We start from the raw sequence: 144,179 nt of genomic DNA, 5'->3' as shown, positions 1-144,179 counted from the left end.
CCCAGAAGCAAGCGGGCAATCCATGCAGCTCCCGCAGGAGAGGGGAGACCCGTGGCAAAAGGGTGTCTGCACAAAATGCCATTTGTTACCCACCCACCCACCCACCCACCCACCCACCCAAATCAAGAGAAAGCGCTTCCCACTACAAACGGTTGGAAATGGGTCGGGAATAAGCACGGTTGGTTCGAGAGCCTGCCAGGAGTCGTGTTTTTTTTTTGTGTGTGTGTGTGTTTTTTCTGGCTGAGCCATTTTGTTCAAGCTAAAATTGGGGAGGCGCATCTTTCCTCTGCCACGCAGAGAATGTCTTCGCTTCTCCAGGGGGGAAATTTTTTTAAAAAAAAAACAAGGTTGCGGTTGTTTTGGTACCACCACGACGGGGGCGAGACGGGGGGGATGGGATGGGGGTGGCGCGGAGGCAAGAAACGGAACGATCTCTACAGACAGCCGGGAAGAGAGTTTAAAAAATAAAAAATACAGCCACCATTTCCTTCTGTGCGCGCAAGAGAGCGCCCAAGTGACTTTAGTATCAATCGTTAAGATGAAGATTTCATCTCCTTCCCACGCGGGACGCCTAAAAACGCACACCAATGCTGAGAAAAGTTGAGGTTTCCGTAGAGACGCTGCCAGGTGTAAACAAACAGTAACAGCGTTGGAAGGGGACTTGGAGGTCATCTAGTCCAACCCCCTGCTCACGCCCTAGGGATTCGAACCGCCGAACTGCCGGCCTTCCGGATCGACAAGCTCAGTGTCTTAGGCACCGAGCCACCTCAGTCAAGTGCACTGCAGGGGTGTTAGTCTATCCTGACGTTCAACAGGGCTTCCTTCAAGTCCCAGAGAAATCGGAACCCTCCCGGGGTGTGTGTGGGGAAAGTGGCCTTCAACTTTCACAGATCAACAGAGTTGGAAGGGACCTCGGAGGTCATCTAGCCCAACCCCCCCGCCCAAGTAAGAGACACCCCCCACCCAAACAACCTCTGCCTCTACCTAGGCGCGAACTCACAACCTCCTGCGACTGTGAGGCGAGAGCCCCACCTCTAGGGAGACTTCTTGACTTAAGGCGTACCCCCCGAAACACGAGAGTCGGAAGGGGGAGAGAGGAAGCGCGTGGAAGCGATTCACACCTAGAACTGATCTCGAGGCTAAAGAGATGCCTCCGGGGCTGAGATGCAGAAACCGCAAGGCGACTTGTTTCTCGCCCTTCTCTCTCCCCCCCCCCCCCCCAAATCTCCGGCTCTACCAACCTGCTGCCAAGCTCGGCTATGCCAACCAGCTTCCTCTTCTCTTCCCCCCCCCCCGACTCCTGGAGGAGATCCACCCGTCAACCCCCACTGTCAGAAGGGGAGAGAATTCTCCCCTTGATCTGCTGATCGCTTAGAAGCCACTGGAGGAATGGAAGCGATCTCTCCCCGATCCAAAGGGGAAGGAGACCCGTATAAGCAGCCTCTATTTTGGTCTGGAGGGACCCTCGCCAAGCTGAGCGCGGGTCCCTAGACCCATCGCCCCCTTGCCAAGAAGGGAAGGGGTTTGCTGGGGGCGGCGGGGGTCCTGGCACCGACCTTCTGGATCGGATGAAGCGCTTGCTCGCCGCTTGGCACCCCCCCCATCCCCTGGAGAGGTCCCTTCGCTCAGAAGAGAAAGCCCCCCCCCCGAAATATAAAATAAGAGACAGAAACGACCCCCAGGGCTCCACTTACAACTCCCCGCGTCAGCTCCTCGGCGGTGGGGCTGGGGGCGGCCAGGGTCCGCCGCGTCGCCAAGCAAAAGGCCAGCATCAGAAACATCTCCTGGGTGGGGGGCACGCAGGGCCGGGGCCAACGGCTGCCCAACATCCCCTTTAGTCGTCTTCCAACGCCGCCGTCTGCAGCCGCCGAGCCGCCGAGGAAGGCTGGGGAGGACGCCGGGCGATCCGCAAGGGGGAAGAGGCGGAGGGCGACATCCGCGCTTCAGCGCTGCCGGCGGGGACCGTCGCCGGCGGGGAGAAGCCGCTCCCCTCGCAGCAGCGGCGGCGGCAGAAGAAGAAGAAGCAACAGCCGCCCCCTCCCCTCCAGCCCGCCTCGTCAAGCCGGGGGGCCGTCAAGAAGGCGAGGATGGGGTCCGGGGGGAGGCGCAGTGGCGGAGGATTCCGGGGCCGGGAGGCCTGCTGGGTTGGGGAAGGGGCTGGGCGGGGGTCGCCGGCTCAGCTGCGCCCAGAGAAGAAGCACCGAGAGATCCGAGGACGGCGTCGCTCCCAACTTTTCCGGCGCAACCGGTTGCGCCAAGCAGACAAAGCAGCAACTGCGGACCAAGAGGCGCTCCAAGAATCGTCCTTAGAAGAGTTGCGAGGGATCCAGCGCTGGCTCTGGATCGCGCCCAGCGAGGAGCGATCCGAAGCCCCCTCCAGCTGGGTGCTGGGCGTCGCGGTCCGACAGCTGCCTGTGAAAAAGAAGAAGAAGAAGAAGCGCGCAGTCGCCACCCAGCAACACCGCGCCGCAGCCGCCGGGTCAGTGAAGGGAGCGCAGCTGAGATGGAGAAGTCCTTCGGCCGCGGCAACGAGAGGAGGGCGGAGCGGGGGCGGCGGCGGCGGCGGGGAGGGGGAGGAGAGTGGTCTCGGAGGCGTCGCCGGCCGGGCCGGAGGGGGCGCTGGCGAGCGGGGAGGCGCGCTCCCGGGTTCGGGCACACGGGGCTCCTTCCCGCGCGTCAAGACGCAGCGCAGCAGCGAGCGGGGATGGATGGAGGATTCCGCGTGGCCCGGGCCCGGGTGGTGCCTCTGGAGAGGTTTTGGGGAGGGGTGGGGGCAGAGGACAAAATGAGGAAGATGGGGTGCTCTGCGAGATCTGGGTGAGGGAGGGGGCAAGGAAATGCTCCAAGCGTCCCAGGGGCGCAAGTCCTTGCCTGATCCTGTCGCTTTCCTTCCCGTTGGGGATGCTCAGCCATCCAAATCACGGTTGTCCCAAAGGGGCTTTTTTTTCAAGAGGCAATTGGACTTCCTTGTTTTTTTTTCTTTTGAAGACGTTTCGCTTCTCATTCAAGAAGCTTCTTCAGCTCTGACTGGATGGTGGGGAACGGAAGGGTTTATATTCCTTGCAGACAACTGGTCATTTGCATCCTTTTAGAGGGTCGTTGAGGCCACTTGGAGGTTTACCTGTGTCCTGAGTGGTGCAAATGGTTCCCGTAGTCTGCAATTTTTCTGTCTGGAAATCCATTCCTTCTCCCACACCATTCCAAGGGTCTTCATCCCAAATTGTGTAGCTAAATATCTGTAGAGGTTCTCAGTCTCCCAGGTCATGGTTGTCCCAAAGGGGCTTTTCAGGAGGCAACTGGACCTTCTGTTTCTTTTTCTTTTGAAGATGTTTTGCTTCTCATCCAAGAAGCTTCTTTGGCTCTGATTGGATGGTGGGGAATGGGAGGATTTACGCTCCTTGCAGACAGCTGGTCATTTGCATCCTTTTAGAAGGTCATTGAGGCCACTTGGAGGTTTCTCTGTGTCCTCAGGGTCACCTGAGTGATGCAAATGGGTGTGGATCATTTTTTTCTTTGAAGACATTTCACTTCTCATCTGAGAAGCTTGTTCAGCTCTGACAGGATGACGGGGAATGGAAGGATTGATTCTCCTCGCAGGCAGCTGGTCATTTGCATCCTTTTAGAGGGTCATTGAGGCCACTTGGAGGTTTCTCTGTGTCCTCAGGGTCATCTGAGTGGTACAAATGGGTGCGAAGCCTTCTTGGAACACGGTTCAAAGGACTGTGTTGTACATGGATGCGTTGAATATGGTGTAGATTGAAGAAAGGTGATGTCTCCGCGAGACACGACAGCGAACGGAGCCAGCCAAACTGGGGAGGGGGCAGTTCTTTGCATCTTTCCATTTTCCGTCATTTTCTCTCCTGGTGATTGGCCCAAAGTCACCCAATTGGTTTTCTTGCCTAAGGTGGGATTAGAACTTCCAGTCTCCTGTTGATTGGCCCCAAATCAACCAATTGGTTTCCATGCCTAAGGAGTGACTAGAACTCACCTTCTCCTGGTGATTGGCCCAAAGTCACCCAATTGGCTTTCATGCCTAAGGAGTGACTAGAACTCACTCTCTTCTGGTGATTGGCCCAAAGTCACCCAATTGGTTTTCTTGCCTAAGGTGGGATTAGAACTTCCAGTCTCCTGTTGATTGGCCCCAAATCAACCAATTGGTTTCCATGCCTAAGGAGTGACTAGAACTCACCCTCTCCTGGTGATTGGCCCAAAGTCACCCAATTGGCTTCCGTGCCTAAGACGGGACTATAATTCACTGTTTCCTGACATCTAGCTGCTGCCTTTACTATTAGACTAAAGTAGTGTTAGGGGTGGAGTTTAATGTAGAAGTAAAGTCCCACCTCACTTAAAGCTCCGCCTCCTGTTAAATCGAGCTCTTGAATTCTCCATCCCGCCTTTTGCACTTTCTGAAACCTGTATGATTCCCCAGTCAATAGGACATTATTTTTATTGATTCACGTCGGTATTTATCTCTCACCTTGCCATGACGGTGCATAAGGCCGCCTCAAACGTTGTTTTCAAGAAAAGCAAAATTAAAATACAACTCTGCCAATAAAACAGGAGGCACCGCACAGCCATTGAATAGCCCCATAAAACATATTCCACACACAGCAAAATAAAATATAACCTGAGCAGCTCTAAACAAGGAGACAGGGGAAAAACGGTTAGAATAAAATACGTTGAGGGAGCGCCCAGGAACGAAGCTGCCTATGGTGTCTCTGTGTTTTGTGTCTGTGCATAAAGATATTGTTACTTCGCAGATGAAGACAAGGAGTAAGAGGCACAAGAGCAGGGACTGATACAAGGAGGAGGAGGTGGGCAGGGGAAGGAGGATTGTCTGGTCCATTAGTGCTAGAAGGGAGTGAAGTTTGCAGGGAGAGGAGGAGGGGGAGGAGAAGAAGAGAAGAAAAGAGAAGAGAAGAGAAAAAAGTGGGAGGAGGAGGAGAAGGAGAAAGAGAAAGAAAATAGAATAGAACAGAACAGGAGGAGGAGGAGAAGCAGAGAATAAAATAGAATGGAATGGAATAGAATAGAATTGAATTGAATTTAGGATGGAATGGAGTGGAGTAGAGTAGAGTGGAGTAGAACAAAACAAGGAATAGAATAGAGTCGAGTCGAGTCGAATAGAATAGAATAACAGAGTTGGAAGAGACCTTGGAGATCTTCTAGTCCGACCCCATGCCCAGGCAGGAAACTCTACACCACTTCAGACAAATGGTTATCCATCATCTTAAAAACTTCCACTGTTGGGGCATTCACAACTTCTGGAGCCAAGTTGTTCCACTGATTAATTGTTCTAACTGTCAGGAAATGTCTCCTTAGTTCTAAGTTGCTTCTCTCCTTGATTAGTTTCCACCCATTGCTTCTTGTCCTGCCCTCTGGTGCTTTGGAGAATAGCTTGACTCCCTCTTCTTTGGGGCAGCCCCTGAGATATTGGAAGACTGCTATCCTGTCTCCCCTACTCCTACCCAGTTCCAGCAACCGTTCTTTACATGTTTTAGCCTCCTAATCATCTTTGTTGCTCTTCTCTACACTCTTTCTAGAGTCTCAGCATTTTTTTTTTACATTGTGACGACCAAAACTGGATGCAGGATTCCAAGTGTGGCCTTACCAAGGCCTTATAAAGTAGTATTAACCCTTCACGTGACCTTTCTGTCAGCTTCGGCTGATTTATGCTAACTTCCAATCTTTGCTACTTTCCAAGCAAACGGTCCTTTGCTCCGGCGTTACACGTTTCATCCTCGCCTTCCTCTCCAAGCTCCCCTGGAAAACCTCCCGGCATGTTCCATCTCATCTGTCCATCCCAAGCCCTCTTCTCTCATTGGTGGAAAGCTTTGCCTTGCCACCCAATCCGATCCTTGCCAAAATCATCAGAGTTATAAGTTGGTGCTTATTAAAATCCCTCCAGACGTGTTTTGAAATGCTGCCTGCCGCGTTTCATTTGTAAGAAATATTATCTTGGAGTATTTCGTGACAAGTCACCCATTGCTTAGCAACATCGTGTTAGAGTGATTTTTTTCCCCAACTAAGTTCATAATCCTTCTCATATGAGGAATTATATCACTTGGCAGTTGAGACGATCTCGGGCTGATCCACTCTTTTCCTGCAATGCAGCACAAAGCCAGGGGAAAGCCAGTGGAATCCACTTCGATCAATCAGGTTGGTGTATTTGTTTGGGGGAAATGACAAAGAAATCACTTTCGTTTTTACTTTGAAAGTATAACGGCTATAATTTTATTCCAAACTGAGAGGGTGTGGATGGCCTGTACTAGACACATTCTGAGAATCAGTAAGGAGCAGCTGTCTTAATTCTCTTCCTCCCAGGAAGATCAACCTAAACTTTGCCATCTTTTTGCTCTCTGGAATCCAGCCCCTCCCTCCTTTGGAATCCAGACAGCATTCCACCACAGTCCCTGTCAAACAGAGTGGATATTGTTCTGACCTAGGCTTCTCGAAAGCCTGAAGCAAACTCCTCGTCCCGACAAAAAACCCTTTTATTAATTGACTGTGAATTCTGCTCATTCAACATCCAGCAAAGTCTTTCAAGGGAGGATTTGCAGTCGCAGACCTTATCTGGCTTGGAGAGCTGCCAGGCCGATATCTGCAAAACTTGCAATGAGTCTCGGAGAGTCACGAACCAATTAAGCGAACTAATTGCCTCCTGCAAACTCCACTCCCCTTTCGCTCCTCTTTTATCTCCTCTGGGAGGGGCCATTCATCGTCCACCTGTGGCCTTACTCCCAAGTCGACCCCTGTTCTTTAGCTGTTCCCTTCATCTGGCAACTCTGCGCATGCACACACTGGGAAAAGGCTCCAGCTGTTCTTCTGCCTCACTGATGTCTGACCTTGAAGGCAGCTGATAATTGGCTTATGGCCCTGGCCCCCTCTCTGCCTCTAACACAGAGTGAACCGGTAGCTCCGATGATAAGTTGTCCCCTGCCCACCTGCCCCTGCCCTAGCCTGTCCTTTCTAGCTCATCTCAATCGCTGATTTCTCCCCGCTCGCTGTTTTACTTACCGTTGCTGCCTTGGAAGATAAGTAGCTGAGCTTCTAAATGCTCCATTTTCAGCGCTGGGCGCAAGCGCTTTAAGCATATGGGCGTACAAAGCGCGTGCTCACCGAACCGGTTATCTGGGGAATTCTGGGAGTTGAAGTCCACAAGTCTTAAGGTTCCCAAGTTTGGAGAGCCCTGTTCCAATTGGATTATATTTTGGATCACCCACCAGAGTCCTGATGGTTTTGGAGCAACTATATAGCTAGGGAAAAGAAGAAGAAAAATGTCAGTGTGATACTTGATAACAGCAGAGCATTTTCATAATTAAAAGAATGAACTGGGATATTTTTCTCTTGCTCAAGCCCTGGCATTTTATTCCAAAGCTGAAATGGATTTCATCGATAAATATCTGGATTAAATCAAAACTCCACAGAGGAACAGAAAACTGCATTTGTGTTATCAGACATAAATCCTCCAAGACTGTTACTGGGATGAGATGCAGATCTAAATTGTAGAATTAGGTTTTTTTATATATATATATATATATATAAAGCCATTTGGTCCCTTCAGCAAATTTTAAAAAAACACAACTGTTTTTGCTTTCACAGCCAGGGAGAAAGGATCTCATCTTCCAACATTTGCAAATTTGCTTGCTTGGTTTAAATTTGAATGCCATTTTAAAATCACATCTCATTTGGAGGTGGGCATGAAAAGCTCAGGCCATGAATATTTTTTAATGGCTTTGCAGCACAAGCTACTCTCAAAAACTTCCTTTCCAAGATTGCTGGTAGGCAGAATAGAAGAATAGGATATGATATGATAGAATAGAATAGAATGTGGAGGAAAGAAGGAAGGAGAAAGTAGAATAGAATAATAGAATAAAATAGAATGAGGAAAGAAGGAAGGAAGGAAGGAGAAAATAGAATAGAATAATAGAATAGAATAGAATGAGGAAGGAAGGAAGGAAGGAAGGAAGGAAGGAAGGAAGGAAGGAGAAAATAGAATAGAATAGAATGAGGAGGAAAAAAGGAAGGAAAGAGAAAATAGAATAGAATAATAGAATAGAATAGAATAGAATGAGGAGGGAAGAAGGAAGGAGAAAATAGAATAGAATAATAGAATAGAATGAGGAAAGAAGGAAGGAGAAAATAGAATAGAATAATAGAATAGAATAGAATGAGGAGGGAAGAAGGAAGGAAGGAGAAAATAGAATAGAATAATAGAATAGAATGAGGAAAGAAGGAAGGAGAAAATAGAATAGAATAATAGAATAGAATAGAATGAGGAGGGAAGAAGGAAGGAAGGAGAAAATAGAATAATAGAATAGAATAGAATGAGGAAAGAAGGAAGGAAGGAAGGAGAAAATAGAATAGAATAATAGAATAGAATGAGGAGGGAAGAAGGAAGGAAGGAGAAAATAGAATAGAATAATAGAATAGAATAATAGAATAGAATAGAATGAGGAGGAAAGAAGGAAGGAAGGAAGGAAGGAAGGAAGGAAGGAAGGAGAAAATAAATAGAATAGAATAAGGAGGAAAGAAGGAAGGAGAAAATAGAATAGAATAGAATTTAGGATAGAATGGAATGGAATAGAATAGAAATTAATATGGAATGGAATAGAATAGACTAGAAATAGAGAATAGAAATAGGAATAGAATAGAATTCTTTATTGGCCAAGTGTGATTGGACACACAAGGAATTTGTCCACACGAGGACTGCACAGTTCAACTCTTGAGCTGCAAATCTTCTCTTCTAGAATAGTGTCCACTTTCTAAAAATACCAGGCAAGGGAACTACCAGACCAAGACTTAGAACGTGACCCTGAAGCCATCAGGTCAAACCCCCTGTTCTTTGGAAACCCTCTCTGGGAGATGGTTCCCCCCCCCCCTCCCCACTTTGCTCAAACACAGCTGCCGGAGAGAAGTCCACCCACACTCTCAGGACTTGATTTTTTTTTTAATAGAGAAGGCTTGCTTAGCATTCATATGAGGCTTAATTCTCTGCAACCATTATTCTGTGGTGTCCTTGATGCTATCTGAGCTTGGCTGAACAGAAACAAACTCAGAGACCACAAAGGACATCACAGTCGTTCTCCCTCCTCCTCCTCCTCCTCCTCCTCCTCCTCCTCCTCCTCCTCCTCCTCCCTGCAAACCTCCCTCCCTTCTATAGCCCTGATGTTGTTGACTACTTGGGCCCTGAAATGTCTTCAAGAAAACAACTAAGTTCAGAGAGCACCAAGGACTCCACAGTCCTTCTCCTCCTCCTCCTCATGCCTGCAAACCTCCCTCCCTTCTATAGCCCTGATGTTGTTGACTACTTGGGCCCTGAAATGTCTTCAAGAAAACAACCAAGCTCAGAGCACCAAGGACCACACAATCTCCTCCTCCTCCTCCTCATGCCTGCAAACCTCACTCCCTTCTATAGCCCTGATGTTGTTGGCTACTTGGGTCCTGAAATGTCTTCAAGAAAACAACTAAGTTCAGAGAGCCCCAAGGACATCACAGTCCTGGGTTGTCTATATTATCCTCTTCTATTGGACCCATTATTCCACCATGCAAGAAGAAGATCGTGGCTTTGGCTTGCATGACAACCTACAAAGAAACGAAAGAATGCTATGATTACTTTTCCAAGGCTAACGCTAGGTGAGATAGCATTAGGTAGCCAAGAGGGGTCATCTCCAAGGAACCTGCGGTCCCTAGAAGGGCCGCATATGGACAATTACATTTTGCACATCAGCTTTCTCTAAGCTGAAATATTGGTCTTCAACCCCCATCATTCCATTTCCTGCAATAAACATACTTGTTTCCCAAATGTTGCATGAAGAACTGATCCGTGTAACCATTCATCCATCCATCTATTATTATTATTTTTCTTCTTCTTCTTCTTCTTCTTCTTCTTCTTCTTCTTCTTCTTCTTCTTCTTCTTCTTCTTCTTCTTCCTCCTCCTCCTCTTCCTCCTCCTCCTCCTCTTCTTCTTCTTCCTCCTCCTCCTCCTCTTCCTCCTCCTCCTCCTCCTCTTCTCCTCCTCCTCCTCCTCCTCCTCCTCCTCCTGCTTTTCACATCCTTCCTTCCATCTTGATAACAGATCATATGCCCCCCCCATTCTGCTCCCACTCTCCTCCTTTTCCTCCTCCCCCCAAACCCCACTCCCTTCTAGCATGAATGATGTTGCCTAGTTGGGTCATGAAATGTCTTCAAGAAAATCAGCAAGCTTAGAGAACACCAAGGTCCCTACAGTCCTCCCTCCCCCCACAATCCCCATTCCCTTCCAGTACTGATGATGTTACCTAGTTGGGTCATAAAATGTCTGCAAGAAAACCACCAGGCTCATAGAGAACCAAGGACCCAATAATCTTCCTCCTCCTCCTCCTCCTCCTCCTCCTCCTCCTCCTCCTCCTCCTCCTCCTCCTCCTCCTCCTCTCAAACCCCACTCCCTTCTAGCACTGATGATGTTATCTAGTTGGGTCATGAAACATCTGCAAGAAAACCACAAGGTTCAGAGACCACCAAGGACCCAACAATCCTCCTCCTCCCCACAAACTCCACTCCCTTCTAGCACTGATGATGTAACCTAATTGGGTCATGAAACGTCTGCAAGAAAACCACCAGGTTCAGAGAGCACCAAGGACCCCACAATTCAACCTCGAGCTATGAATAGTGTCTTCCTACGAAGCCTACAAAGTCTCATTATTCTTTGTCATTGGCTGTGCCGCCTAGTTACGTTGGACGTATCTGTTCAGCAACAGCTAGAGACTTAGAGGTGCTTCAGTCCTTAAGAGAGAAGAAGCTTTTCTCCGCCTAAGAAGACGGCTCTCATTTTTTTTCCCCTTTGCAAAAATGACAGCTGGGAAGGATGACTTAAAGCCAGGGGGAAGCTTGATCTCTTTGCTCTCCATATCACTTTTTTTGGAAGAAATTGCCATCAACAGCCTGGGAAACTACAGGTCCCTCTTTCCTGGCCCTGTGAAATAATAATAAAAAAATAGAGTTGCTTGAACCGCGGCCTTTCTCATTATGAGTCTTTAATGAGCTTTTTGCCATTTTTTTCTTTCTTGAGGGAGTAAAAAAAAGAGAGAGAGAAGATGAACAAGGACGAAAGGCCTGCGCAGCAGGATGACAAGCGGCTGACCAATTTAATTGACAGGCAACCTTGGGCACCTGGAGAGAGGTCTGCTAAGAGGACTCTCCAGAGGCCAAACGTATCGCACTGGCGAGGGATGCTTCAGGAGCCATTTTGCCCCCTCCTCTCTTTGAAAGCATCCATTTTAAGTGCTCTTCTCGTTGACATAATTGACTAGTGGAGTGACATCAGAAAGATGCTGGGAACACGGATTTATTTTAACTCCGCCAAGTGTCTTCGGAGTTGCTTTGCCAGCCCGGCCAGAATTAAATTAGGAGTAGTTCCAAGCAGTTGAAAGGGGTCCACCATTAGTCCTTGTAATGGTATGTGGGGAAGACCTTGGGAGACAGGCGAAGAGATGCTGCCGGGAGGTGGGGGGAAGGTCAGATAAGAGACAGCCCAGCCCACAGCTGCATAAGGGACCCTCCCTTAGTGCCCTGGGCTGTAAAAGAGATTGGGGGGGGGGGGGGAGGGAAGAAAGAGAATTGTACTTTCAGATTTGCAAGATTCTTCTAATATAGCTTATAATTAAACAGAATCCGCTTCTCTAATTGTGATTGCTACCTGGTTTACTCCACCTAACAGACTTGGAAGAGACCTTGAAGGTCTTCTTGTCCCACCCCTTGCTCAAGCAGGAGACCCTGTACCATTTCAGACAAATGGTTGTCTAATCTCTTCTTAGAAACCTCCATTGATGCAGCACACAAAACTTCTGAAGGTCTTCTTGTCCCACCCCTTGCTCAAGCAGGAGACCCTGTACGATTTCAGACAAATGGTTGTCTAATATCTTAGAACCGTCCAGTGTTGGAGCATTCACAAGTTCTGGAGGCAAGTTGTTCCGCTGATTAATTGTTCACACTGTCAGGAAATTTCTCCTTAGTTCTAGGTTGGCTCTCCTTTTAATGATCTTCCACCCATTACGTCTTGTTCTGCCCTCTGATGCTTTGGAGAATAAGACAACCCCCTCTTCTCCTTAAAGGTAAAGGTTCCCCTCACACATATAGTATGTGCTAGACATTCCCAAGTCTAGGGGGAGGTGCTCATCTCCATTTCAAAGCCGAAGAGCCAGCGCTGTCCGAAGATGTCTGTCTCCGTGGTCCTGTGGCCGGCAGGACTCAACGCCAAAGGCACACGAAACGCCGTTACCTTCCCACCAAAGGTAGTTCCCATTTTTCTACTTGCATTTTTTACCTGCTTTTGAATTGTTAGGTCGGCAGAAGCTGGGGCAAGTTAACGGGAGCTCACTCCGTTACGCAGCACTAGGGATTCGAACGGCCGAAATTCCCAATTTTCTGATTGACAAAGCTCAGCGTCTTAGCCACTGAGCCACCGCGTCCCCTCTTCTCCAAATTGTGGGGCTATCCCAAATGCTGTTTCATTTTTTTTTAAAAAAAAGGTGCAGTTCTAATACAGTTGGTGTATTTAAGGGGAGGGGGGGGTGGAAGCCAATGCTTTGTTTAAATGGAAATTTAGGAAAATCATTTCCAGTGCTGTTTATGCGCTGAATCTCATTCCAGCTCTTGCAAATGACATGTCGTAACGATCACTTTGCCATGACGGCATCTCACAATGCTTGAATTTCCGTCGCCCAGCCTTTTCTCCGGGCTGCGTTTTAAGTTTTGGAGTGGTGATTTGGAGAGAAGCCCATCCCAAAGCGGCAGGTGGGCTGATGACAAAACCACAAACCCTAACCCATTCCTATTTAAGCGTAATTGATAATAAAAGGGGCGATTGTGTCGTTGGTGTATTTACTCATTCCCTCTTCCCGCCAACATGACATGCAAATCTGGAAACTTACCCTATAATTTAAAGACAATAACCTTTCACGATGGTAAGGGAAAGACGGTGATTACATGACGGAAACCCTCCGTTGGTTCTCAGCCCCTCTCTGAGTCAGATAGTGAGAGAACGGCTTTGGAGGAAGTATCTCGGGGGTGGGGTCGGGGGAGAAGGCCTGGGTGGGACAACCTCTTCAACAGGCACTCTCCAGGCACAGATGGAGAGGAGGGGGCCAGAAGGAACTTTGCTTTGGCGTAGGGGCAAGGCGGAAGGGCATTCTGATTTCGGGTTTAGAGATGCAATTTGACTGCTTCTTAAGACTCTTCCTTCTGCTATGTATTCAAAATGGATTGTGATTAATACACACACACACACACACACACCCATACATGCATATACATATAGCTGTGCTTTTTTATATATAAAGAAAACTCTGTCTCTCTCTCTCTCTCTCTCTCTCTCTAATCTTATCTATCTGTCTATCTTTCTATATCTATCTATCTATCTATCTATCTATCTATCTATCTATCTATCTATCTATCTATCTATCTACCTACCTACCTACCTACCTACCTATCTATCAATCTATCTTATCATCTTATCTAGCTATCATCTATCTATCTATCGATCTATCAATCTATCATCTTATCTGTCTATCTATCTATCTATCTATCTATCTATCTATCTATCTATCTATCTATCTATCATCTATCTATCTATCTATCTATCTATCTATCTATCTATCATCTATCAAATCTCTGTCATCTATCTATCTTCCATCTATCTTCCATCTATCTTCCATCTATATTCATTCTATCTATCATCTATCTATCTATCTATCTATCTATCTATCTATCTATCTATCTATCTATCTATCTATCTATCTACTGTATCTATCTATCCATTTTTATATCAATAAATCTACCTACCTAAATGTATCTATCTACTGTCTCTCTCTCTCTCATCTGTCTTTATCTACCTACTACCTACTTACCTACCTACCTGTCATCTATTTATCCATCTATCTATAGAGAGGGAGGGAGGGAGGGTGAGAGAGACAGAAAGCATATGCATCTCTCTCTCTCTCTCTCTCTCTCTTTTGAGAGCGGGCATCAAAATTTCATTTCTCAATGCGTGCTAGTATGTTCATAGAAAAAAAGTGACAGTAAAGGTGATATACTGCATCCAGTTTTGGTTGCCACGATGTAAAAAACATGTTGAGACTCTAGAAAGAGTGCAGAGAAGAGCAACCAAGATGTTTAGGAGGCTAAAAAATGTAAAGAACGGTTGCAGGAACTGGGTATTTCTAGTCTAATGAAAAGAAGGACTAGGGGAGCCAGGATAGCAGTCTCCCAATATCTCAGGGGCTGTCAAAAAGAAGAGGGAGCCAAGCTATTCTCCTGAGAGTAGGACAAGAAGCAATGGGTGGAAACTAATCAAGGAGAGAAGCCATCTAGAGATAAGGAGAAATTTCCCGACAGTGAGAAGAATTAATCAGTGGCACAACTTGCCTCCAGAAGTTGTGAATGCTCCAACACTGGAAGTTTTTAAGAAAAGGTTAGATAACCATTTGTCTGAAGTGGTGTAGGGTTTCCTGCCTAAGCAGGGGGTTGGACTAGAAGACCTCCAAAGTCCCTTCCAACTCCATTCTATTCTATGAAGAGCTGCAAACGTTCACTTTCAAATATTTAGAGACAGCTTTGCTTACCGTTTCATTGTGTGATCTTTCCGTTTTAAACCTGTGGCTCTGGAACACTTCAGTCCTTCCCTGTGGATTTTTCCTGCACGACAGAAGCATTAATGCAGACACTGAGTAATATAAAACATTCCACTGCATCAGTGCAATCGTTAGCACAATCAAATAATAGGCATTGTTAATTAGTGGTGTTGTTTTCTTGATCTTAAAAGGTCACCCTTTGGCATGTTTTAAAAACCAAGGTATATTTGACTGCTCTCCAGATGTTAGATAGAAATCATGTTTTGACTGATAATCTAGATCCTGTTTGATTTTGGCAAACGATATTCCAAAAACATCAAGAGTGATATTTATTCATTCGTTTAAGTACCTTATTTATATAGCCAGCCACACAAAAAAGGGACTCTGGGCAGCATACAACAAATATTTTATTTATTAAATATATATGCACCTATTTATTAAATTGATTATTTATTCCTATTTATGAAATCTATATATTCCATTTTCATCAAAAAATATTTTTGGATTTATATATTTACTGATTAAATTTATATTTATTGATTAAATTTATATTTATTGATTAAATTTATATTTATTGATTAAATTTATATTTATTGATTAAATTTATATGCCACCTGTCCCACTATAAAGTAACTCTGGACAGCTTGCAACGTAATAAGAGCTAAACGTAGCAAAGCATTGAAACATTAAATACTAAAATGAATAAAGGCTAACTAAGTTAAAACCCAAATATTTTTCCAAACTCCCTCTAAGGTTGTGTACCTGTAATCCTTGACTAACACCAATTCATTTAGTGACTGTTCAAAGTTACGACGGTGCTGAAAAGAGTGACTTATGACCATTTTTCACACTTATGACTGTTGCAGCATTTCCCCTGGTCACATGATCAAAAATCAGAGGCTTGGCAACTGACTGATATTTATGACGGTTGCCCCATCCAGGGATCATGTGATCTCCTTTTGTAACCTTCTGACGAGCAAGCCAATGGAGAAGCCAGATTCCCTTAAAAACTGTACTACTGACTTAACAACTGCAGTGATTCTTTAGAACTTTAATAGATTAAGAGTTGGAAGGGACCTTGTAGGTCATCTAGTCCAACCCCTCCCTCCAAGCAGGAGACCCTACACCATTTCTGACAAATCTCTTCTTGAAAGCTTCCAATGATGAAGCTCCCACAACTTCCGAAGGCAACTTCTGTTCCATGGATTGATTGTTCTCACGGTCAGGAAATTCCTCCTTATTTCCTGGTTGAATCTCTCCTTGGTCAGTTTCCATCCATTCTTCCTTGTCTGGCCTTCAGATGCTTTGGAAAACAGCTTGACCCCCTCCTCTCTGTGGCAGCCCCTCAAATATTGGAAGACTGCTATCCTGTCTCCCCTGGTCCTTCTCTTCACTAGACTAGCCATGCCCAGTTCCTGCAACCGTTCATCGTAGGTTTTAGCCTCCAGTCCCCTCATCATCTTGGTTGCTCTTCTCTGCACTTTTTTAATAGTCTCAACAACTTTTTCATTGTGTGGTGACCAAAGCTGGATGGAGTACTCTAGGTGTGGTCTTACTAGAGCTTTATAGAGTGGTATTAGTACCGCCCTTGATCTTGATTGTATCCCTCTGTTAATGCAATTTAGGATTGCATTGGCTTTTTATGGCTGCCGTCGCGTACAGCTGGCTCATTTTGGAAGACTACTGCCTGTCTCCCCTGCTCCTTTTCTTCACTCTTCACCTTCTCTTCACTCTTCTCTTAACAACTCTGGCAAAAAACGTCATAAAATTCACTTAACAAAATGTCTCCCTTAGCAACCAAAATTTTGGGTCTCCATCGTGGTCGTGATAGTTTCTCCATCGTGGTAGTTTCAGTCTGAAGCCTGTTTGATTGAATGCCTGAACTGAACTGCCTTCAATGCTTGGGAAATCAAATCTAATAGACTCGGCTGGGTTAGAACTGATCCAACTATTCAGAAAAAAAAAAAAGAAAAAATCAAGCCAAATGGACCGGATGCAACTTTTGTTTAATTTCCCCATTCAGGAAAGCAAACAAGTCAACCGATCCAACTTCTCCCTGAGTCAAAAACCTAACCTCAATTGACTCTACGTTGACTCAAATTTTCTCAAGTGACTGCGGTGCGCTTGGCGAAACGCGATAACCGAAACATGGCTTGCTTGACTTCACACTGCAAAACCCGGAGACCGGTGGTCTGTAAAGATTTATTGCTTGTCATTTTTGGTGAACTCTTGTCTGCCTGATTTGAAAGGTTAAAAAGAGGCATCCCTAGATGTAAGAAAAATTCTACAAGGGAGTGGAGAAACTAGTTTATTTTCCCAGCTCTCATTTCTCAAGAGAGAAATATTGTTCATATAACAATCAGGTGTAAATGCATAAAGCTCTTTCATATTTAACCTTCGACGCAGAGTTGATTTTCAGCATGACAAAACATGTTAAATAGGATTTCAGGTGGAGGGGGAAAAAAGAAAAGATATCGGAGAGAAGAAGAGGCCAAAACATAGAAAACTCATTTAACACCCCCCCCCCCCCGATTTTCACTTTAAAGGTTCCCTCATCTCTGCTTCAAAGCCGAAGAGCCAGCGCTGTCCGAAGACGTCTCCATGGTCATGTGGCCAGCATGACCCAACACCGAAGGTGCACAGAACGCTGTTACCTTCCCACCAAAGGTGGTTCCTATTTTTCTACTTGCATTTTTTATGTGCTTTCAAACTGCTAGGCTGGCAGAAGCTGGGACAAGTTAATGGGAGCTCACTCCGTTACACGGTGCTAGGGATTCGAACCGCCGAACTGCTGATCTTTCTGATCCACAAGCTCAAGAGTCTTAGCCACTGAGCAACCGCGTCCTTTTTCACCTTAGATCGATATTATTCAGAGAGATATCTTAATCGTTGAAGGATAGAGTTTGACCTTTCCCTGATTTTGATGGAACCGCATTTACGGGCTTCATTAAGTGATAATGAAGAAGCAACATCTCCGTCAATGCTGGAGAAATTAAAAGGTTAAGGAAGAGATAGATCAGAAAACGTTTCGCCTCGTTTCACAGGGAAATCCATCACGGCCCGAATCTTTCCAGTTACTCCAAGCTAAGATAACAGTTTGTTTTAGACATTTCATCCGCGGGAAATGCAATTGCTCGTTTTGGAAGGTCAATTTTGGCAAGGAAAAACCTCCGTTGATGTTCATGAGGTACTTCTTCAGTTGGACGATACAGGTAGTCTTTGACTTACGACCACAGTTGAGCCCAACATTTATGTCGCTAAGCGAGACAGTTGTTAAGTGAATTCTGAGACCTTTCTTGCCCCAATTGTTAAGTGAATCCCTGCCGTTGTTCAGTTAGTAACACGGTTGTTAAGTGAATCAGGTTTCCCCGATTCAGGCTCCAGCTGTTCTTCTGCCCCACTGATGTCTGATTCCGAAGGCAGCTGAGAACTGTCAGATGGCCCTGACCCCCTCTCTGCCTCCGACACAGAGCCCTCATCATAGCCTTCCCCAGACTCCAGGACTGGCCGAACTTCCTCCCCGACCTCCTCACTGTCCGAATCTGGTGGCAGGCCACCACACACTCAACCCAACATGGGACAAAACATCTTTAATGCCGAGCAGTTGTCCTCGTTATTATGTTTTCTTGACGGTCTATTTTGTGGCTTTCTGGTGACTCAGGTGAGTGCCTTCTTCCCTCTCCGAGCAGCGATGTGATTGAAAAATAATGGAAATGACATCTCTTCGGTGTCCTTCTTTTCCCCAACCTCTCCTCTTGTGTCCCTCCACAAATGATGATCTCGGCCGCTCTGCTGTAATTTCCACGCAGTAAAACATGGGAGAAATCTGTTACCTCCTGTTTGTTCTTCGTACGGATCGTTGCGTCGTTTGACCCAACTAAGAAGCGGGACATTAAAATTAAAAAAAAAAAGGACATGGTCCCAGAGGATCCATTGCAGACACTTAACAGGCATCTGGCATCCGAATGGCAGATGAGAGACCGAAAAGCAGTGACAATGGAGGAACAGAATTGCTTGGTTTGGTTTCAGAAAGGAACACCCTCTCTGGTGCTGGGCAATGCGGAACAATTTAGAACCAACGGTGTCATGGTGGAGGCGATGAAGATGTTTAAGACTGTTTAATCCAGGAAATTCCTCCCGAGTTCTAGGTTGCTTCTCTCCTTGATTAGCTTCTATTTGTTGCTCCTCATCCTGCCTTCAGGTTCTTTGGGGAATAGAATAGAAAGGGACCTTGGAGGTCTTCTAGTCTAACCCCCTGCTTAGGCAGGAAACCCTATAACATTTCAGACCAATGGTTTCTCCAAACTCTTCTGAAAAACTTCCAGTGTTGGAGCATTCACAACTTCTGGAGGCAACTTCTGTTCCACTGATTAATTCTTCTGTCCAGTGGTGGGATTTACTTACTTTCGCTACCGGTTTGCAAATATGAGTGCGCTCGCTATGCTCGTACGCACTACCTTCTGTGCATGCGCAGGTCATACACTACGTCGGAGTGTGCTCCACCCGTCACCACTTCGCCCGAATTGGTAAGAAATGGCAGAATACCATCACTAGTTTTTCCAGGAAATTTCTCCTAAGTTCTAGGTTAGATCTCTCTGTGATAAAGTTCTCATCCTTTATTTCTTATCCTGCCTAGCGATGCTTCGGAGAATAGGTTGACCCCGTCTTTTCTGTGGCAACCCCTCAAATATTGGAACACTGCTATCATGTCTCCCCTTCTTTTCATTCAAAAATGCATGCCCAAAACCAGCAACCGTTCTTTATATGTTTTAGCCGCCAGTCCCCTAATCATCAGATTATTTTAATCCTTGGAGTTTTCATTTTTGGATTTTGCTTTGTGCTGTCTAAACATACCTTTAGCTTAAACATAGCTTTGATAAATACCCTGGTGATTTGCTGTCAGGTTGTAAAGAGGATCGGTAAATCCAATACAACTCGATTGTTGATGGCTTGGTTTTTCATTTCGTGTCACCGCAGCCCAAATCCCAGGATCTCATTTTATTCTAAGATAAGGGGTGTCTTATAAAATGGGTCTTTGTGGTCTGCCCCCTTGTTTTGGAGAGAGGAGAGCTATGGGGAAAACAATCTTTCTTCCTGTTGTGGCCCATCAGCGGCCAGCAGAGCTGGCAGCAGATTCGGACAATGAGGAGGTTGGGGAGGAACATGGGCCAGTCCTGGTGTCTGGGGAAGGCTCTGACGAGGGCTCTGTGTCGGAGGCAGAGAGGGGGCCAGGGCCGTATGCCAGTTATCAGCTGCCTTCGGAGTCAGACATCATTGAGGCAGAAGAACAGCTGGAGCCTGTTCCCAGTGTGCACATGTGCAGAGTTGCCGGATGAAGGGAACGGCTAAAGGACAGGGGTTGACTTGGGAGTAAAGCCACAGCTGGACGATGAATGGCCCCTCCCAGAGGAGATAAAAGAGGAGCGAAAGGGGAGTGGAGTTTGCAGGAGGCAATTAGTTCGCTTAATTGGTTCCTGATTCTCCGAGACTCATTGCAAGTTTTGCAGATATCGGCCTGGCAGCTCTCCAAGCCAGATAAGGTCTGTGACTACAAATCCTCCCGCAAAAGACTTTGCTGGATGTGAATGAGCAGAATCAATTAATAAAAGGGGTTTTTGTTGGGACCAAGAGTTTGCTTCAGGCTCTTGGGAAGCCTCAGGCAGAACAACCCCCAACCCCAAAATCAGCTGTGTTCTCTTGTCTTTAACTCCACCAGAAATTGCTGCTTTCGTAAGGCTAGAAATGAATAGGTGGGAGTGCCACTGATTTTCAAGAGCATTTATTTAATCGAGATGATTGGGCCTCGTTTTGGAACGAATAAAAGAAACGAAGGAAAGTCTCCAAAAATAAGTTTAGAGGCTTTGCTTTAGAAAAAAACAAAAAAAAACAAACCAGCACAGAAAGATGACACACACACACCCTCCCCGAAGTTGAAAATAGCAGTGCCTGTTAACCGAATGCCTTTTCAGAATCCAAATTATTTTCCCAATTGACGTATCGGTACCGTTTGAGCACACTTAGCCAGAATGAAAAGATCTCCCATTTCCTACAGGAAAAAATAAAGGTATTCTTTCACGGTTACCAAATGTTAACTTAACTGGTAATTTGCAACCGTGTATCTGCCAAACATCTATTATGGATGAAGAAGAAAAAAAAGTTACCCGTCATGAATTCTTGTCTGTAATCTTCACCGTGGTCAAATGTCACTTAAGAAGTGTGGCATTTGCTGAGAACTTTTTTTAAAAAAAAACATTTAAGGCAGGCTGGAATGAACCACCCTGATTTCTTCTCTTCCAAAGCATTTATTCCACGTTTTGAAAGAAAAGTGAAGGTCCTGGAGGGCAAAATGTCTGCATTTTGAAGAGCTCTCATCTTCGCAACGCGTCAATTCGATGTGAATGATAAACTGTTCAGAATCTGCAAATCTTTTAACTCCACCACTGAATCCCTTAAACCCGATATTTCAGGGAGTAAAAAGTGAACTGGCTTACCTCCAAATGACAGTTTATCTTCAATCATCATAGCCAAATTGATTTTTTTTCTTTTAACATCTTTTTCCTCTTGTCGATTTTTTTTCCCCCTTCGGGGAAAAAAAATATCGATCCCCTTGTTTTTGTTTTAATATATCTGTGGTTATAATAGATGTTTGTGGCAATATTAGAAGTGCACGGACGGGGATGTGAATGTATGTGCAGTTTTCTAGATCAATGGTGTCACATTATTAGGTGGTAAGCCAAAAGATTTGCAGCGAATGTCGGAGGGATTGTATGATGCAATGGGGATTATAGATCTGAAAATTAATTTATCTTGATAATGTATCAATCGAAGAAAACAGAATAACTTACACCTAATCACTTTGCAGCAAATGTTGGAGAGATTGTATAATGCAGTGAGGATTATAGATCTTGATAGATAGATAATTAATGTATAGCTAATTTATAATTAATTATAATTAATTTATCTTGGTGATGTATTCATCAAGGAATGAAATCATATTTAAATGGGAAAAAAAAACCCAACAGCAAATAGATAAATTTCTTCATTTTGCAAATATTTATTAACGATAAGGAAAGAGATGAATAAACTTTTAAGTTTAATGCTGTAGCAAAAATAGCGGGCAGTATGTGTGTATGCTAGGATTGGAAATAAAAGTCAAAACAAAGGAAAATAATTCTGTTTGACCAGCTTCCCAATCGCTGATTCTCTTTAGAAGGTCAACTTTTGGACAAGATTGTTGAGAAGAGTCAAAACTTTCCAAGGACAAACTTTCAACTATTTTTGGCTTCTGCAAAAAAAGTCTTTTGAATGGGTTTAATATTTGCCTCTAGGCAGCCTGGAGTGAAAAGCTTATCTTTCCTCCAACTACTTTAATGGAAATATATGTGGGTGATTTCAATTACGTCCAGACCCATTTCAACAAATTTATGGGCAGCTAAGTGGTTATTAATATTATATAGAAGTAGCAACTGAAAGCAAAGGCTTTCTATCTTTTCACATATTGTCTTTGTGGTGGGGCAAAACACCTATTAAAAAAAAACAAACGGAGACGGAGCAGCCAAAATCCTTATAAAAAGTATTGAGAAATATCTCCCACTGTGGATGTGTTCTAGAAAAGATGAAAGCAGCGTTAGGTTGGTTCCTTCTTTTTGCAAAGGGTCAACCAAGGAAGGATAAATACAGATAGTCCTCGACTTTAGAGCACAATTGAACCCAAAATTTGGCCTCATGGCAGCTGCAGGGACAGATGACCTTGACTTTCTGAGAAAGAATGTTGTTATGGCTACATATCACCCACACGCTGTATAATACCCCCTCCCATTTTCCCACAGTAGAAAACGCAGCAAGCCTGAAGTCCAAAAGGTTAAAAGATGGCTTCCAGGTCTGACACTGGCGCTAAGTGAGACACTTAAGTGAGTTTGGGCCCATTTTTGCCACCGTTGTTAAGCGGATCACAGAAGTTGTTACATTAGTCCCACAGTTGGGAAGTGAATCTGGCTTTCCCATGGACGTTGCTTGTCCGAAGATCGCAAAAGGGAGGACAATGAGTTTGCTTCATGCTCTGGTGAAGCCTAGGTCAGAACAAGAATATGGTGGCTGGACACCATCAAAAGTGGCACCGTCCAGAGCATAGAATAACTTAAAAGTAGTAGTGCAAGGGCACAAGGTGTGGAGATAACTGGTCCATACAATTGCCAAGAACTGGACACGACTGAATGGACATCACCACCACACCATCCTGTCTGGAATCGAACACTGTTGCAGCATCCCAAATGTAAGAACTTAGTGGAAATACTTGAATTTAACGGATAAATCAAACAAGGAACTAAAGATATGTCCCCTTCTGTGCAGTGATCACCCCATAAGACTGAGCGGAATGTATTTGTGCTTTTTCCCCTCTTTAAAAACAAACAAAAAAAAAAACCTCTCTGCATTTCGATCTCCGATAAACAAGGCGACTTATTATCCGAAGCTGGGAAAATCCCTTCCCAAACAAGACTAAAGCGTCTTATTGTTTTTCATAATGCAACCTGAGGCAATTACAAAGTCGCTCAAAAGCAATATAGGGAGGGAGGGGGGGAAGCGAAGAAAGTCAGGGAACAGACAGAAACGGTGTAGCTCGGTCCCCCCTCCCTTTAAATAGGGAACGCATTTCAGAGAGAAAGTGGGGGGGGGGGGGGAGACAGGCCATTAACAGCATCTCCGAGCGCATTGGAACAGCGATGCATTGCGTAGGAAGAGGGGAGACAAAAGAATTTGCCCCTTGGGAAAAGAGTTTGAAAAAACACCCCTTAAAAGAGATGGTTTTCTTACAGACGTCTCATTACCAAACCAGGTAACACCATCAGTGCCTTTGTCCCTTTCTCAACAAGATTTGTTGATTTTTTGAAGGCAAAATCCTACTCGAAAAGCGTCATCGCTATTCCGGAATCTAGGATATTAATGTTCAGGGTCACCAAATTTTCTCGATGATCCTTCAATATATCCATTTCATTTTGGCAAGGATTTTAATAGCAAATTGTATTAAAACAAAAGTCGCGTGGAGGATAACTTAATTTCTGCCTCCCGTTGTAAGCTGCACAAATGCAGCGCAATTGTCCGACTTCTTGAGGAGATTGATAAAGGTTCTCCTCGCACATATGTGCTAGTCTTTCCTGACTCTAGGGGGCGGTGCTCATCTCCGTTTCAAAGCCGAAGAGCCAGCGCTGTTCGAAGACGTCTCTGTGGTCATGTGGCCGGCATGACTCAACGCAAAAGGCGCACGGAACGCTGTTGCCTTCCCACCAAAGGTGGTTCCTATTTTTCTACTTGCATTTTTTACATGCTTTCGAACTGCTAGGTTGGCAGAAGCTGAGACAAGTCACGGGAGCTCACTCCGTTACAGGCTAGGGATTCCAACCGCCGACCTTTCTGATCGACAAGCTTAGCATCTTAAATACTGAGCCACGGTGTCCCTAAAAGACTGATGATCTCCCCAAAAAAAACCAACCCCAAAACAAACGAGTATTGGAACTCCTTCATGCAGACCCTAAGACCACTTGAAAAATACCTGGATTGCAGCCTAGATCTAACAATGGCCAATTTGCTAAGAAAATGACAACGGATGTAATGCTGAAATCACAAGGATTCATGCTTGCCTGAACGATGGCCAAGTTTTAAAGCAAAACGTTTGAGCCTTTTAACGGGAGGATTTTACAAAGTTCCTAATACTTTGTAACCTCAAAGCCTCCAGATTTAAAAATGAATCAATCAATCCGGGAAGTCAAAAGGCTTTGTCACGCGCGATCTTATAAAACTCAACTGTTCCACCTTTTAAAGGCGGAAACAAGTCGTATTCGAAATTTTAATCTGGCTCTCGTTCAGAGCCTCCACTTAAAAAACCCTCTTGATTTCTTTGAGTTTTTCCCAAGAGGTATTGTGCTCCATTCGTACAAGCTTTAATTATAGGGAACTGGTAAGATTCAGTGCGCTTTGCCAGTCGCCATTTATAAAGGCAAGGCAACGTCTATAAACTATTAAAACTCTCCCGATTTTCTGCCGGATGAAACGGGGCAATGCAGGATAGCAGTTTTTGAATCAAGGTGCCTCAAATAGGTTAGGGAAAAAAAAAAGTGCCCCAAATCTGCGATATCCAAGACTCCTGAGGGATTGAAATTGAAAAGATCTTCAGGCCAGTTGCTTTGGCAAAATTGTATCCCCCCTATAGAGCCACCTCGCCACCCTGCAGTGCTTCCACACCCACCTAACAGTCATGTGATTGGGATCTCCAATGTGATTTCCCACCAGCAAAGTCAATGGGGAAGCCAGCAGGAAATCAAAACCCTTTCCTTTCCCCTTCCTAGGGTCGTTCGGTTGATCTGTTTAGGTAAGGAAGTATCTCTAAAATGATGACTCAGCAGACTGTGGCTTTTTCTAGTGTTTCCTCATTTTTAACACTGTGTTTGGGACCTGGACCAAGTTAAGCACGATTCACAGCAGTGGTTTTGTGTTTGGTAAAGTGATTGTAGAAACAATAATAGTATGTCAAGGAAAAATAGGTGAGTGAATTCATTTACTATTAAATTAAAGAGGCTCCACACACTAAAACAAACTTGGAAACAGCTAGCGTTAAATCACCCGTCCCCTCCCAATGCCTAAAGCTGGCTGAGATTTTATTATACTAATTTTATTCCTTTATGACTAATTTCAAAATGGATTACGCATCAACCCCTTCTTCCCAAGACTTAATTTCACAAGGATTCCAGCTGTGGTGTTTCTAGACCCTCCCACCATTAGCCCAGCCCCAATTCTGAACTGGTGGATTTGGGATGGAGCATCCCGGATACTTCAAGAATTGCCCAAGGAAATTTGGCAGCAAAATGCAAGTCTTCTGCCCTTGCATTTTCAACAAGAATTGCTTCAAGAAGTGGATTATTATTATATCCACCAAGCTCCCAATATATTTTTAATTAAAAGTCCAAATAAATTGTTTGTTTGTGTGTAAGAGAGACAGTCTGCCAACTCCATGGCTACAGCATCTATCTATCTATCTATCTATCTATCTATCTATCTATCTATCTATCTATCTATCTATCTATCTATCTATCTATCTATCTATCATCTATCTATCTATCTATCTATCATCTATCTATCTATCAATCAATCTATCATCTATCTATCTATCTATCTATCTATCTATCTATCTATCTATCTATCTATCTATCTATCTATCTATCTATCTATCTATCAATCATCTATCTATCTATCATCTATCTATCTTTCCACGACACCTGGACGAATCCAATTATCTAGACCCACGCCAGTCCGGCTTCCGACCCGGGCACAGCACAGAGACAGCCTTGGTCGCGTTGGTCGATGATCTCTGGAGGGCCAGAGATAGGGGTTGCTCCTCTATCCTGGTCCTATTAGACCTCTCGGCGGCTTTTGAGACCATCGACCATGGTATCCTATTGCGCCGGTTGGAGGGGATGGGAGTCGGAGGCACCGTTTTGCGGTGGTTCGGCTCCTACCTCTCCGACCGGAAGCAATGTGTGTTGACAGGGGGGCAGAGGTCGACCCTGAGGCCACTCACTTGTGGGGTGCCACAGGGGTCGGTCCTCTCGCCTCTCCTGTTCAACGCATATGTGAAGCCGCTGGGTGAGATCATCCGTGGTTTTGGGGTTGAGTACCACCTGTACGCTGATGATACTCAGCTGTACATTTCAACCCCAAACCATCCCAGCGAGGCTGTCGAAGTGATGTCCCGGTGTTTGGAAGCCGTCGGGGTCTGGATGGGGACAACAGACTCAAACTCAACCCCTCCAAGACTGAGTGGCTGTGGCTACCGGCACCTCGGTTCAGCCAGCTGACACCTTCGCTGGCCATAGGGGGCGAACAACTGTCCCCTGTGGAACGGGCGCGCAATTTGGGCGTCCTCCTTGATGCCCGGCTGTCAATGGAGGACCATGTGGCAGCCGTGGCAAGGGGGGCGTTCCACCAGGTCCGCCTGGTGCGCCAATTGCGCCCCCTACTGGACCGGAGTGCCCTGCGCACGGTCACTCATGCGCTGGTGACGTCTCGCCTGGACTACTGCAATGCCCTCTACATGGGGCTTCCCTTGGGACGCATCCGGAGACTGCAGCTAGTTCAGAACGCAGCCGCGCGGGTCATCATGGGGAGTACACGATACTCCCACGTAACACCCCTCCTGCGCAAGCTGCACTGGCTACCTGTGGCCTTTCGGGTGCGTTTCAAGGTATTGATTACCATCTTTAAAGCGCTCCATGGCATAGGACCTAGTTATCTGCAGGATCGCATCCTACCACACACGTCCCTACGACCAATCCGCTCACACAGGGAGGGACTCCTCCTGGTGCCGTCCGCTAGGCAATGCCAGCGGGCGACACCTAGGAGTAGGTCCTTCTCTGTGATGGGCCCAACCCTCTGGAATGACCTCCCCCCCCCGACATCAGAACCACCACCGACCTCCGCTCCTTCCGTCAAAAATTAAAAACTCACCTGTTTCAATCAGCTGGCCTGGCACTCTCTTAGTTTTGTCTCCCGGGGATATATTTTAACTGGGTTTGGGTATTTTAATTGGGGATGTTTTTTAGGGTTTCCATAGCATATTTATTTCTTGTACAGTCTCTTCTCCTCCATCTAAATGTTTAGTATTTAATTGTTTTTATACTATTTATATTGTTATTCATGTATTTTATCTGCATTTTATCTGACTGTATACCGCCCCGAGTCCCTTTTTGGGAGAGGGGGCGGTTTAGAAATCCAATAAATAAATAAATAAATAAATAAACAAATAAATAAATAAATAAATCTATCTTTCTATCATCATCTATCTATCATCTATCTATCTATCTATCTATCTATCTATCTATCTATCTATCTATCTATCTATCTATCTATCTATCATCTATCTATCTATCATCTCTCTCTCTCTCTCCCCCTACCTACCTACATCTTTCTATCATCTATCCATCCATCATCCATCCATCCATCTATCATCTCTCTCTCTCTCTCTCCCTCCCTACCTTCCTAAAAGTGAAATTCCACTCACGACTTATCACGAAATCTCCAAAACCGTAAAACCTACAAACTTGAAATTTGGCACATATATTCCCCGGCTTCTAGGTGCTCGCTAAGAAAGGTTTTTTAGAAATGATAATCAGAACATTAATATTTCTTATATTATTAACATGCTCTGATGCTAAGGAGTTACACGTTCTACTCCCCCTCCCCACCTGAAAAGAATTCTGTTCCAACTGCCACTTGAGCATGGGCGTGGCCAGCGTGTGACTCATCCGGCCTACGGGCTGGGAATTTAGACATTCTACTCCCCCTCCCCACCTGAAAAACGCTCTGATGCTAAGGAATTAGACTGAGGGAGAGAAGGGGATAAGATAGGAGAGGATCAGTGGGGCCAGCCTGAGGGAGAGAAGGGGAGAGGAGATGATACAAGCCTGAGGGAGAGAAGGGGAGAGGAGAGGCTTCTGTGGGGCAAGCCTGAGGGAGACAAGGGGAGAGGAGATGATACAAGCTTGAGGGAGGGAAGGAGAGAGGCTGAACATACCTACTCATTAATTTTCAAGCTGTGTTGATTTATCAAGCCCATTTTATTATAAAGTCAAATAAATTGAAGTTTACCTTTACGGGCAGAACTCTGGATATCTGGAGGATCCCGAGTTCTCCTTCCAGCAAGGTATTAAGAAGTCTTATTCCAAATCTTAGAATGGTTGCCACCAAGTAAATAACTAGCTTTTTTTCTGACTGGAGGCCATAAAACCCTGCAAGTCAGCTCCCAATTACAGCCTGGAGAATATTAGGAATCTGCTCCCTTCGACCCCTTTTGCATTATTCTCTCCAAGCAAAATCTATACGGCTCAATAAATGTCACTCCTTCGGCCTAATTCCCCCCCCCCCACACTTTGCCGGTTGCTTTTTATGAGCATTTCCTCGCTTTCTTCTGCTCAATTCAATTTATACAAACCACTTTAGAGGACCCTGATTGAAAAATGAGTATAAGGTCATCTGAAACAAAGAAAAAAAGAAAAGAAAAAGAAAACAATAACCAACCAACTTCCAGAAAGCCTTTAGCTAATAAAAAGGATTTCTCTGCATTTTTATTTGTGTAACACTCGCCGGAATGTCGTATTTACAAATATACAGGCACCTCTCGTAAAATTCTTACTGAGAAACCAATCAGAACATAATTTACAAGGCTCCCTTCCCCGGCAACTCAACGGCGTCACAAGAAGACTCGTTTCCCCGCCGCGGAAACGAGGACTTTCTGTTCCTCCTGGAGATTTCATCCTTCCGTCTCAAGAGGCACTGGTTGAAATATTTTTAGAAGCTGCAAGCATCGCCCTCACCTTGGCCATTAGATCCTGCACACAAAGGAAGCATAGAAACGATGTCAGACAGCAATAATAACCAAACAAATTGTCTGCCTCTGAGGACCTCTTCCACGGCATGTATTTTTCTTACCACCCAAAAATTCCACCTCGCCAAAGGAAGGGAATATCTGTAGCTCAGGGTTGAATTGTAGGCCCTTTGGTGCTTTCCGAGCTCAGTGGTCTTCTTGCAGGTGTTTCATTACCCAATTAGGTAACATCATCAGTGCTAGAAGGGAGTGGGGCAGAGGTGGCGATTCAGCAGGTTCTGAACAGTTCTGGAGAACCGGTAGCGGAAACTGTGAATAGTTTGGAGAACAGGTAAATACCACCTCTGGCTGTCCCTGCCCCCATCTATTCTCTGCCTCCCGAGTCCCAGATGATTGGGAGGAAATGGGGATTTTGCAGTAACCTTCCCCTGCCACAGAACCGGTAGTAAAAAAAATTTGAATCACACCACTGGAGTGGGGGTTGCAGAGTGGAAGAGGAGGAGGACTGTGGGGTCCTTGGTGCTATCTCAGCTGGATTATTTTCTTGCAGACGTTTCATTACCCAACTAGATAACACCGTCAGTGCTAGAAGGGAGTGGGGTTTGCAGAGCGGAGAAGGAGGAAGAGGACCGTGGGATCCTTGGTGCTATCTGAGCTTGGTGGTTTTCTTGCAGGCGTTTCATTACCCAACTATATAACATCGTCAGTGCTAGAAGGGAGTGGGGTTTGCAGAGTGGAGAAGGAGGAAGAGGACCGTGGGATCCTTGGTGCTATCTGAGCTTGGTGGTTTTCTTGCAGGCGTTTCATTACCTAACTAGGCAACATCATCAGTGCTAGAAGTGAGGGGGGTCTGCAGAGTGGAGGAGGAGGACTGTGGGGTCCTTGATGCTCTCTGAGCTGTGTTATTTTCTTGCAAACATTTCGTTACCCAACTAGGTAACATCATCAGTGCTAGAACGGAGTGGGGTTTGCTCTCTGTTTGTACCTCAATACAATTTCTCCAATCAAGGAACTCAGTAAAAAAAACAAAACCCAGCTTAATCAAGGAATCACCAAACACTCCCATCAACACTGATAGGGAGGAAACAACCCCACTCTCTTCTAGCACTGATGAGGTTCCCTAGTTCAGTAATAAAACGTCTAAGTAAAAATACCAAAGCACCAAGGACTCCACAAATCTATCTCCACGAACAAAATGTAAAATGGATATATAAGTGCGTAGCTCCCAGTCTGCTTACAAATTCTGTCAAGGATAACCAGCACCCAAAAGAAAGAAAGAAAGAAAGAAAGAAAGAAAGAAAGAAAGAAAGAAAGAAAGAAAGACAGAAAGAAGGAGGAAGGGAGGGAGATAAAGATATATATATATATATATATATATATATATATATATATATAGAGAGAGAGAGAGAGAGAGAGAGAGAGAGAGAGAGAGAGAGAGAGAGGGAGAGAGAGAAAGAATGAGAATATTTTAGGTAAGCTGAGTTTGGTTAGCCATCTCATTTAATTGCTTGGGATGGTTTGACATTTCTCAAAAGCAGTCTTTTTTTAGGACTACTCCTGAAAAAGATCAGACCAGGGGCAAGCTGTGGCTTCAGAGACACTGCCCCAAAGGGGAACAATTTTGTCAGATCAGAACAATTCCATCAAATCTGCCAATGCACTTTCCAACACTGACTGTCCTTAGGTTATGCATTGCAGGGCGTCTACATCCTTGAATCTCACTGTGCTATCTTAAAAATTGGGGCATCAGAAGTGTGCGTTTTTTTTTCCTCCAGAAAGAAATAATTCTATACAGTTCTATGGAGGAATTATTCAGTCTGTCATGTGCACCTCCGTAACTGTCTGATTTGGCTCTGCAACCCAACAAGACAGACAGAGACTTCGGAGGAGAATCAGAACTGCAGAAAAAAACAATGGCTACCAACCTGCCTTCCATTGAGGACCCGCACACTGCACGAGTCAAAAAGAGGGCTGTGAAAACATCTACAGGTCCCTCATATCCTGGACATAAATTGTTTCAACTCCTACCCTCAAAACGATGCTATAGGGCACTGCACACCAGAACAACTAGACACAAGAAGATTTCCCCCCCCCCAAATGCCATCACTCTGCTAAACAAATAATTCCCTCAACACTGTCAAACTATTTACTAAGTCTGCATTACTATTATTATTAATCTTTTCATTGTTTCTATCACCCATCTCCTCCCACTTATGACTTTTTTACTGTAATATTGTTGCTTGTATCCTTACGATTTATATTGTTTCTTAGTATGGTTTGATTGCTTATTTGTACCCTATGACTATCATTAAGTGTTGTACCTTATGATTCTTGATGAATATATCTTGTCTTTTTATGTACACTGGGAGCATATGTACCAAAGACAAATTCCTTGTGTGTCCAATCACACTTGGCCAATAAAGAATTGAATTCTATTCTATTCTATGTATCTTGTCTTTTATGTACACTGAGAGAGTTTGCACCAAAGACAAATTCCTTGTGTGTCCAATCACACTTGGCCAATAAAGAATTGAATTCTATCCTATCCTATCCTATCCTATCCTATCCTATCCTATCCTATCCTATCCTATCTATTCCATTCCATTCTACTCTACTCCTATTCCTATTCTATATTACGACAGCAGAAGGCTGCTTATAATAAACACTGTAAACATTATTTATAAAAACATAAAAAGGGCGAGGACAGGAATTGAGTTATATCTAGTTGAGTGAAAAGAAGGACCAGGAGTGACATGATAGCAGTCTTCTAGTATCTCAGGGGCTGCAACAAAGAAGAAGGGATCAAGCTTTTCTCCAAAGCCACCTGAAGGCAGGACAAGAAGCAATGGGTGGAAACCAATCAAGGAGAGAAGCAACTTAGAACTAAGGAGAAATGTCCTGGCTAGTGAGGAAATCGTCTAAGGACTTCTGCTCAAGCAGGGGGTTGGGACTAGATGAACCCCCCCCCCCGTCCAGGGCTCTGTTATTCTGTAAATAACCGTGCAAAGCTGTTAACTAGCATTGTGTATCAAAAAACACGATGTGCTCACACCTCTACCTTTTGCAGGGAAACGTGCTTTAAGCAAATTACATGATGTTTTTCTTTTATCTTTTTTGCTTCTGAGCGGACTGTCCTTTTGCAACTAGAGGAAGCAAGAAATTTTTGGCTCCCCGAATTCAAATGGCCAGTTTCAATATCATGGAAACATTTCCTTGGCTATGTCTGCGCTGCAAAATTGCTGGCTTTTGTTCAGCCACGCTGGAAAATGTAACTAACAGGAGGATATCCAAGATTTTAACCACGGCTGTCAGTAAAATGTATACAACGTTTTCGTAATGCAGAAAAGTCTCTCAGGACACGCCATTTCTTGTGCCCGTTTTCTAAACAAGGAAGCAAATAAAAGTCGGTTTTCTGAATTTCTTTTTCCTCAATAGGGAGAAAGGAATCTTTTCACTGGGGGATCATTTTCCAAGGTCTAAAGTTAAGAACACTTTACGAAGCTCGACCGCTGCTTTATATCTCGCCTTGTCAAAAGTAAGCAGCCACTTTGGACAAAAATCCCACATTTCCAATCGATTCAGTCATCTGATTATCAAAAATCCTCTTTCTTTCAACCATTCTTGCTGCGGTCAGGATGTGTCACATTAGATATATTGTCCCTTTATCATCAAGGGACGTGGTGGCTCAGTGGCTAAGACGCTGAGCTTGTCGATCAGAAAGGTCGGCAGTTCAACGGTTCGAATCCCTAGCGCTGCGTAACGGAGTGAGCTCCCGTGACTTGTCCCAGCTTCTGCCAACCTAGCAGTTCGAAAGCACATTAAAAACACAAGCAGAAAAATAGGAACCACCTTTGGTGGGAAGGTGACAGCGTTCCATGCGCCTTTGGCGTTGAGTCATGCCGGCCACATGACCACGGAGACGTCTTCGGACATTGCTGGCTCTTTGGCTTGGAAACAGAGATGAGCACCGCCCCCTAGAGTCGGGAACGACTAGCACATATGTGCGAGGGGAACCTTTACCTTTATCATAGCCATGTGATATAATGCCTAATAGAAATAATTCTGGCTTGAACTTTATGATGTATGCACAGCAGTGGAAGAGTGAAAACGCCCCTTTTCAGAGGAGGAGATAATAAGGAAGATACTGGTCTGTGCAGAAATGGATAGACTAACATTAAAAATAAAATACAAAGGAGAGACAGAATATTATGATACATGGAACAGATTCTATCAATGGTTAGAAGCACGAGGTGGAGGTTGGAATATGAAAAAATTAGGTCAGGTGGACTTGGAAAGAGTTACTATATATGCATCATTGTATTAAAATGAATACGATGGTCAAAAATAACTGTACAACAGTAGCACTGTTTTAAATAGTATGTATGTTATTTGTTTTCACGTTGACTTTTATTTACATGCAAACAATAAAAATATATTTTTTAAAAAATATATCCTCTTTCAGAGAGAAACATGCATTCTGTGATCACGCTTAGGAAAAATGGTGCAAATTATTAAAATTCATCCGTTGCAATGCCTGGAAATTAACGTATTTAGAGAAATGCCAAAGCTCATTTAGAGGCAGTCCTACCAAATCAAATTAAATTTGCAATAAACCCAAGACGATGGGTGGTTTTTTTTAAAGAAAGGGAAGCCGAACAGAGTGATTGTTAAAATTATTGTTTTCTTGGCCAGGTTGCGTGAAGGAAAACTGAACACAGGAGAAGGTGTTTTATATGCACCGTGCTTGGTGTGCTGAAGGAATAATAGGCCTATTTAAGCTATTTTCAACAAAGATGATTAGGGAGCTGGAGGCTAAAACATATGAAGAACGGTTGCAGGAACTGGGTATGTCTAGTTTAATAGAAAGAAGGACTAGGGGAGGCATGATAGCAGTCTTCCAATATCTCAGGGGTTGCCACAAAGAAGACAGAGTCAAACTATTCTCCAGAGCACCTGAGGGTAGGACAAGCAGCAATGAGTGGAAACTAATCAAGGAGAGAAGCAACCTAGAACTGAGGAGAAATTTCCTAAACAGTTAGAACAATTAATCCGTGGAACAGCTTGCCTCCAGAAGTTGTGAATGCCCCAACACTGGAAGTCTTTAAGAAGATGTTGGATAGCCATTTGCCTGAAGTGGTGTAGGGTTTCCTGCCTAGGCAGGGGGTTGGACTAGAAGACCTCCAAGGTCCCTTCCAACTCTGTTATTCTATTCTATTCTGTTCCGTTCCTTATTCTATTCTATTCCTTATTCAATTCAGTTCCATTCCATTCTAATCCTTTGACCAAGAACACCCCTCCCCCCTGTAGCGTTGTTATTATATCCAAATCTGTAAATGAACCTTATCACAGTTTTTCAGTGTCCTTGTTTTTCCCCTGCTGTACCTAACAGTGTTAAGATATTTAACCTTTAAAGCACTTGATAACTTTAATGAAGGGGAAAAAAATGTTACAAAAAAAAGGCAGGGTGTTGTGGGCTTTGGAATGGACTAGATTAAAAGTACTCAAATGCCAAAAGAAAATGGCAAACGGACTTTGTTTTTTTTTTCCTCCCTAGAACTCAAGAAGCTTCTCAGATGAGAAGCGAAACATTTTCAAGGGGAAAAAACCCAAGAAAGTCTAGTTGACTTTTGGAAAAAGCAACTTTGAGACAACCATGATTGGGTGATAGAGACTCTCCGTGGATGATGGATGCAAGACTTTTTAAAAATATATATATTGCAAGGACCCAAAAGAAGAGAGATTTAAAGTTTGTTGGGAACAGAAAAAAGTTTCTGTCTGTAAAAGAACAGAAGAAAACTATGCGGGATCGCATCCTACCACACACTTCCCTGCGACCGATTCGCTCTCACAGGGAAGGACTCCTCCGGGTGCTGTGCACCTAGGAGTAGAGCCTTCTCTGTGATGGGCCCAACCCTCTGGAATGACCTCCCCCCGATATCAGAACCACCACCGACTTTCCCTCCTTTCGACGAAAACTGAAGACTCACCTGTTCCGTTTAGCCGGCCTGGACCATTCATAACCTTATTATACCTCCTGGCAGATATATTTTAACTGGGTAATTTTAATTGGGTATTTTTTAGGATTGTTGAAATACTGTTTTTATCTACTTTACTTTGTACAGTGTCGTATTGCCTCCTCTTCTATGTTTTTATGTTTGTATGTTTGTATTCCATTTTATCTGTTTTATTTGACTGTACACCGCCCCGAGTCCCTTTGGGGAGAGGGGGCGGTATAAAAATCGAAATAAAGGTAAAGGTAAAGGATATGGGACTGGTTTGGGGGCTGGGGCTAAACCCACTCATTCCTAACCACCTTTTAAATTTTTATGTATTCCTATCCTGCCTTTATTATTTTTACAATAATTTTTTTCAGTTCAGAAAACAACTCTTATTTTTCAGTAAAATTTCGGTGTAAACCTAGCCGCGATTCATTTAACAACAGCTTTGCTTAGTGACGGAATTTCTGTTTGTGGTTGTGAGCGGAGAGCTGTCTGTTAAATCGCAAACACTGGCACCAAAGGACAACGAAGACACTCCCTCCTCTCACAAAGCAGAGGTCCGCTTTTAGGCATCTCCTTTGAACGTTCAAAACCCCGACACCCCACAATATGCAAGGACTGCGGTAACTTCGAAGCCTTGTAAAATCCAGAACACACATTATATTGTACCTGAGTGATTTTACTCTGAACAGACGACACAATTGCGGAAGAGATCTGGCCCTCTTTTTCCAAAGGCACTCCCCTAAAAATTTGAGAAGAAAAGAAACAATCAATTGACGGGTGATTGACCTGTCTTAATACCTTAATACCCGAATTACCGTATTTTTCAGAGTATAAGACGCGCTCCCCCTTTAAAAAGGGTGAAAATTTGGGTGCGTCTTATACACCAAATGTAGCCCGGCTCACCTGCCGGCCCCCACCCTTTGGCCTCTGCTTCCCAGCAATTTGCCTCCTTGCAGCAAACAGCCAACAGCAAGTTTCAGTTTCAACTTTAGCACAAACAGCTGATTGTCAGCCTCCCGACGTTCAGCTGTTTCAGGCTGCAGAGATTGCCATTGCCTATTGCCGCCTCCGTGCACCCCATTTTCAGCCTCCGCATTCCATTTTTGGCTTCCGTGCACCCCATTTTTGGCCCATTCCGATCCTGGGGCACGCGGAAGCCGAAAACGGGATGTGCAGAGGCGTAAAACAGGATGCGGAGACCGAAAAGGGGGCACACAGAGATGGCAATAGGCTATGGCAATCCCTGTAGCCTGAAACAGCTGATAGTCGGGAGGCCGATCCAACCGCCAATCAGCTACTTGTGCGAATCAGGCTGTACTGAAACTGAAACAGGCTGCTTGTTGTTTGCTGCAAGGAGGCAAATTGCTGGGAGGCAGAGGCAGATTTTTTTCCCCTCCCCAAAAGCTAGGTGCATCGAAACGAATGCGATCAGTCTGCCTTTTAAACAACTTGTAAGATCAGTGGGGGAAACAAAATATAATCAGAGGAATGTCTAGGTTGGACTCTGACACGAGGCATGGACCAGCCCCCCCACTGCAAATTCTCATCAGTGGTGCATCCTTAACTTGCAGCTTCTCCACAAATATTCCCATATAATTAATAATTAAAATTAAGCTGCTTCTGCAACATTCGCTGATGACCAGTTTTCTCGCACAAAGCCAGGGTGTTTTTTTTTTTTTTTGGCAAAGAAACAATTCCCTAGAACATCTCCCAAAGTAAAGGAGGGGGAAGAAGAAGGAGGAGGAGGAGGAGGAGGAGGAGGAGGAGGAGGAGGAGAAGGAGAAGAAGAAGAGGGAGGAGGAGGAGGAGGAGGAAGCTGAGGAGGAAGAAGAGGAAGCTGAGAAGAAGAAAAAAGAGGAGATAATAATAATAATAACAACAACAGCAACAAACAGGGTCTTATTTTCTTTTGATCCCCAAAATAAGCGCTTGGCCTTATTTTCGGGGAGGTCTTATTCTTTATGAGGTACAGGAGGCGGTGAGCGTGGTCACTTCATGGCTGCTGCTGGGTTGCAATATTTTCAGGGGAGGGCTTATTTTCAGGAGAGGGCTTATTTGAGCGCATGCACTCAAAAGCCAGATTGGGCTTATTATCCAGGGAGGTCTTATTTTGGGGGAAACAGGGTAATAATAATAATAATAAATTTAAAAAATACCCCAACGTTCTGGGATTCTCACCAGAGGTGGGATTGAGCAGGTTCTGACCAGTTCTGGAGAACCTCAAATGGAAATTTTGAGTAGTTCAGAGATCCGGTAAATACCACCTCTGGCTGGCCCCGCCCCCATCTATTCTCTGCCTCCCGAGTCCCAGCTGATCAGGAGGAAATGGGGGTTTTGCAGTATCCTTCCTCTGGAGAGGGGAGGGAATGGGGATTTAACACTATCCTTCCCCTACCATGACCACCAAGCCACGGCCACAGAACAGGTAGTAAACATTTTTTGCATCCCACCATTGGTTCTCACAGAAATGCAAGAGAATAAAATTAAAAACGCAGCTCTGGGAGACGAGCCAGGCAAAGCTTCAAAGGGGGAAATCGGGATTCCACGGAGAGCCAGTGGAATCATTCTAGTCACACTGAGCCTTCAGATTGATTCGAGATGTCAGAGGCCTTCAAATAACTTCAGAGAGATTGCAATGCAATCCAGAGATCGGACAATCTCCGTGCGGTTTTGTCGTCTCAGACATGGCTGGGACTTTCTTTCCCAACTAGGGACGAAGGTGGGTGGGTGGGTGGGAGATGCTGAATGGATTCTTGGGACACGGGAAGAATAGCTAGGGAGTTTGATGGCTTCCACAAACTCTGCCTAGGAGAGATTTGAGCTGCTCTGGGGGTTTGCATCTCACTCTGCTGATAGAACGTGCTTAGGCAGGGTCGCTAAGACCGAGAGAGAAATTCAGATTTACTCTGATGCTCTTCTTCAATCTCATTTGCGCTTTCTGGCATGGTCTTTAAGCACACGACCCAAATCTTTTCCTGATACCTGGGTAACTTTCCGGGTTTTTTTTTAATTAAAAAGGGAATATTTCAATAATTTATCAATTCTTAACTCTGCAAAGTTACTATCCTCCAAAGGATCCACCATCTTTACTGTTTTAATTCATTCAGCCCCCCCCCCCCCGCCAAATGAAGCGGCTAAAAGGTTCCCTACTGATTGAACCCTTCTCCAAATCAAATTGGTGGAGATGGAATCTTGTTGCTCTTGAAAAATGAATCTTGCCAGTTGAATCTCAAATTATTATCTACAATCCCAGAAATTGGATTGGCGATAATACAGGCTGGTTAGAGGTAACAAAACATCTATCTATCCATCCATCTCCCTATCTGTCTCTCTAATCTGGTTTAGTCTGTCTTATATATCTCCATCCATCCATCCATCCATCCATCTCCTGCCTTACCTTTCTATCCATCCATGTCTATCTATTTATCTCCCATATCCATCCATCCATCCATCCATCCTATTCATACATGTCTATCTCCCACATCCATCCATCCACCCACCTTACCTTTCTATCCATCCATGTTTATCTATTTATCTCCCATATCCATCCATCCATCCATCCATCCATCCATCCATCCATCCATCCATCCATCCTATTCATACATGTCTATCTCTCACATCCATCCATCCACCCACCTTACCTTTCTATCCATCCATGTTTATCTATTTATCTCCCATATCCATCCATCCATCCATCCATCCATCTATCCTATTCATACATATCTATCTCCCATATCCATCCATCCACCCACCTTACCTTTCTATCCATCCATGTTTATCTATTTATCTCCCATATTCATCCATCCATCCATCCATCCATCCATCCATCCATCCATCCATCCATCCATCCATCCAACCTTTCTATCCATCTATGCATCCATCCATTCATCCTTTCTATTCATACATGTATATTTTCAATATCCATCCATTCATCTACCCGCCTTACCTTTCAATCCTTGTCTAGCTATTTATCTCCCATATCCATCCATCTATCCTTTCTATTCATATGTCTGTCTGCCTATCTCCCATCTCCATCCATCCATCCATCCATCCATCTAACCTTTCCCTCCATATATGTCTAACTGTCTATTCATCCATCCATCCATCCATCCATCCATCCATCCATCCATCCATCCACCTCCCTCCCTCCCCACCTCTGCAAGGAGAAGCATCACACGTAAAGTGCTGGTATTTCACTGGAGGTCAGCAGGGTTTCCCTTTCCCAAACAGGATAGTATTTTCCTTGCACTTCAACCCCCCAGGCCAAGCCCCTCCACAGAGCTGAGCGATCTACATAACCCTCTTCAACTCCCCTTCGATTCTTCACAAGATGATGGAGAAGGGCAAGTTCAAACAGTTCAAACCAGCTAAACTACCGCAGCACGCCCCTTTTGCGATGCTGGAGCATTTACAATTCCGACACGCTCAACGCCTGCTCGCTGTGTCTCCCCTCTCCCCCGTCCCCCAAAGTTTCAAGAAGAAAGGCAACCGAGCTTGTATTTTATTTTATTGGGCAGAGAATCAGCAAGCATCCCCCGCTCCCGCCTCCCCCGGGGCATCCCCTGCTTTTACCATTATTTACTTTCCCAGTTTGGATTATTTATACGCTCAGCCGGAATGGGGGGCTCTTGGGGGCTCATTACCCAGAACGCTCTTGGCTGGATCCTCGACTCTCCACGGGAGAGATGCTGGCCGAGTGACTGGAATTCTTATGGGCAGGTTGCTTTCCTGGCGAGACGGACGGCGAGTGGGACCTTGCTTTGGACTTGATGTGGGAGTGGGACCGCCGCTTCTTCTTTTCGTGCGGGCTTCTGAAAAAGGAAAGAGGGACAACACAGAACGGCCCCCGTTAGACTCAACCAAGGCTGTTGAACTTGATTTCCTTGAGGGTTGTGTTTGACCTCAGGGGGTGGTCATGGTGGACGCAACACGGGATCCGTGTCGGGGACACTTGTGGTAGCCAAGTGCTAAGGCAGGACTTCCCTGAGACCCTCCCTCACTCCCATTATAATCTCCTTCCTTCCTCTTCTTTTTCCTCCTCCTTTCTTCTTCCTTCCCCTCTTTCCTCATTTTTCCTTCCTTGCTCTCTTCCCATCTGCAAGAAAATCACCCAGCTCAGAGAGCACCAAGGACCCCACAGTTTTCCTCCTTTCCCTTCCTTCTAGCACTGATGACGTTACCTAGTTTGGGTGACGAAACGTCTGCAAGGAAACCACCAGACTCAGAGAGCGCAAAAGGACCCCACTGTACTTCTAATCTATCCTGAGAGCCTGCGGTCGAGACGGATGCTGTACAGCAAGCAATGCGCTCTTTCTCGCAGAGATAATCTTTTCAAAGCTCACCAATATGGAGCGGAGACTTAATGTACACTACGGGGGTTCTGCACCGTAAACAGCTTTCTTCCTTTCTTCCCAGCTTGCGTGGGGCTGCTTTGACCAGGTAGCATCACCAGCCAACGCCACTGAAAATTGCTGCTGTTAAAATGGAGATGTTTTACAGGAAAAGCTATCTCCTTGCAGAAATGAAACAAGGGGATCCGCTAAACACTTGGCATTCGGCTGAGCTGTTGAGATAACACCCAGCTTTGTGGCTGGGAACATTTTCTCCCAATCACAACAATGTCCGATTCTGTTATCAACTGCAAACCTTGGTCCTTAATCTCCGTGTCTCTGCCTTGAGATACAAGGAGGGGAAGAAAGTACAGGCTGGCTGAAGGAGGAAGAAGGGGGAAAAAAAAAGGATAATTTCAGAGGAAAGAGTAAGTGATGCTTCTTATCTGACTCAATCCGGTTTCTTTTTTTCCCCCTCTAGCGAAGAACAGGCGTCTTAGTAGTTTGCTCTGGAAAGGATTTCACAGGCCCACCATGGGCTGGTTGGGGTCCTTCGACTTCATACTGTAAGTTATGCTGGCAGAGCTATGGGCTCCCATTGTAGCCTCAGCCTTCTATCCTTCCAAGCTTGGTAAAATGAGGACCCAGATCGTTGGGGGTAAGATGCGGACTATAAACTGCTTAGAGAGGGCTGTAAAAGCATTGTGAAGCGGTATATAAGTCTAAGAGCTACTGCTATCTATCTATGTCTGTCTCTCTCTCTCTCTGTCTCTCTCCATGTCTGTCTCTCTGTCTAGTCTGTCTATCATCCATCCACCCATCCGAATTCAGTACTGCAGACTAATTCTGCCCACAAGCTGCAATTCGATCTTGACCAGCTCAAGGTTGACTCAACCTTCCCTCTTTCCGAGGTGGGTAAAAGGAGGACCCAGATTGTTGGGGGCAAAGGGCTGACTGCGCAAATCACTCAGAGAGGGGTGTAATGCACGGTGAAGCGGTATAGAAGTCTAAGTGCTCTTGCTATTGTCTGTCCTTCCTTGCACAGTGATTAGACTGCAGTATTGCAGGCAAATTCTGCCCGCTGCCAGCAGTTTGATCCTGACCGGCTCAAGGTTGACTCAGCCTTCCATCCTCCTGAGGTGGGTAAAAGGAGGATCCAGATGTTGGGGGCAAGAGGCTGACTCTGTAAACCGCTCAGAGAGGGATGTAAAGCACCATGAAGCAGTATAGAAGTCTTAAGTGCTAAATGCTATTGCTATCCTTCTGTTCCTCTTTGGTCAAACAGCCTCCTTGAGAATTCAGCACCTTGATTGCTTGGATAGCTCCTTTGTTGTTGTGAGTTGTGAAGCGATGTCCGACCCATCGCAGCCCCATGGACAATGTTCCTCCAGGCCTTCGTGTCCTCTACCATCCTCTGGAGTCCATTTAAGCTCGCGCTGACTGCTTCGGTGACCCTAACCCTATTGCTACAGCTACACCACTTTTTTTAAAACAAATGAAGATGGGATACGCATCGGGTAAATGAATAAGTAAAGAAACCAATTCTCAGGAGGGCAAAGATTGAATGAGAAGGAAGAATGGCTCTGCTTCTAACCCCACACCAGGACGGATGTGAAGCGCTTCAGATCGAAGCATGCACAGGAGGAGGCGACTGCAGCATCTGTTGGGGTTATGGTGAAAAATTCATTCGTTTTCATTATAGGGAAGGAAGGAGGGGAATTCAGCCTGGCTTAATTTACGGCAGGACCTCCTTGCCCTCTTGCAGACAAAGGCGGCTCTGACTCGGCTGCACCGGAAGAGCCTTGGACCGAGTCTTGATAAATAGAGATCAGCCGATATATTGTGATTGCTCAAATCTGACTCTTCTCACATCGGATACCCAAAGAACCGACGTGCTGTTAACGTCACCCTGTTTCAGAGTTGCACGCTCGGAACTGACAGGCTGGCAAAGACTATTTTGAGCTTGCAAGGTGTTCTGAGCCAGCTCCCCAAACAGGACAAACTCTCTGCAGTTAAATCAAGGATTCCTTTATGAGGAGCGCAGGCAGCCCCGGCCAAAGGTTTCTCTCTCACCGCAGGCTAACAAGTCTGTCCGGCATGGTAGATGAATAGTTCTCTGCCACATCTATTCATCACTGCCCCCTGCCTTTTATCCCCAAAGCTAGGGTGGGGCTTCATTAGCAGCAGTGGCTCTTCCATCCCAAGGACCGGCCCATAGATTTCCACTGTTCTCCTCTCCTCTGCCTTCTGCACATCCCTATGTCAGGTACTGGATCTCGCTGTTCCTCTTCTTCCTCATTAGCCACCTAGAGACCTGGGGGCTGTTGACTCTCCATCCAAGGGAGTTAAGGACAGCCCAGGCTCTGCCTATGTCTCTCTCTCTCTCTGCCAGCTCCATTCCCTCTCCCCCCTCGGAGCTCTCAGGCTGCCCTGATGCTGACCCTGACCCCCACACCTCCTCCTTCTCTGATTCGGCTGTTGGAGGGCCACAAGACAAGGATGGCTATTTTAGAGACACCAATGTTGAGTTGATTATCTACCTGAGACTGAAGGCTCTTCCTGGGGGCAGGTGTGGATTCCTCTAGGGGCCAAACCAACGAGGGGAGAAATCTGGCTCATTTAATTAATTAAGAACCCCCAATTCTTGGGCCACTGTACAGGTAGTCTTAAGGGGTGCATTTCCCCGGGTGGTGCTTTAAATGCACATTGAAAAAAGGCAAACTTGAGAACGAGACACACGCAAATAAAACCGGCACAAGCAATCCTCGAATTACAACCTCAACTGAGCCCAACACTACTGCTGCTAAGCGAAGACAGTTGTTAAGTGAATTTTGCCGTTGCTTACGAGCTTTCTTGCCACCGTTGCAAAAGTGAATCCTTGCAAGTTGTTAAGTTAGGAACACGTAAAATGGAATAAAGGGGAACACGTGACCCCAGGGCAAAAATACGAACCAGCGACCAAGCGTCCGAATTTTGATCACGGGGATGCTGCAACGGTCGTTAAGCGTGGAAAAACTATGTCACTTTTTTTTTTCAGTGCCGTTGCAACTTTGAACCGTCAATAAATGAATTGCTCTAACCTGTAAGTTTTAACCTGGGGCTGAAGGAGAGGAGTTAAGATCTCCAGCACGTATCTCACTACCCTTTTACAATGATGGATGTAAACGGGTATGCATTCCCCCGGAGAGAAGGTAGGACGTAAGGCCAGCATGCATGCATAGGGTAGCCCACAGAGCATATTTTAAAACCACGGGCGATGGAGATGGACGGAAGTTCCTTGCTCCATAATAAACATCACCCTCCTTGGGAAGCATCTTCTCTATCAGGGCCGTTTGCATTCCTCCTAACCGAAGCCTCCTAAATCAGAGAATAATTTGAGCCATAAAGATGCTGAAAGGCGCCCAATCTCACTCCTGCTTCTTTCTATATATCACTCTCCTGGATTCGTGTCTCCGTCTGCCAGCATTGTCTCTTTTGCTTTCTGGCTGGTTTATATTTGCAGTGATCAACAAAATTGGGATCCGTGCCCAGAAGCGTCTACTGAAAGGATGTCAAAATAACAACAACAACAATAATCCAAATAAATCTCTCGGTTTTTACGCCCTTTGGAATCAGGGTCTCAATGCCGCAACCTAATTTCCCTGCTCATCGGTAATGAAAAAGGGGTCAGCGAATCTCCAGCGAATCTCCTACAAAACCTACGCAAGGAAGATAACGGGTTTTTTTTCCTTTAGTAAAATTGATGGAGAAAGCATCCCGAAGAATGTCTGGCCTCCTTTTTAAAAAACAAAACAAAACATGTCCTTGTTTAATGAATGCCTCCTTTAGCGACCATCCACAGTGGTGACAATGATGAAAAAGTAACTTTGTGACTGACCCACGCACCTATGACCTTCACAGGTCTGTAAACCTGAAAGAAAGCTGAAGATGGTAAGGCGTGGTTTCACTTTGCGACTGGTTCACTTAAGAGCCGTGCTGCCGGCTTCAACTGTGGTCGTTAAATGAGGACTAGCTTATATTTTATAAGCACATGGAGAAAGTGACGTGAAGAGCTGGAGAAAGCCACGTAAAGCAAGAAAGGCTCAGGGTGCACATTCTGGAGCAAGGCAGATGTGCTACAAGCACAATTGTGTACCTGGAACGGGTGCGTCTTCGGCTGATGCCCGGGCTGTTGCTCACACGGTAGGCAGTCGGGACGCTCCTCTCTTCTCGATGCCTTTCAGGGGTGTGCGCCCGTCTTCTCGGTGATCTTGAGCGAGACCTGAATGGGAGACGTAAGAAAATTCAAGTTCAGCTTGGAAGGATTTTGAGTTTCTTGATAGGGGCACGCCACCGGGATTATCAAAGAGGAGTACTAATTCCGGCAAATCCATATAAAAGGAGAAAACGTGGGTTTGTTACACCGCGAATACTTAAGGAAAGAAAGAATGAAAGAAAGAGGAAAGAAGGAAGGGGAAAAAGAAAGAGAAAGGCAGAGAGAAAGAAAAAAGAAAGAGGAAAGAAGAAAGAGAAAAGAAATAGAAAGGAAGAAAAGAAAGAAAAAATGAAAGAAGAAAAAAGAAAGAGAGGAAGGAAGGGAATAAAAAGAAGAAAGAAAGAAGGCAGAAAGAAAAGAAAAATGCTGAAAGAAAAGAAAGAAAGAAAGAAGGAAGGAAGGAAGGAAGGAAAGAAAGAAAGAAAGAAAGGAAGAACACCAGACACGCAGCATGTGCTGCCCGAAGATGCCTTATCCAACTCACTCCCCGCCCCCTGATTTACTGTTTTTAAAATCCCAAACAAAATAATTCTGCCTTTAAGTGCTTAAAAAGGCAGGACGTAGATTATTAAGTGCTCTCCAGATGCAAAACAAATCATGCTGGAACTGATTTTAGCCAAGAGGGTCGATTTTATTCTGTGCGACAAGCAGGACAACGCAAAGCTCCTCCTTTAGGATGGGAACTTGTCCCAGGGAGCTGACAAAAAAACCAAGTTTGCTTGTGAAATGTTGGCCTCAGCCCAGCCTTCTGACCGAAAAGTGCTTAGGACTTGCCAGAGGGGAAGGAAAGCGAGTGGGGGAGGTTTTTTTTTTGTGTGAAGCCGCTTAATATCATAAAGTCTTAGCAGCGCTTCTGAGATATGCATAGCAATCACTAAATTGCTAAAAACCTTTTGTGGCCCGCCAGTGGCTAGAGGAGCTGGCAGCAGACTCAGACAGTGAGGAGGTTGGGGAGGAAGATGGGCCAGTCATGGAGTCTGGGGAAGGCTCTGATGAGGTCTCTGTGTCGGAGGCAGAGAGGGGGCCAGGGCCGTCTGACAGTTATCAGCTGCCTTCAGAGTCAGGCATTAGGTAGGCAGAAGAACAGCTGGAGCCTGTTCCCAGTGTGCGCATGCGCAGAGTGGCCAGACTAAGGGAATAGCTAAAGAACAGGGGTTGACTTGGGAGTAAAGCCACAGGTGGATGGTGAATGCCCCCTCCCATAGGGAATAAAGAGGAGCAAAAGGGGAGTGGAGTTTGCAGGAGAGCATTAGTTCAATTCATTCGGGTGAAGATCTCTTCCTGACTTCTGGCCAAGGAATTGCTGCTACAGCGCGGCGTTTTGAAGATATCGGCCTGGCAGCTCTCCAAGCCTGCTAAAGGTCTGGAGTTGTGAAAAGAACACGAAAGACTGTTTTCCGGGACTTTGCTGGAAGGGAATTTAATGTAAATAAAAGAGGTTTTATCGGGACGAGGAGTCTGCTTCACGATCTTGGGAAGCCTAGATCAGAACCTTCCCATTCTTAAAAGAGCAGCATCCGAAAGACTCTGCCGAGAGAAAAGAACTGGTTGCGAAGTCTTTATTTTTGCCTCTCTCAACAAGGGGAAAAAAAACCCCACACATTTTACAAATTAACACTACTGACTCTTTGAAAACGGAGACTATGAACATGAGAAGTTTGTTTACGCCAATCGTCCTCTTACACTGCTAAATCCTTTAATGATGCCTTCCCTTGCTAATTACTACATATAGATCATTAGCTGGGTAAACAGAGTAGGTGGCTTAGCACGTAACCTCTTAGGAACCAGACTCGGAAAAGTAATTGATGCCAAACGAAATTTAGCCTTTAAACGAAACGCAGGCATGCAATTTGTACAATCTACTTCATCTATCCAAAGCAGAACAAAGGACACAGAGATACATGATCCCCTAAGACTCATTTTTGGGGAGGATAGAAGATAGATAGATAGATAGATAGATAGATAGATAGATAGATAGATAGATAGATAGATAGATAGATAATGCGAGAGAGAGAGAAGGAGAGAGAGGGAGAGAGAATGAATGAATGAATGAATGAATGAATGAATGAATGAATGAATGAATGAATGAATGAATGAATGAATGAATGGGGACTTTCCAGGTTGAGGATCTCAGTGGTAAAATCTTTACTATAAAACCATTGGATCGCTTGCTATCTAATTTTAATTTTACAGTTTGAACCCTAAAGTTCAAACTGCCCTAGGAGCTGCTGATTCTGTTCTATAGAGGAATTGTTGAGTCTGTCATCCGCACCTCCATAACTATCTGATTTGACTCTGCAATCCAACAAGATAGACAGAGACTTCAGAGAATAATCAGAACTGCAGAAAAAACAATTGCTACCAACCTGCCTTCCATGGAGGACCTGTACACTGCACGAGTCAAAAAGAGGGCAGTGAAAATATCTACAAATCCCTCATATCCTGGACATAAATTGATTCAACACCTACCCTCAAAATGAGGCTATGTGGCACTGCACACCAGAACAACTAAACACAAGGACAATTTCCCCCCAGAATGCCATCACTCTGCTAAACAACAAATTCCCACAACACTGTCAAATTATCTACTAAGACTGTATTACCATTATTCTTCTCTTCCTTCCTGGTACCTATCTCTTTCCTAGTACCTATCTCTTTTCACTTATGACTATAACCATGTTGCTTGTATCTTTAAAATTGATATTGTTTTGTTTCCTAGTATGATTTGATTGCTTATTAGTAACCTATGACTATCGCTAAGTGTTGTATCTTAGGATTCTTGATTCTTGTATTCTATTTTATTTTTCTTTATGTACACTGAGAGCATATGCACCAAAGACAAATTCCTTGTGTGCCCAATCACACTTGGACAATAAAGAATTCCATTCCATTCCATTCCATTCTATTCTACCTAATTCTATTCTACTCTACTCTCGTTGTATTTCTTCCTCCTCTCTTCCAGTCTGCAATGCTGTTGAAAAAAAAAGAAAAGAATACGTATTGACTCTGGTTGCTGTGATTACGTTTCTCAGGTGTGACATATGTAGATGACAGTGGCAGGGTGAGGAGTTTAAGCGAAGCAGGGCTAGAGGTTGAAGATTAGATTGGCAAGTTGGAAAAAAACAAAAAACAGAAGGCAATAAGCAGACCACTTCCATGCTCCTGCGGAGAACATAAAAACCCAGATGCCTCTATGTAATGGTTTGGAGCTGATCCCGCCTTGAAGGACATTTTACTCACATTACACCGTGAAATTATAAAAACCTCTCAATTAAAAGCATCTCAGAAGCCCTCCAAGATCGACTCTGCCCAGCTGCTAAAGTATTGCACTGATGATCCTTTCTCGGGGTCGCCGTTTAACCCAGGATTCGAAGACCTCGCGGGGAATTTCACGAGACCGGGATCTGAACTCGGACGAGGAAAAGGTGACCTGAATGTACAAATGAGCTCAAACAGCTCTCCTATGAGCTATCGGGCGATGGGAAAGGTGAGACTAGAAAGCTAATAAGGACGAGGAACTGGGTTAGGAGTTATTCGGTGTTTTTTCTTCTTCTTCTTCTATTACAAAAGGAACAATAATTGGAATCTTACTGTTCTAGCGAAGAAATGTGAGTTTTAACACAGGGGTCCCCAAACTTTTCAGCTTGGAGGCCTGGCGCAGTGTGTGTGTGTGTGTGTGGGCACACAGGTGCACACACAGCTCTACTTATGCAAGATGGATGCTTGCCCATCCCTCCTGCGCCCCAGTTTTGAACAGGCCACAGTCTGACAGTGGGCCTTGGCCCAGGGATTGGGGGACCCCCTATTTTAACACACGGTTCTGACCGAGGCTTCCCAACAGCCTGAAGCAAACTCCTTGTCCCAACATAAACCCATTTTATTAATTTGCTGTGAGTTCTGCTCATTCCCATCCAGCAAAGTCTTTCAAGGGAGGATTTACAGTCACAGACCTTATCTGGCTTGGAGAGCTGCCGGGCCGATCTCTGCAGAACTTGGCAAGGAGCCTCGAAGAGTCACGAACCAATTAAGCGAACGAATGGTCTCCTGCAAACTCCACTCCCCTTTCGCTCCTCTTTTATTCCCTCGGGGAGGCTTCTTAGCCTAGACCATCTTATAGAATGGACAATACTGCAGGGGGCTGATTTGCAGATCAGACCAATGCTCAATTCCTCAGAAATCGGAAGAGACACCTGGGAGATGATCATTCACCCTCTCGTTTTACCCAGCAGGCTACCTTCAAGCCCGGCTCTACTTAGTGAAACCGAGAGTGTACAAATCCGGTCTCATCGGACTTCCTTGCCTGCCCTCTCTTCCTTCCCACAGCTCTGACCTGACAGCTCTTGGGTCAAGGAACTTTGCTTAACGGGGGAAGAAGTCATCAAAATCATCTAAATTGGTTTATGGGGAGGGAGCCTGGAGCTTGGAAAATTTGCAGCGGAGACGTTGAAGGGCTGTCAAATCCCCCACAGTACACCTGAAGCCATTTTCAGAGGTATGTTATCTTGTCAAAAGCCACTGAAAGCCTCTCTCTGTGCCGCTAAGCAGGAATTTCCCTTAGCCGAGGTCTTAACATCTCTTTTTCTAGCCCAGGGACGGAGAAGGGCTTGGAAGAGAAGTCCCTCCCCTCCGTCATTTGCATTGTCTCTTTCATCCGAAGATCCAAGCGTGGATTTTCTGCAGAGAAAGGGCCTGCTTTCCCAGTGAAACAGCGCCTTCCCTTAAGACGGATTGTTGAAAACAAAGCAATGCTTTCCCTACTGCGTTTCCCTCTCTTAGGGGGCTAAGGGTGGCACGTACGAAGGTTGCCAGTTGTCCCTTCCAATCTAAATAAAAAAAGAAAAACTAATTTAATCCTCAGATTCAGTTAGGCGGAAACCTCTTTTATGTCTCCAGGGCTCTGCTTTGGGGGACTCGGGACGGTAATTGAAGAGACACGGGGTGAAGGAGCCATATGATTTTTAACAAGAACGTGCAAGATTTGACATTTTTAGGGGTGTGTGTGTGCTTCTTGTGGTTGTTAGTTGCAAAGTCTTGTCCGACCCATCGTGACCCCATGGACAATGTTCCTCCAGGCCTTTCTGTCCTCTAGCATCCCCCGGAGTCCACTGAAGCTCACACCGACTGCTTTGGTGACTCCATCCAGCCACCTCCTTCTCTGCTGTCCCCTTCTTCTTCTTTTGCCCTCCATCGTTCCCAGCATGAGGCTCTTCTCCAGGGAGTCCTTCCTTCTCACTAGGTGGCCCAGGTCTTTGAGTTTCCTCTTCAGGGTCTGGCCATCTAAAGAGCAGTCAGGGTTGATCTCCTCTAGGACGGACCGGTTGGATGGCCTTGCAGTCCAAGGGACTCAATGCAAGAGTCTTCTCCAGCACCAGAGTTCAAAGGCCTCAATCATTTGGCACTCAGCCTTCCTTATGGTCCAACATTCACAGCCATCCATTGCAACTGGAAAAAACATAGCCTTGACTAGATGCACTTTCGTGGGCAGGGTGATGTCTCTGCTTTTTAGTATGCTGTCTAGATTTGCCATCGCTTTCCTCCCCAGGAGCAAGCGTCTTGTGATTTCTTGGCTGCCGTCCCCATCTGTGGTGATCTTGGAGCCCAGGAAAATAAAATCTGTCACTACTTCCGTTTCTTCCCCATCTATTTCCCAGGAATTGAGAGGGCTTGATGCCATGATCTTAATCTTCTTAATGTTGAGTTTCAAGCCAACTTTTGCACTCTCCTTCTTCTCCCGCATCAAGAGGCTCAGCATCATATCTTATTGCCTTTTAGTACTGTCCATGAGGGTTTCATGGCAAAGATACTGGAGTGGGTTGCCATTTCCTTCTCTAGTGGATCACGTTTTGTCAGTCTTGGGTGGCCCTGCATGGCATTGCTCATAGCTTCACTGAGCTAAGCAAGCCCCTTCGCCACGATAAGGCAGTAATCCATGAAAGGGGTGGGTGGGCTAGCTGTCAAAAAAAAAATCCTATCCCCAACTCCTCAATTTAAAATGATGTGTTTAAGTGTATTTGCATTTTCCTAAAATACACATGCCAACACATTGTCGTGCCTCTTCTCTCTGTGTGTTTTTTTTTTAAAAAAAGAAAAATTATCCAAAACTTTAGCTTTTGAAAAACCTTCATTACGGATTTTCTAAAGGCTGACAAGACCCTCCTATCGTTTCAATCAACTTCTCCCCAACTTAAGAGAAATTGGAGCACTCTTGAATGTAAATTTAGACACGACACCGAGAATTGCATTACTGCTGCTGATGGAAAAATGGGATGTAAATGAAACCGGGGGAAAAAAAAGGGAATACATTGTATATTTGGTAATGGCAGCTAGATTAGTGACGGCTAAATATTGGGGACAAAATTGAGATATTCAAAGAAACGAGTGGTGTAATGAAATTTGGAGTATGGCAACAAATTGATAAATTTAACACTGGAAATTAAATTTAAAAAAGGGATGGCCAAAGCAAACAATTATAATGAAATATGGAGGGATTTTATAAAGTCAGTTTTGGTGGAAGGCAAAGGGAATAAACTTACTCAAGAATATATGTTGCTTTGGAGGGGATAAGGGCACAAATGGAATATATATTCTTTTGTTGTTAAAGACGAAGAAATATAAGGGGGGGAGGGGAAGAAAGGGTCTTTGGGAGATAGGGGTGCACTGTAATATTAGTTTTATCTCCTTTTTTTCTTTTTTGTATTTAGATGTATATGTCTATGTTTGTGTTATTTGCATGTAAACCAGTGGTTCTCAACCTGTGGGTCGAGACCTTTTTGGGGGGTCGAACGACCCTTTCACAGGGGTCGCCTAAGACCATTGGAAAACAAATATTTTCAAAAAAATACGGAAAACATAAAATAATCTTATGGTTGGGGGTCACCACAATATGAGGAACTGGATTAAAGAGTCATGGCATTAGGAAGGTTGAGACCCACTGATTTAAACAAAAATAAAAATATTAAACTAAAAAAAAACCTTCTCCCCAACTTTATACCTTAATCTTGTATCCTAAAGAGGCGTGAAGCAGGCTGGGAACCATCTGATGCTCCGTGTCAAACGATGTGGTGGCTTTGGCAACGTTGATAAAAAAACGCCATCTTTTTGCCTCTGGCAACTGACAAGAAGCTGTCTACACCCTTAATTGGCGTCAGCCAATCTGCCACTTATTGTGTTTTTTTGGGGGGGAGGGAAGGAAGCGGAGCCCTGGCAGATGCTCCGAAGAAAACGAAAGCGTTCCTCGTTCTAAACATGTTGCTTTTTAGAAAGCGCATCGCGCGCCTTTAACGCGGAGCGGTTAAAAATAATCAGGTGGCAACGAAACCCGCCGGACAACGAAAAGTTTGTAAGCATTTCACGAGTTAGAAAAAAAAAAACACGCTCACCTGGAATGCCGCACGGTTCTGTACGCCGTGGGAAGCGAATGCTTTGCTTTCGAATGGGATCGCGATTTGGCTTTGGAGGAAGAGGAGTAGTAGTATTTGGAAGGAGGGGTCTGGGACCGCGATCTGGATCGTTTCTTGTGTTTCTTCTTCTTCTTCTCTTTCTCTTCTTCTCTGGGGAGATCTCTGCACTTGCTGGTAGGCCTTTCGGGCACCTTGGCTTCTAGGACTGGCAACGTCCGGATGCCGGTCAACAGAGCGCAAGGGATATTGCTGACCGTCTGAAAGGAAGGCAGCGAAGAGTTAGGGTTAGGGGGTTCCTAGGAATCTGGGGTTGCAAGTCACCTAAGGAAAATAGCAAGAGCATTTAGACTTATATACCGCTTTACAGCCCTCTCTTAGTGATTTGCAGAGTCAGGCTCTTGCCCTCAACAATCTGGGTCCTCATTTTACTAACCTCAGAAGGATGGAAGGCTGAGCCGACCTTGAGCTGGTCAGGATTGAACTGCTGGCAGTGGGTAGAATTAGCCTGCAATACTGCATTCTAACCATGGAAGGAAAGGGAGAGAGGAAGGGAAGGAGGGAGGGAGGAAGGAGGGAGGGAAGGAAGGAAGGAAGGAAGGAAGGAAGGAAGGAAGGAAGGGAGGCTGCAACAGTCATAAGTGTGAAAAATAGCAATAACAATAGAACTTAGACTTATATATCGCTTCACAATGCTTTCCAGCCCTCTCTAAGCGGTGTACAGAGTCAGCCTCCTGCCTTCAACAATCTGGGTCCTCATTTTACCCACCTCAGAAGGATGGAAGGCTGAGTCAACCTTGAGCCTGGTGAAAACTGAACTGCCAAATTGCAGGCAGCCGGCAGTTAGCAGAGGTAGCCTGCAGTACTGCACTCTAGCCACTGCGCCACCACGGCTAAATCCTGGAAGATGAACAAGAGTCCTTGATCGATAAATTGCTTTCTGGTTCAGTTGCCTTTTGAAAAAGCATCTTTGGGGCAACCACGACTGAGAACCTCCATAGATTTCTAACTAACAAGAGATGTCTCCCCCACGAGACCTCTTCTTATTTGTAAGCTTCAGGCTTAAGGCTTTTTTTTTTTTGATGAGCAGAATTGGAAGGGACCCTGCAGGTCATCTAGTCCAACCCCACCCACCCACCCAGCCCAAGCAGGAGACCCTAACACCATTTCTGACAGGTGGCAGTCCAGTCTCTTCTTGAAATTTAGAAATGAGCCGTCTTCCACAGAACAAGTCCTGACTGGATGCAAAGAAATAATCTCTCTCTGATAAGACAGCCTGTTTTTGATGAGACACCTTCGGCCACTCTGACTTTCTAATCTTACAAGCGTGGGATAAACATTCAGTAGGCAATTCCTTGGCCACCTAAAAAAAATTCATATTCAGAGATGTCTAGACAATTTTTTTCCCACGCTGACTGCAAAATTACAGTTTTGGGGAACAGCGTTCAGCTTTGGATGGGCAAAACGCATAAAAACCCTGGGCAGGTTAAAATGCAATTACGGTTTTGTTGGAAAGGACAGTGTGGGGGAGGTTGAAGAGGAAAAGCAGCATTTGTTAAAAAAAAAAAGTCTTTCCGAACTTTTATGGAAAGCAATATAGACTTGAGAATATATCCCTGAAAAGGAACATAAAGCTGAATCACCGACTCGCCCAAGTAATCAGTATTTCTTACTGACTTCAGTCCGTAAATGTAAATTTACGGATTTAATTTAAATTTAATTACTCGAGTCGGTAATTTGAATACTCGTTATTTAAATTTCTGGCCGAAGCTTTCCAGGATTTTAAAGAAATCTTTCCTGGTGTTATCTGGAAATGCCTAGCAGAGAAGATGGAACTGTTATTAACGTATAATCCTTTCGGTCCATCGGCAGGCACAAGATTCTTTGAAGTTTGGTGAAACTAGGAAATACTATTTCACATCAGATCTAACTGCATTTATCATGCTTTGGATCCAACCCCCCCTATATTTTTAGCCAAGGGCAGGCAGATGGCTAAGTTAATGAAAAGAAGGACTAGGGGTGACAAGATAGCAGTCTTCCAATATTTGAGGGGTTGCTACAAAGAAGAGGGAGTCAAGCTATTCTCCAAAGCACCTGGACAAGAAGCAATTTATGGAAACTAATCAAGGAGAGAAGCAACTTAGAACTAAGGAGAAATTTCCTGATAGTTAGGACAATTAATCAGTGGAACAGTTTGAATCCAGATGTTGTGAATGCTCCAACACTGGAAGTTTTTAAGAAGAGATTGAGAAACCATCTGTCTGAAATGGCATAGGGTTTCCTGCCTGAGCAGGGGGCTGGTCTAGAAGACCTCTAAGGTCCCTTCCAACTCTGTTATTCTGTTCTGAAACAAAGTTCCTGAGGCAAAACAACTGAACCGAAGACCACTGCTTAAGTTCGTACAGCATGCTTAATCCGATGGTTCAATTACCACTTTTTCTGGATGCATTCGGGACACGGAATCTCAAACTCAACAGAAATAAATGGGTTTGCATAACAGGCTCAAACATAAAACACCCAAAACCAAATCATAACCAAGGCTAAAATTCACAACCACCCTTGGCAACTGAGGACTGGTAGTCCTCGACTTATGACTATTTCTTTAACGACCAAAGTTATAATGCAGGGGTGTCCAAACTTGGGAACTTTAAGACTTGTGGACTTCAACTCCCAGAATTCCCCAGCTGGCTGGGGAATTCTGGGAGTTGAAGTCCACAAGTCTTAAAGTTCCCAAGTTTGGACACCCCTGTTATAATGGCATTGAAACTTAAGGAACTTACAACAACTCCTCGCACTTATGACCACCCCAGAATCCCCAGAGGCAAGACATCTAAATGTTAGGGTTCAAAATTGATCAAAATCCAGACGCTTGACAACTGGCTCATATTTATGACCGTTGCAGCGTCCCGGGATCTCGTGATCCCCTTTTGCGACCTTAGGATGAGCAAAAGTCAATGGGGAAGCCAGATTCACTTAACAGCGGTGTGAATAACTTTAATGGCTGTGGTGATCCGCTTAACAACGGCGGCAAGAAAGGCGGTGAGATAGAGCAAGACACACCTAACAAACGCCTCTCTTAGCAACAGAAATGATGGGCTCAATTGAGGCCACAGGTCGAGGATCTTATTTGCATTGGCCGCATTTTCGGTTTGTGCTTTTCAATGTTGTGTTTAAAGTTCCATTCCAGGGAAAGGCACTGCTTTAAGTTTGAATCCTTAGTGCCGCATAACGGAGTGAGCTCCCGTGACTTGTCCCAGCTTCTGCCAACCTAGCAGTTTGAAAGCACGTAAAGAATGCAAGTAGAAAAATAGGCACCACCTTTGGTGGGAAGGGAACAGCGTTCCATGCGCCTTCGGTGTTGAGTCATGCCGGCCACGTGACCACGGAGATGTCTTTGGACAGCGCTGGCTCTTCGGCTTTGAAACGGAGATGAGCACCGCCCCCTAGAGTCAGGAACAACTAGCACATATGTGCGAGGGGAACCTTTACCTTAAGGTAACTTCTGCTGGATCTGGAAATTCCTACCACTACTGACAGCAGGACGTCTGAGCCAGCATCCAATTTCCAGTTCTTTAACTGTGACCTGGAAAGACTTCATCATTAGGCTGAAATCCCAGCATCACCACACCTTCAGCCCTGCACGACCTCTGACCGGATGGATCAATAAGAGACGGTCTTCCTTGATGCTGGAAGTGGAGAGGGTAAGTTGCTGGATCCATCGAACGCTTCTAATTTTAGCTGCCTTTGCAGGGTTTATTTTAGAAGATCACCATGTTCGTGAAAAATTTAAAAGCGCTTTTTTGCCTTTCGGGGCAAAAAAGAAAGAAAGAAGGGTCTACATGACGAAGGCACCTATGTTCACGCAATGCGCTCAGCTAGGACGCTCACACGACCTGGTCACCTTGGTTTGATTCTGATTTGTTTTCGGGCTGTGGTGCAAAGCCATCCTGTTGGGTTCGCTTAATGCTTTACACTTAGAGCCAGTCCCAAAGGTGCTTTTTTTCAGGAGGCAACTGGACTTTCATTTTTAATTTTGAAGATGTTTTGCTTCTCATCCCAGAAGCTTCTTCAGCTCTGAGTGGATGGTGGGGGAATGGAAGGATTTATACTCCTTGCAGACAGCTGGTCATTTGCATCCTTTTAGAGAGTCGCTGAGGCCACTTGGAGGTTTACCTGTGTCCTCAGGGTCACCTGAGTGGTGCAAATGGTTCCTGCAGTCTGCAATTTTTCCTCTGGAAATCCATTCCAGTCAGGTAACCCTGAGGATCTGGATGACTGAGAATCTCTACAGATAAACCTCCAAGTGGCCTCAACGACCCTCTAAAAGGATGCAAATGACCAGCTGTCTGCAAGGAGTAGAAATCCTTCCATTCCCCGCCATCCAGTCAAAGCTGAAGAAGCTTCTCAGATGAGAAGCGAAATGTCTTCAAAACAAAACAAGAAAGTCCAGCTGCTTCTTGAAAAAGCCCCTTTGGGACAACCGTGATCTGGATGGCTGAGAATCTCTACAGGCTTTTAGTGATACAATTTGGGATGAAGACCCTTGGAATGGTGCAGGATCGATTTCCAGAAAAATTGGGGACTGCAGAAACCATTTGCACCAATCAGGTGACCCTGAGGACAGAGACAAACCTCCAAGATTCCTCAACAACTCTCCAAAAGGATGCAAATGACCAGCTGTCTGCAAGGAGCATAAATCCTTCCATTCCCCCACCATCCAGTCAGAGCTGAAGAAGCTTCTTGGGTGAGAAGCGAAACATTTTCAAAGAAAACCCAAAAAGTCCAGTTGCCTCTTGGGGAAAAAAAAAAGCACCTTTGGGACAACCATGACCTGCAGGACTGAGAATCTCTACAGACCTAGAACCATATTGAGGATGTTGTTTGAATACAAACCTCTCCTGTGTGTTTGTTTCCTTTGGTGCTATTTTAGATTCCTGCCTGAGCAGAGGTTTGGACTAGAAGACCTCCAAGGTCCCTTCCAACCCTGTTTTTCTATGTTCTATAATTACCTGCTGCCTGGACAAATCCTCGTGTTTTTGGTGCCTTTACCCTTTCAAGAAAAATCCTCTTTCCGAAAAGGAAGAAGAAATGAGCATGACAGTGGTCAGCCCAGAAGAGATATTAAAAATCCGAAAGGACATAAGTCTGCACAATTTCGAAGCACGGATAAAGCGAGACTTTTCAATGCATGAAAAGAACCAGAGGGGGTGGGGGGAGAGGCGAGGAGGGGGGGAGAATGACCTTTTTTTCTTGAACAGCATTTTCTGAAGTTTCACAGCAGACTCGTGAGAAAGCTTTGCTCAGGATAAAAAAAATAAAAAATCAAAGCGGGTCCCCATTGCTGAGACATCTGTCAAGGGAACCGAAAAGAGCTCTAATTAAAACGCCAAAACGTTTGCTGAAGTGTAGAAGACAGAAATGCACAAGAGACACAGTCAGGGCAAAGAGAGGATAAGATGTGATTTTTTGGGGGGGCAGGAAGAGACTGATGGGAGATGGAAGGAAAGTTTATTTCCAGCATTTGCAGAAATAAGTCACGGGGGCTCGAAATTGTCTGGTTATAAAACCAGTGTCAAAAATGTGCTTGTAAAGCACACTTTTTTCCCTCCCAGATTTTGAGAACGCGCAATTTTTGTTGTTGTTCTGGCAAAGAGCTTCTTTTGATTTGATCTTCAGAGAAAGGTCCCGTTTTTAATATTGCCAGGCAATGCTCCGGACTAATCGAAACACTAATACTATTACTAAATTTGGCAATTGTAATCTGATTGACTACATACGCCTATGTCAGGGGTGTCCAAACTTGGAAACTTTAAGACTTGTGGACTTCAACTCCTAGAATTCCCCAGCCAGCCATGCTGGCTGGGGAATTCTGGGAATTGAAAGTCCACAAGTCTTAAAGTTCCCAAGTTTGGACACCCCTGGCCTATGTAATGGATATAAAATATAATCGTTGTAAGATCTGATTACTATATGGAAACGTTTATGCCAGAAATGTCGCACTATGTCCAATGTTTTTAATGTTTATCTAATTAAAAAACGTTTTAAATTTTTTTAAAAAGAAAGAAATACGAATACTATTACTAAATCTGCAGAATATATAACAGTGATGGGACTAATCTCCGGGGGGGGGGGGGGGAAGAGATGAGTCTGCCTATCGAGATGAGATGGACCGCTTGCTTTCGTGGTGTGGAGACAATAACTTGGTTCTTAACACCAACAAGACCAAGGAGCCTATAGTGGACTACAGAAGGAATAGATCAGATATCCAGCCCTTGCTTATGAATGGAGACCGAGTGGAGCAAGTGGCCAGTTTTAAGTTTTGTCATAAAAGAGGACCTGACTTGGACAACTCACATTGCAGCTCTGGTCAAAAGGGCCCAGCAGAGATTATACTGCCTGAAATGTCTCGGGAAACAACAACTAAACTGAAAAACTGCTGGTATCTTCTACCGCTGCACCAGAGAGAGTATTTTAACTCACAGCATATGTGTCTGGTTTCCCAATTGCACAGGGGCAGATGGGACAGCGCTCCAGAGTGTTAAACGTCATTGTCCAGAGGATCTTGGGTTGCCCTCTCCCCTCTTTGGAAGAGCTTTATAGCTCCCGCTGCCTTAAGAAAGTGCAAAACATCCTTAAAGATCCATCTCATCCTGGGCACCCTTTTTTTTTGAACTATTACCATCTGGCAGCCGGTACAGGGCAATAAAAACAAGGACAAACAGGCTGAAAAACAGGTTCTATCCCAGAGCAGTAGCTATATTGGATTCTACTGTAGAGTGCAATATTAACGCAATATCAAAGTTTTCAATTTCAATTGTATAGCATGCGAAGGATGTGTGCTTGTGTTTTTATTTTTATAGTTATCATGTGCACGGAAGACGGGATTTAATTTCGCCGTACGATGTGCAACGACAATAAAGGAAACTAAACTGAAAGAAGCAGGATTTGAGGAGTGGATTACTCGGAGCAATTAGAAGAATCAATGGGAGCGAATGCTGATAGCTCAGGATTGAAGCGTGGGGTCCTCGGTGCTCTCTGAGCTTGGTGGTTTTCCTTGCAGATGTTTCATGACCCTACTTGATAACGTCATCAGTGCTAGAAGGTAGTGGGGTTTGTGGAGAGGAGGAGGAGGAGGAGGACTGTGCGGTCCTTAGCGTTCTCCGAGCCTGGTTGCTTTCTTTTAGACGTTTCAAGACCCTACTAGGGAACATGAACAGTGCTAGGAAGGAGTGGGGTTTGCAGAGATGAAGAGGATTGTGTGGTCCTTGATGCTGTTGTGTACTTGCAGACATTTCAAGACCTTATTAGATAACATCATCAGTGCTAGAAGGGAGCGGGGTTTGCTCTCTGTTTATATACAACCGTTTGCCCTGTCAGTGTTGGTGGGAGAACTTGGGGGCTCTTTGAGTAGACTATTGTTTAGTGTTAGCTTGCTTGTCTGAATTGGCAGTTTCTTGATTGGGCTGCCAAGGAAAAGCCCCTTGTATATAAAGAACGGCCAAACACCGACAGGTTTCTAGACTAAAATAAACAAACTTAACTTAAATTTATTTAGGGGAGGGGGGAAAAAAGATTGATAAGAGCAATAAAAAAAAAAAAAAAACCCGCAGCCATCGCAAAATAAATAAATAAATAAAAGCCAAGCCAAGCCGTCGGGAACGTGTTTGGGAAATAAAAAGGCGTTTCAGGTGAGGAGTCCTTAAAATGTCAAAAAAGCTGAAGCACAGAAATGTTTTTATCAGCCGTGTCGAGGGAATCAATACTTTGTTTGAAGGCAAGGCGGAATTCGGCAACGCCATTCAAGCGCAAACAATGTCGCTTTCCTTCAAGAAGCATTTTAATCGCTGCAAAATCTGATAAGGCATGTTTTCCTCTCTTCGTTTTTCTCCCCCCCCCCATAGATCGGTGATGGGTGTTTCTTGAGCACCCTTTGATGTGCCAAGTCTGGGGGGGGTGGGGAAAAGCCGGGGCAGAGCAGGGAGAAGAGACGGTCATCTGGACAAGGGAGAACGGAGTTGTTCTGAACCTTAGGCTTCCCCAGCAGCACGAAGCCAAGTCCTTGTCCTGATAAACCCCTTTTATTTAATTGACAGGGAATTCCTCTCCAGCAAAGTCCCGGCCCCCAGAGTCTTTCAAGATATTTAAACAATTAACAACCTTTATCAGGCTCGGAGAGTGGCCAGGCCGAGATCTTTCAGACGCTGCAATTCTTGGCAAGAATGCAGGAATGAACTAATGGTCTCCTGCAAACTCCACTCCCCTTTCGCTCCTCTTTTATTTCCTCTGGGAGGGGCCATTCATTGTCCACTTGTGGCCTTACTCCCAAGTTGACCCTTGTTACTTAGCTGTTCTCTTCCTTTGGCAACTCTGCACATGTGCACACCGGGAACAGGCTCCAGCTGTTCTTCTGCCCCACTGATGTCCGACTCTGAAGGCAGCTGATAACTGGCATATGGCTCTGTCCCCCTCTCTGCCTCTGACACAGAGCCCTCATCAGAGCCTTCCCCAAACTCCAGGACTGGCCCATCTTCCTCCCCAACCTCCTCACTGTCCGAATCTACTGGCCAGCTCTGCTGGCAGCTGGCGGGTCAAAACAGGACCCTGAGTCTCTTCAGGTAGTCCTCGTCTTACGACCGCTACTGAGCCTGCCATTTCGTTTGCTGAGTCACCAGAGTTGTCGCGAGAGTTGCTAACACCACCTAACCGAATTCGATTTGGCGACTTTTGGGGTAGCAGTTTGTTCAATGAATGCTGCCGTTTTGTTTGTAAGGGAATCAATTGTTGTCTATGGGCCATGAGGGTTTTTTTTGGGTGGGGGGATTTTTTGGGGTGGAAAACGGAAGGAGATGCAAGGTTTCTGGGGGGAAAAACACCTTGTAAAACTTCACGCGACTGCAGGACGCTGCAAACGGCCGTAAGTGTGGACAGCAGATGTGGTATTCAGCTGGTTCGGCCCGGTTCATCTGAACCGGTAGTGGAAATCACGGGTGGGCCTTCCCTGGCACTATGCCGTCCTATTTAGGCATGTTTTTGAGGCCAGGCGCATACGCGGGAGGCCAGCGCATGTGCAGAGAGGGTGTGTGCACCCGTGAAGAAGTGGTAACAAAATGTGAAGCCTACTGCTGTTGGACAGGTGTGTCGGGTGTCCAAAATCAGGCCTTCAATTTTGAAGTTGCTAAGCAACCAGTCATAAGTCAAGGACTACCTTTACTTGGTAAACTGACCTCACGTGGGGAAGCACACAGCCGTGGGGTCCTCAGATAACCTGCCTTTGTCATTTTAAGCCTGGAGGACTTCAATTCTGGGAGTTGAAGTCCACCATGCCAAGGCTGGAGACCCCTGCTGTAAACTCACTTTAATAGGGTCCAGCATCCTGGCCTCTTTTCCACTCCTCCGTTTTAAAGATTTTAATTCAATCCTCGCGTGCTGTTTTTGCATTTTAACGTCTTACTGGACCTGGCCAAAAGGATACTTCTCTGATGGAAATAGGCCGGTTCAAAAATGTAAACAAATATCAACGCACGCTCAGGGGATGAATCCTGTCAATCACACACACACACAAACGTTTAAAAGTGATGATGGACACAAACGTACAAAGCGCACACCTTACAAAGAGGAACGCGGGCCAAGCCGAAGATGCTTCAAAAGATATCGTCAAGAAAAATACATATATTTTCTCCCTTGAGGAAAGAGGATCTGCCTCCAGCTGTCAGTCAAGATTTAGCCACAGAGATAAATGGAAAGTTATCTCGGGAAGGATAATGAAAAGCATAAACCAGGAATGGGATGAAATAAAAGCAAGGGGCGATTAGCTTGCCCATTCTTCAACCCGGAGCCCTCGGAGTTAATGCTTGCTAAGAGGGAATGGAGCCGCTCCGTTTTATGTAATCAATTCTGCCCCTGTGAATGTCAATTATCCCTGGTTTATGAAGGAATGCAGGCATCCTTCCAACTTCTATTAGGTGCAGAAACCATTTGCCGGGGGTCGAGGTATTGACCACCTTGGTTGATATACGGCAAATGGAAACTGAAAAGTTAAACCCTGGGATGGAAAGCTGGATAAGTGCTTACTAACATTTATAAACCTGTAGCAAATCAAGGTTACTGTGACAGCCCATTACCATATTAGAAAGCGCAGTGGAAGAAGGTGGACAGATGTGGAATCTGAAAGTTTCAAAGGGTATAAACTTCAAGAAAAGCCACACTTTCTAACAGTCAAGAGACTGTTCTGAGCTAGGCTTCCCCAAAAAGCAGGAGGCAGAGCCTGGGTGCTGACAAACCCCCTTTTATTAAACAAACTAGCTTTGAATCCCTCTCATTCACATTCAGCCAAGGGCTGACAAACAGGCTTTCAAAGGAGTATTTATGACCACAGACCTTATCTATCTTGGAAAGCTGCCATGTTAATATTTTCCAAATGAGGTGCTGTGCAAGGAAATGCTGGGCACAGAGTCTCTGAGATTCACGGACAGATCTTCACACTCCTGAAACGAATCGAACGAATGAATTGTTTCCTGCAAAAGCCCACTCCCCTTTCGCTCCTCTTTTATTTCCTATGGGAGGGGCCAATCGCCTTCCACCTGTGGTTTTACTCCCAAGTCGACCCTGATTTCTGAGTTGTTCTTTTCTTCTGGCAGCTCTGTGCATGCGCACACTAGGAACAGGCTCCAGCTGTTCCTCTGCCTCACTGCTGCCTAGCTCTGTAGGTACCTGATTACTGCCAGACGGCCTCGGCCCCGTCTCTGCCTCCGACGCCCTCCTCTGAGATTTCCCCCGTCTCTAGGACTGGCCCATGTTCCTCCCCAATCTCATCACTGTTCCAATTCTGCTGCCTGGTCTGCTGGTCGCCACAACAGAGCCTGGTTCAAAACCTTGATTCGAGAGGAGGAATCCCTTCTCACCATATGGCCGTTTTGCAAAATAGGTAAAAGTGTTTTGAAATGAGTCGCGCATAACGAATTGAAACCATCATCGTGAGGTAAGGGATAACAAGGGGATGATAAAAGACTAAAAAGCCAACCGTTTCGGAGAATCTTTTGCGTATTTTCAAAAAAAAAAAAAAAGCCCCAGCACAATGGGAGTTTCTGATGTGGATTTCTACACGTTAACTAGGTCTGCTGGACTAGAAGAGTGCTGAGGTCCCTTCCAGCCTTATGATTCTATGAATGTCCGTATCATTGCATGATTCACACAACACACGAGGTCCACGCTAGGCCCGCCTGTTAAACTTGCAAGATTTGTTTCTCTTGATACATGCATATTTATTTATTGATTTTTGTCATGCTTATGTTTATATTAGAGGTAGAGAACCTTTGAGAGCTATATGCATTGTAATTTCATTTTAATGTATGCCGATTAGCGCACATTCAAAGTGACAATTAACTATTCTATTTATTCTGTTCTCTTCTATTTTGTTCTATTCTTATTTCTACTCTATTATTTCTATTCCATTCTGTTCTGTTCTTATTTCTACTCTATTCTTATTTCTATTCTATTCTGTTCTGCTGTGTTCTTATTTCTGTTCTGTTCTTATTTCTACTTTTACTCTACTTTCTATTCTATTCTCAAAATAAAAAACTCCGTAATATATTTTAGATATGGGAATGTTGTTCCTTGAGCTATTCCCAAGCTACTACACATGACTGATGAATGTTTATTTTAATTTTTTTACAAACGTATTCCAAACCTATTGTTTTTAGGTTTTAAGGTGTCTAGAAAATATCCCGGGAAGAGAAATTCATCATCAAACTACGAGGTTCTTCAGCCTCCTGAAGACAACCTCCCTTATCTTGTTCTCTTTCTTCCCTGCCTTTTCTCATCAGAAGCTGTTATGTGGAGCAGACACCCACACAAGATTGTCTCATCTCCCAAGAGCTTGAAGACGAGCGAGCGAGTGAATCCAGGTCCATCTATCTTAGGACAGGACGAGGTTTCAAAGATTCCAACTTTCAAAGATTCCAATCTGATGCCATTCAGCTCACACGTCCTGCTCTACTTGAAATGTCCTTCTAAATAGCAACCGCTGCCAATACTACCTATTGGCACCTTTCTCCTCCCCTCCCAAAAGAGGGTGAAAATGTGGGTGCGTCTTATAGACCGAATGTAGCCCCACCCACCCACCCATCGCCCCCCACCCTTTGGCCTCTGCCTCCCAGCAATTTACATCCTTGCAGCAAATGGGGAAAATGGGGCTTGCGGAGGCTGCAATAGGCTATAGCAATCCCCGCAGCCTGAAACAGCTGATGAAGCAACAGCCCATGCTGAAATTGAAACCGAAAGTTGCTGTTTGCTCCATGAGGCAAATTGCTGGGAGGCAGATTTTTTTTTCTTGTGCTAATCAGGCTGTTTGCTGCAAGAAGGTAAGTCAATAACTATAAATGCCTATACAATGTTAAACTTATTATTCAACTTATTTTTTAAAGACTGCTTTATTATTGTTCCAGACAGCTTAACAAAATGAAGAAGCTTTTTAAAATAAATGCTTGATTTGAAGAGGCCCAGTGCTATTGTATCATCTTTTAAGTAGCAGAGAATAACTATACTTCCAGAAAGCCACATCAATTTTAACAGCATCTGTACAAGTATAGCCTGAAATGTAACACTACAAAGGGTGTATATTGTCTGTACTCTTTGCTGTTTAACGCAAGGAGGCAAATTGCTGGGAGGCAGAGGCAGATTTTTTCCCCTTGTTTCCCTCCCTAAAAGCTAGGTGCGTCTTATACTTCGGAGCATCTTATACTCCGAAAAATACGGTATTTTGCCATCTTTGCCAAAGAAGTGTGTCTTCTCCAGTTTCAGATCCAGGCCCAACTCCAAAAACAAAGCGAGTTAGGACTCTTTCACTGTCATAAATTCATCTAAATTGCCAACAAGATGCATGCTCTAAATCTCAACGACATCAGACGCACCACGCGTCATCTGGACAGCCCAAGCGTAACAAAATAATCAAACTTGAAGATTGCTCCACTGGAAGAACAAGCTCTCAAAACACTTTTCAAATGAAACGAAGGAAGGGCGGGATGGGTGATGGTTGACAGGGACCCTTGAAATTTGCTAGTGGGCTAATAATATACAATTGAATATGTCATTCACACCAACCGCCTTAAATTACAAGAATTGTTGCTTGGGAGCAATTAAAGGTATTCATTGTCTCTTGAAATCTGCATTTCCATGTGCTTGTTAATAACAGCAAAGGGGGCTATTAAAAACACAAAAGCTATTAGATGAGATTTAAAACAAAGAAGCCTCATTTACATACAATTCCAGTTATTTTTAGCAGAAGCATGGTAATTTTTTTTTCCCCCTTGAAGCCTCCGATTCATGGAGAGTGTAGGAATCTCTCCCAAGAACCACCTGAAGGAATTTCATTCGTAGCTCGGAAGCTATCTCTGGATTGATAATTCACAAACCATCCACGGAATTAAGCTAAGAATATTAATCTTTTTGGGGGTTTAAGCACTTTACTCAAAATTACCTAAGGCACATTGTCTGTCTAGATCAAAAAAAAAAAAAAGCAAACTTATACACTAAGATGCTCTCGCTGCTTTCTGTGTACACAAAGTCTTAGGTTTAAGTCACTGGCCTCTGATTTATACTTCAATCCTTAAGCTGATGTGCTTTCACGAGCTTACAAAGTACGTGATGGAAATTTTAATTGAATCGGATTTTCCATCCCAGGAAGGGAAAAAAAAAAAAACCCTAGGTTTTAAGATATAGCTCTGTCTTCATTATTGGGAAACAGACGCTTGTAATATAGATCTTCCCAGCCGCCGTCACATTCTTGCTAAGATAATGTTTATTCTCCCTGGGTGATGGAGAATTTATGATCCTTCTACCGAGTTTGCTCAAGATGTCATTACCCAAAGATGTGTTGGAAGTTTTACACCACAAAAAAGACCTCTGCACCAAGAGCGGAACAACGGACCCAAACATGAAAGAACAAGTAGAAAGGGGGGGGGGGGGAAATCTAATAAAACCAGAACAAGAGAAAGAACAAGATAATGAGGAAGCTCAGGGAAAACAGTCCCTGAAATTGAGAACAAGAAAATGATGCATCTGAAATTACTGTACAGCGTACGCGTATAATGATAGGATTCAGATATCAGGGTCAGGCCATGTTCTGCTTAAACACAGATTGCTGAATAAACCACTGGCTGGGCTCACCCATTCGGTTAGCTCACTGATCCTCAAACTGCAGCCCGCGGGCTGGATACGGTCCGCCAATGTGGTTGGATTCAGCCCCGCCCATCACCATCGGCCTTATCTTCCAGGGAGCATCCCCTCCAGTTGCACATCTGGTTAGTTATTTCACCGGTTAAGCTGCACTTCTCATCACACCGCTAAGGCCGAAGGGATGCTGGAGAGGGCCAGCTGACCAAGGGGTGATGTTGCCAATGCAGCTACATGATCCAGGGCTGGTGGGTGAGTAGAGGAGGGGCTGCTGCTGGCTTGTAAAATTAGTGCTTTAAAAATCTTTAAAAACGCTTTAAAAACAGCCTTTCGGGATGTTTTTCACAGCCATGTGATCCAGGGCTGGTGGGTGAATAGGAGAGGGGCAGGTACAGCAAGGACAAAGGCAAAATGAACTGCTAAATTGGCTAGCTTGTAAAGTAAGTGCTTTAAAAGTCTTTAAAAAGGCTTTAAAAACAGCCTTTCGGGATGTTTTTCACAGCCATGTGATCGAGGGCTGGTGGGTGAATAGGGGAGGGGCAGGTACAGCAAGGACAAAGGCAAAATGAACTGCTAAATTGGCTAGCTTGTAACGTAAGTCCTTTAAAAGTCTTTAAAAACGCTTTAAAAACAGCCTTTCGGGATGTTTTTCACAGCCATGTGATCCAGGGCTGGTGGGTGAGTAGGGGAGGGGCAGGTACAGCAAGGACAAAGGCAAAATGAACTGCTAAATTGGCTAGCTTGTAACGTAAGTCCTTTAAAAGTCTTTAAAAACGCTTTAAAAACAGCCTTTCGGGATGTTTTTTCACAGCCGTACGATCCAGGGCTGGTGGGTGAGTAGGGAAGGGGCAAGCATTGGCCACGCCCACCCAATCACATGACCACATAGGCACGCCCAACCAGCTGGTCCTGGCCCCCCCACGGTCTGTGGGAACGTGAATCAGCTCCCCGTTTAAAAAGTTTGAGGACCCCTCGGTTAGCTGGTTGCTGCAAGATTTTCCGTTTGTGATCCTCAAGTTTTTGGTCAATGATCTAAGAAACTGTCAGAAGGCTGAAACTAATCTCGTAGCATTAAGATACTCAGCTCCAGCTTTGCAGCAGCCATTCAAACCCGATAACCCATACAACAGTTTTATGGGAATCTTTGCCAAAGCTTGCAGAGCAATTAAGTTTAAAGACTTAAGAGAAGGGCCTCCCCCTCCCCTCCCCGCATCAACACAAAACACGCCTGCGGTTTAAAGCTTGTAGTTAAAACGAGTGTAATCAAGATCTACGGTAAATGATTTCTAAGCCGCCTTTCCAGATGGTATCTAAGGGGAATGGATGTGCCTTTCACACGATCTCGCTGTTTTACGTGTTAAGGTGCAAAGCATTTCTCAGGCCTTTGGCTCAAGAAGCCACAGGAAATCAGTCCTAAGAATTTGCCACGAGGAACATTCGCAGAAGAAATATTCCGACAAGCTAAATTTTCTCCCCTCAAGAGTGAATTTAATTATGGTTTCGTCGGCTTGAAAAAGGAAGATGCAACGAAAAAGGAAGATGCCCAGAGATTAGATGATTTTGGGATAGGAAACAAACCATGATCCATCATGAAACTCTTTCATGAAAACTAGTAATATCGGCTAATCTTTGGGAGGCATCTTAGCCCAATGTAAGTCATTCTTGGATTCCAACACTGATGCTGCCTGGGGTTGCTTGGAGTTGGGAGGCTAAAGCATCCACGGGAGCTTTCCATGGGAGAAGTTGCTTTAAGAGGGAGTATCTTTTGGAAGTATGTTGGCCTTAATCTTAAGACATGTTGAAATGAAGGCTTGGTGAAATTTAACTAGGCTCAGAAATGTTCTACATCTCGTATTGGATCTGTGAACGTTCACTGGGCACATGATATAAAGCAGGATTTCTCCACCTCTGCAACTTTTAAGTTGGGCGGACTTCACTCGGAATTTTAAGATGTTGTCTGAACCATTTGTCTGAAGTGGTGTAGGGTTTCCTGTCTAAGCAGGGGGTTGGACTAGAAGACCTCCAAGGTCCCTTCCAACTCTGTTATTCTATTCTATTCTATTCTATTCTATTCTATTCTATTCTATACTATACTTGACTTCAACTTCAGCTTGTGTCTAGGGAATTGAAATCCACCCATCTTAAAAGTTGCCAACATTGAAAAACACTGATCTACGATAAGGAGAGAAATACTTATTGTTCCACTTGGTTTGACATAAGCTGGGTGGACTTTAACTTCAGCTTGCTGGCTGGATAATTCTGGGAGTTAAGGTCCACCCATCTTACAAGTTATCCAGGTTGGGAAACACTGACCTAAGATAAAGAGAGAGGGGCTTATGGCTGTGCTTGGGTGGATGCAAGATGGGTGAACTTCAACTCAACTTCAGCTTGCTGGCCGGGGAATTCTAGGAGTTGAAGTCCACCCATCATAAAGTTATCAAGGTGGAGAAACAGCAATCTAAGAGAAAGGAGAGAGGCACTTATTGCTCTATTTGGTTGGACTTGGTTTGACGTAAAATGGGTGGGCTTTAGCTCCAAGTTGTTGGCCAGGGAATTCTGGGAGTTGAAGTACACACATCTTAAAAGTTATCAAAGTTGAGAAACAGCGATCTAAGAGATCTAAAAGTACTTACTGCTCCACTTGGTTACAGTAGCTTGGAAACCAACCACCTCGCAGCTTCGACTAGGAGAATCTGTGCCTACCAGAGTCTCTCCCACATGCTTCCGAAGCTTTCCCGTTATAGGCACGGAGGAGTGGGCCCTTTGCAAAATGCCAACTTCTCTGCCAGCCTCCCAACTGCAGGCAGGGATGATTAAATAAATAGATCGGAAGAGCCAAAGTACCACCTGCTCCTTGGGGGTTTCGGCTATGACTGATCATCCCTTAGAGGGAGGGGAAAAAAATTCTTATTTTCTGAATACAGGCTATTTTCCCCCCCCTAATGAGAATGCTTGGACAGCTGCTGCCAGCTCTCGGATGCCAAAGATCAAGCACAATACACTTTTGTTCCTTAGGAATTTAATTTGATTTTTTCTCTGCCCTGGTTTAGAGGCCCCCAAACTTGTTTTTAGGAGCCACGTTAGCGCTAGCAAGTCCCAAAAGTTTCCGGGGACAATTATTTTCAGAATTGTAGTTCTTAGGTTGCCCCTGGCAACACTACATCCCCTTACAGCTTTTTAGTTTTATTTTTTTAAACCTTTACCAAGCAGCGCACAGGAGAACGACCGTTGACTTACCTGAACGGTCCTTCTATGTGCGCTGCGAGGGGAATCCAAGCATGGGTTAACTTTGTCCATTAGCCTAGAGACTGAGTTATGTAAGTGTTGACTTAAATGGCCACCGCTCCTCCAGCGATCCTGTAATCGTAGCGCCAACCTAGCATCAACAAGAGCGGCGTGGCAGCGGCAAAGTGACGAAACCGCTGTAGGGCAGATCACGCTAGAACAAGCGGGTTGCGCCCACCCCAACCGGCGTGAGAGTGGCGAACCGACTCTCAACCGTGGTCACAAGCGAAACGGAGAGCGGCGAACCTACTCTCAACCGCAACACGAACGCAAGTCAAGCCGCGCGACTGCGGCTCTCTGCAGGCGATAGGTCCTCCGGCCGCGAGAGCCACAAGGGACTTGTTAGAGGTGCCGAGTGGAGTCGAGGCTAACAGTAAACTGCCACCCGCCCAATTAGCCAAACAACGTGAACTGTACTTCGCCAATTTTCACAAGTAAACAGTCCAAGTAATGAGGAATCCTGAAGAAATGAGTTAATTTTGTCTATCATCCTAGAGCAAATTATTTTACATCTCTTTAGGCTGGACTGAGTTAAAAAACCGAACTAGCCCAGTCAGAGGAGGCGTGGTCAACAATCACATAACTCAGTCTCTAGGCTAATGGACAAAGTTAACCCATGCTTGGATTCCCCAAGCAGCGCACAGGAGAACAGAAGCTTCTATCAGTTCTAATGCACCGCCTCCACGGAATTAAGGGCGATGCAGTTATTAGCAAAGTGAGTTTCTTGCCTCCGGTTTGCCAAGCAGTCTCTTGCCTGGGTACATGCTGAGGGCTACAAACACCCTCGCACTTGTTCAAAAATAGTATCACTCCCACCGTTGGCTTTGCTTTTAGCATGCAATTTTAGCCTGAAACGCCTGACCTCGACCGTAAAAAAGAAAATCCCAAATCTTAAAAAAAACCTCCAGGACTGAAGAAGATGCGGAGAACTCGGCCGATGTTGCGAAGTTTTTAATGGAAGGATGTTTGCAACTATTTTGAATTAGCACAAACGTACTAAGTCTTAATGAGGGAATAAGTGGCTAAGACACTGAGCTTGTTGATCAGAAAAGTTCGAATCCCTAGCACCGCGTAAGGGAGTGAGCTCCCGTTACTTGAAACTCCAGCTTCTGCCAACCTAGCAGTTCGAAAGCACGTAAAAAGTGCAAGTAGAAAAATAGGAACCACCTTTGGTGGGAAGGGAACAACGTTCCGTGCACCTTTGGCATTTAGTCACGCTGGCCACGTGACCACAGTGACGTCTTTGGACAGCGCTGGCTCTTCGGCTTTGAAACGGAGATGAGTACCACTCCCTAGAGTCGGGAACGACTAGCACATATTTGCGAGGGGAACCTTTACCTTTACCAAGTCTTAAGTAAATTTTAATAACCCTGGAAGGGGAGGGAAATTCTTCATTTCATCTGGCATAAACACATTTGTGTAAGTGTCTGTGGATTGCTCCTAATATGCTCCATTACGGCAAGCGGTCATTCCAATATGTGAGAATTTTTGACATGTCTTCCCCCAATGCAATGCCGCCCCGTGAAAAAAATATGTTGTTATCTGGAGGGATAATTATACTCCGGTTCACGGACGTGTTTGGGAAATGCAAATAATGTACGCTTTTATTAGAAATGCAAAGCTTAGCATTCTTGCCTCCTATAGTTTAGCAAATACAAAAAACCTGCCCTTTAAACATGGATGATTTGCTTCACTTTGGAGGCATCAAGAAGTGTAGGACAGGTCCATTTATCACAATTCCTTATATTCCCCAAAGACCAACGTGTGGTTCATTTTAGGCTACTTTTTCCCTTCCTTTCTTTAAAGAATACTTCTAATTCAATTTCAGTCAACACTAATGTTTTCAGAAGTACTGGTAGCTCTCACTCACATGAATAGAATTTTGCAAGCCTGACAGTACAAATCTCCCATTGTCTCCTTTACAGGCTGAGAAACTAGGGATGGTCCCTTCTGAGTTTCTTTCTTCACCTATTATGCAGGTGTGGGGTGAGGGGCATGCCTTCTCTAATCTGACTGTTCCCTAAACAATCACGCGACTTTGCTTCGTCTCCCAAGGTCTTTCCCGCATACCATTACAGCCCTCTCCTTTACAGGACGAGAAACTAGGGAGGGTCCCTTTTCTCCACTCATAATGCAGCTGTGGGGTATGCTGTCTCTTATCTGAACATTGCCTAAACAGCTTCTCTCTGTCCCGTTTCTCAGTGTCTTTCTCATACACCATTGCAGCCATCCCCTTTAAAGGATAAGAAACTAGGGAAGCCTCTTTCTAAGCCTCTTTCTTCGCCCTTTATGCAGCTCTGGGCTATGCTGTCTCTTATCTGACTCTTCCCTAAGCAGTATCTCTTCTCCCTGTCTCCCAAGGTCTTTCTCACATGCCATTACAGCCTCTCCTTCACAGTCCAAGAAACTAGGGAGGATGCCTTCTCCTTCTCCACTGATTGTCCAGCTCAGGGCTACGATGCGGTCCCATATCTGACCATTCCATAGGCAGCATCCCTTCCCTCCTACACTACCATTATAGCCACCCCCTTTACAGCTTGAGAAACTAGGGAGGATCCCTTCTGAGCATCCTTCTCCATCTGTTATGCAGCTCTGAGCAATGCAGTCTCTTTTCTAACGCTTCCCTTGGCAGCGTGAGCTGAGGTGGTGCAGTGATTAGAGAGCAGTACTGCGGGCTACTTCAGCTGACTGCTAGCTGCAGTTTGGCAGTTCGAATCTCAACAGGCTCAAGGCTGACTCAGACTTCCGTCCTTCTGAGGTGGGTAAAATGAGGACCCAGGTTGTTGGGGGCAAGAGGCGGACCGCTTAGAGAGGGCTGTAAAGCACTGTAAAGCGGTATAGAAATCTAAGTGCTATTGCTATTATTCCACCCAACTTTCAGTTCCATTTGGGTTATAATTGCAGTTTGATGACTTCCCGTCTAGGTTTGAGTTGCGTTGAGGTAAATATTGTGCTGAACAACAAACAGAAGGGGAGTTGAATTTCATGCATCATCGCATCAAATTAACGGGATGCAAGTCATGAATTACACAGTTAGTTTGTAATTCATTTTCTTCACATTGTAAAGCTAATTAAGGACTGTATTTTTTTTTCTGGTGAATTGCTCTAGCTTATGCTCACCCAAAGCATTAAACCGCTTAGAGAGAGCTGTAAAAGCACTATGAAGCGGTATATATACACCGCCCCGAGTCCCTTTTGGGAGAGGGGGCGGTCTATAAGCGCAAATAAAAGTAAAAAGTAAAAAAAGTATATAAGTCTAAGTGCTATTGCTATCTCTTTGTCCCCCTTCTCAAGGTTTTCCCCACCTGCCATGACAAACTCCCACTGTGGTGTAAACTGTGTCTCTTTTGCTCACCTCTAGGTTAAAGGCACTTTCCTCCATTTTTTCAACTTCCATGTCTGCCAGTGGATTCTTCAGATTCTGCAAAAAGAGGGCAGCTTTTCTCTTCCGTTCCGCTTGAAGCTGCTTCTCTTTCGATTCTTTGGAAGCCTGGGCTAGTTTTTCTCTGGCTGCAGCTGCCAATCGGTCTTCCAATTTCTGTTTTGCTGGTGGTGGAGGAGGAAAAAGAGAAGAGACCGTCATTTAACTTAAGACGTTGGGAGATCCAACCGTTCCTTAACGCCAAGCTGCATTATCGTCTGAAAAATCAGGCAACTTAATAAAAAACAAACTACCACCATCCAAAACGTACATGGCCTTTTTAAATATTGTTTGGAAGAACACCTTAAAAATGTGTAAGAGGCAGAACAAAAGTTTCTTTTAAAAAAAGAAAGAATACGGAGTGCTGTGACTGCTCTAAAAACATCAAACAGCAGGGCTTTTCAAAGACGGCTTTTCATTAGCTAACAAAAGAACAAAGGACTAAGACAAAATAGCAAAGATGAGGCTGCCATAAATTCTGAGAAAAGATTATCAGGGAGTGAGACAGAGACTAAACAGAGGACAAACCCCACTCCCTCCTAGCACCGATGAAGTTATCTAGTTGGGTAAGGAAATGTCTGCAAGCTCAGAGAGCACTAAGGACCCTACAGACCTCCTCTTCTTCTTCTCCACTCTGAAAACCCCATCCCCTTCTAGCACTGATGATGTTACCTAGTTAGTATTGTGGCCCGCCAGCAGAGCTGGTAGCAGATTCGGACAGTGAGGAGGTTGGGGAGGAACATGGGCCAGTCCTGGAGTCTGGGGAAGGCTCTGATGAGGGCTCTGCGTCGGAGGCAGAGAGGGGGCCAGGGCCGTCCGACAATGATCAGCAGGACAGAAGAACAGCTGGAGCCTGTTCCCAGTGTGTGCATGCGCAGAGCTGCCAGGAGAAGGGAACAGGTAAAGAACAGGGGTTGACTTGGGAGGAAGGCCACAGGTGGACAATGAATGGCCCCTCCCAGAGGAAATAAAAGAGGAGCGAAAGGGGAGTGGAGTTTGCAGGAGACAATTAGTTCGCTTCATTGGTTTGTGACTCTCCAAGACTCCTTGCCAAATTATGGGAGGCATTCACATTTGTTTGATAAAAGGGGTTTTGCCGGGACCAGGAAACTGCTTCGTGCTTTTTGGGGAAGCCTAGCTCAGGACAGATTTGGGCTGGCTCCAGAGATGTGCAACATGGCAGTCCCTAATCTATGGTCTCTCTTTTTCTGGCTCTCAGGCAGAACTGTTCTCACCATCTCCTACTAAGCTAAAAACCGAGCTTAATTTATTTTTTTGCATCGCAAAAATTCAAAGAACCCAACTCTGCCCTAATGCTGGATGAACAAAGCAGAAAGCAGGTAACTCAGCTACCTCCAAAGCCAAGCAGAGACTCAAGGTTAAAGGAAATGTAAGCATTATACAATACAGGGGAAGATTAATTGGGGCATAAATTGGAGAGGTGGAAAACAATGCTTCTGAGAACTACTTTCTAAACTAAGTTAAACATTCTGGCTGATTGCCGTCACGTGCCTCTTGCCTTGCTAATTACTTCTTATTCTAATTATTTCTTAGTTGGTGCAGCTCCCTGCCTCTTCCACGATGGGTACAATTACCATGGAAATGTTTTCTGCTTACGCAGACTTTTTCTGACACTGGGCTAGGACCAAGTGAGGAAGACAGAAGGGAAGTTAGCAGGCAAGTATCACGTTAGCGGCATGCTCAACAGCTTTCCTTGTTGCTAGCTGTGCTAATTAAAATTAGCCTGTGTGTGTGTGTGTGTGACAATTGCAAGATGTGCGTTTAAGCCATGCCATGTTATGAATGCTTCCCTTAGCAGGGCTTGCTGGGAAAAAGAGAAGAAGAAAAAAGACCATGGATTTTATCAGGCAATGGTGCCCTCCGCGTTTTAAGTGGGGATGGACGGTGGATGAGGCTTACATCACTCAAGAGTGCTTAGGTCTGGCCAGCAGGGCTCCCTGGGAAACAGTGAAGGACTGGCCTGCGGAGGCTGTCGGAGCTGAAAACAGAGCTTGCACCCCTAACATGAGTGATGTCGAGCTGGCCACGCCCACCCTGGCCACGCCCTCCACGCCCCCACTGAGTCAAACACAAACCCGATCTGGCTCTTCATGAAATCAAGTTTGACACCCCTGATTTAGGGCATCCATTCACACTTCCTGGATTAATGATCTGGGTTTAAACAGAACCATTAAATATATATATATATAGTGAACTTGGTTACGTCTGGTTTCCCAGCAAGCTTCGCATTTCATTGATATCTTACAAACGAAATGGGCTTTCCTGTCTTTAGCACTGATGTACATCTGTGGGAGGATATTAAAAAGGGACTTTATCAAGATTTGTAAACAGTATTTTAAAATATTGTCTATTTTCTGAATATGAAAGGAGGAGAATGATTTCCCCTGAAATTCAGCCTGCCATGTCTTCGTTTTTTTTTACCTGCAGACATGGGATAAAGTACTGAGCAGTAATTCTCCGCCTCTGGAACCTGATACCCTCTCTTTGCCTTCTAAGATTTCTTGTAGGATATATCTCTCTATATAAAAGCAAAATGCCACTCACATGACATCACAAAATCTCCAGAACCGTAAAGCCTGCAAACGTGAAATTTGGCACGCATGTTTCTCTTGGCTTCTAGGTGCTTGCCAAGAAAGGATTTTTTCGAAATGACTATCAGATCAATAGTATTTCTTATACAGTAATTAACATGCTCTGATGCTAAGGAGTTCTACTCCCCCTCCCCACCTGCAAAGAATTCTGTTCCAACTGCCAGTTGCCTTATATTAACACGCTCTGATGCTAAGGAGTTAGACGTTCTACTCCCCCTCCCCACCTGAAAAGAACTCTGTTCCAACTGCCAGTTGCCTCACATTCTGTTACTTCAGTTCAAACTGGCAGACGTTCCACTCCTTCACGCAGGAGCCGCCTGGGGCTCCTTACAGTACTAAACGCCGGTACCTCACCAAAATGTCTATGCCTTCAACCTATTGGACTCAAGGTGGTGGGAGTGATATTCCCTTATGTGGTTTAATCACCGACCACCACTGAGCCAACGGATTGAACCGGATTTCTCCTGCATTGCCCGATCGCATAGTTTTGTCGCAAAGCACGGGTATCCAGCTAGTATGTATCTATAGATGTATGTATATATGTATGTATGTATGTATGTATACACACACACACACACACATTGAAAAACAGATAATTTTATTTGCAAATGACTTCACAATTTTTTAAAATTAGCAATCATATGTTTGCACTTTGTGGAGGAGCCTTTTTGCAGCAGCTCAAAGTCAACCCTATCACTGTGGCCGCTTCGTGAGACTTCCCTTATCAAATTACGCTGCTGGGTTTTATTGAATTGGACACACATAAATGCAGATGTAATTATCACCTGGCGCCATTCTTTCAGGAAAGGAAAAAAAATGGAAAGGAGAGTAACATTTCCTCTCCTCCTCTGCCTCATTTATTTTGGGTCTGATATCTCAAATGTCAAGGACCGTGAATGGCTCGGTTACTTTACTTGCAAGTACATTTCGTGTGCGATGGCTGCCTTTGTATAAAAGAACCCAGCACTGCTGTTTTACAGTGAACATTTCATGCAGGTAATCAACTTTAAAACCACAATGGAGCTCTGTTGCTAAGTGAGATAGCTATTAAGTAAACTTCTCTCCTGTTGGCGATCTTTGTTGCCACCGTTGTTAAGTGAATCACTGCGGTTGTTCAGTTAGTTAACACAGTTGTTAAGTGAACCGGGCTCCTCCATTGACTTTGCTTGTCAGAAGGTCGCAAAAGGTGTTCATATGATCTGGGGACATTGCAACCGTCGTAAACTGTGTAACTGTGAGAGGGATCTTGGAGTCCTAGTGGACAACCATTTAAATAGGAGCCAGCCGTGTGCAGCAGCTGCCAAAAAAGCCAACACAGTTCTAAGCTGCATCAACAGAGGGATAGAATCAAGATCACATGAAGGGTTAACGCCACTTTATAAGGCCTTGGTAAGGCCATACTTGGAATATTTGCATCCAGTTTTGGTCACCACGATGTAAAAAAGATGCTGAGATTCTAGAAAGAGTGCAGAGAAGAGCATCCAAGATGATTAGGGGACCGGAGGCTAAAACATACGAAGAACGGTTGCAGGAACTGGGTATGTCTAGTTGAATGAAAAGAAGGACCAGGGGAGACATGATAGCAGTCTTCCAATATCTCAGAGGTTGCCACTAAGAAGAGGGAGTCAAACTATTCTCCAAGGCACCTGAGGGCAGGACAAGAAGCAATGGGTGGAAACTAATCAAGGAGAGAAGCAACTTAGAACTGAGGAGAAAATTCCTGACAGTGAGAACAATGAATCAGTGGAACAGCTTGCCTCCAGAAGTTGTGAATGCTCCAACACTGGAGGTTTTTAAGATGTTGGATAGCCGTTTGTCTGAAGTGATGTTTCCTGCCTACGAATGCTCTTGGTTATTTATGCCTGACATTGTATGGCTGGTCTCTTTTGACTAGTAATGTGAGGCTCCTGTTTACTTTTAAAATATATATATATACTTGCTTGGTAATGTTTTCTCTAAAGTCCCTTTCAATTCTATGAACCTCTGATCGGGGAAGCATGGAATGAAGGATTTGCCTTCAGCCTAGATTTGGTCAATGGAGAAGACCGTTCTGGTGTGCTGAGCATTGGCATTTCACTCTTGATTGCATTGATCCCGGTTAGTACGTAGGTATGGCTCTCTCCTCAGAGGAGGCACCCAGTAGATTTAATGCTTCATTAAAGAGCTAGTATTTTAATGATTCTGGGCAGGTGTTGTACTACGTAGGATGTTCTCTTTCAAAACCTTTATTGAAACAGAACTTACTGCTTCATGTAATAGCCTGCTTCACTGGCTAATAGCTTTCGCAGTTACCGTGTTTCCCCGAAAATAAGACAGAGTCTAATTTTCTTTCGACCCCAAAAATAAGCGCTTGGCCTTTTTTGGGGGGAGGGCTTATTATTTAAGGGGTGCAGGAGGCGGCGAGCGTGGTCACCTCATGGCTGCTGCTATGTTGCAATATTTTCAGGGAGGGCTTATTTTAGCGCATGCGCTCAAAAGCCCGATTGGACTTATTATCCAGGGAGGTCTTATTTTGGGGGAAACAGGGTGGAAAGTTAAAAGCGGATAACACAGCTGGAAGGGACCTGAGGGTCTTCCAGTTCAACCCCCTGCTCAGGGAGGAAGCCCTCTACCATTTTGGCAGCTGGCTGGGGAATTCTGGGAGTTGAAGTCCACAGGACTTAAAAGTCGCCAAGGTTGAGAAACACTGACTTAGACTTATATACCACTTCACAGTGCTTCCCAGCCCTATCTAAGCGGTTTACCGAATCAGCCTCTTGCCCCCAACAATCTGGGTCCTCATTTTGCCCGCCTCGGAAGGATGGAAAGATGGGTCAGCCTGGAGAGATTCGAACTGCCAAACTGCTGGCAGCCGGTGATCAACAGAAGTAGCCTGCAGTACTCCACTCTAACCACTGCACCACCACAGCTCTTGTAAATCCCAGTCGGCCCAGACCGTACAAATTCTTACCTTGCTTGGCTTCCAGCTCTTCCTGGGTCAGCTGAGGCTTTTTTTCTTCCGGGGCACTGCTGGAGGGGGCCAGGAGGGCGGCGCTGTTGGAGGTGCTACTGGCATTCTCCTGGCCCTCTTTGCCTTCCTCCTCCTCCTCGTCACTATCGTCGTCGAGCTTCACCCGGTTTTTCTCCAAGGGGAGCATGTCGTTTTCTTTGGCCCGGATTGCAAAGCTGATGGGTGCAAATGACACTGTGGGAGAGGAAAGGATGATCTGTAAAGCAGGCACTGCAAAGTTGAAAACCGTTTGGGGGTTGAGGTGGCTGGCTAGGAAACAGGAGACGCTGAGTTCTAGTCCCAACTTTAGGAATGAAAGTTAGCGGGTTGACTTTAGGCCAATCGCCAGGCGACTGTGAATTCTAGTCCAATCTTAGCGGTGATCGCTGGCTGGGTAAATTTGGGTCAATCATTAGGAGATGGTGAGTTATAGTCCCACTTTAGGAATGAAAGTTAGTGGGGTGACTTTAGGTCAATTGCCAGGCGACTGAATTCTAGTCCCATCTTAGCGGTGATCGCTGGCTGGGTAAATTTGGGTCAATCACTAGGAGATGGTGAGTTATAGTCCCACTTTAGGAATGAAAGTTAGTGGGGTGACTTTAGGTCAATTGCCAGGCGACTGAATTCTAGTCCCATCTTAGCGGTGATCGCTGGCTGGGTAAATTTGGGTCAATCACTAGGAGATGGTCCCATTTTAGGAATGAAAGTTAGCAGGGTGACTTTAGGTCAATCGCCAGGCGACTGTGAATTCTAGTCCCATCTTAGCCATGATAGATGGCTGGGTAATTTTAGGTCAATCAGGAGATGGTGAGTTCTAGTCCTGCCTTAGCCATAAAAGCTGGCTGGGTGACTTTGGGCCATTCCTTCTCTCTCAGCTCACGTCATCTCACAGGGTTGCTGTTGTGAAGGAGGAAACTTTGCCAGCTTGAGTTATTTGTAAAAAATAAAATAAAAGGCAGGATACAAATAAATAAATATTTTTTACTGCCAGTTGCCAAGGGTGTTTTTTAAAAATATATATTGGGATAGGAGGTGAGATAGGAAGAACCGTCTAAATACAGGGGTTGGCTCTGGAGCCGCATGTGGCTCGTTCACCCCTCTGCTGCGGCTCCGTTGCCGGTCAGCTCCATAACTGATAGGGTTTTTGGTTGGGACAGGTAGAGGAAAAAGGATGCTGCGCTAGGAGGAGACTCTATGGTGGGAGAACCGGACTTCCGATCGACTCCAGAATTGAACTGGGGAGTGGGGGGGGGCTTCCAGTTAGGACCTTTGTGGCTGTTTGAGTGTTTAAGCTTGAACGACCCCTGGTTTAATAGAATAGAGGAGGATGCAGCCCCCCAGCTTTGTCCGTTGGCTGAATTGTAATTCTCCTTTTTGACAAAAAAAAAAAAAATCTGTTCAGACCAGAATAGGATACAGAGGGAGAAAAATGAACCCAGAAAGCAAGTAGCAGAAAGCAATCGGTTCCCTCCAACCATTTTTGCCTCGGCCTATTAATACTTTGCAAGCATGTGTTTCCCCCAAAGACACTCCCCCCCCCCCAAAAAAAATACGGTCCTTGAATGAAAGAAGGCTGTTCCCTCTGCAAAAACAGAATTATGCTATGGAATCCCCTTCTGAGTGTGTTATGCCTGGCCGCATCATTATTTGGACTAAAGCAGTAAGTTTTTCCCCAGGAGTTTTGGGATTTTTCAGACAACTAGTTATTTTCTATAGATTAAGGGTAAGCTCAGTTATCCATCCAAGACCTTTGGGTAATCAAAACGGCTTCCTTGACGCGCACAAGGGAGGCCCCAGCAAGCTTAGAGGAACCTGTGCTTGCTAGTAGCCCGGAGGTGACGGGGGGCGGGCGACACACTGACATAATGGAAGGAGAAAAGCAGAACTGCTCAATATAAATGGAAAATGGGGACTACAAGGTGCAAAATTTGCAGCCAGATATCGGGAAGAGGACCGTTTTGTATCGGAGCATGGGGTCCCTTGGTTGCAAAACAGAACCGGGCTGCAACCACTGTCTTAAAATGCCTCTCCTTTGCTACTGTGCTGAAGTCCTTAACTCAGGGGTGTCCAAACTTGGGAACTTTAAGACTTGTGGACTTCAACTTCCAGAATTCCCCAGCCAGCCATGCTGGCTGGGGAATTCTGGGAGTTGAAGTCCACAAGTCTTAAAGTTCCCAAGTTTGGACACCCCTGCCTTAACTGAACAACTGTCTCACTTGGCAACAAAAATGTTGGGCTCAGTTGTGGTCGTAGGTCGAGGACTGTATCGCCCTGGCTGCAGGCCTTAAGAAAGATGAAATGCCAAGGAAATTAGACATGAATCCCATCGGGGAGAAAAAAAGAAAATCACACGTACAGCATATCGACAACAGTGCCAAGAAAGCTCCACACCCATTTGCACCCCTGAGGTGACCCCGAGGACACAGCTAAACCTCCAAGCGACCTCAAAGACCCTCTAAAACAGTGGGTCTCAACCTTCCTAACGCCGCGACCCTTTAATACAATTCCTCATGTTGCGGTGACCCCCCAACCATAAGATTATTTTATGTTTTCCGTATTTTTTCAAAAATATGCGTTTTCCGGTGGCCTTAGGCAACCCCTGTGAAAGGGGTCGTTTGACCCCCAAAGGGGTCCCGACCCACAGGTTGAGAACCACTGCTCTAAAAGGATGCAAATGGCCAGCTGTCTGCAAGGAGCATCAATCCATCCACTCCCCACCATCCAGTCAAGAGCTGAAAAAGCTTCTTGGATGAGAAGCGAAACGTCTTCCAAGGCAAAGCAAAAAGTCCAGTTAAAAAAAGAAAAAGAAAAAAGCATCTTTGGGACAACCTTGGACCTGCAGGGCTGAGAATCTCCATAGACATATTGTGCTGAAGCTTGGAAAAGCCCTCTGATATCTGTTTGTGTTTTGTGGTTCTCTCTAATTAGCTGTCACGTCGGGATAAAAATACACAAGGAAATATTGTGACTGTACATCCCGCTGTCTAATTTTTTCAAAAGATAACTCTTAAAAGAACGAGAGTGGGGGAGGATTAATACTGTATATATAAAAAACTGAAAGTGTCTTTCCGAGCATGCTTTCCCCCCCCCTGGAGACAAAGACCGATAGTACAGCTCTCTCGTTGTTTTTTTTAACTCCCCCCCTACGGACTCAACCCACCATCGCACAGTTGCTTTTGAAGGGGGGGGGGGACAAAAATCTTTAGTAAATTGACTTTCTATTAAAGGGGATGGAGTAAACCGTGTGGATGTGTCTGCCCTGAGGCTTATACCCACTAAGTTGGAAATGCCCTTTGTACGATTCGCAATTACTCATGAGAGCTGCTTTTCTACTTGCAGGGAGTTAAGCTGGGTTTTTACCCCTGGATAATAACCACCCGCTGTTTGGGTGGCAGGGAGAACATTTGATCAGGCTGCCAGTCTGTGGGGAAAAAAAATACAACTGGGACCCCTTCCTGACATTCGTTTCAACATCGTCAACCACTTCTCCAAAGCATCTGAGGGCAGGACAAGAAGTAATGGGTGGAAAGTAATCAAAGAGAGATTCAACTAGAAGTAAGGAGAAATTTCCCGACGGAACAATGAATGAGTAAAAACAGCTTGCGTCCAGATGTTGTGTTGTGCAGCACTCAAGGCTTGAGGTTCGATTCTTTGAGGTTTGATTCAGGCCCTATGATTCTATGAGACAGATAAGACAACTAGGGACATAGATGAAATAGGGAGATGAGATAGATAAGATAGTAGGTAGGAAGGTAGTTGTCAGTCTCTGCTTCGCTTGCTTGCTATCGGCTGCCATAGAAACAGGGAGGGTGTGGGCTTATGGTATTTGGGAAGGGAATCTTATGGTACGGGAGGAGTTATCTAGAAGGGAGTTTTGTTCTCAACATTTTCTGCGCATGCTGATGGCCTGTGTTTGGACTTGGTCAAGGCCAACTGTCTCGCATACCAACTTGACAAGGCTTTTTTGAAGATGCACCCCACATGACACCTTAGGGAGTTGCAGATTGGACATTGGGTTGGGGTAACTGGGGAGGAGGGTGCGGGGTAATCCTTTGATATATACTTGTTCACGCCTTTCTGGCTCAGATTTTGCTTTCCTTTCGCTGCTATCTTTTCATAACCATTAAAAGTATTCTTAATTCCGCAAACAATGGAGTTGGGAGTTTTCTTTCTTGGTTATTGATGGAGACACGCCTGACAGTAGGTAGATAGAGGTAGGTAGGTAGGTAGGTAGGTAGGTAGGTAGATAGATAGATATAGATAGATAGATAGATGATAGATGATAGATAGATAGATAGATAGATAGATAGATAGATAGATAGATAGATAGATGTAGGTAGGTACGTAGGTAGGTGGATAAATAGATAGATAGATAGATATAGATAGATAGATGTAGATAGGTAGGTAGATAGATACAGTAGATCATATAGAGAGAGGTGCATGGAGCGATGGATGATGGATGGAAAGAGATAGATAGGTAAGATAGATAGTTAGATATGGATAGACAGATAGAAATAGCAGACACATAGCACTTCACAGTGTTTTCCAGCCTTCTCAAATGATAGATAGACCGACAGACAGACAGACAAGCCTTCCTGAGGTTTTTAAGAAACTGGACAACCATTTGTGCAGAATGATAAAGGGTTTCCTGCTTCAGCAGGAAGTTGGGCCTCCAAGATCCCTCCCAACTCTGTTAGTCTGTATTGTTTCCAGGTCTTAGTGGGACGCTCAGTGGCTAAGATGCTGAGCTTGTTGATCAGAAAGGTTGGCAGTTCGGCGGTTCGAATCCCTAGTGCCGCACAACGGCGCTACTTGCCCCAGCTTCTGCCAACCTAGCAGTTCAAAAGCATGTATAAATACAAGTAGAAAAAGAGGGACCACCTTTGGTGGGAAGGGAACAGCGTTCCGTGCGCCTTCGGCGTTGAGTAATGCCAGCCACATGACCACACAGACGTCTTTGGACAGCGCTGGCTCTTCGGCTTTGAAACAGAGATGAGCACCGCCCCCTAGAGTCGGGAACAACTAGCACGTATGTGCAAGGGGAACCTTTACCTTTACCTTCCAGGTCTTATTTTAGCCAAAACGTCAGAATGCATTTAAATTAACAATGCATGGGATTACTTGCCTTTTTACTTCACGGCCTGTCTCTCATTTTTAAAAAAAATCATAATTCAAGAGCACCTTTTAGAGGTGTGGGGTGGGGGTGGTGGTGGCTGGAGCCAGACTGGAGGTTTCTCGGGTTGCATAAATGTGACTTTGTCCTCTTAAAAGACAGGGCTTGATGTGGACTAGGAGGTCTTACCTTTTATCAGCTTGCCATCGTTGCTAATTTTGATGGCAGCTGCGTCCTTGGCATTATTTGCTTCAACCGCTGAATCGGCGTCTTCAGGACTCTGCTCAGCAGGAAACTGAGTCTCCCCAGGTGCCGCGCTGGGCGTATCGGCAGAGACGTCCTCCGACAAAGAGGCGACCTGCTTTTAAAAGAAGGGGGGGGGGAGAAATCCACTATGTAGCAAAATCTCAAAAGTGGAATAAATGTGAAGAAAGCCACCGAGGGACCCCTGCTTTCGATTGGGCAGCCCATCAACCACGCATGGTTCTTAAGGATGTTTTAAACTGATGAAGGCTTCAAAATAGTAGGTATTACCCAACTTTGGAGCCAGGAGTTATTCCAAAAGTGGAAGCCATATTGATAACTTAGCCAGCTTGAAATAATTTTACAAGACATGAATGGAGCATTCATCAGCAGCCTATACAGGGAGTCATCAAGTTATGACCGATCGTTTAATGAGCAAAAGTGTGGGAGCCTCCCCCACGCGACTTATAATCGGTCTTTGCACTTATGACCATTGGTCATAGTTGCGAGGATCGGGCACCCGCCATGGTCATGTGATCGAAATTGGGGCGTTTGGTGACCCACAGTTATGATGGTTGCAATACCCCAGGGTCACAAAAAATGCAGGTCCTAAGTGACTTATGATTGGTCCTCGCACTTATGACCATTGGTCATAGGTGCGAGGATCGGGCAGCCCCCATGGTCATGTGATAGAAATTGGGGCGTTTGGTGACCCACAGTTATGATGGTTGCAATACCTCAGGGTCACAAAAATGCAAATCGATAGGGGGAGAAAGCCAAATTCACTTAATGACTGCAGCAAAAATCAGACGTGACTTAGTGTCCCGGGGGGGGGGGGCATAGGATTTCCCCTTTGCGACCTTCTGACAAGCAAAGTCAATGGGAGAAGCTAAATTCACTTAACAACCGGGTTACTAACTTAACAACGGCAGAGATTCACTTAGCAACTGCGGCACGAAAGGTCGTAAAATGAGCCCAAAACTCACTTAACCAATGTCTGACTTAGCAGCGGAAATTTGGGGCTCCGTTGTGGTCGTAAGTCGAGGACTACCTGTCTATCTGGGGGCCCTTTACGATTTCATCAGAGCAGTTCTGTTCTCAAGAGTAAAGTGGATTCCTTCTTGTGCCAGTGGGAAAAAGGAGAAGATCTTAAAAGGTTATTGTACGTGGATTTTAATTAGAAGCCCGCGTGGCTCTCATTATCTGAACATATAGATGTATCAAAGCTGTCATTATACATCATAATGACCAGACTATTCTCAGGGTTACAATCCCAATTGCTGATAGCAGCAAATTGGTAGCGTATAAAAAGGTATCATTACATCTCGGCTCGAAAAGATAAAAGAATATCGTTTTTCCCTTTAATCAATGCTATGATGGAAGGGAGAACTTTGGATGGGGAAGGGGCATCACCCATTTGCTCAATACCATCTGAAGCACGTCCAGGTAGTCCTCGGCTTACGACCGCAAGGGAGACCCAGGATTCCCGTTGCTAAGCGAGACAGCGGCCGAGTGAGTTTTGCCCCGTGTTACGACCTTTCTTGCCACCGTCGTTAAGGGAGTCAGTGCAGTTGGTTAATGTTCTGACCCAGGCCCCCTTTAGAAAGCATGAAGCAGAGTCTTGGTCCCGACAAAACCTCTTTTATTTCCTCGACTGTGAATTCCGTTCATTCACGGACCGCCAGGCTTAGCAAACAGCCTTTCAGAGGAATGTTTATCCACACGCACCTTATCTCGCTTGGAGAGGTGCCAGATAACTAGTGTCCAAACACGGGGCAAGGCAATACTTGGCACAGAGTCTCTTATAATAAACAGAACTTTCCACTCTTGAAACGACCAAAGGAACGAATTGTTTCCTGCAAAAGCCCCCTCCCCGTTCGCTCCCCTTTTTATAAAAGTTTTTTTTTTAAATTTTCAAAACAAACACAACACATAAAATCCTCCTTCTTTACATACTGTAGAAAGTGTATCAGTTGGTTACAAAAGACTTTCGTGCTACCCACTCCTCGCTTGCCCGCCTGGGATCCTTAGGGCCCCAACCGGAAGCCGTTGTTGGAGCTAAGCAGCCCCCAGGAGAAAGAGTTGGCAAAACAGCTCAGTTCAAATTGTACCTGGCCGAGAAGGAGGCTCAGCAGAAGCACCTCAGTGAGGACTACGAGCATAGGCTTTCCAAGCAGAGGGAAGACCTGCGGGAGTGCAAGGCCAGGGACCGGCACCTGGAGGCTCAGTGGGCTGAGATGGTCAGCCAGTTCCAAGCCATGATGCAGTCCTACTGGAACGAGGCCCTCCAGCTCTTTGCCCAAAGCCCCACACCAGGAGGCTGAAGCAGACCCCAAGTTGGAATTTCTGCCCCCCCCCTCCGACCCACACATCCCAAAGGGGGAGACTCTCTGTGGCAACACAAGCATTCATTGCACTTATCCATCCTAGGGGCCGTAGTTTTGAGGCCCCCTGATTGAGTGCAATATAAAAAACGCAAATAATTTTTCTGCAGACTACCAAATTTTTCTCGCGGACCAACAGTTGGTGACCGCTGCTCCAAAAGGATGCAGATGGCCAGCTGTCCGCAAGGAATATAAATCCTTCCGTTCCCCACCATCCAGTCGGAGCTGAAGAAACTTCAGGGATGAGAAACCTTGGGCCAGGGAATGGAGGCCAATCGTTTTCCATTTCAAGTTCTCGCTCAAATGTACGTTGACGCTACCGTTTCCCCATCGTTACAGCGACCCAGAGATTCATTTGAGGAGTCCTGGGCTATGAGATTCGTATTAGGACTGTATACCAAGCCATTTTAAATGAAGAAATGGCTCGAGATATGCTTGGCAGGGGAGGACTGGGGGAAGAGAATGAAGCCTTCAAGGAACAATCTTTGGGTCTAGCTTTGCTTATCTGCTGCCACTAATAGCAGTGATAGCGCTTAAGAGGGCTCGTGGCAGGAATTTCTATCCCCCTATGCTCAAAAAGAAAGAAAGAAAGAAAGAAGAAATGAATACATTACGCTGGCAGAGATCGTCTGCCAAAGAGGAAGGAGGGGGTGAATTTATTCAGGAAAGATCTGGCTGCGTTTTGCTTAATGAGGAAGAAATGTAATTGCGAGGAAAAAATATATTAATGATCGAATTGGAGGCCACTTTAAGTGGACTTACAGGACTGTATCTATTTGCTTAGCGTATCAGTTTTTAGCTAATTTCACGCGCTGCCTTCAAGCGTGGTTTAAGGTTCGTTTGCTGAATGAGTTATAAATGGCCATCTTCACTCCTCAAACTAAACCAGATCGCCGTGATTTTGAACCACGGCAGTCCTCAAGCTACCACGGGGACCGACATTTCTGGCGCTAAGTTGCTGCAAATCAAAAAGTGAGCCGTCACCTGACCAGTCACATGTTTTTTTACCACGGTCGTGAAAGTGAGTCGGTAGTTGTTAAGCAAATCACCGGGTCGTGTCACGAAGCCAATCCGGCTTCCCCAGCTGACTTTATTGGGCCGAAGGCGGTGGGGAAGTTTGCAAATTGTGTGAGCAGGTTGACTTTTAAGACGCTGAAAGCATCGTGAATGAGAGGCGATTGCCTAAACTGCGATCGTGAGATGGTGCAATGGTTGCAACTTCCAGGACGGACCGTCGTTGTTTTAAACAAACGGCCGTAAGCTGAGCATTACCCTGTGCAATTTACCAACTACAGGAAATGCCACCTGCTCTGCTGACAGACAGCCACTTGTGGCTTAGGATAATGTGCACGAGCCAGAAAAGAGGGATGTGAAAATATGTACAGGCCGCTCGCATCCTGGACATAAACTGTTTCAACCTCTTCCCTCAAGACGATGCTATAGGCACTCAACGCCAAAACAACTAGGCACAAGGATAGTGCCCCTGCCCCCCCCCCCAATCACTCTGCTAAACAACTAATCCCCACAACTACCTAGTAGGGCCGTATTGGTATTATCCTTCTCATTTTTCCCATTACCTGTTTTTTTTAATCTTCTCATGACTCTAATTTTGTTGCTTGCATCTTACGATTTGCATTGTTGTATTGAGTATCTTAGCATCGTTTTATGTGGAGTGTTTATTTAATATCCTGTTGGCTATCAGTAAGGGTCGCAACTTATGGTTTCCGATGTGTTCTTATGGTGATTATGATCATGATTTATCCACCTGCTGCTTGCATGTACACTGAGAGCTTCTGTACCGGAGACTAATTCCTTGGATGTCCAATTACACTTGGCCAACAAAGTATTGTATTGTATTGTTCTGTTCTATTGTCTATTCTATTCTATTCTTTATTCTATTCTTCCTTCTTTCCTCTTCCTCCCTATTCTGTTCTATTCTATTCATATTCTCATTCTCTATTCTATTCTATTCATCTCATTATCTATTCTATTCCATTCACCATTCCATATTTTTTATTCTATTCCATTCCATTCTCTATTCTATGCCATTCCATTCACCATTCCATATTTTCTTTTCTATTCCATTCTCCGTTCCATATTTTCTATTTTATTCTATTCCATTCCATTCTCCGTTCCATATTTTCTATTCTATTCTATTCCATTTCATTCTCTATTCCATTCCATTCACCATTCCATATTTTCTATTCCATTCTATTCCATTCCCCAGTCCATATTTTCTATTCTATGCCATTCTCCATTCCACATTTTCTATTCTATTCTATTCATATTCATATTCTCATTCTCTATTCTATTCATCTCATTCTCTATTCTATTCTATTCCATTCCATTCTCCATTCCATATTTTCTATTCTATTCCATTCCATTCACCATTCCATATTTTCTATTCTATTCTATTCCATTCCATTCTCTATTCTATGCCATTCCATTCACCATTCCATATTTTCTATTCTATTCCATTCTCCGTTCCATATTTTCTATTCTATTCTATTCCATTCCCCAGTCCATATTTTCTATTCTATGCCATTCTCCACTCCACATTTTCTATTCTATTCTATTCTATTCTATTCTATTCTATTCCTGTTCCCTATCCCTTCCATATCCTAAAACCAGAAGCTAATTATCAACATTTATCAGTTCTGTGGACTCGAATGGAATTTTAGCTATTAAACATTACACACCAACTTGAGTTTTTTTTCCTTTGGGAGGAGCCCAGGTGTTAAAAAAAAAGCATCATGGTCTCCCTGTAAACATCATGGGATGTTTGATGCAAATGTAAGTGTGTGTGTGTGTGTGTGTGTGTGTGTATGTGTGTGTGTGTGTGTGTCAGGGCTCGCTCTCTCCTTCTTTTGAAGAAAAAAATAAAAATAAACAGTTCACGTGCCTTTTTTTTTTGTTTCCTGGGAAACACGCAGCAACTGTTTGACGCCCCATTAAACCGAACGGCAAAAAAAACAAAAAACAAACCTGTTTAAAATTGGAAGAGCGCTCTGCTTCATTAGTGGCCCGGCTATTAATTTCAAAAGCACCCTTGTCCCCATTATGGCAAAAAAAAGGAGCAAAACAGAGAGTTTCCGCACGGTGTGTTTGCAATCTGTTCCATCAAACGACAAAATACGGAAGGTAAACAATCAGAGGGGAAAAAAAAAACCCATAAAAAGCTAGAAGGCAAAGCAAAAGGCCCACCGCTTCCTGCAGTGACCTTAGTCGCATTGGTGGGTCTGTGCCCACAAAGCTCCTGGAATTAAAAGGCAAAACACAAATTCGGGCTGCGAATGATATTCAGCGTTTAATTGGCATTTGGTAACCGAAACCAGGCAAATCCAAAAGGAAAGAAGATGAGTCTGAGTTTAACCCATTTCCCACCCCGCCCAAGGAAGATGAGGCGAGAGATGTCCATGTCACCCATTGAGTAGAGAAGACGGACTGTGCCAACCACACTGTGCCAGTTTAGGGGTGGCAATTACTCCTACCCCCAGTTCAAGGGGGAGGGGCATTAGAATTAACCAAGTTCAATAACGAAGGCCGGTAATAATCACGGATAGAACTGACCGATCCCATCTGTTTATATCGACCATTTTCGTGCAGGTATATAAAACAAGCCCATTTTTGTAAAAAAAAAAAGTCTTTTAGGAGTACATATACACAGGCAGAACTGGTTGCCAGCCATTTTCAGGTAAGGAGCACATGTGCAGAGAGAGAGGAGAGTCAAGGAGACAAAGTGTGTGTGTGAGGGAGACAGAAGGAGGGAGAGAGAAGAGGAGGGAGGGAGACAGGGGAGAGAGCCAGAGAGAGAAGGAGAAAGGGAGACACGAGACAGCGAAGGAGAGGGAGGGAAACAGAAGGAGAGAGAGAGAGAGAGAATGAGAGGGAGACAGAAGGAGACCGAGAGTAGAAGAGGAAGGGAGGCAGGAGAGAGAAGGAGAGGGAGGGAGACAAAAGGTGAGAGAGAAACAGAGAGAGAGAGGAGAGGGAGACAGAAGGAGAGAGAGAGAAGAGGGAGGGAGGGAGACAGAAGGTGAGAAAGAGGGGAGGGAAAGAGAGGGAGAGAGAGAAGAGAAGGGAGACAGGAGAGAGACAGAGAGAGAGGGAGGCAAGATCTTATTTTGGCAAGATCTTTTCGCAGTCAGATCTTAGCCTCATTTGAATTAGAACTGAACTTTACCCCTGTTCCTCCCCTCCCCTCAGTCTGTGTCATAAATCACATTCCCCAATGAGGTGCACCCCTCCCAAGTCTGCTGCGGTAATCTGAGAGGTAATCTGAGATCCGACTCTAGCCGAAAGTATGCGTGGAATGCCCTCCCCCCGCTTTCCTCACTATGGCATCTTTAGGAGTTGACATCCCACTCATGGGGAACTAGTCCCTCCCTCAAGGGCCCCAGTCATTCAATAAGATACTCTGCACCGTTTTGATGGTGGGGAGGGGGAGAACAAGCCAACATGTATCACTGTTACATTCTACTTTCATAAGCCTACCTTTGAGCTGTCACTGGCCTCTCTCTGAAGGAAGAACTGCTTCTTAAATTCGTAGTAGGCATTGTACTGATGCCAAGGCTGCAGAAATTCAAATCTGTTAAGGAGGAGACAAAACGGTAGACGGATCTCAATTTACGACCATGCACCGAGCGTTCCCATTTTGGCACTTGGTGTTGAAAAGGTTCTGCCACACTGGCCTAGATTCTCCGTAGAAACATCTGGGGATGGCTTGCCCACCATTTCTGGAGGCAAGCTGCCCCACTGGTTAATTGTCCTGACTGCTAGGAAGTTTCTCCTCCCTGTCTCGTTTAATGTCACAAAAGGTTGGGCTCAAATTCGTAAGTCGACTGCTATCTGCATTCCCTCTCTGGGAGAGAGACGGATAATTTAAAAATGTGGTACAGGAGTCAAGATGGGGAAAATACAGGTGTGCACTGCCATCCCTCAACTCTAAGTCGTGGCCATAATTCATTATTTCCCCACCTAAGGAAGGAAAAGGCTATTTGAGATTCTGCAAATAATAAATTACACCCCAAGGCCCAGAACGTACATATGCCTGGAAGCCAAGCTTCCAGATTCTTTGGCAATAATGCTTTATCATTAACTTCCAGTAGTTTCTTGAATTTTAATGTGAGGAAGTACAATAGGTTACTATGTTTTTCGTTTCCCCCTGACAAGGCTGTCAATAAGAGAACGTGGGGCGAAGCTACTCGCTCGCAGGTTTTATCGCAAAATGAAATTAAGACCGAAGTCTCCCCACTACTCACCTCGGATCATTCTTGGCACGAACGCTGGTCTCAAATTTAATCCCATTTCTCGCAACATACTCGGCTAGCTTGTCAATTACGGGCTGGATATCTGGAGGTGGAGGGATGACGGCAACCACTGGAGGAATTGAGCTGGGAAATGTCAAGAGTGGAAAGATTTACACAGGCAGAGAACACAAACCTATTAAAACGGGGGAAGCAGCTCTTTTTTTTTTTAAGGCATCACCTGACGGGCTAAACAGGGAAAAGCCAGGTATTTCAACAGCGGGGGGGGGGGGATGAGGGAAATACAGATCAAAGCAGTGCTCAAATTAATTTTTTTTTACTACCGGTTCTGTGGGCATGGCTTGGTGGGCGTGGCAAGGGAAGGATACTGCAAAATCCCCATTCCCTCCCCACTCCAGGGGGAAGGATACTGCAAAATCTCCATTCCCTCCCCACTCCAGGGGGAAGGATACTGTAAAATCCCATTCCCTCCCCACTCCAGGGGGAAGGATACTGTAAAATCCCATTCCCTCCCCACTCCAGGGGGAAGGATACTGTAAAATCCCATTCCCTCCCCACTCCAGGGAAAGGATACTGCAAAATCCCCATTCCCTCCCCACTCCAGGGGAAGGATACTTCAAAATCTCCATTCCCTCCCCACTCCAGGGGAAGGATACTTCAAAATCTCCATTCCCTCCCCACTCCAGGGGAAGGATACTGCAAAATCCCCATTCCCTCCCCACTCCAGGGGAAGGATACTGCAAAATCCCCATTCCCTCCCCACTCCAGGGGAAGGATACTTCAAAATCTCCATTCCCTCCCCACTCCAGGGGAAGGATACTGCAAAATCCCCATTCCCTCCCCACTCCAGGGGAAGGATACTGCAAAATCCCCATTCCCTCCCCACTCCAGGGGAAGGATACTGCAAAATCCCCATTCCTTCCCCACTTCTGGGAGAAGGATATTGCAAAATCCCCATTCCCTCCCCACTCCAGGGGAAGGATACTGCAAAATCCCCATTCCCTCCCCACTCTGGGGCTAGCCAGAGGTGGTATTTGCTGGTTTTCCAAACTACCATATTTTTCATTCTATAAAAAGCACCATGATTTTGAAGAGGTAAATAATAAATAAAAAGTGTTTGCACTCTGCAGGCTTCCCAAACCCTCTTGTTTTTTTGCAAAAAAAGAAAAGGGAGGCATGTAGAGCTTTGGGGGGCTTGCAGAGTGCTCCTGGAGGGCAAAGATGGTCCATGTTTTTCTTGTTTGGGCCCTCCCCAAACCCCAGGAGCACTCGGGAAGCCTCCCAAACCCTCTGCATATCCACTTTTGCAAAGGGGGTGGGCCAAAAATGCTGTATTCAGTGTATAAAAAGCACCCAGGTTTTCACTCTTTTTTTTGGGGGGGGGGGGGGGAAAGGCGCGTCTTATACTCTGAAAAATACAATACTCAAAATTTCCACTACCAGTTCTCCAGAACCTGTCAGAACCTGCTGAATTTCAATCCTGGATTAAAGGTCCAGGCAGGATTTTAAAAGTTTTTAAGACATCCAAGTGAGGTGAGGAGAACGGAATGATTTGTTCCTGGCTCACAAAATAAAATAAAATAAAATAATATTCTGGGAAACCTGCAAAGATTTGAAGCAGAATGGCCGAGGCAAAAGAAGTGGTTGGCGGGATTTTTTTCCCCGATAAAAAAAGATCTTTTAGACATCCAGCGATTTAAACGACTCATTCTGGCGGGCAAACGTACAATTCTGGAGAAACGGCATTTGTTTGAGGCAGGACGGCCCCCCATCAGAGAACCCCCCCCCAAAAAAAGTGGTTTTAGGGTAATTTTGCATGCGCAGCTTCTGTCAAGACAATAGGCGCTTATTGAAATTCTCTACGTATTCCGCAACGCTAAGACTCTGCTTTAATTGAACGCCGTTCTTTCGGAACGGGTTCTTTTATGGGCAAGAAACCCACCCACACGCTCTTACTTTCATTACGCGATATTCCAAAGCGATATTCATTTCAAATATTTATGTTGTGCAATTAAAGAGAGACGTTAGCGATACGATGAACCACATAAACTGCATTATTCGATTTTTATCTCCCATCTTTATTACTTGATAGGTAAACTCAAGGCAGCAAAGATAGGTAAGGGGTCTCCGATTTTCCTTACGACGACAACCCTGTGAGGTGGGTTGGGCTGGGGGGGAGAGAGAGGGACTGGCTTAAGAGTCGCTCAGCTGGCTTTCATGGCTAAGCCAGGACTAGAACTCCCAATCTCCTGGCGATGGGTCCAAAGTTACACGACTGGCTTTCATGGCTAAGGTAGGACTAGAACTCCCAGCTTTCATGCCTAAGACAGGACTAGAACTCACCATCTCCTGGTCACTGGACCAAGTTACCCAGCCGGCTTTCATGCTTAAGGCAGGACTAGAACTCACTCTCTCCTGGTGATGGGTCTAAAGTTACACAACTGGCTTTCATGGGTAAAGCAGGACTAGAACTCCCAATCTCCTGGTGATGGGCCCAAAGTTACACAACTGGATTTCATGGATAAGGCAGGACTAGAACTCCCAATCTCCTGGTGATGGGTCCAAAGTTACATGACCGGCTTTCATGGCTAAGGCAGGACTAGAACTCACTCTCTCCTGGTGATTGGCCCAAAGTTACACAACTGGCTTTCATGGGTAAGGCAGGACTAGAACTCACCATCTCCTGGTCACTGGATCAAGTTATTCAGCCGGCTTTCATGCTTAAGGCAGGACTAGAACTCACTCTCTCCTGGTGATTGGCCCAAAGTTACCCAGCCAGCTTTCACATGCTTAAGGCAGGACTAGAACTCCCAATCTCCTGATGGAGAACCTGTTCTCATAGGGGATACTAGAGCAAAATTAACATCAGCAGGCTTTGAGATGGCCAACAGAATATCCTCTTCAGAACGCAAACTTGGGAAGACCCATCTGGAAGTGGGTGGTTTATGAAACAGAAATTAAATAGGCTTCTTGCACATTATAAGCCCGCAAGGGGCTGGCAAGGGAGGAAAGGAAGATTATTTTTTAGTGAAAAGATTAATTGCTGACCAAGAAGGCCGTCAAAAAACAATGACAAAAAAGCCCCCGAGGATATCATCCACGAAACAAAAACCAGACAAGGCAAAACAAACGGGCTCTTCTGGGCTCTCTCTAAAGCTCCCTGACAGTTTTAGGATGTAAGGAGACACCCTTTTATTTGAGCTGCCTTTTTAATTATTAACATTTAATCACTTTGACATATGCAACTGTGCACTGTCTGGTAGCTGGGAAGCCTCCCTGCCAAAGCCTGGTCTGGACTGGCCCAGCCACTCGGAATCGCTGGCGTTAGGTCAACATGCAGGACCCAGGTTCATATACCGTATTTCTCAGACTATAAAACGCGCCGAGGTTTTGAAGAGGCAAATTAAAAAAAGTTTTTGCACTCTGCAAACCTCCCAATAACGGCCCGTTTTTTCGCAAAAATGGGCCCGTTTTTTTTTCTTCCAAAAAAAGGCATGAATAGCCTTTAGGAGGCTTGTAGAGTGTTCCAGAGGGTTTTTCCCATTAAAAAAGGCATTAGGAAGCTTATAGAGTGCTCCTGGAGGCTGGGGGCAAATTTGAGCAAAAAACGACCCATTTTGTGCTCATTTCTGCCCTCCCCAGCCCCCAGGAGCTCTCTGAAAGCCTCCTATAAGCTATGCACAGCCATTTTGATGAAGGAAGGAAGAGAGAAAGAGAGAGAGAGAAGGAGGGAAGAAGGCAGGGATGAATGGAAGAAGGCATAAAAGAGATATTAAAAGTCAGGAAGAAGGAAGGGAAAAAGGAGAGGGGGAGGGAGGGAGGAAGGAAGTGAGAAAAAGAGGGGGGTAGGAAGAAGGGAAGGGATGAATGGAAGAAGGCATAAAAGAGATATTAAAAGTCAGGAAGAAGGAAGGGGAAAAAGGAGAGGGGGAGGGAGGGAGGAAGGAAGTGAGAAAAAGAGGGGGGTAGGAAGAAGGGAAGGGATGAATGGAAGAAGGCATAAAAGAGATATTAAAAGAAGGGAAGGAGGGAGGGAGAAAAAGGAGAAGGGGAGGGAAGGAGGAAACAAATGAGAAAGAGGGAGGGAAGAAGAAAAGAAGGGATGATTGGAAGAAGACATAAAAGACATATTAAAAGAAGGGAAGGAGGGAGAAAAAAGGAGAGGGGGAGGGAGGGAGGAAGCAAGCAAGCAAATGAGAAAAAGAAAGAGGAAGGAAGGGATGAATGAATGAATGGAAGAAGGCATAAAAGACATATTAAAAGAAGGGAAGGAGGGAGGGAGAAAAGGAGAAGGGGAGGGAGGGAGGAAGCAAATGAGAGAAAGAGGGAGGGAAGAAGAAAAGAAGGGATGAATGGAAGAAGACATAAAAGACATATTAAAAGAAGGGAAGGAGGGAGAAAAAAGGAGAGGGGGAGGGAGGGAGGAAGCAAGCAAGCAAATGAGAAAAAGAAGGAGGAAGGAAGGGATGAATGAATGAATGGAAGAAGGCATAAACGACATATTCAAAGAAGGGAAGGAGGGAGGGAGAAAATGATAAGAGGGTGTAGTATGGAGGGAAACTGATTTCTGATGCTTGTGAAATAAAAACCTCTGTTGGAAAAAGAGCCAAGTACGGAACCTACTGCTACCAAGTCCATATTATCTCAGCACCAATTCAATTGTTGAGTCTAACCAACACGTTACTCTCCTTAGCTTGGGTTTACTTCCAGCTACCACCCTTAGGAAAAAAAAGATGCTCTCTAAAACGAGCAGCCTGTCAGTTGCACGAGCCACTCAACACAACTCCTCCTCTGCACAGCCCAGCCTGAAAAACGCCATACCTTGCTGAAGTGCTTGGGCCAGGTAATGCGCCACTCGGGTCTTCGCTGGCTTCGGAAGAGGGTGGCGGTGGCGTCGTACCAGGAGGCGGAGGGGCCGTGATGGTGGCTACGCCGGTGGTGCTCGACACCGTCACCCCAGCTGGCAGGGCGCTATAGTAAGTAGCCATGTCAATCCCCGGCGGCGGCGGGGCGAAGCAATACGTCCCATCGGGCAGCATGTAGTAGCTGTAGTACATGGCGGCCACGGTTGCTATACAGAACGAAAACAAAAAGGGATGATCAGAATTTTGACCGGCGTGGAGAGAGAAAAAGGCCAACTCAAACAGTGGCATGGTGCCAACCCTACAGCTCTGCGGGCAGCTGCAACAGGACTGCCATAATGCTTTGGGCTCAACTATGAAGCTTTCTACAATGTGGGGTTTTTGGTGCTCTCTGAGCTTGGCTGTTTTCTTGCAGACGTTTCATAACCCAACTAGGGAACATCATCAGTGCTAGAAGGGAGTGGGATTTTCAGGGAGGAAGATGAGGAGGACTGGGGGGTCCTTGTTGCTCTCTCAGCTGGTGGTTTTCTTGCAGATGTTTCATGACCCAACTAGGGAACATCATCAGTGCTAGAAGGGAGTGGGATTTGCAGGGAGGAAGATGAGGAGGACTGGGGGGTCCTTGTTGCTCTCTCAGCTGGTGGTTTTCTTGCAGATGTTTCACGACCCAACTAGGGAACATCATCAGTGCTAGAAGGGAGTGGGATTTGCAGGGAGGAGGAGGTCTGTGGGATCCTTGGTGCTCTCTGGGGTTGGTTATTTTCTTGCAGACGTTTCATGACCCAACTAGTTAACATCATCAGTGCTACCAAGGAGAGGGGGTTTGGTCTCTATTTAAGTCTTGGTGAGATGGTCTTGGTGGTTTCTTGATTAGGTTGTTATTACCTGTTTGACTGTCTGGGGTGGTACAGGTGGTCCTCAACTTGTAACAGTTCATTTAGTGACCCTCAAAGTTACAACAGCAGTGAGAAAAAGTGACTTTAGGAGCAGTTTTCACAGTTAAGACCTTTGCAGCATCCCCAGGACCGTGGAATCCCATTTCAAACGCTTGGCAACTGTTTCATACTTATGACCGTTGCTGTACCCTACCCCAAGGGTAGGTGATCCCCCTTTGCGACCTTGTGACGAGCAAAGACAATGAGGACACCAACCAGATTCACTTAACTGAACTGTGGCAAAAAAAGGTCACAAAATGAAGCAAAACTCACAACCTATGTCTCACTGAACGACGGAAATTCTGGGCTCAATTGTGATTGTGACTACCGTAGTTCTGGACTGGGGCATTGTTTATTGAATGATTGTTGTTTAGACTAGAGTTCAACCCTGAGATACAAATATTCTCTTCTGTTGTTAAGGTAAAGGTTCCCCTCGCACATACGTGCTAGTCGTTCCCGACTCTAGGGGGCGATGCTCATCTCCGTTTCAAAGCCGAAGAGCCAGCGCTGTCTGAAGATGCCTCCGTGGTCATGTGGCCGGCATGACTCAATGCCAAAGGCGCACGGAACGCTGTTCCCTTCCCACCAAAGGTGGTTCCTATTTTCCTACTTGCATTTTTAACGTGCTTTCGAACTGCTAGGTTGGCAGAAGCTGGGACAAGTCACGGGAGCTCACTCCATTATGCGGTGCTAGGGATTCGAACTGCAGACCTTTCTGATCCATAAGGTCAGCGTCTTAGCCACTGAGCCATCATATCCCTCTTTTGTTGTTATTAATATGTTATTCCTTTCTCTGAATGAAAGAAAAGCAGTTTTGCTGTGTGCTATGAAACTCAACTGATACAGTAATTATCAGTAATACAATAGTAATAGAATGCAATAGTAATACAATAGTAAATAGTAATACAATATTTACTCATTTACAGAATGGATCTGGGGGAATACAAGCAGTCCTCGATTTATGACCACAATTGAGTCCAAAATTCCTGTTGTTAAGTGAGACACTTGTTAAGCGAGCTTTGCTCCATTTTTACCACCCTTCCCGACAAAAGACGTTAAGCGAATCACTGCAGCTGATAAGTTAGAAACACGGTTGTTAAGTGAAACTAGCTTCTCCACTGACTTTGCAGGTCGCAAAAGGGGATCACAGGGCTTTGTGGGACACAGCAACGGTCGTATGAGCCAGTTGCCAAGCTTCTGAATTTTGACCATATGATCATGGGGATCAAAGGTGGTAACTGTGGAAAAAATGGTCATAAGTCACCATTTTTCGGTGCCGTTATAATTGTGAACTGATGTAAGTCGAGGACTATCTATACACGCAAGGACGTCAAGGTGTAAATTTGCACAAAACTGGAAAAGTGAAGAGATTCCTACAAACGAGAATGTGATTAGGAAAGTATCAGAATGTGCAGAAATGAATAGATTAACACTGGCAATTAAAGAGAAAGAACAAATTGACCTCTTACACTATTTGGGAATCATTTTAGCGATGGTTAGAGAATAAATATAAGAATCAGCGGTAAAACGAGTTGTGTAAAATACAGAAAACGTACCAGTAGTTAATATTATTAATAGAGTTAAATAAATCATGAAGAGGATTGTTATGGTATAAGACATTTAAGGGTATTGGTATTAAGCTAAGAATAGATTAAAAAATGAATACGATTGTAAATTTTAATTGTTTGCACAAAATACTTGTACCCAGGCGGCACACTGTTTAAAGGAAGATGGATTGTTTATATTAAAATAAAATAAAAACTTTAAAAAAAAGGGGGGGGGGAATTTGAATGGGAGAGCTAAAATGTATAAATGGAAAGTAGAAATTTGGAACGCAGAGAGTCCACATCAAAAGAGAAATCTGCAGCTAGGTGACAGGTGGACATTATGTTCCATTAAATGCTAATAAAGGTAGAATTGTATTACGAGTTTTTTTTGGGGGGGAAATGGTGTGATGTTATGAATATAAGGCAATCCGGGGAAAATAATGCCATCTTTGGCCCTCCGTGAATGGGTAGGAATGAGATGAGAGGAGTATAAAAGTGGTGATTGGGCTATTTGGATCCCGAGAGAGTAGGAGGATTATCTGCTTAGAAAATGGTGTGCTTGTTTTTCAAACATGCCCCTATTCCAAGGTACACACGGCGAAGGAATTACAAGCATGAAAGGATGGCTGACTTTTTGATTGTTTAGGGCGGTGGGACTCAACCTTCCTAACGCTGCGACCCTTTAATACAGGTCCTCATGTTGTGGTGACCCCCAACCATAAAATTATTTTATGCTTTCCGTATTTTTTTGAAAATATGTGTTTTCCGATGGTCTTAGGCGACCCCTGTGAAAGGGTCGTTCGACCCCCAAAAGGGTCCCGACCCACAGGTTGAGAACCACTGGTTTAGGATGACATTAGGGAACGATATGGGAGGTGAACAGAAGTTCTGAGTGCTATGCCTGTCATTTCTTGATAAGGCAGTCCTCGACTTACGGCAGTTCATTTAGCGAACGTTTGAATTTACGACAGCACTGGGGGAAGAAAAAGTGACGTACGGCCGTTTTTTACGAACTTTGCCGCATCTCCATGCTCGTGCGATGAAAATTCAGATGCTGGGCAACTGGTTCGTGCTTATGACCGTTGCAGCGTCCCAATGGTCACGTTGATCTCCCTTTGCGACCAAGCCAAGCTCACTTAACAACCAGGTCTTATCAACTGCAGAGGTTCACTTAACAACTGTGGCAGGAATGGTCGCAAAATGGGGCAAAAGTCACTCAACAAATGTCTCACTTAAGAAGAGAAAATTTGGGCTCAATTGTGGTCGTAAGTCGAGGACTACCTCTACTGCTAAGAGTGAATCTTGGGGGGGGGGGGATTGATAAGGACAGAAAGCAGAGGTGACAGAAACTAAAATGAAAATAAACCAACTGCAAAGAGGGAAAAATATACACCTTGTGCAAAAAAAACCCCAAAACCTACAGGTACTCCTTGACTTAGGACCAGAATGACCCCCCCCCCAATTTATGTTGCTAAGCGAGACATTTGTCACGTGAGGTTTGCTTCATTTTGCGACCTTTCTGGCCACAGGTTGTTAAGCGAATCATTGCAGTTGGTAAGTGAACCTGGTTTACCCATTGACTTTGCTCGTCAGAAAGTCGCAAAAGGAGACCGCATACAACTGTCATAAATGTGAGTCAGTTGCCAACTGCCTGGATTTTGATCAGGTGGAGGCTGCGACGGTCGTAGGTGTGAAAAACGGCCCTAAGTCACTTTTATTCAGGGACGTTGCAACTTTGAATAGTCACTAAACGAACTGCTGTTCGGCCCCCTAACCCTAACGCCCGACGGGACAAATGGAAAAGGGACATAAATGCCCACAACAGAAAACATTGTTTGCAAGATGCCAAAAACGAACTCCAAACAGCATTTGAAAATGTCCAAAAGGCCGCACGGACTCTCCCACTCCCCTCAAAATAAAAGTGCGTGCATTTCCCAAGTATGGCATCATACTTGCCTGCGACGCTCCAGCTGCTCGGCGGAGCGTCGCACAGGCGAAGTATGTGCCATGCGTGTGTGTGGAAGTGCCGAAGACTTTAAAGACAGGTAAGGAGCTCAGTCCCTCCGGAGCACCGTATTGGAATGGTACCCGGGTAGGCTCCAGTATGCCCATACCGGGGCATACCGCCTGCAACCCACCACTGGCTGGCTGTGAATAAAATCTGCGGTTTGCAAAGCGTTTCATTATTTTATCAATGCCATAACGTGCATTGCAGGAATGCCGATTTAAAACAGCTCAGCAGTTTACGGAATAATCACCGTCTTCCGTTGTTGTGTTGTGGGGAGTCTGCATAATTCATGCCTTTTTCAAAAGGCAGGGCGATAAATCACCAGCCTGTTTGGGCGGAGAGCGCTTTTTAATGCGTTATTTTATTAAATGCACAGGTATGAATCCTTCAACTTCTGAAATGCCAGCTGACCAAGCCACTAATAAACGGAGCCGGTTTAATTTTACAGACCGAATCCTAAAGGGTTACTGGAGCCATCTGCTCCAGAGCAGGACTCCCAATCAAAATGTATCCCAGGAGACGGCTGCTTTAATTCTTAATTTTAGAGTTCTCTGTCAGCCTTCCTGCATTATTTAGAAAAAGCAGGATGGAGACATGTCTGAAAGTGACAGACAACAAGGCCCGGGACGGTAATTAATTATCATATTTCATTAATAAAACAGAGATGATGCTTCGGCTTGCAACGGATGATGCTTGCAACGGCTCAACAAGAGAATAATTCTAGCCCAGTATGCTAAGCTTTAAAGGGAGAAATTCTGTGATAAGATGCATCTCTTAAGATGCACAACAGACCTCTAAATAAAAATAGATCTGGTATCTAACCGGGGGGGGGGGGGAGGGGGGGGAGGAAGAGCATTGCAAAAACGAAGCGAGGAATGATAATAAGTCTGTACCTATTAAAAACAATGAGGCAAGCCATTTACAAGCCCAGCTTATACCTAAAGGAGCTTCACCAGTCTCTAAAAACAAGGAATTTTATAGAATTGGGGCAACTTCTGTTCCACTGGTTAATTGTTGTCACTGTCAGGAATTTTCTCCTTAGTTCTAAGTTGCTTCTCTCCTTGATTAGTTTCCACCCATTGCTTCTTGTTCTGCTCTCAGGTGCTTTGGAGACTAGCTTGGCTCCCTCTTCTTTGTGGCAACCCCTGAAAGATTGGAAGACTGCCATCATGTCTCCCCTGGTCCTTTTTTTCATTAGACTAGACATCCCCAGTTCCTGCTTGGGAATGACTGTTTGGAAAAGAGGTGGGACTATTTTTCTTTAAATGCATGGGGGGGGGGGGGGGTCCTTGATCTATCACCATGATTGGGGCCAGAATTTCCACTGCTAAGCAAGGCAGTTGTTAAATGAGTCGCACCCCATTTTACCACCTTGTTTGTTAAGTGAATCACTGCAGGTCATTAAGTGAGTCTGGCTGTTAAGCGAATCGGGCTTCCCCCATTCTCTTTTGCCTGTTGGGAAGGTCGCAAATGGTGATCATGTGACCCTCCCCTAGATGCTGCGACCCTCCTAAATACACCCCGATTGACAAGTGCCAGAATTCTGTTTGCTTGACTGTGGGGATGCTACAACGGTCGTAAATGTGAGGACTGGTCTTAAGTCACTTTGTTTAGTGCTGTTGCAACTTCGAATGGGCACTAAATGAATGCTAAGCTGAGGGCTGGCAGTACATTTTGTTTTTTTGGGGAGTGGATAAATTTACATTCCAACTCCCAGACAGAGTTGTCCAACCATCAGATTAGTCCTCGACTTGCAACGGTTCATTTAGTGGCCGTTCGGAGTTACAACGGCATGGGAAAAGTGACTTATGACCGTTTTCCTCACTTACCATTGCAGCCTCCCCATGGTCATCTGATCCCAATTCAGACAGCTGGCAACTGACTCCTATTTATGACAGTTGCAGGGCCCCTTCTGCGACCTTCTGACAAGCAAAGTCGATGGGGAAGCCAGATTTCCTTAATGCGTTATTAACTTCACAACTGAGGGATTCACTTAACAGCGGGGTGGCAAGGAAGAGTGTAAAACGGGGCAAAATTCACTTAATAAATGTCTTTTAACAACTGTGTTACTCATTGAACAACTGCAGTGATTCCGTTAACAAATGTGGTGAGAAAAGTCGTAAAACGGGGCAAAATTCACTTGACCAACATAAATAAATTTGGGGGGGTCAATTGTGGCCGTAGGTTGAGGGCTACCTCTATTTTGAGATCGGATGTGCAGATTAAAGTCCACTGAAGGTCAGAGGACCCTGCCTTGAGGTTCTTTCTCTTCGACACTCTCTTGCAATTCAGTTCACACGGCCCACATACCTTTGGCAGGAATGGTGAACATTTCTTTCAGTGCCTAAAAAAAAAATCCCCAAGCTGTGTGCGCCTTTTTGTATGCTGTGGCTGGCTCCATTTCCAAAGGACCAACGCTATATGCATTGCAGCGAGTGTGCATGGAAACTACTTGGCAATCCCTTGCTTGGCTCAAAATGCGCTTTTATAATTTTATTCTCAACGCTAACAATATTTACTTTGACACCTACGAGAACAATTCTAGCAGCTAATGTACTCGGCATTCAAAACTGCTGAAGCTTAAACTTAAAAGGAAGCAGAAGAAGATGAAGGGGGGGGGATAACAACGGCACGGTAGTTTTACACACACACGCAACTTTCTGTACATAAAGTGGTCTGGATAAACTGCCATCACACTGATGTCAAGATAATGCAGGCAGATTTTTTTTATGCTGTTTTTTAGAAAAACAAAAGATTTTAAACTGTGTTATACTGAACTCTTCAAAGTGGCATGGCTAATCCTCTCCCTTTTTCCTCCAACATTTCTAAGGAGGGAGCAGCGTTCGACCAATTACCAAGATTTTACTTCAGCAACTTTGGCAAAGAGCAACGTGGCAGGACAGGCAGTCCTTGACTTACGAACAGTTCATTTAACGAGCGTTCGAAGCTACGATGGCAGTGAAAAGTGACTTGTGATGGTTTTTCACCCTTATGACCATAGCTAGCAGCAGCATCACAATCACGCAATCAAAATTTAGACACTTGGTAACTGACTTGTAATTGATGATGGTTGGCATGTCCTGGGGATCAAGTGATCCCCTTTTGCGACCTTTTGACAAGCAAAGTCAATGGGGAAGCCAAATTCACTTAATGTTGTGGCCCATCAGTAGCCAGCAGAGCTGGAAGCAGATTCGGACAGTGAGGAGGTTGGGGAGGAAGATGGGCCAGTCCTGGAGTCTGGGGAAGGCTCTGATGAGGGCTCTGTGTCAGAGGCAGAGAGGGGGACAGGGCCGTCCGCCAGTTATCAGCTGCCTTCAGAGTCAGACATCAGTGAGGCAGAAGAACAACTGGAGCCTGTTTCCGATGTGTGTATGTGCAGAGCTGCAGGAGAAGGGAACAATTAAGGAACAGGGGTCGACTTGGGAGTAAAGTCACAGGTGGACAGTGAATGGCCCCTCCCATAGGGAATAAAAGAGGAGCGAAAGGGGAGGGGGCTTTTGCAGGAAACAATTCGTTCATTCCCTCTGGAATGAGCTTCCCCCCGGAGCTTCGCATAATCCCCGACCTCCGGTCCTTCCGACGCGCCCTAAAAAGTTGGCTTTTCCAGCAAGCCAGCCCGGCCTGTTAATTTTAACTTATTTTAAATGTATTGTTTTTTTTAAAATTCGGTTTGTTTTTTTGGATATGGATTTAATTTTTTTTTTAACTTTTGGGATGTGTGTTTTTTAATGTTGTACGTCGCCCTGAGTCCTTTTGGAGAAGGGCGGCATATAAATCCAAATAAACAAATAAACAAACAAACAAACATTCGTTTCAGGAGTGCGAAGATCTGTCCGTGAATCTCAGAGACTCTGTGCCAAGTCTTTCTTTCCACAGCCCTCCTTTGGAAAATATTTACATGGCAGCTTTCCAAGCTAGATAAGGTCTGTGGTCATAAATTCACCTTTGAAAGACTGTTTGCCAGGCCTTGGCTGAATGTGAATGGGAGGAATTCACATTTGTTTAATAAAAGGGGTTTTGCTGGGACCATGAATCTGCCTCATGCTTTGGGGGGGAAGCCTGAGTCAGAACACTTAACAACCGTGTTATTAACTTAACAACTAGGGGATTGTAGCAAGAAAGAGTGTAAAACGCGGCAAAATTCACTTAACAAATGCCTCGCTTAGCAACAGAACCTTCGGGCTCTCTTGTGGTCGTAAGCTGAGGACTAGCTAACTCGGCATGGGCCAGAACAATTCCCCCTACTTCAAATTTCTATTCTGACCAGCTTCAACTCTTGAGAGTCTCTGCAGGGATACTGGATCGGCTCCAGAGAGTTCTGCCCAAGTGCATTATTCATTATTCACTATTAATAGCAAGGAAGGAAGAACAGCAAATGGTAAAAAAGCAGCCACCGAGCGAAAGACTTTTTTCAGTTCCTTTCATTTCTTTCAAGGCGGCCCCGATGGTTGAAGAACAAAATTTAAAATTTAAGAACTAAAAAGAAAGACACAAAACCCGAAAAAGCTGAAACAATACAAGGCTGTGGTTTTACATCGTGCCGATCGTAGTTCTTTTTTTGACAGCTTTAAAATGATATATTTTCACCGTCGATTCATGATATACTGGAAAACCGATCACCTCTATGATATTTGTAAACATATCAGCATATATTTCTTTATCATGTGCCTTTATCTTTCCCTTTTGGTCCATTTCTTTACCCATTTAGACGCTGTTGTTGTTGTTTTAAAACGCCTAACAGAAACACGCGCATCAATAAAGAAGCAAAACACAACACTGGTAAAACTGTCCTTCCTCTCAAATACTACCTATTGTTCAGAATTTAAGTGTGCGAGTCAATTTCATACTGACAAGCCTACATCTGTAAAGCTTTTGACACGTTTCCGAAAACAATTTTAAAACAACGCCAAAAATGGTTGTGTAAGCAGCATGGCATTTTTTTAAAAAAAAGTGTACGACAAATACAAGATGAAACACAATTGGGCTGATAGCTTTTTCGAGAGGAACAGCATGCTTGGGCTCTAACTTGCAAGCGGAATCACAAATCCAACACAAGGGGTTATGAACGTATTTAAAAAAACAACCACCTCAAAGCAGTTCGGCAGTTCGAGTCTCAACAGGCTCAAGGTGGACGCAGCCTTCTGTCCTTCTGAGGTGGGTCAAATGAGGACTCAGATTGTTGGGGGCAAGAGGCTGACTCTGTAAACCGCTCAGAGAGGGCTGTAAAAGCACTATGAAGCGGTATATAAGTCTTTATCGCTATTGCTTTCTATGTCTCTGTCTCTCTCTGTTTCTCTCTGTCTCTTGCTCTTTCCATGTCTGTCTCTCTGTCTATCATCCATCCATCATCATCATCATCTTCTTCTTTTAATGACCCCATAATCCCTTGGGAGGGGGATAGAGTCTGGGCAACTGAATGGAGGTAGCAGAGGGATTACTGGCCGGATGCCCTTCCCTGTCACCAGTACAGAGTTTTGTTCAGCAGATACATTCTCATTGTGCCCAGAAAGAGAAATATCTGCCTCTACCTAGGATCGAACACACAGCCTCCTGACTGAGGCAAGAGCTCCACCTCTAGGCCATTGCACCACATCCATCTGTCCATCTGTCCCTCCATCCATCCATATCTTTCCATCCATCCATCCATCTGTATCTTTCCATCCATCCATCCATCCATCTATCATCTATCCATCCATCCATCCATCCATCCATCCATCCATCCATCCATCTATCTATCATCTACCTGTCTATCATCTATTATCCATCCTATCTATCTATCTATCTATCTATCTATCTATCTATCTATCTATCTATCTATCTATCTATCTATCTATCTATCTATCTATCTATCTATCTCATCTATCTATCTATCTATCTATCTATCTATCATCTATCTATCTATCTATCTATCTATCTATCTATCTATCATCTATCTGTCTGTCTGTCTGTCTATCATCATCTATCCATCCATCCATCCATCCATCCATCCATCCATCCATCCATCCATCAATGGAGCTAGCAGAGGGATTACTGGCTGGATGCCCTTCCCTGTCACCAGTACAGAGTTTTGTTCAGCAGATACATTCTCATTGTGCCCAGAAAGAGAAATATCTGCCTCTACCTAGGATCGAACACACAGCCTCCTGACTGAGGCGAGAACTGCACCTCTAGGCCACTGCAACCACATCCATCTGTCCATCCATTCGAATTCAGCATTGCAGACTAATTCTGCCCACAACCTGCAATTCAATTCTCACCGGCTGGAGGTTGGTTCAGCTTTCCGTCCTTCTGAAGTCAGTAAAATGAGGACCCAGATTGTTGAGGGCAATAAGCTGATACTGTAAACCGCTTAGAGAGGGCTGTTCAGCACTGTGAAGCGGTCTATAAGTCTTCATTGCTATCTGGGGTGCATCTGGGCAAGAGAACTTCGGACAACTTTGCTGTCTGAAAAACAGACCTGCTGCTGAAAAATGCAGCACATCCCAAAATCTGTTTATAGTGCTGCTTTCTCAATGTCAACTGGGGTCTACAATAGCATTTTACAGGCCTCGACGTCTTAACACTAGAGCTTGTGGGCACCATGAAATAAAATATACAGGTCATCAGCATTCCGCAAGTGCTGGGTTCTCTCTGAGCATTTGATTGACAGGGAGAGCAGTTCGGATTCAGGCCAGCAGAGAAGGCCCCCCCCCCCAAAAAAAAGAGCTCAAAGGAAAAAAAAAAGGAGAAATTGGGTGTTCTGGGAATAACAAGAACTTTTGAATTTTTTAATAGTGAAGCAAGACATAGAAGGATTCCTGCAAGCCCGTGATCTTTATAGACACCTTGAAAGTTGAACATTAGTGCCAGTAGGGTGTAATTAAAGGTAAAAGTTCCCTTCGCACATATGTGCTGGTCGTTCCTGACTCTAGGGGGCGGTGCTCATCTCCGTTTCAAAGCCGAAGAGCCAGCGCTGTCCGGAGACGTCGCCGTGGTCATGTGGCCGGCATGACTCAACACCGAAGGCGCAAGGAACGCTGTTACCTTCCCACCAAAGGTGGTTCCTATTTTTCTACTTGCATTTTTTACGTGCTTTTGAACTGCTAGGTTGGCAGAAGCTGGACAAGTCACGGGAGCTCACTCCGTTATGCAGCGCTAGGGATTCGAACCGCCAACCTTTCTGATCGACAAGCTCAGTGTCTTAGCCACTGGGCCACCGCATCCCTCTAGGGTGTAATTAGTGAAGTTATTAGACTGACAACTGGGAAGACCGTGGATTGCTCTTCAGCTGTGGGATCTCCCGTGGTAACTTGGACCCAATCCCATTCTCTTCACCTAAGACCTAGTGTGCCCTAGTAAGTAAGATGATGGACCCAGAGTAGGGACACCTAGGTTGAAGTCTACTCTAAGCCATACAAACTCACTGGATGAGTCTGGTTCAGTCACACTTTTCAGCCAAACTCTGACAAGAGACCAAATAAGAAACCAGGGTCAACAAAAAGATTGGACAATCATTTGTCTGGGAGGGTATAAGGAGTCCGGGCAAGGGATTAGACTAGAAGACCTCCAAGGTCCCTTCCAACCCTACGATTCCAAGTTCTTCTTAAAGTCCCTCAAAGTACATTGAAAGGACTATATTACATTATATATTAAAGTATACTGAAGTGCATAACAAATGGAGAATGACCAAGTCTGCAGTGCTCGGTGGATCAAGTTCCATAGCTCACGACAAAGTCATCTGGCAAAGGAACACCAAGTCTGAGATGGATAATCTCTGCCTTCAATGTCAGTTTCTAGAGAAGGGACCGCTGCATGCTATGGCAGACAATATGAACATTTATCTCATTTGTCTATGGAGATTTTCAACCAGGTCATGGTTGTCCCCAAAGTGCTTTTTGTTTTCAAAGGTCAAATGTTTAGATTAACAAAGTTGGAAGGAACGTTGTAGGTCATCTAGTCCAACCTCCTGCCCAAGCAGGAGACCCTACACCATTTCTGACAGATGGCAGTCCAGTCTCTTCTTGAAAGCCTCCAGTGATGAAGCTCCCACAACTTCTGAAGGCAACTTCTGTTCCATTGCTGGATTGTTCTCACTGTCAGGAAATTCCTCCTTATTTCTAGGTTGAATCTCTCCTTGTTCAGTTCCCATCCATTGTTCCTTGTCTGGCCTTCAGGTGCTTTGGAAATAGGTTGAGCCCCTCCTCTCTGTGGCAGCCCCTCAAATATTGGAAGGCTGCTCTCCTGTCTCCCCTGGTCCTTCTCTTCACTAGACTAGCCATGCCCAGTTCCTGCAACCATTCATTGTATGTTTTAGCATCCAAGCCTTTGATCATCTTAGAAGGATTCAGATTTACAGAGTTGGAAGGGACCTTGTAGGTCATCTGGTCCAATCCCCCATCCAAGCAGGGGACCCTACACCATTTCTGACAGATGGCAGTCCAGTCTCTTCTTGAAAGCTTCCAGTGATGAAGTTCCTGCAACTTGCAAAGCCCCTCAAATATTGGAAGACTGCTATCCTATTATCCTGTCTCCCCTGGTCCTTCTCTTCACTAGACTAGCCATGCCCAGTTCCTGCAACCGTCCATGGTATGTTTTAGTCTCCAGTCCCCTTATCATCCTGGTTGCTCTTCTCTGCACTCAGTCACAACATCATTTTTTACAGTGTGGTGTACTTCACTTGAGCTTGTTTGTATCCCTCTGTCAATGCAATTTAGAAATGGACTTTCTAAAAAAAAAAAAGGACTATTTCATTTATTAAATTTGTGTGCTGCGCCTCTCACCGACAATTTGACCCTTGAGAAACGAGCATTTGAAATAACCCAAGGCAGTTTCCTATAGAAAAGAATTGTATAACCAACTCCAGATATCCCTGCTTGGATGTTCTCCCACTAAACAAAATTCAGAATGTTTGAAAATAATCACCCAGACAAAGATGACATCTCAAATCTATGGGCAAGGCACTTCCCTCTCAATCCCAAGATTGTGATAGGGAAAAGATCTTTTGTAAAGATCGTAAGCGCCACTTCTATTTTATTATGGGGTTTTAAGTAATTTTTCTGCAGCACTCTTAAGCAATTCTCTCTCCTTTTGCAAGACCTCATTTTCTTATTAAGAAGACTATTTGGTGATTAGCATCATGCCCTTTGCTCAGCTGGCCTTTAACTCATTTTAATATTTAATGTGCAATAAATGACTCACTTTACAAATTCATTCAGTGTTGCAGAACAGATAAAACTAACAATGACAACCGAGATAAATGTCCTTTTGAGGAAGTTATTCAAACCCCCTCCTTTTACCATAGTGCTACTTATTTGCAGTTAAGAAAAATGAAGTACTAATAAACAAAAGAAAAGAAAAAAATATGTTTTCAAACGGATAAGCCTTCAGAAAGTCATCAATAGATGTTTTACTCTCAAAACATGAATCATTATATACCGATTATGTTTAAAATTCTTTCTGAGCTTTCAAAAGATAATAATCTAGATGCTAGGAATCCAATTATAAGATACCTCTGTATACAATGAAGTTTTTTTTTTCCTTATCCAAATCATTTAATCAGATCAATTATCTTTTGGATATTCACGAGTTTAATTTGCTTGAGCAAAACTTTGTCTGGAATGCAAAATGCGAATTTTCCTTCTGAGGGAGGAAGGCATCTCCAATGCAGCTAATTTCATGCAGAAAAATGAATGATTGGGCTGCAAAAAGCATGAAAATTAAGGCACTCCTTCAAACAAACTATTTATCCAGGACGAGACAATGTTTACAATACGTTAATTAAGGAAAGCTTTCGCTGTTAGATGCACAAGAACGAATTAAGGGATGGATGCCAACCTAAGGAAAGAAAACGAATTGATTCTCCATCATCTGCATTTAGCCAAGACTGATTTTTTGCTTCACGTTGCGAAGTGGTAGCTTGATACTCAACTGCTTTCAAACTCATAGAATTTGGTACTCAACACATTTTAACATGAAGATTTTGACCCGGTACTCAAAGCACAAGCTAGAACTTGTGGATGTCGGCTGCCTTGCGACTCAATTTTTTTTTGTGGGAAAAAAGCTGTTCGATGCTCATAGTTTTTGGAACGCATCACATCTCCCAGAACCCCGGAGTGTTATCGAGGTACCACTTTGAACTATTACTTTAAAATCACATTCATGAGCTTTGTAGGTTACCAGTATGAAAACTGAGAAGCAAGATGAAAGATAAATTGCCTTGCAGCTACAAACTCTGGTTGAGCCTGTCCACCTCATCACATATATAAATCAAATCCTTTATGATCAGAGATCAGTAATAAAAACAACCCAATTAAAAAGAAAAACCCTAACCTACGTGAAACATTTCGGGAAGTCTGAAGCTGCAGCATAGAAGGCACTGTGCTCGTAATTCCTAGTCGTTTATTTCTTTTTTTTAACTTGGCCATAAAAAAAATAGGTCACAGGGAAAGTTGGCCCTCACACTGGCCAGGTATGTAATGTTCTATAGCAGGGATGGCGAATCTTTTCCAGACCGAGTGCCCAAAGCGTTTGTGTGTGCGCTTGAAAATGTGTGCGTACCAGAACCCCCAAAATGCAATGCAGGTGGCCCCCACACATGCACCCTGTCCCCCACACACACAGCCCCCTGCATGTGCCCCCCCCCGGCTTGTGCGAGAAACCTGATGCCAGCAGTGTGCAGCAGCAGCCAAAAAAGCCGACACGGTTCTAGGCTGCATAAATAGAGGGATAGAATCAAGATCACGTGAAGTGTTAATACTAGTTTATAAGGCCTTGGTAAGGCCACACTTGGAATACTGCATTCAGTTTTGGTCGCCACAATGTAAAAAACGATGTGGAGACTTTAGAAAGAGTGCAGAGAAGAGCAACAAAGAGGATGAGGGGACTGGAGACTAAAACATAATGAAGAACGGTTGCAGGAACTGGGTATGTTTAGCTTAAGAGAAAGAAGGACTAGGGGAGACATGATAGCAGTCTTCCAATATCTCAGGGGTTGCCACAAAGAAGAGGGAGTCAAACTATTCTCCAAGGCACCTGAGGGCAGAACAGGAAGCAATGGGTGGAAACTAATCAAAGAGAGAAGCAACTTAGAACTGAGGAGAAACTTCCTGACAGTTAGAACAATTAATCAGTGGAACTCCAGAAGTTGTGAATGTCCCAACACTGGAAGTCTTTAAGATGATGTTGGATAGCCATTTGTCTGGAACGGCATAGGGTTTCCTGCCTAGGCAGGGGGTTGGACTAGAAGACCTCCAAGGTCCCTTCCAACTCTGCTATTGTATTGTATTGTACTAACCGGCCGGAGGGAGGCATGCATGCCTGCAGAGAGAGCATTGCGTGCCACCTGTGGTTCTATAGCATTCCTTGTAACAGAAATGAACAACACTGATTTTCTCACTGAAACCAGTCGTATTTTTTTTAAAAACTATTCATGGCATCCTGTTAAGAGCCTACCATTCTGCATCATCCTATCTTTGGTCTTCTAACGATAGATTAGTAACCTCCTTTTTAAAGAAAGAACGGTGCTGTATTTCTGAAACGAATGAAGCAGCTTTGATTTCTCCCCCCCTTTCCCCCCCCCTTTCCCCCTACAGGGGAGAAATATAGCTAAATTAACATTTTCCCACTGTTGTGAGATGTGTGTGCTTTGATGACGGGTCTGTGGCTTCTCTCTTCCGTTCAATCTCTTTGAGGCATTGTCACAGGGAAGCAATGCCAGGAAAAATAATAATAATAGAAGTTTTAACTGAAACGGAAGGTTAAATGCTACGTTCCACACCAAGAACAATCTAGCTCCAGAGAAATGTAGCCCAGATGATTTCTGGTTTTAAAAATCGGGATGATTGCGGTTCCATGGATATTTATGTTGAGAAAGCAAGAATCTAAATTCTGTAACAGTCCCCGTTCCTCTGATGCTAACACAGACTAATAGGAAGTTGTCGCATCTCACGTACGGAGAGAAGTATGAAAAATATTACTAACTATACCCTCTGATGCTCAATTTGTGTAGACTAATGCATGGCATGTGTCTTCAGAAACGAAGACATCTTCATTAATTTGATTTTCTGCTCTTTGTGGAGTTTAGGATATCAATATTGCGCAATCCATCTCCTCTCGTCTAATAAAACGGGCAGCGGGATGATGGGAAAAAGAAGCAGAAATACATCATCGGGTGCAACTATTGCTACTTGAGAATGACAGGTCATTTTTCCTGCCGTGCGACTATCAACTCTGAATCCACCGCTTCGTTGTTCAACCCAACCTGCCTGGTGGGGGAAGAAAAACCGGACAGGTTGCAGGGAGACTGTATTAAACAGCATCTTTTCAAGCCGCAAAGATATGCTCCTTGATTATGGGGTGGGGGGGACTCCCAATCAAGAAAACATCACCTTTTAGGGCAGGGGTCCACAACCCCCAGGGCTGTGACCTGGTACTCGGCCATGGACCCGTTGGGAATTGGACTGTGCAAGAGGCAACGAAACTCCGTTTGTGCAAGCAGTGGGCGTGCGCCTTGGTCCGTGAAGCTCCATTTGTGCAAGTGCACCCATTGTATGGTGGGAAACCAGCCCCTCTTTGCCCACCTACCCCCAGTGGTCTGCAGAGTCAGAAAGGTTGGGGACCCCTGTTTTACAGCATACAGATTTAACCCAGAGGTCAGATGCCATGCATTAACAGAGGGATTCAATCAAGGGAGGTACTAATACCACTCTATAAAGCCTTAGTAAGGCCACACCTAGAATACTGCATCCAGTTTTGGTCACCACACCATAAAAAAAGATGTGGAGACTCTAGAAAGAGGGAAGAGAAGAGCAACCAGGATGATGAGGGGACTAGAGGATAAAAGATATGAAGAATGGTTGCAGGAACTGGGCCTGGCTAGTCTAGGGAAGAGAAGGATCAGGGGAGACAGGAGAGCAGTCTTCCAATGTTTGAGGGGCTGCCACAGAGAGGAGGGGGTCAAGCTATTTTCCAAAGCACCCAAAGGCCAGAGAAGGAACAATGGATGGAAACTGAACAAGGAGAGATTCAATTTAGAAATAAGGAGGAATTTTCTGACAGTGAGAACAATCAATCAGTGGAACAGAAGTTGCCTTCGGAAGTTGTGGGAGCTTCATCCCTGGAGGCTTTCAAGAAGAGACTGGACTGCCATCTGTCAGAAATGGTGTAGCATCTCCTGCTCAGGCAGGGGGTTGGACTAGATGACCTACAAGGTCCCTTCCAACTCTGTTAATCTGAATCTATCTAAGATGATCAAAGGTCTGGAGGCTAAAATCAAACAATGAACAGTTGCAGGAACTGGGCATGGCAAGTCACGTCCTTCCCCTTAGATCTGCTAACTGCTCCAAGATAACCAGCTTATTTAATGGAAGTTCCAAATACCCCATTCATTTTACACCCAGGCAGGATCCAATTACTTATTGGTTACCTCCAAAATAATGAGATTGTTTTCCATTAGTACAGAGATTGGACCTTATTAGCAGAGGCACCATTGCATTTTCTAAGAGAGGTAGTAACCCTTGAGTTGCAGATAGCAAGTGGCAGAATCCTACTTCCTTTCCTGAAACTGTGTGCTCGGTCTCTCAATGGCGGTAACAGCGCAAAGCATGCAACCACGTTGACAAGAAGGACCTACTACTAAAGGCTATGCAATACAGGGAAGTCCTCGACTTACAACTGGTGGTTTAGTGACAAGGACCAAAGTTGCAACAGCACTGAGAAAGGTGACTGATGACTGTTTTTCATAGTTATGATGTTTGCAGCATCCCCATGGACATGGGATCAAAATTCAGATGCTTGGCAACTGGTTTCATATTTATGAAGATGAGCCTCGGTGACGGGGTGGTTAGAATGCAGTACTGTAGGCTACTTCTGCTGGCTGCCTGCAATTTGGCAGTTCGATCCTGATTGACTCAAGGTTGACTCTGCCTTCCATCCTTCAGAGGTGGGTAAAATGGGGACCCAGATTGTTGGGGGCAAGAGGCTGACTCTGTAAACCGCTTAGAGAGGGCTGTAAAAGCACTATGAAGCCGTATATAAGTCTAAGGGCTATTGCTATTTGTTAAGTTGAGTTTTACCCCATTTTACGACTTTTCTCGGCACCGTTGTTAAGTGGATCATTGCAGCCGTTAAGCTAGTAACACAGTTGTAAAGCGGATCTGGATTCCCCATTGACTTCGCTTGTCAGAAGGTCGCCAAAGGGGATCACATGATCCCAGGATCCAGGAAAGGTCACAATAGCAATAGCTATTATTAATAGCAATAGCTGTTACTGCTATTCTGAGGTAGCCGTATCTCAGAAGGATGGAAGGCTGAGTCAGTTAGGATCGAACTCCTGGCAGTCAGCAGTTAGCCTGCAATACTGCATTCTAACCACTGTGCACCATGGATGGATGGATGGATGGATGGATGGGACGGGAGGGAGGGAGGGAGGAAGGAAGGAAGGAGAAAAGGAAGAACAAAAGCAATAGGAATTAGAATTATACACCACTTCATAGTGCTTTAATAGCCCCCTCTAAGTGGTTTAGCCTCTTGCCCCCAACAATCTGGGTCCTCATTTTACAACCTCGGAAGGACGGAAGGCTGAGTCAACCTTGAGCCTGGTGAGATTCGAACTGCCAAACTGCAGTCAGACGGCAGTCAGCAGAAGTAGCCTGCAGTACTGCACTCCAACCACTGCGCCACCATAATGCCTTACTTAACGACAGAAACGTTGGGCTCCACTGTGGCCGTAAGTCGAGGACTATCTGTAGCCGTCACTGTTGTCTCTTCCGGACCATTATGCACAGCCACTTTTTGACAGGCTTAAATTCTCTTATCAACAACAGGAATGTACTTACGATCGGAAGAATATTCCATTTGGGACGTTGGAGCGGCTGTCCCTTCGCCCGCCTGAGCTGCACTGGCGTTTTCGGCCTGAGCTTTGCGAACAAGGGCTGCCAATGGGTGATCGGGATCCACCACCTTCAGCGGCTACAAGAGGCAAAGACAAGGGACATCACGGGGGCTGAACTCTCTCACCCTGACTGCCCAACATCAAACGATCCTCTCTGTGGCTCAGAAAAGCTTCACAGGTTCTTCAGTCCCATTGGCTAGGACGATCTGGAAATCACCATCATCATTTAACGACTCCATAATCCCTTGTGGGGGTGGAGTCTGGGCAACTGAGTTGGAGCTGAACATTTACTGGCCAGATGCCCTTCCTGTCGCCAATGCGGAGTTTTGTTCAGCAGATATATTCTCATCATGTCCAGAGAGAGAAATATCTGCCTCTACCTAGGATCGAACTCCCAGCCTCCTGATTGTGAGGTGAGAGCTCCACCTCTAGTCCAACCCACCACTCTAAACGGCATGCTGGAGATGTGATTTATTAATTATTTATCAAGAGGCCATTTTCCTGGTTCATCGTTGCCATAGTTACAGGAAGGGGGAGGAAGGCTGGAATGCCTTACTAAACACAAGATAAATCTTTCATGTAGGAACCAAGGTCATCTCCCAGGTGATGGAGGAAGGAGAAGAGTGCCTGAGGAGCTTGGCAATTAACCTAATTGGCCAATGTGACCAGTGACACATTGGGGGAAGGGGTTATTGCTTGTTTTAATTATACTGAACTTGTGGGAATGATTGAGAGTTGGTTTTACCCAAAGCGTGTCGATTTGATGTACCCAATAAAGAAGTTCTTTGAGGAAGCAAGTGGCCTTGTAGTTTCCGATTTGCCTCATTAGTTGGGAACTTGACAATCTAAGTATAATCCTTATTGTCATTGTACTTAAGTACAACGAAATTGGTTGCATCTGATTTATAACTCACCTTATTTTTGTAAACCTTTATCAGGCTTGGAGAGTGGCCAGGCAGATATCTTTCAGATGCCGCAATACCTGGCAAGAATTCAGGAATGAACTAATTGTCTCCTGCAAACTCCACTCCCCTTTCGCTCCTCTTTTATTCCCTATGGGAGGGGCCATTCACAGTCCACCTATGGCCTTACTCCCAAGTCGACCCCTGTTGTTTAGTTGTTCCCTTCATCTGGCAACTCTGCGCATGCGCACAATGGGAACAGGCTCCAGCTGTTCGTCTGCCTTACTGATGTCTGACTCCGAAGGCAGCACATAACTTACCAGATGGCCCTGGCCCCATCTCTGCCTCCAATGCAGAGCTCTCGTCCGAAACTTTCCCCAGACTCCAGGACTGGCCTATGTTCCTCCCCAACCTCCCAACCTCCTCCTCCGAACCTGCTGGCCGCTGGTGGGCCACAACACTGGTGACTGGCCCAAAGTCACCTAACTGGTGGGACTAGAACTCAAGAGTCTCCTGGTTTCTAAGCCAGCATCTTAGCCACAGCACGAAACTGGCCCTCTATCCTAGTACTACTTGGAGGGACAAAGCTTTCAATAGAAAGAATCAACGGAAGATCATGTTTTTGTAATGGTTAATTTCATCATGGTTTTTTTGCCCATCAAAAAGCGGTGGGGAAAACGTTGGATTCTCTCTTCCCTGAAAGAAACTGTTGAGATCAGAGAAGGGGCTTCTAAAACCTTATTGTAAAAAACCACCGCCACCTAAATATAGATGAAGGAAGGGAAACCTCAAAGGTTTTTGCTAGTAGACGAGAGGAAAATCACTTCACTTCATATGGCATGCAAACCTAGAAGGGCATTATCTACCATGAGTAACCTGGAGTAGGGTCTGGCAAAGCAGAGGAGGAGGTGGGGGGGAGGGGAAAGGCGTGGAGGAATTATTGTATATAGAAACTCGCAAACTTGACACCACAATTAAAACCAGACCGGAAGTCTTGCCCTTCAAAGAACAGGAAGCGGAAGCATTACCTTCATCAGTTCTTCCAGCCTGCTCCGTTTCTTAGAGGCGAAAAGGCTGGGATGCAGATAATTCCCTTCGTTGTCGTCGTCGTCGTCATCATCATCATCTTCATCGCCATCTTCCATTGCATCTGTCGAGTGAAGAATGGAAAGGATGGGACTTTTTTGTGTTGTTTTAAACAGTGGTATTCCAGAGAGCTACATTGTTTTGACAGCCGCAGTGGGAGAATCATGAATGAAAGGAGTGGAAAACCCGAAGCCGAGTCAAAACCGTCTGGGCGCCATTCAGGAACACCGCAGAGGCCGCCGCGTTGGCCAGCTTTTGTTCAACAGCTGCCGGGGTGATTGACGGCACGACGTTCAGAAGGCTGCAAATGATGCTGCCTTTTAAGGCACCGATGCTTCTTGGGTGAGCTTAGCTCTGCACAGCCTCCGTTTTCCATTGCAATATGGGTAATCTCTGACTGAGGATAACTCACTTATATTTATTCATTTTGTCATGCTTAATAGCAGTAGCAACAGCACTTAATACTTATATACCGCTTTGTAGTGCTTTTATGGCCCTCTCTAAGCGGTTTACAGTCAGCATATTGCCCCCAACGATCTTAAGTTCACTGGTATTTATTTTGTCATGTTCGTGTCGTGTGTATTGGAGGTGGTGACTCTTTGAGCTGTAGGCAACGAAATTTCATTTTAATGTATGCCGATTAGTGTACATTTAAAGCGACAATAAAGTTATTATTCTATTCTACTCTATTCCGTATTTCTATTCTATTCTACTTTTCTTCTCCTTCTATTCTTCTCTCCTCCTCCTCCCTATTCTATTGTATTTCATTCTATTCTATTCTGTTCCGTTCCATTCCTTTCTCCTCCTCATTCTATTCTATTCTATTCCATATTTCTATTCTACTCTACTTTTCTTCTCCTTCTATTCTATTCTTCTCTCCTCCTCCTCTCTATTCTATTGTATTTCATTCTATTCTATTCCATATTTCTATTCTATTCTATTCTTCTCTCCTCCTCCCCCCTATTCTATTGTATTTCATTCTATTCTGTTCCGTTCCATTCCTTTCTCCTCCTCCTCCTCATTCTATTCTATTCCATATTTCTATTCTATTCTATGTTTCTTCTCCTTCTATTCTATTCTTCTCTCCTCCTCCCCCCTATTCTATTGTATTTCATTCTATTCTATTCCCTATTTCTATTCTACTCTATTCTGTTTCATTCCATTCTCCTCATTCTATTCTATTCCATATTTCTATTCTATTCTACTTTTCTTCTTCTATTCTATTCTTCTCTCCCCCCTATTCTATTGTATTTCATTCTATTCTATTCTATTCTACTCTACTCTATTCTGTTCCATTCCTTTCTCCTCCTCCTCATTCTATTCTATTCCATATTTCTATTCTATTCTACTTTTCTTCTCCTTCTATTCTATTCTTCTCTCCTCCTTCTCCCTATTCTATTTTAATTCATTCTATTCTATTCCATATTTCTAATCTACTCTATTCTGTTCCATTCCATTCCTTTCTCCTCCTCCTCATTCTATTCTATTCTATTCTATTCTATTCTATTCCATATTTCTATTCTATGCCGTTTGCAGCTACGTGGCTGCATTTTATGATAGCTTTGCAGAAAACTGGCACTTTTGCTATTTTGGGGCAAAACTGTGCCCATAGCAATTCAACGGTTTGCTTTACAACCGCTGACAAAGGAGAGAAAAATCAGTCTGGCCACATGACCAACCCACGTTACAGCTCCAGGATGGTCGTTATGTCGAGGACTGCCTTTACAACAGCAACATTTCCTGCCTGGAACATTTTAAGCCGAATGTTTTCTCAAAGCTACTGGTTACTTTTACAGAAGAGCCCTGTCAAAAGGAGTAAAACCACCTAAAAATGCAAGCATAAAACTTCAGATTTTTTTTTACAAATGGATTTTAAAAAGAACTCGGCTAAATGCTGCCAAAAGTGGGGTTATGCCTAGGGAGGCTGTCATTTGAAGCGTTTAAACTTCTAATCCTCTCTATAGCCTTTGGGGGAGGGGGGGGAAGAACATCTTAAAACATCTGCAGCAGATATTAGCGAAGAGCTTCCTCAGCTGTCAAGACGCAGGAGTGATTTAGACAGGAGCGCACAAGCTTACAGGCTTCCTCCTGCCTGACACCGTGTTTCAGAAAAGAAAGAGAAAAGAAAAAAAAACCCACAAAAACCGCTTACTTTTTTTCTCCTCCTTTTTCTTCTCCGAAGAAGCAGCGTAGCGCCCTTCCTTCATGGCTTTCTGAATAAATTTGTAGTAGGGATTGAGGTAGTGATCAAACCGCAGGAAATCAAATTGGGAGTTCCGAGCCTGTTTGGCTTTCAGCATAATCTCAAACTGGACTCCCTGCTTGCAGACGAAATTCGCCGTCCGTTCGATGATGGCGTGCATTTTGGCAGTGGGGGGCTGTTGGGGGGGGGGGGGATAAAACAAAATTAGGTTCATCTTAATGAAAAGAAGGACTAGGGGAGACACGATATCTCAGGGGCTGCCAGAGAGAAGAGGGAGTCAACCTATTCTTCAAAGCATCTGAAGGCAATACAATACAATACTAGAGTTGGAAGGGACCTTGGAGGTCTTCTAGTCCAACCCCCTGCCTAGGCAGGAAACCCTATACCGTTTCAGACAAATAGCTATCCAACATCTTCTTAAAGACTTCCAGTGTTGGGGCATTCACAACACTGGAAAGACAAGAAGCAATGGGTGGAAACTAATCGAGGAGAGAAACAATCTGGAACCAAGGAGAAATTTCCTGACAGTTAGAAGAATTAATCAATGGAGCTACATTTTCTCCCCAGAGTGAGTTTAATTATGGTTTTGTTATCTTGAAAAAGGAAGATGCCCAGAGATTAGACGATTTTGGGATAGGAAACAAACCATGATCCATCATGAAACTCTTTCATGAAAACTAGTAATATCGGCTAATCTTTGGGAGGCATCTTAGCCCAATGTAAGTCATTCTTGGATTCCAACACTGATGCTGCCTGGGGTTGCTTGGAGTTGGGAGGCTAAAGCATCCACGGGAGCTTTCCATGGGAGAAGCTGCTTTAAGAGGGAGTATCTTTTGGAAGTAGGTTGGCCTTAATCTTAAGACATGTTGAAATGAAGGCTTGGTGAAATTTAACTAGGCTCAGAAAGGCATTCGATCAGTGGAATGTATGGCCTGGATAAACACCTTTAAATGGTGGTTTGGGGTGCTCTTTCTGGCAGTTCCTGGCAGCTACCTCTCCCTGGTGTTCACGGACTCCCATATTTCTCGCTGGGAGAAAGAGCTGCTGAAGAAACTTCATCTACTAGGTTTCACGGAGGATGCTTTGGGAAACTACGACCTCAAGGATGCCCAATTTAGGATAGTCCAACGGCTCGTGGACATTGATTTACAATATCTACGAGCCAGAGCCAATAAAACTTGCTCCCCCCTGACTCTCAACCAAGCTAATAACTATGGATTGAGGATGGCTTCCTATTTTTATACCCTAACCATTCCCAAGTATAGAAGAGCTTTTTCCCTGGCTCGCTTCAATGTCTTGCCCTCAGCACTTCTGGATGGTTGTTACAAGAGGCTCCCGATTAATAAGCGGCTGTGCCCTTGTGACAGAGCCGAGGTTGAGACAGCGGAGCATGTCCTTCTATTTTGCCCTATGTATAGCGCGGACAGATCTAGGTTACTGTCTCTTCCTGAAATCGTCCCTTCTGGACCTGATGGCTATGATTTGTTTGTGCATTGCCTTGGGGATGTCTCCTCGTACATCACCTCTCAGGTTTCCAGGTTTTTCTTGAGAGCTGTGACCATTAGAGGAGAGAGCTGTAACCCCCCTTAGTTGGGCTTTTGGTGACCGGCTGCTGTGTCTCTTTTGTACTGTTCGTATTTTGGTCTGTGACTGTAAATAAAGTATTATTATTAACTAGGGTCAGAAATGTTCTATATCTCGTATTGGATCTGTGAACGTTCACTGGGCACATGATATAAAGCAGGATTTCTCCACCTCTGCAACTTTTAAGTTGGGCTGACTTCAACTCAATTAGAACAATTAATCAGTGGAACAAATTGCCTCCAGAAGTTGTGAATGCTCCAACACTAAAAGTTTTTAAGAAGGTGTTGGATAACCATTTGTCTGAAGTGGTGTAGGGTTTCCTGCCTAAGCAGGGGGTTGGACTAGAAGACCTCCAAGGTCCCTCCCAACTCTGTTATTCTATGCCGCAGTTTTTCTTTCTGTTCGGGTCTCCTTTTCCCTCTTTTGTTTTCCACACTGTGGCAAATGATCTTAAACCTTGGCGGCCAAACACCTGCTCTTTCCCGAGCTTTGCCACTCCAAAAGAGAAAATCAAAAGTGAATCTTTTATATTCCCTCGTTGCAATTACACAGGGCAATGCAGAGATTTTACACAACAAATAGGTAAAGACAAAGACGGCGTGTGTGTATGTTTGCAATTTTATGACTTATGATGCCAAAACGAAGCACGGCTTGGCTTTGGATGAGCAGAAAGCCATCAAACCGTCTTCCATCTGGAATTGCAACAATAAAAGTAACGCATTATTTGTGAACTGTGGTCATCCAATAAGCAGCAGGCTATAGAGATGAACTCTGAAAAAAGCTCCTAGATCTCATGAGTGCAAAGCAAGATGAGAAAAGGGGGGGGGGGGGAAGGGAGAATGTGGCCATGAGAACGGTGAAACGCTCAGAAAAAAAAGGCCAATTTTCTTGCCTCCCCCCCCCCCCCCCAGCTTTTGACCAGAAATCGTCCACATTACAGTTTCATTCTTTTTCAAGATGGGTGCAATTGTAAACGCTTGAGGCAATAAATGACAACTGGAGCTCCTCAACCGTTTTAAGGATCTTAAAACCGCAGACTTTCCATTGTTGCCAAAAGGAAAAGTTGGGGCAATAAATATACCAAAAAGGAGTACGAACCTTGTATAGCAAGCATTTACCAACAAGAACGTTACTTAAAGAAAATACACGGAGTCCTTGACCTTAACAGAACAGAATAACAGAGTTGGAAGGGACCTCGGAGGTCTTCTAGTCCAACCCCAAATCGTGGTTATCTACCCAAGATGACCTATATGTAAACTTCTAATAACATCAGCATTGTTTGCTGTGATGGCACAGTGGTTAGAATGCAGTGTTGTAGGCTAACTCTGCCGACTGCCAGCAGTTCGATCCTGACAGGCTCAAGGTTGACTCAGCCTTCCATCCTTCTGAGGTGGGTCAAATGAGGACCCAGATTGTTGGGGGCAAAAGGCTGATTCTGTAAACTGCTTAGAGTGGGCTATAAAGCACTGTGAAGCAGCGTATAAGTGCTATTGCTCTTCCTTCCTTCCTTCCTTCCTTCCTTCCTTCCTTCCTTCCTTCCTTCCATCCATCCATCCATCCATCCATCCATCCATCGTAGACCAGGGGTTAGAATGCAGTATTGCAGGCTAACTCTGCCGACTGCCAGCAGTTCGATCCTGACCGGCTGAAGGTTGATTCAGCCTTCCCTCCTTCTGAGGTGGGTCAAATGAGGACCCAGATTGTTGGGGGGCAAGAGGCTGACTCTGTAAAACCACTTAAGTGGGGGCTTACAATAGTTTAGTGACTGTTCAGTGACCAGAGCAGTGAAAAAACTGACTTAGGACTGTTTTTCACATTCAGGAGGATTGCAGCATCCCTACAGTCATGTAAATCGAAAATCAGACCCTTGGCAAGGGACTCATATTTATGACGGTCGCAGTGTCCCGGGGTCCCGTGATTCCCACTTTATCTGGATTGGAGAGCTGCCAGGCTGATATCTGCAGAACTTGGCAAGGAGTCTCGGAGAGTCATGAACCAATTAAAGGAACTAATTGTCTCCTGCAAACTCCACTCCCCTTTCGCTCCTCTTTTATTCCCTATGGGAGGGGCCATTAACCAACCACCTGTGCCGTTACTCCTGAGGCAGCCCTTGTTCCTTAGCTGTTCCCTTCTCCTGGCAGCTCTGCGCATGCGCACACTGGGAACAGGCTCCGGCTGTTCTTCTGCCCCACTGATCTCCGACTGAAGGCAGCTGATAACTGTCAGACTTCCCTGGCTCCCTCTCTGCCTCCGACACAGAGCCCTCGTCCGAGCCTTCCCCAGACTCCAGGACTGGCCCAGGTTCCTCCCCAACCTCCTCACTGTCTGAATCTGCTGCCAGCTGCCGTTGACCGCTGGTGGGTCACAACACTAAAGTCATCTAAAGGGCTTCCATAACTGAAAGCAGATTAAACCTGTCCTAACCAGCCTGACACTTGTCTGCTGCATCAAGCCCAGCCGTTTTAAAAGCAGTTGCTAAAATTAGGTGGCAAAATGAACCCACTTCATCCCGTGATTTACACAGTGGGACACAAATTCTGCAACCGTTTTATAGATTTCTTATGCGAGGATCCAATCATGCAGTTAATTTCAAAGGCAACCAGGGAACAATATCGTTAAAAAAAAAAAAAGAACATGGAGCCACCCACCCATTCAAATTTATGTCTCTCTTTTCAAATACCTGAAGCCGATCTAAGATAGACCCCTGCTTTTGTGACAAGACTACGGGGAAAACACTGGTGCTATAGCCACGGGAAATGGCAATTAGACTTATATACCGCTTCAGAGTGCTTTATAGCCCTCTCTAAGTGGTTTATAGAATCAGTATATAGCCCCCCAACAATCTGGGTCCTCATTTTACCCACCTTGGAAGGAGGGGAGGCTGAGTCAACCTTGAGCTGGTCAGGATTGACCTGCTGACAATGGGCAGAATTAGCCTGCAATGCTTCACTCTAACCAGTGCACACCATGGATGGATGGATGGATGGATGGATGGATGGATGGAAGGAAGGAAGGAAGGAAGGAAGGAAGGAAGGAAGGAAGGAAGGAAGGAACGCTGAAGCTGGCCTGGCCGAAATTATCTTGGAGCTTCAGTGCTGCCACACTAGAGCTAAGGGATAGGGAGGGGGGATTAGAGATAGGTGGGGTTATGTAGTCAAAATAAAATACTTTCTCTTGGGAACCAAGGACGTTCTCACATCTGGCCGGAGGAAGGAGGAGTGACGTCAGCAGACCAGCAGATGCTGCTTTGATTGGGCCATGTGACTAATTGTTTGGGATGGGGGGGGGACTTTCTCTTTTAATTAGGTGAAAACTGAGTGACCCTTCAGAGTCGGTTTTCACCAGATACGTGCCAATATAATATTTCCAATAAAGCTATTCTTTGAGGAATCTACCTGCTTCGGAGGGTTTTTTTTTTCTTGCAATGGATTTATTACTTGGAACCCTGACAGGAGGGAGGGAAGGAAGGAAGGATGGACGGATGGACAATAGCCTTTAGATTTATATACCGCTTCACAGTGGTATTTAAAGCCCTCTCTAAGCGGTTGACAGAGTCAGCCTCTTGCAAACCCCAACAATCTGGGCCCTCATTTTACCCACCTCAGAAGGATGGAAGGATGAGTCAACCTTGAGCTGATCGGGATCGAACTCCTGGCAGTCGGCAGAGTTAGCCTGCAACACTGCATTCTAACCGCTGCGCCATCACAGCAAACAATTCTGATGTTATTAGAAGTTTACATATAGGTCATCTTGGGTAGATAACCATGATTTGTTAATAAAGAAGTTTTTTTTTTTAAAAAAGAATCTCTATAGTCATAAACAGGGTGTGTAGCAATAGTAAGGAAATGAAATCCACACACCAGGAAAAAAAACAAAAACAAAAAAAATCCCTGAGAAGGGCTACAGAAGGTTCCCCCCCCCCCCGTCCCCTGGACATCTGAAGGGATTTTTGAGATCTAAGGAGTTCTGTGCCCTCCTCGTGGAATTTAACCTTCTTTCAGAATTTCAAACTACCGAGTTGCTTTGCCCGTATCAAAGGACTTTCATGTTCGCACAGGGCCTGAAATTGCAAAGAGCTAAATCGCAGGAGGAAGACCGCTACCTGCATTTGATATGGTTTTATAATCGTAAAAGGGATCACGTCCTATGCAAATACATCTTTTATTTCTTTCTAAATTATTCCGCAGATGGTGGATTGGAAAGCCGCTAGAGTAACACAGCTAAAATGCAATAACTAGGCAAATGTTGCGCTACCTCTCCAAAATCAGGAGAAACTATAGATGATTTAGATCATAAAATATGAGTTACAACAGAATGATTCAACGAGGAAGAGCCAGACGGGGAAAATAATTCCAAGGCTGTAAATCTTACAGAGAAACTTCAGACAACTAAAATATGGCGGGTTTTTTTTTCCCCTTCACCAAAGCATTGTTATTGCAATTGTTTGGAGTTGGCCAACTACTCTTTTACAATATCAATAGTATCCAACACAGTGCTAAATGTTGAGAAGCTCACTCTGGAATCTCTGTCAGTCAACCAGAGTGACTCAAAAACCGTGGGATTAACTTCATAAGGGCAGTGATTCACTTAACAACTGTGGCAAGGAAGATCTTAAAAAAGGGTCAAAACTCATGCAACAAATATCTCGCTTAGCAACAGAAAATGCTGGGCTCAGTTGTGGTCGTAGGTCGAGGACCATCTATACAGCCTAAATCTGCCAATCTCAATTAATGCAATAGCCCCGTGATGGCGAACCTATGGCAAGCGTGCCACAGGTGGCACGCAGAGCTCTCTCTGTGGGCACGCACGCCATTGCCAGCTGCTCTTCACGGGCACCAGAGCACCGGAAAAGGGCTTGAAAACAGCCCCCAAAATGGCCAAAAAACACCCCACTTTGGGGCTTTTTTCAGACCATTTTTGGCCCGAAAATGGCTCAAAAACAGCCTGAAAACGGCACAAAAACAAGCCTCAAAATGGTTTAAAACACCCTGAAAATGCCCCCAAACCAGCCTGAAAATGGCCCAAAAACCAGCCCGAAAATGGCCCCCAAAATAGCCTGAAAATGGCCCCAAAACAGCCTGAAAACGGCCCAAAAACCAGCCTGAAAATGGTCCCAAAACAGCCTGAAAACGGCCCAAAAACCAGCCTGAAAATGGCCCCCAAAACAGCCTGAAAATGGCTCCCAAAACAGCCTGAAAATGCCCCCAAAACAGCCCCAAAACGGCCCAAAAACCAGCCTGAAAATGGTCCCAAAACAGCCTGAAAATGCCCCCCAAAACAGCCTGAAAACGGTCCCAAAACAGCCTGAAAATGCCCCCAAAACCAGCCTGAAAATGGCCCCAAACAGCCTGAAAACAGCCCAAAATACAGCCTGAAAATGGCCCAAAACAGCCTGAAAACAGCCCAAAATACAGCCTGAAAACGGCCCCAAAACAGCCTGAAAATGGTCCCAAAACAGCCTGAAAATGCCCCCCAAAACAGCCTGAAAACGGTCCCAAAACAGCCTGAAAATGCCCCAAAATACAGCCTGAAAACGGCCCCAAAACAGCCTGAAAATGGCCCAAAACAGCCTGAAAAGTGCCTGAGAAACAGTAAAAAAAATAGGCATGCATGCACCGGCCAGCTGCTCTTTGGGTTTTCCCATGCTCCAGCACATGCATGTTTCGGTTTGGGCACTTGGTGCTGAAAAGGTTCGCCCTCACTGCAATAGCCAGATAAGATATTCGGGGTGCTTTCAGAATTTCAGAATTCGGGGTGAATTTCCGAAGGGGCAGATTTACTTGTTGCCTTATTCAAAATTACAGAAAGGAAGATGCTGCAGATACTCCACGGCACTGGTCTGTATTAAAAACATACTCACCAGTTCCACATCGGAAGGTACGTTCAATCCCACAGGGGCGATAAATGGCTCTTCGTTTTCTTCCGCGCTTTCTGACTTGGTTACAGCCACTATAAATTAGAAGAGGATACGTTGTCATGCAAAGAACGGAACAAAACATCCGTTAAGTTTCCTTTCTTGATGGTTTATTTCTTTTTTCATCAGTATATTTCCAGGCTGCGTTTACAATGCCAATTTCGTTTCATTATCTCTGTTTATTGGGTTAAGCCTGCCTCTGTCGAGGAACACGAATATGTTTTCGCTAACCTGATGGTATAACTATCGCTTAGGAGACCAAGATGCATGATGGGATCGAGCCTTAATGCGCCCCGGCCAAGTTGATGCCTGTTCTGACCGAGGCTTCCCGAGAGCCTGAAGCAAACTCCTTGTCCTGACAAAAGCCCCTTTTATTAATTTACTGTGAATTCTGCTCATTCACCTCCAGCAAAGTCTTTCAAGGGAGGATTTACAGTCACAGACCTTATCTGGCTTGGAGAGCTGCCAGGCCGATCTCTGCAGAACTTGGCAAGGAGTCTCTGAGAGTCACGAACCAATGAAGTGAACTAATGGTCTCCTGCAAACTCCACTCCCCTTTCGCTCCTCTTTTATTTCCTCTGGGAGGGGCCATTCATCATCCACCTGTGGCCTTACTCCCAAATCGACCCCTGTTCTTTAGCTGTTCCCTTCCTCTGGCAACTCTGCGCATGCGCACACTGGGAACAGGCTCCAGCTGTTCGTCTGTCCCACTGATGTCTGACTCTGAAGGCAGCTGATAACTGGCATACGGCTCTGCCCCCCTCTTTGCCTCCGACATAGAGCCCTCATCAGAGCCTTCCCCAGACTCCAGGACTGGCCCAGGTTCCTCCCCAACCTCCTCACTGTCTGAATCTGCTGCCAGCTCCGCTGGCCACTGGCAAGCCACAACAATGCCGCAGATGTTCCACCTGAGCGACATACCAGGGGACATTGCTTGAACAACAAGAACCAATTAAAAGAAGAGTCTTTGAAGAGTGTACACCAGAGATTCAGAAGGTAAGAGCCATTGGAAGGATACAGGCAGCAGGGAGAAATCCATCTCAGTTACAACGATCAGACAGCAGACCTTTCCTTTCTCACTGTCAAGAAGATAAACCCTTGATGCATGTATTTACACAACCAGCAGCTGGTTTTCGAGATAATCCGCACCGCTTTGCTAGATTAATTCACAGGAGTAACTAGGGAGCTGACTGGGATAACAACATTTCATTCATTAATGTCTTTTCTCCGATACCTGCGTGGCTTGTTTTTACAAATCAGTAACTGCAACTCAGCCACTTAAAGTGACCCAAACTCTTCAGTTTTTTTTAAGTTGGCAGCATTCTTTTTCCCATCCACAAGTTATCCCAAACCCTGGGAAAGTGGCTGAAATCACACTGCCTAAATTGGTCCATTCTGTACAGAATTCGGATGGGGGAATCTTAGGGTAGGCCTAATTCTTGTTTTATAGACTAGAATACAATGAAAGTTGGAAGGGACCTTAGAGGTCTTCTAGTCCAATCCCCTGCTCAAGCAGGAAGCCCTGTACCATTTCAGATAAATGGCTGTCCTGTCTCTTCTTAAAAATTTCCAGTGTTGGAGCATTCATAACTTCTGGAGGCAAGTTGTTCCACTGATTAATTGTTCCCACTGTCTAAGGAAATTTCTCCTTAGTTCTAAGTTGCTTCTCTCCTTGATTAGTTTCCACCCATTGCTTCTTGTCCTGCCTTCAGATGCTTTGGAGAATAGCTTGACTCCCTCTTCTTTGTGGCAGCCCTTCAAATATTGAAAGACTGCTATCATGTCTCCCCTAGTCCTTCTTTTCATCAGACTAGACCTACCCAATTCCTACAACCGTTCTTCATACGCTTTAGTCTCCAGTTCCCTAATCATCTTGGTTGATCTTCTCTGTGCTCTTTCTTGAGTCTCAACATCTTTTTTACGTTGTGGCGACCCAAACATCTGGATATACAAGTAGCCCTCAACTTATAAAAGTTCCTTTAGTGACCGTTCAAAATCACAATGGCACTGTAAAAAGTGACCTTCATCCTTACGACAATTTACGGCATCCCCATGATCATGTGATCAAAATTCAGATGATTCATATTTATGACGGTTGTAGTGAACAGTTTTTGTGACCTTCTGACAAGCAGATGTAAGGGGGAAGCCCGATTCACTTAAAAATTGTGCTAACTTCACAACTGCTTAAGTGATTCACTTAACAAGTGGCCAGAACGATTGTAAAATGGGTTCAAACCCACTTAACAAATGCCTCACTTAGCAACAGAAATGTTGGGTTCAACTGTGGTCATAAGTCGAGGACTCCCTGTAGTAACTCTGTAAATTAACTCATTAATTCACAGATCCTCACTAGATGAACTCCCATTAGCCTTCAATTCAATTATCTTCCCGCGTTTCAGATTTTTAAACAACCCCATGCAAGAACTGGGATCTGAAGAAAATATGCAAAGCCACCTCAGAACTCAACTTCTATCTCCTCCAGTTTCTCCAGACACAGCATCAAAAGGACTAGGGGGAAGATTAAGATGGATCTGCTTAACAACGAACAGAGATATTCCGCCCTCGCTTAATACCAGACAAAGCAGATACGACCTTCTGATCTATCCCCAGAATCAATGGAGTTGTACATTCTTCTCTACAAATTCCCAGCGCTTAATTATTAATGGCACACACACACACACACAATTTAATCTGGGGAAGCAATCTCAGAATTGTAATTCAATTACGGGGAAGGGAAGGGAGGCCTCAGATTCAACCCAAGCCGTGCGCGCGCACGTGTATGCTTGTGCACAGAGGATATGTGGGTCAAATTCACTTCTCCCATACAAAGCAAGTCCTAATGGCTCTCCCCAATTGCGCTGTACAGTTCCTAATGCCTACGGCCAACAAATGGGCTCAAATGCAACCATAATTTGTCAGTTGCACGGGAAGTAGGATTCCATTCCTTACCCCAAAGTCAGCAGGGACTACAAACAATACAGCAGACAAACCGATTTAACAACTGTCTTTTTCCCCCCATTTATTTTTAAACAATTCCTGCAATGCTGTTTTTCTACTTCCACTGTCAGCGGGGGAGAGAGAAAAAACAAACAAACATGTTTTGACAGATACTCATAGACGGCTAAGCTGACTACAGGGGAGTTGTTTTAATGATCTGACCCAAGAACATGTGTTTCTTTTTGGCGGCATCGAAAAACCTGTGTGGTTTGATACTACGGCAAGCCTCACCATTACAAGTTCTTAAAAGCATTAACTATGTAATAGCTACTCTTCTACCCATTCTCTCTACACTCAGTCTGGATGGATCTGGGCCACTCAAACTGCCGGAGGAAATAGATCATCATTCAACTTTAATTTAGCGAGAATCCAGCAAAAAAAGAAAAGAAAAAAAAAGGATAACATGACACTTGTAATCAAACACGACAGTCTCGGATATTCCTCGCGGTATGACTGCATAAGCAACTGGTGGCGCGTTTTATTTATTTTTCGCCAACCGCGTTGTGCCTATTACACTGCACAGAAAAACAACGAGCAACCTCAGTTACTAGGGGAGCAAAAATGAATTGAAAATTTGACTTTGCCACGATGCAATCTCCATCCTATAAGGTCCGCAAACCGTAGGCCGCGGCCCACTACCAACTGGGGCGTGTGAGTGGCAGGCTGGCACACAGCCTGATTCACGCAAGCAGCAGGCACCGGTGCTCGCAGCCTCACTCGCGTTCGTTTTAGGCACTGATGCCCGCAGCCCGACTTCCACAAGCAATGGGTGCTGGCTCTCACAGCCCTCCTGATGAGTGGTGGGTACTGGGCACTCGCATCCACACAGCTCACAGCAACCAAGTCGTGCATACCCATCTCTGCTCCTGCCCCTCGTACAAAATCATCCCCAACCCCACGCCTAGGCCACAAACCTGGAAAGGTTGAGGAACATTGCTATAAGGCAACTTAGAACTGCAGAAAAAACCATTACTACCAACTTGCCATCCGTTGAGGACCTGCACACTGCAGGAGTCAAAAAGACAGCTTTGAAAATATCTAAAGACCCTTCGCAACCTGGACATAAATTGTTTCAACTCCTACCCTCAAAACAACACTATAGGGCACTGCACACCAGAACAACTAGACACAAGGAGAGTTTTAAAGCCATCACTCTGCTACACAAAAAAATCCCCTCAACGCTGTCAAACTATTTACTAAGTCTGCATTACTATTACTATTAATCTTCTCATCGTTCCTATCACCCATCTCTTCCCACTTATGACTGCAGCACTGTAACTTTGTTGCTTGTATTCTTATGATCTATATTGATTGCTTCCTAGTATGATTTGATTGCTTATTTGTACCCTGTGACTATGATTAAGTGTTGTACCTTATGATTCTTGATGAATATATCTTTTCTTTTATGTACACTGAGAGCATCTGCACCAAAGACAAATTCCTTGCGTGTCCAATCACACTTGGTCAATAAAGAATTCCATTCTATTCTCTCCTCTCTTCCCTCTCTATTCTATTTCATTCTATTCTAAGGTCTCAAACAAGAAAGTTTTGAAGCAACGAGTAAGACTATTTCAGGAAAAAGAACTGATGAGAATGAGGGAGGTTTCACTTTCTTTGTTGGTTTTAAAAGGATCGAGTAAGCTAATGTTTGTATTACTCACTTCCATGCCAGTTGCAAGCGACTTAAATATACAAAAGCTCTTTCAGCCTCTAAAAGATACTACATTTTACACTCGAAAGCCAGTTTGGTCTAGTAGTTTAAGGCACTAAGTCAGAAACCTGGAAATCACAAGCTGTAGTTCCACTTTAGGCATGAAAAGCGGCTGGGTGACTTTGGGCCAATCGCCAGGAGACTGGTGAGTTCTAGTTCTGCCTTGGGCATGAAAGCAGGGTGGGTGACTTTGGGCCAATCGCCAGGAGACTGGTGAGTTCTAGTTCTGCCTTGGGCATGAAAGCAGGCTGGACGACTTTGGGCCAATTGCTAGGAGACGGTGAGTTCTAGTTCTGCCTTGGGCATGAAAGCAGGCTGGGTGACTTTGGGCCAATCGCCAGGAGACTGGTGAGTTCTAGTTCTGCCTTGGGCATGAAAGCAGGCTGGGTGACTTTGGGCCAATCGCCAGGAGACTGGTGAGTTTTAGTTCTGCCTTGGGCAGGAAAGCAGGCTAGGTGACTTTGGGCCAATCGCCAGGAGACTGGGGAGTTCTAGTCCCTCCTTAGGCATGAAAGCTGAAGAGACATTTGTTTCGTGTCCAGAGGTCCCCGAACTGAGGGATTCAATGCCTTTCATCAACAGAACTACAAAATCCCAGCCCACCCCAATGAGTTTTCCCCCAAGATATATAAAGAAAGCGATTTTCCCCACAGAAGTTCCCTTACCTTTGGTCTTGAACGGCTGCTCCTCTTCCTCAGTGGGTTCTGAGGGATCGTAATAATCACTACTGTAGGTAAATCCCACGGCATTATAGGACCCATCTTCGGCCAAAGCTTCGCTCAGCCTCTTATATTCTTCCTCTTGAAGAAAAAAGCAACAGGCAATTAGAAAAAGGGTGGAATCATTTCAATACAGCTAATTTTCTTTTTTCTTTTAAAAAGAACAACACGTAATTCGCCCTAACATTCACACGCAAACGTTACAGCAAATTGACCTAAGCGGGTCGTGTATGAACATTGATATTTCTGCCCATACGCAAAAAAAAAAGGGCAGAAAATAGGAGCTTTCTTTCGTCTGCTTTTTTGGGGGGTGGGGTTTGATCTTGGTTTATATATTTTTTTAAAAATTTCCCCTGTGGAGATAAGCGTGAACGTCATTTCTACTCAAAACACAGAAGAAAGGAGGAAAAAAAAAAGAGACATGAACTTTTTCGATGATACAATACTGTTAAAGGAGAACAGTTAAAAGAGTGCGCTCAATGCTCAGCCTGCCCTCAAAACGTGGGGGCAGCAATTCGGGGTGGCTCTACATATAAACTATCCTGAGGTCCTCAGATACGCAAAGACGCTCGTTTTTTCGAATCCACTGGATTACTGTCAAAATAATATCAGAAAGAGTGAGTATATAATGAGTGGGAAACAACGATATATATATATATTCTTTTTAAGTTACACGAGACTTTTTTTTCAAAGGAGAAAACAAAAACCAATTTATTTATTTTTTTCAATTTCAAAACGCGTGCTATTCTCAGGAAATTGTCCTAGATTTTTATACCTTGCCTTGCCTCTTCCTCAAGCAAGTCCGTACGCAAGGCTAAATACCTCTCTTCGTCACAGAGAGCTTCGATTCGGGCTTCCTCTTCGGACAATTGGTAATCTCTGTTCCAGGTGGAATATTCGGCGTCGTACTCGGAAAGGTCGTGCAAGTGGCCACGCCCATCGTATCTGCAACAGGAAGAGGAGGGTCAGCCAAGGGACTTCGGGCTCAGCTTCCTGCCAAATCTATCGATACTTACCACCTATAAAAGAACCACCTACTGAATTAAATGAGGGAACCCGTTAATCTGACTCAACGCTCCTGACCCACTTCCGCCAAAAAACAAGCCCCTTTGGGAGTTACTGATTACAATTAAAAGCGAACTATCTAAAAAGAGGAACCGTCTGCTATGCGTCCTTACCGTTTGTGGTTCAAACACTTAATGACCCTGGCCAACATATGTAACGGCTATGTAACAAGAGGGAATTTATTTATTTACTTTTTCCTGCAAAGGCAAATTACTTACATTTACACAAACCCAAGTACATAAATACCTATCCGTAAGAACCAAACGGTGGGTAATTCCTCGCGTCTTTCTGCTAGTCTTGCATTCTCAGAAGAAATCTTCACCAAAGAAACCTGGATCCATTGGAGGTAAAATCATGGCTAGGCACGGCCCCTAGCTATATGCGGCTGAGGAAAGAAGTCCTGGGTTATGTGATAGAGAGACACACAAACATAGGAACAGCAACATTGGTGCAATTTAAGGAGGTTCTTGGCAGGAAACGCTCGCCGATCCCCTGAACTACATATCCATCGTTTTACGTTGGGGTGTTTCTTCCATTTGGTCACTTTTTAAAAAAAAAAATTGTCTGTGTTTGTAAGCCACTTAAGTATTTCTTTGAGCTAATAATTTTGTCAAATTTTTTTTTGCATAATCTGCGCAAGTCCGGTAATTAAAAGAGGATTAGGCTGAGACTTAAAACTATTTTCTTTGCGGCTGAGAAAATATGAGTAGAAGGAAGCAACCGAGTCCATTCCACGAGAGGTACGTGGAATATGAAGTTTGGTTAAAAGGCTGGTTAGATGAAAACTAATGTAAGTGGGAGACTTTATTTTTTAAAAAGAATGAGACTTGTGAATAAAAAGGCAACTTTCTTCTAAGATGAAATCGTCTCAATGCCATGATTGCTTCCTCAAAAACAAACAATTCCAGAGAGAGCAAGGTAAAAAAACCAAAACAACTGCTCTGAAAGATCATCAATCAATAATTTAGAGCCAGTTTTCTATAATGACTAAATCTATCAAACCTCCTTAATTTACAAATGTAAAATAATAAAAGATCATGAGCATATGCATAGCTTGCTCCTACCATTTTTACACTTTTCAGCTAACTTGCCCTATCAGAAACTGTGAAAGAGCATTGGCTGATACTTGCTATTGCTTTGACTGATGATGGCGATGATGAAGCTGAATTATCAAACCCATGTTTAATTTACATTTTAATTTGATTCCGGGAAGTCGCAAAATATCGCCACATAGCCCCATACAAGACATGCCATGGCGTTACCAACAGTAAGTTTTTGTTCTGAATGTTATAAAGAAAATTCACTTTTAAGGTTTCACCAAAAATCATTGTTAATGAGTTTTGTATCGTTCCCGGTAGGGCTTGATTTGGGAATTGGGACCTTACAAAGGTTGTGTACAGCAAAAATAAAAATGGAAGAAGCAAGCTCTTACAATATGCCACACACTCTTTTCAAACCAAAGCCTTCAGACTCTCTTTGCTTTACACTAGGGGGATTGCGCTAACAACAATGGCATTTCAATCCCTTTGGCTTTCCATTTTTTTCACTAAAATGCCAATAGAACTTCCAAAACAATGAGATTACCACCAGACAAAGAATCCACCTGTCAGTTTTAGCTTTAAATAGCAGGAGTCCCCAAGCGTAACAGCATTACAGGAACCATTATCTAAATTCTGTACCATTTTGTGGTAATAAAACGAGTTTCCATGAAGCTACAAATACTATTAAACTAAACAGCTGGAACATCTATCTACAAATCAATGAAAACCAAGGTTTTTTGCCAGAAGCCGTACAAGTGTAGCCAACACACGCAACAACTTCCATCACGCTAAATGTGGCATCGCTGCCCTAAAGTGAATTAGAATAGTTGGAATTCGGAAACCAAGGTTCTACTTTGTCAAACGTGAAATCCCCTGGAGGATTTTAAGAGTCAAGTCACTAAACCTCAGTTTAACCTTCTCTACAGCACTATTACAAAGACTGCTATTATGCTGCTCCGAAGAGGGGGGGGGGGGGGAACCGCAACAAAACAAAGATTCATCAATGAATTGTAATAGGGAAGGATGAGAATGCAAGAATTCAACCTGTACAGGCCATTAACCTTGGAGTGTAGCTTTACATCACTTATTGGAAACTCAGGCAGAAAAAAAAATTAGCCTGGGCCAAAAAGTCATATTGCATAACAGATCACGGGGTTAACTTTACCACTCTAGAGAGTACGTTTTTTGCTGGGATTCAGAGATGCAAATAGTTTTCCTTTCATTTGTAACAGGAGTCATTAAAGACTTTGGTTTGAAAAGAGGGTACTTGCAAGCCCAGTGTATATAGGATCCACTCCTTCAAGGTGGAGGGAATGTAAACAACGCAGCAATCCTCTGCCAAGGAGGAAGAGAACATTGGGGAGGCGTGGAAGGGACATCTAGATTTATCTAGATCAGGTAAAGCCCGGAGGCAAAGCTTTCTAGATTTATCTGGATTAGATAAACCATGGAGCTTTCCAGATTTCCAAAGCTGGCTTTGCTGGAATCTAAACTTATAAAGTTTATAGTTTTTTTTCTTTAAAGATGTGCTGTGCCTTGACTAACTCAGCAGACAGAATTCAAAGGAAGCTCTTAATCTTTTTTTTTTTTGATAACTATTATAGGAGCCATAATCACACCCAACTTCAGAGGAGTAGCATGCTGGTCTCTTCCATCAAAAAACAAGCCAGCATCACTTTGAAGGTAGGTAGATTTCATGGTCTAAACTAAGCCATTCAGTCAAATATGTGAAGGATTTATTTTAATTGGCGGCTTCAGTATTAAAACCACACTATGATAAAATAATCTTTTGAAAGCTGCTTTTACCAAATCAAACTTTTTACATGTGCACCCCAAAAAAACAGCAGCCTTTTTGGGGAGACATCTCTATCCAGGCATATCATAAACAAACTATCATAGGTAATTAATCCAATACATGATTTCTGAAAGCTACTCAGAAGCTATATTTGCAGATTTTTTTTTTAAAAAAAGTTGAAATGTGACTTAGCACTTCCACTAATAAGTTTTTTTAAAGGTTACACTACATTATATTTATGCCCTGGTATTACAATCCAGTGATGGCAAGATTTATTATTCACCAAGAACTTGCAGTAACAGCTCGAATTATATAATTGGATTTACACAAAAACAAATACTGTCCAATATTATGTGGTAACAACAACCTAATACACAAAACTTTTTTTTTAAACTGGTAATCTTGGGAATTCCTTCTACAATAGACTAACAGCTGAATGGAAGCAACAAAATTCAAATTTTATTTTATTTTATTGGATTTCCAATTCTGTTGGAATTATGGAGCCTTGGCAGCCATCTCCAACACTGGACAGACGGGCCAGTGGGAGTTGTAGTCCAGCATGTACAGATCACCAGGGAGGCAGAAATGGATGATGGGAGTCGTAATTCAGCACATCACAGATATTTTAATATGCTGCCTATAGATTACAAGATTTATAACCCTGTACAACAAAATGGAAGTAGTTAGGATGTAGGGTGTGCAGAAGCAGCCAGGGATACTGGATGGGGATTGTAGTTCAACATATCCCAAAATCATGAGCAGGAGGGACGGGAGATGTAGTCCAGCCTGTGTGAAAACAGCCAGGGATGCTGGATGGGGATGGGAGTTGTAGTCCAGCCTGTCTGAAACCAGACAGGGAAGACAGATGGGGATGGGATTTGTGGTCCAGGCTGTCTGAAATCAAAGATGGGGATGGGAGTTGTAGTCCAGCCTGTCTGAAGCCAGACAGGGAAGCCAGATGGGGATGGGAGTTGTAGTCCAGCCTGTCTGAAGCCAGACAGGGAAAACAGATGGGGATGGGATTTGTGGTCCAGGCTGTCTAAATCAAAGAAGGGGATGGGAATTATAGTCCGGCTTGTCCAAAATCAGACAGAGAAGACAGATGGGGATGGGAACTGTAGTCTAGCCTGCCTGAAATCAGAGGAGCACGCTGGACAAAGATGGGGAATTGTAGCCCGGCCCTCCTCGTGGGAGAAGGCAGGGATAAGCCTTTCCTCGCCTGGGCCCTGCTCTCCCGCGTCCTGCTTGGCAGAGGATCCCCTGCAGACCCCCCCTCCCCACTTCCCACCCTCCCCAGAGAGCCACCAGGAGGGCGAGAGGACCCTCAGAAGGAGGAGGAGGAGAAGCACAACAACAAGAGCAGCGATAGTCGGGCGGGGGGGTTGCTGTGCACCGACCTATCGATCATGATGGAGGCCTCGCCCATCCAGGGGATCAGGTGGCGGCCTTGCTCCTGCTGCAGCGCCTTCTCGTCGTCGTGGAACAGCTTGCAGGCGTAGCCGAAGACCAGCAGCTCCGCGCGGCCACCGACCACCGCCCCGCCGCCTCCTCCACTCCCGCCTTCGCCGCCGCTCGGGCCGCCGGGCGAGGCCGCTGCCGCCGCTGACGGGAGCGCTCTCGCGGTCCGCCCAGCTGGCGCCGCCGAGGCCTCCGTCCCGCTCGGCCGCCCGGCGTACATGGCCAGAAGGAGTCGCCGCTCGAAAACCGGAGAAAGAGAAGGAAGAGGCCGCCTCGGCGTCACCTCACCGCCGCTCCGCGCAGGGCAGCGGCGGCCGAGGCTTCCCTGACGCCGCCATCAGCCGCCAGAAAATGGCGGACGACGACTTCCGGCCCGAGGACGGGAACGACCGGAAGTGTTTCCCGCGGCCGCAGCAGATTCGAAACGACCTTCTCGGCCGATTCGTCACGCGCTGAGGCGGTTTGATTGGGCGCGGGGCGGGGGGAGAAAAAAAAAACCGAACCGGGCGTTTTGAATAAGGGCAAAGCGAAAAGGTTATGGATGGGGATTCATTGAAGGTTTAAAAAAAAAGACGCCACGGGAAGTGGCGGCGAAAGTGCGACCCAGAATGGAAAGTCCGGAGAGGAGCAGGGGAAGGAAAAGGGGGCGGGGTTTCAATGAAGAGGGGGCGGGGTTTCAATGAAGAGGGGGCGGGGTTTCAATGAAGAGGGGGCGGGGTTTCAATGAAGTGGGGGGGGGGAGTGTCAAAAGTCTTTGGTTGTAATCAGATTCAGAGTTGCAGATTATGTTCTTATCTTCTTATATTGTGCTAAAAAGACAATACTTCCAAGTCTTTTTAGCACAGAATAAGAAGATGACAACATAATCCTTTTCTTTCTCCCCTTCCTTTACTCTAGATTTTGTTCCCTTCCATTTTTTCCTCCCCATTTTCCCACTATTTTCAGAATCAGAGCTGGAAGGGGCCCTTGAGGTCTTCTAGTCCAACCCTTTCATTGATGCAGCTTAAGGGCTTCGTTGGCTTTTTAGGCAGCTGCAGCACACTGGCGGTTTAGCACATTTTTTCCCCAATCAAAATAGAGCTGGAAGGGACTTTTCAATTTAAAACCTACAATAATAAGAGTTGGAAGGGACCTTGGAGGTCTTCTAGTCCAACCCTCTGCTTAAGCAGGAAACCCTACACCACTTCAAACAAATGGTTATCCAATCTCGTCTTTAAAAATTAGTGTTGGGGCATTTGGAGGTCTTCTAGTCCATCGGTCACCATTTGTATCAAAAATACAAATACAAATTATTTGTATTTTTTATATTGCACTAAATGCGATTTCTGGTTTTTTTTAATTCATATTAGTGGTCTGCGGGATTTAAAATTATGAATTTAGTGGTCCCTGAGATCTGAAAGGTTGGCAACCCCTGTTCTAATCTGCGCCCCCTGCTCAAGCAGGAGATCCTATACCATTTCTGTCCAGTCTCTTCTTCAAAACCTCCAGGGATGAAGCTTCTGGTGGCAAGTTGTTCCACAGGTTAATTATCCTCACTGTTAGGAAGTTTCTCCTTAATTCCAGGTTACTTCTCTCCTTGATTCCATCCATTGTTTCTTGCATTGCCTCCTGGTGCTTTGGAAAATAAATGGACCCCCCCCCTCTCTCTATATATATATTGTATTTCATATCCTGATAATAAAAGTTTTTAAAATGGAAAAGTGTTGCAGATTGTGTTTATAGTGTTATTATATTTATGGCAGCAGTGATTGATGGCTTTATGGGCTTCTGTAGTGATAAGCAACAGTACTGCTGTATTAGTTCCCAAGTGAAGCTGTTAAATTTTTGCATTTCAGAAAGAAATTCAACCAATGAAGTCTTTGTCTATGGAGATTCTTGGTCATCCAGGCCAGGGTTGTCCGAAAATTGCTTTTTTTCCTCAACAGGCAACTGGACTTTCTTGTTTTTCTTTGAAGACATTTTGCTTCTCATCTAAGAAGCTTCTTCGGTTCTGACTGGATGGTGGGAAATGGAAGGATTTATATTATTTGCAGGCAGCTGATCATTTGCATCCTTTTAGAGAGTTGTTGAGGCTACCTGGAGGTTTTTCTGTGTTCTCAGGGTCACCTGAGTAGTGCAAGTGGGTGTGGAGCAATAGTGGTCAACAGTGAAGGGACAGGAAGAGAGGACCAACGTCGCGATGCTCCAAGACCGCAGCCGATACTTTTGCCACTGGGTGATCCAATCGGACCTAAACCGTCCCACAGAGACGGTGAACAGGAAGAATGCGTCTTGCTGATCTCAGGGAAAATCCCTGATTGATCCAAGAGAAGTTCTTCAAGCCAGCAACAAAAAGTCCAGCCACCAGGCTGATGACGTCAGGGCGGCTCCAAAATGGAAGGATACGGAAAGAGAAAGTGTTTCCAGCTGGTGAGGAATTTTTACCGTTTTAAAAGAGACTGCCTATAAAAAACTTAAAAGTTAATTTAAATTTGAGAACAGAAGAAATAAGCGGCGGAATTAAGCTTTGAATGGTTTTGGACAGTGGGTTATCTTACTTTTTAAATGTTATTTTCATGGATGGAATTTATGCAAGCCTTTTAAACCAAATGGATTAAGTTTTCTTCTTCTTTTATTATTATTATTTTTGCAACCTATGGACTAAAATTCTCCTTCTTCATTACTGCGCATCTTCATTATTATATATATATATATATAATAGTGAAGGGACACAGGGCAGAAAAGATTCTGAAGCCAAGAAGGCTCCACACCCATTTGCACCACTCAGCTGACCCCGAGGACAAGGAAAAACCTCCAAGTGGCCTCAATGACCCTCTAAAAGGATGCAAATGACCAGCTGTCTGGAAGGAGTATAAATCCTTCCATTCCCCACCATCCAGTCAGAGCTGAAGAAGTTTCTTGAGTTGCCTTATATTAACATGATCTGATGCTAAGGAGTTAGACATTCTACTCCCCCTCCCCACCTGAAAAGAACTCTGTTCCGACTGCCAGTTGCCTCACATTCCGTTACCTCAGTTCAAACTGGCAGGTGTTCCACTCCTTCACTCAGGAGCAGTCTGGGGCTCCTTACAATACTATACCTCACCAAAATGTCTATGCCTTCCATCTATGAAATGGCTTCCAGACTCAAGGCGGCAGGAGCGATATTCCCTTATTGTCTTTCAATCACCGACCACCACTGAGCCAATGGATTGTGAACCTAATTTCTCCTGTATAGCCCAATCACATAGTTTTGTCACGAACCACGAGGATCCAGCTAGTATATATATGTTTATGGAACAAACAAAGGAATATTAGATGGATATAAAATCCCTTCCTTGCATTCAGTGGATTGGCCTCGCACTTAAAAGCTGCTTCTTGATTGAACAATTGTAGGTTTAGGTGATTTGCAAATATTGGCACTCAAACTCTGCATCTTATGCCAGTTTGCATTTTCAAAGCCTGCCAAAGCATAATGTTGACTTAAGAATAAATTTCCATTTAGCCTTGTCTGCTTCTTTTGTGCCTTTTGTGTCCTACACTGAATTGTTTTCCCATCTGCTTTTTTGGGGGGGGAGGAGGAAAAGAGGAAAAGGCCGTTTTGGGGAAGAGTGGGAGAGCAGGATAAATTCTACTTCATCGCTTGGATATTAGGAGGAAGTTGAAACAAATAGAATAGGTTGATCTCTCCTTGGGGAGGCCACCCTTGAAATATTGCGTCCCCTTCTGATCCCCATGATACAAAAAAATATGTTGAGACTCTAGAAAGAGTGCAGAGAAGAGCAACCGAGAGGATGAGGTGACTGGAGGCTAAAACATGAAGAACGGTTGCAGGAACTGGGGATGTCTCGTTTAATGAAAAGAAGGAGCAGGAGTGACATGACAGCAGTGTTCCAGTATCTCAGGGGCTTCCACAAAGAAGAGGGAGTCAAGCTATTCTCCAAAGCACCCGAGGGCAGGACAAGAAGCAATGGGTGGGAACTAATCAAGGAGAGAAGCAACTTAGAACTAAGGAGAAATTTCCTGACAGTGAGAACAATTAATCAGTGGAACAGCTTGCCTCCAGAAGTTGTGAATGCTCCAACACTGGAAGTTTTTAAGAAGATGTTGGATAACCATTTGTCTGAAGAGGTGTAGGGTTTCCTGCCTAAGCAGGGGGTTGGACTAGAAGACCTCCAAGGTCCCTTCCAACTGTTATTCTATTCTATTCTATTCTATTGTATCCTATTCTAACACTCACAACAACACTGCAATGCTGGACTAGGGGCAATTATCATGTCCCCTCTAATCCTTCTCTTCATGGGGCTAGGTATACCTACTTCCCTTAGCTATTCAGTGTACGATGAATAGGGTAGGATAGGGTTGGGTAGGATAGAATAGAATAGAATAGAATTCTTTATTGGCCATGTGTGATTGGACACTCAAGGAATTTGTCTTTGGTGCAAATGCTCAGTATACATACATAATAATAAAATATAATACATTCATTAAGAATCATAATCACTTAGTGATAGTCGTAGGTTACTAATAAGCAATCAAATTGTACCTAGAAACAAATAAAATGATATATTGTTGTAAAGATACAAGCAACATGGTTATAGTTATAAGTGGGAAGAGATAGGTACTAGGAAGGCTGAGAAGAATAATAGTAATACAGTCTTAGTAGATAATTTGACAGTGTTATGGGAATTATTTGTTTAGCAGAGTGATGTCATTCAGGGGGAAAACTGTCCTTGTGTCTAGTTGTTCTGGTGTGCAGTGCCCTATAGCGTCGTTTTGAGGGTAGGAGTTGAAACAATTTATGTCCAGGATGTGAGGGGTCTGTAGATATTTTCACAGCCCTCTTTTTGATTCGTGCAGTGTGCACTGTACACTGCACGAGTCAATGGAAGGCAGGTTACTAGTAATTGTTTTTCCCCCTCCAGTTCTGATTATCCTCTGAAGTCTCTGTCAGTCTTGTTGGGTTGCAGAGCCAAACCAGACAGTTATGGAGGTGCAGAGGACAGACTCAATCATTCCTCTTTAGAACAGAATCCGCAGCAACAAAAAGAAGATTTGGGGCCTGGATTCCGGAGGCTAAAACATATGAAGAATAGTTGCAGCAATTGGGTAATGTCTAGCTTAATGAAAAGAAGGACTATGGATGACATGTTAGCAGTCTTCCAGTACTTGAAGTACTGTCACAGAGAAGAAGAAGCTGATGCATTCTCCAAATCAGGAGAGGGCAAGACAAGAAAGTAATAGAGGGAACCTTATCAATGCATGGTCCAATCCAGAACTAAGGAGAAATTTCCTGACCATGAGAACAATGCAGCAGTGCCTCCAGAATTTTTGGCTGCTCCACCATTGGAGACTTTTAAGAAGAGACTGGATAGCTCCATCCAACTTTTTCTTTTAAAGAAGAGACTGAACAGCCTCTTGAGCAGGGATTGGACTAGAAGGCCTCTAAGGTCCCTTCCAGCCCTGTTATTCTATGTTCTTTCAAGATCAAGGAAGAAGATTTGCTGAAGAATGTGAATACGGAGGGGCTCTCTCTTTGCGCATTTGAGATTTTCCAAACTCTTTTTTTTTTCATTTCCCTTTTCAATCACGTCGTCTCTTCCTCCCGTAGCCATTGGCCTGTGAACTATTTCAAACAGGAGGACAATGAAACTCACCAGCATGACTCCGAAGTGTCGCATGTGTTGATCAAACAACCGCTAGGAAATGAAATTTGTTTGAGCTACCTCTGAACTAGCCCCCTCCTGGGGTTGTTGAATTGTATTCTCCGCTTTCTCCTTAGGGTCTTAGAAAGAAGCAACCTGAGAAAAACCATGGTTTAAATATTGTACTAAACCGCTTTCTTTTTGAGCAAGCAGAATGAAAACCACAAGTTAAATCATATATATATATATATATATATATATATATATATATATATATATATATATATATATATATATATATATATATATATATATATATATATATATATATATATATATATATATATATATATATATATTTATATCTTATATAAAAGGGAAACAGTGTGCTCCCTCCCATATTTGGGCATACT

At 44.7% G+C, this 144,179-nt stretch overlaps 2 protein-coding genes across 6 annotated transcripts in view; both read right to left on the bottom strand.

Annotated features, from left to right (window-relative positions):
* Positions 1-1,941, bottom strand: part of MMP17 (matrix metallopeptidase 17) — a 76,373-nt gene extending 74,432 nt beyond the window's left edge. The window contains exon 1 of the mRNA XM_081966908.1: positions 1,695-1,941. Within this exon, the coding sequence (XP_081823034.1) occupies positions 1,695-1,829 (135 nt within the window). The 5' untranslated portion in view covers positions 1,830-1,941. The remainder of the gene's footprint in view (positions 1-1,694) is intronic.
* Positions 1,942-28,677: 26,736 nt separating this feature from the next.
* Positions 28,678-138,508, bottom strand: SFSWAP (splicing factor SWAP). Of its 5 annotated transcripts, none has more exons than XM_081966875.1 (18): positions 138,082-138,508; positions 133,560-133,729; positions 132,731-132,865; positions 127,304-127,392; positions 119,809-120,034; positions 117,599-117,720; positions 115,613-115,745; positions 96,269-96,518; positions 91,442-91,573; positions 90,675-90,768; positions 83,743-83,914; positions 78,402-78,635; positions 72,774-72,964; positions 51,947-52,224; positions 44,448-44,573; positions 39,626-39,793; positions 35,649-35,721; positions 28,678-28,984 (listed from the first exon to the last, which is right to left on the bottom strand). In XM_081966875.1, the coding sequence occupies exons 1-18, from the start codon at positions 138,360-138,362 to the stop codon at positions 28,919-28,921; spliced, it is 2,940 nt and encodes a 979-aa protein (XP_081823001.1). In that variant the 5' UTR covers positions 138,363-138,508; the 3' UTR covers positions 28,678-28,918. The 5 variants fall into 5 exon arrangements, with proteins under 5 accessions (XP_081823001.1, XP_081823002.1, XP_081823004.1 ...); XM_081966876.1 differs by having other exon boundaries at positions 83,743-83,911; XM_081966878.1 differs by having other exon boundaries at positions 133,607-133,729; positions 138,082-138,223.
* Positions 138,509-144,179: the final 5,671 nt, after the last annotated feature.

Source organism: Natrix helvetica (assembly GCF_964273705.1).
Source record: "Natrix helvetica genome assembly, chromosome: 14".
Classification (NCBI taxonomy): Eukaryota; Metazoa; Chordata; class Lepidosauria; order Squamata; family Natricidae; genus Natrix; species Natrix helvetica.
The sequence above is the reverse complement of the archived record's forward strand: the minus strand, read 5'-3'. Positions and strand labels throughout refer to the sequence as shown.

What these genes read in the sequence shown, in the direction of transcription:
- SFSWAP (XM_081966875.1), bottom strand. Translation starts at nt 138,362, where the DNA reads ATGTACGCCGGGCGGCCGAGCGGGACGGAGGCCTCGGCGGCGCCAGCT. An exon ending in TACCTTCCGATGTGGAACTG is followed by an intron (nt 120,035 to 127,303) that starts GTGAGTATGTTT and finishes CCCCCCCAACAG; the next exon opens with CCCCCCACTGCCAAAATGCA. An exon ending in GAAAAAGGAGGAGAAAAAAA is followed by an intron (nt 117,721 to 119,808) that starts GTAAGCGGTTTT and finishes TTCACTCGACAG; the next exon opens with ATGCAATGGAAGATGGCGAT.